This window comes from Callospermophilus lateralis, chromosome 7, assembly GCF_048772815.1.
Source record: "Callospermophilus lateralis isolate mCalLat2 chromosome 7, mCalLat2.hap1, whole genome shotgun sequence".
Taxonomy (NCBI): Eukaryota; Metazoa; Chordata; class Mammalia; order Rodentia; family Sciuridae; genus Callospermophilus; species Callospermophilus lateralis.
In genome coordinates this window covers 12,973,299-13,117,477 of record NC_135311.1, presented here as the reverse complement: position 1 = coordinate 13,117,477, position 144,179 = coordinate 12,973,299, and the positions used below count along the sequence as shown (strand labels likewise).

Here is a 144,179-nt window from a genome sequence, read left to right as displayed (position 1 = left end):
AAATAAAGTGGGCTGGGATGTGGGGATGAAGATCAGTGCTAGAGTGCCCCTGGGTTTAACTCCTTATATATATGACCTTGAAAAGTGAAAGTAAAAGAATGTACCCATGTATGGATGGCCTATGGATACATAGCAGATAGCCAGAGAAATTTTATATATATGGTATATTTCTTTTTAAAATATCTTTGTTTATTAATTTATTTTATGTGGTATAGGGGATTGAACCCAGTGCCTCACATGTGCAAGGCAAGTGCTCTACCACCGAGCCACAACCCCAGCCTCTGTAATATATATTTAATGCATATAAACATACATCATCTTGAGCTACAAAAATGAGTAAGAATTCAGGGTTTCTAGGGGTACTGGGGCAAATTATGGGAGGAAATGGTGAATAAAGGTTACTTTGTAATATAGATAAAAGTATCTCAGGTAAATAAAGTTCTTGGATTAACTCTTTTTTAAAAATTTTAAATATATTTATTTTATTACATATGACAGCAGAATGCATTTTAATTAATAGTACACATGTAGAGCATAATTTTTCATGTCTCTATTGTTCACAAAGTGGGATCACACCATTCGTGTCTTTATACATGTACTTAGGGTAATGATGTCCATCTCATTCCACCGTCTTTCCTACCTCCCTACCCGGACCCTTCCCCTCCCTCCCCTTTGCCCTATCTAAAGTCCCTCCATCCTTCCATGCTCCCCCCATCCCCAATATGGATCAGGATCTACATATTAGAGAAAACATTTGGCCTTTGTTTTTTGTTTTTGGTATTGGCTTATTTTGCTTAGCATTATATTCTCCAACTTCATCCATTTACCTGCAAATGCCATGATTTTATTCTCTTTTAATACTAAGTAATAGTCCATTGTGTATATACCACAGTTTCTTTATCCATTCATCTACTGAAAGGTATCTAGGTTGGTTCCACGGTTTAGCTATTGTGAATTATGCTGCTATAAACACGGACGTGGCTGCATCCCTGTAATATGATGTTTTTACATTCTTTGGGTATGGAATGAGGAGTGGGATAGTTGGGTCAAATGGTAGTTTCATTCTAAATTTTCCAAGGAATCTCCATACTGATTTCCATATTGGTTGCACCAATTTGCAGTCCCACAAGCAATGCATGAATGTTTTTTCCCCCACATCCTTGACAACTTTTATTGTGTCTGTTTTGTTCCTTGACCCATTTACTGATTGGGTTGTTTGTTTGGTTGTTTGTTTGTTCTTTTTATATCCTGGAGATTAGTGCTTTATCTGATGTGCATTTGGTAAAAATTTGCTCCCATTCTGAAGGCTCTCTGTTCACCTCACTGATTGTTTCTTTTGCTGATAAGAAGAAAGTTTTCAGTTTGAATCCATTCTATTTATTGATTCTTGATTTTATTTTTTTGTGATAGGAGTCTTATTAAGGAAGCTGGGGCCTAATCCAACATGATGAAGATTTGGGCTTACTTTTTTCTTCTATTAGGCACAGGATCTCTGGTTTAATTCCTAGGTCTTTGATACAATTAGAGTTGAGTTTTGTGCATGGCAAGAGAGAGAGGTTTATTCTCATTTTTCTGCATATGGATTTCCAGTTTTCCCAACACCATTTGTTGAATAGGCTATCTTCTCTCCAATGTATGTTTATGGTGCCTTTGTCTAGTATTAGATATTTATGTCTACCAACCAAGAAAAGCCCAGGATTTATTTATTTATTTATGTAGGTTTGTCTCTGTGTCTTCTTTCTGTACCATTGGGCTACATATCTGTTTTGGCGCCAGTACCACCCCAGTTATGTTACTATGACTCTGTAACATAGTTTAAGGTCTGGTATAGTGATGCCTCCTGTTTAATTCTTCTGATTAAGAATTGCTTTGGCTATTCTGGGTCTCTTATTTTTCCAGATAAATTTCATGATTGCTTTTTCTATTTCTATGAGGAATGCCATTGATTTTGATTGGGATTACATTAAATCTGTATAGTGCTTTTGGTAGTACGGTCATTTTGAAAATATTAATTCTGCCTATCCAAGAACAAGAGAGATTTTTCCATCTTCTAAGGTCTTCTTTAATTTATTTCTTTAGCATTCTACAGTTTTTATTGTAGAGGTCATTCACCTATTTTGTTAAGTTGATTCCCAAGTTTTTTTTTTTTTTTTAGGCTATTGTAAATGAGGTAGTTTTCCTCGTTTCTCTTTCACAGCATTTGTCACTGATATACAGAAACGCCTTTGATTTGTGAGTGTTGATTTTATATCCTGCTACTTTAGTAAATTCACTTATTATTTATAGAAGTTTTCTGGTGGAATTTTTTGGATCCCGTAGGTATAGAATCATGTCATCAGCAAATAGTGACAGTTTGAGTTCTTCTTTTCCTATCCATATTCCTTTTATTTCTTTCTTCTCTCTAATTGCTCTGGCTAGAGTTTCAAGAACTATGTTAAATAGAAGTGGTGAGAGAGGGCATCCTTGTCTTGTTCCAGTTTTTAGAGGGAATGTTTTCAATTTTTCTTCATTTAGAATGATGTTGACCTTGGGCTTAGCATAGATAGCTTTTACAACGTTGAGATAGGTTCCTGTTATCCCTAGTGCTTCTAGTGTTTTGAACATGAAGGGGTGCTGTATTTTTTCAAGTGCTTTTTCTGCATCTATTGAGATGATAATATGATTTTTATCTTTGAGTCTATTGATGTGATGAATTACATTTATTGATTTCCAACCTTGCATTCCTGGGATGAACCCCACTTAATCATGGTGCACTATCTTTTTGATATGTTTTTGCATTCGATTTTCCAGAATTTTATTTAGAATTTTTGCATCTATATTCATTAGACATATTGATCTGAAGTCTTCTTTCTTTGATGTTTTGACTTTGGTTTTGGAATCAGGGTGATATTGGACTCATAGAATAAGTTTTTCTATTTCATGAAATATTTTGAGGAGTATTGGTACTAGTTCTTCTTTGAAGGTCTTGTAGAATTCAGCTGTGTATCCATCTAGTCCTGGGCTTTTCTTGGTTGGTAGGCTTCTGATGGCATCTTCTATTTCATTGCTTGACATTGTTCTGTTAACTTGTGTAAATCATCCTGATTCAGTTTGGGAAAATCATATGACTCTAGTAATTTGTTGATGTCTTCAATATTTTCTATTTTATTGTAGTACAAATTTTCAAAATAATTTCTTATTATCTTCTGTATTTCTGTAGTGTCCGTAGTGATATTTCCTTTTTTATCGTGGATGTTAGTAATTTAAGTTTCCTCTCTCCTTCTCTTCATTAGCGTGGCTAAAGGTTTATCAATTTTATTTACTTCTCAAAGAACCAACTTTTCATTTTGTCAATTTTTTTCAATTATTTCTTTTGTTTCAATTTCATTGACTTCAGCTCTGATTTTAATTATTTCTTGTCTTCTGCTTTTCATGTTGGTTTGTTTTTCTTTTTCTAGGGTTTTGAGAAACAATATTAGGTCATTTATTTGTTGACTTTTTATTCTTCTAAAGAATGAACTCCATGCAATGAAATTTCCTCTTAGAACTACCTTCATAGTTTCCAAGAGGTTTTGATATGTTATATCTGTGTTCTAATTTACTTCTAAGAATTTTTAATCTCCTCTTTGATGTCTTCTGCAACCCATTGTTCATTCAATAGCATGTTATTTAGTCTCCAGGTGTTGGAATAGCTTCTATTTTTTATTTTATCATTAATTTCTAATTTTATTTCATTATGATCTGATAGAATGCAGGGTAGTATCTCTACTTTTTGTATTTACTAAGAGTTGCTTTGTGGCAAAATACATGGTCTATTTTAATAGAAGGATCCATGTGCTTCTGAGAAGAAAGTGTATTCACTTGTTGATGGACAAAATATTTATATATAAACTTAAATTACTAACATCAATAAAGTATAAGTTATTGATTGTATTATTAAGTTCTATTTTCTTTCTTCAGCTTTTGTTTGGAAGATCTACTCAGTGAAAGAGGTGTGGTAAAGTTACCTAGAATTATTGAGTTGTGGTCTATTTGACTCTTGAACTTGAGAAGAATTTGTTTTTTGAATGTAGATGCTCCATTGTTTGGGGAACATATATTTATAATTGTTATGTCTTGTTGATGTATGGTTCCCTTAAACTGTGTGAAATGTTCTTCTTTATCCGTTTTGATTAACTTTGACTTGAAGTCTACTTTATTTGACATGAGGATGGAAACCCCTGCTTATTTCCACAGTCCATGTGAGTGGTAAGTTTTTTCCCAAACTTCACCTTCAGTCTGTGGATGTCTTTTCCTATGAGATGAGTCTCTGGAAGGCAGCATATTTTTGGTTCTTTCTTTCTTTCTTTTTTTTTTTTTTAAATTCAATCTGCCAGTCTATGTCTTTTGATTTGTGAGCTTAGGCCATTAATATTCAGTGTTATTATTGATACATGATTTGTATTTCTGGTCATTTTTGTTTATTTTTGGAATATTTTGCAGAGGATGTTCTGTATTGCAGGCTTTCTAGTTGTAAATTCTTTTAACTTTTGTTTATCATGGAATATTTTTATTTCATTCAAATCTAAATCTTAATTTTGGCATCCACTTTCTTTCAGAGCTTGGTAAAAGTTGTTCCAGAATATTCTAGCTTTCAGGGTCTGGGTTGAAAAATATGCAGAGATCCTAATTGGTTTCCCCGATATGTAATCTGATTCCTTTTTCTTATGGCTTTTAAAATTCTATCCTTATTATGTATGTTAGGAATTTTCATTATAATGTTTCTTGGTGTAGAACTGCTGTAATTTTGTACATTTAATCTCCCGTATGCCTCTTGTATGTGATTTTTCTAATTCATTCTTCATGTTTGGGAAATTATCTGACATTATTTCATTGAAGAGATTGTGCATTCCTTTGGTTTGAATCTCTGTGCCTTCCTCTATCTCAAGAATCTTAGATTTGGTCTTTGAAGTTATTCCATAATTCTTGGATGTTCTGTTAATGATTTCTTACCATCTTCAATGTGTGGTCAACTTTATTTTCAAGACTGTATATTCTTTTCTTCATTATCTGATGTTCTGTTTTCCAAGTGATCTAGTCTTTTGGGGTGCTTTCTATTAAGTTTTTTATTTGTTTTATTGTTTCCTTCATTTCAAGGATTTCTGATTTTTCCCCCAATATCTCTATCTCTTTTTTTGCAGTAGTCTTTTGCTACCTGTATTTGCTCCCTTACTCTTTCTTGGGTGTGATCAATGATCAATGGTATTTACTCTCTTATCTCTTTGTTGGAATGATCAATTTTTGCCTGTATTTGTCACTTAAATCATTCTTTAATTCATAAATTATCTTAATAATGTACATCCTGGACTCCTTCTCTGACATTTCATCAACTGCACTGTCCGTGGATTCTATTATTATAGTATGCTGGTTTGTTTGGGGCACTTTCTTCCCTTGTTTTTTCATGTTCTCTATATGTCTTCCTTTCTTGCAGTGCGGATATGAGATATTACAGTTTCTATCCTATAATCTTATAGCGTCCCTGCAGATTACCTGTTTCTCACCTTGGTGTTGGGCTCCTAGACCCCTGCCGGTATCCTACAATAAATGCTCCTGCAATTTAAGGTGGTAGCAGAGACAACTCAAGATAGCAGTGGGGGTGTCCCAAGATGGATGCAATCACTTTCAGAGATGGGGCTGAAAGAGTGGGCTGTCTGTTTGGAGATGCAGCTGCCTCCAGGCCCTATCTGTTGTCCCAAGGTGGAGGCTACTGTGTGGGGAGGGCTATGGCAATGACTGCAGTGTCCCAAGATGGCGGTGGGGTTGGCCTGGGTTCCATCGTGGTCTGCTGGTTGGCAGTGCGGTCCTAGGTCTGGGCCTGGGTTCCAGGCTAGGTCGGCTGGTCAGCAGGGGTGGCCCTAGGCCTGGATTAACTTTCTGATACAGATACTAACAAAAATCTTTAAAACAATTTTTTTTTTTTCTGTAGAAGAGATGGAATTTTGAAATGTTGCCCAGCCTGGCCTTAACTTACCAGTCTCAGGTGATCTCCCTGCCTCCAGCTTCCTGAATACCTGAGATTTTAGGTATACACCAACTCATCTAGCATAAAAAATCTATTTTTTTTTTCTTTTTGTGGTATTGGGGTTCAAACTCAGGGCCTCATACAGGCAAAGCTTATGCTCTTCTCGTGAGCTACATCCCAGACCTCCAATAGTTTATTTATCCATTTATCAGTTGATCTACACATGGGTTATTTCTGTGAATTCTGTGTGTGACTGAGCAATATATTGCCAGCTGGGTCACTTGAGCGTCTGCACTCAGCTGAGAGCCAGCAAGGCCTCCTCCACATGCTTCTCTTTCCATGTGCTGTCCCCTCCCTCCAGGGCCTCATCACATGACTCCTTTGTCCCCAGTATGACAGCTTGGATTTCTGTATAACTTGACTGGGTTCCAAGCTAGCGAAACAGAAGGTACTGTGAGGTGGTAGCTAGCAAGGAGCAGTGTCATCATGGCAAGGCCACACGTGGTCTTTAAATTGCTTCAGATTCTTCTTTAAATTTCTTTCAAAGTAGATGAGAAAGAAAACAGTGGCTATTAATTTGTAGACAATAAACAGAAGCAAAGGAGCTAATTGGGGAAACACGTCAAAAGAAAAGGCTTACTGGGTCTAACTCTTGACAGGGTCCATTGAGGCTGCTGTGGAGCCAGGAATCATGGCTATAGGTGTCTCCGTTTGTCTGGGAAGGAATACTCCTTCAGTAGTGCAGGTGACTTAGGTAAATTCTGACTGGCCACTGACCCCAATGGCCCACAACATGGAACTGACTTGTAGATGAAGTGCCCCTGAGTAGGATGGCCACCATGAAAGTTCCCTGGAAGACCAACCGAGGTCAGAACCTCCCCCCCTGCCGTGAAGGGGAAACTGAGCATCTGACTGTGAAGGTGGCTGAGGGAGGACCCGCTCTCCAGGCAAACATCGACAGGAGGCGGCACCGTTCCCTTGGCTGTTCTCCCTTGAGCATGCTCTCCGTTTGAGCCTTGCTTCACCTTCACCTATTTTCACTGTACTTTCTCCTATAATAGAGCTCTCTTGCACGACTTTTGGCGTCTGACTTTAAATTCTCTTTCATAAGAACTGAGGTTTCAAGCTTCAGCTCCCCACTCTCCTGTGACAGTACCATTTCTTTTTCTTTTTGAAAACCTTTTGCAGCGCTGGGGATGGAACTCAGGGCCTCACACAAGTGCTCTGCCACTGACCTACATGCAGCCCGGCCCAGTACCACTTTTTTTTTTTTTTTTTCCTGGTGTTGGGATTGAACCTAGAACCTAGAGCATGCTGGGCCAACGTTTTGCCCCTGAGATACATTCTAAGGCCTTTTTATTTTTTATTTCGAGATGGGGTCTCTCTAGATTGCTGAGTCTAGCCTCACACTTGTGGTCCTCCTGGCTCAGCTTCCTGACTAGGTGGGATTACAGGTGTGCACCATGGTGACTGACCAATACTACTTCCTAAGACCAGGATGCACCTACATCTTTTCCACTACATTTTATCAAAGGTGGTCCAATTTCAGCTCAGATTTATGGAAAGGGGATATAGACTATAATTCTTTTTTCTTTTTCTTTTTACTAGGGATTAAACCCACGGATGCTTTACCATTGAGCTACATCCCCAGCCCTATTGGTCTTTTATGAAAGTTTTAAACTTTAAGACAGGGTCTCTGACTAGCCTCCGACTCTTTCTTTCTTTTCTTTCTTCCTCCATTTCTCTCTCTCTCTCTCTCTCTCTCTCTCTCTCTCTCTCTCTTCAGTGCTGGGGATCAATCCACCTCATGCATGCTAGGCAAGTTGGCTACCACTGAGTTATATCTCCAGCCATAGACTTCAATTCTTGATGGGAAGATTCCATGTGTGTAAAGGGAGGGGAGAGATTGTGGGTGGTGCCTTTGGATTCCTCCATATGTGCCAGTCCTCTTTCAATTAGAAGGGACCATTTGACAAGTTTTAGACAATGAGCTGTGAACAGAACAGACATATTTCACTTCTAGCCTGAAGCAAAGCAAAGCACACACCATTTTTCAAATCTGTCATTCCTCTTTTTTCTTATTATTTATCTATTTATTTATTTCAGCGCTGGGGTTAGATCCCAAGGGCACTTTCCCACTGAGCTACACCTACAGCCCTTGTTAAATTTTTGAAGCAGGATATCCCTAAGTTGCCCAGACTGACCTTGGACTTGTGGTCCTCCTGCTTCAATCTTCTGAGTTGCTGGAATTACAAGTGAGGTGCTGTCATTCCTTTTCTGCAACCCAAAAGACCTCATGGCGGAAGAACTTCTTGCTCCATAGAAAACAATTACCTAGGAGAGTCACCTGGACCTGCAGCTGACTGTGCATTAGCTGGTGTTATGCCAATGTAGTTCTGAAGTTTGTTAAGGAACATGATGAAGTCAGTCCATACTTACTGAAAGACGTGGCTGTGTCCTTGCCCCTAAACCTGATGCTGATGGGGTTTCTGCCGCTCTGATTTCTGGCTCCCTGCCTCACTTATTAAATTTTCCCCTTTATGCTGCTGCTGTTGACTCCTCTGGGTAAACTTTTACCTAATATCGCTTGGCCTGGGACCATACACCCCTCTTGGCTGGTGTACCGCAGGTGAGTCTTGGATTTTCTTAGATCTGTCATAAAGAACATAGGAAGTAACAACCAGATAATGGAATGACTTAATTCTAAGTTCCTGTGGCTCAGTAAGCAAAGTGTAGCTGCCCAAGGCTTTTAATCTGGAGGGTGATTTGAAGGGAAAAAAAGTGTGAATGATAATTTGCTGATAAGAGCAGGATCTATGGCTAATGGGTGAGGGTTAAGAAATAGTAATCAGTTAGGGAAATGGTAGTATAGTTTTTTGTGCCAAAAGCATCAGTAATTAGTTTTTATAGCTGAAAGTTCACTTATACCATTCCCTATTAATCCACATAATCTTATAAGATAATCAACGTTCTATTTGCAGCTTGAAAATCCAGTCTGAGGGAGGTTGATGATTGGTTTCATTCATCAGTTCATGCAATCTTATATGGTTTGATTCGTAACTCACACTTTTTTTTTCTGAATCCTGCTGGACTAGTGCTTGCAGACCTTTGAATCATGAGTCAAAAAAAGGTAATTTTTGCCTGGAGAGGTGCTCCGTGGGGTAACCAATAAAAACATGTTCTCTGGTGTTGTGTGTTATGCCTATTATCTTCTGTCAAGATAATAAGTACTGAATTTAGAAACTATACACAGGGTGCCATACAAATAACATTCAAATATATAAATCTCCTAAGTGCTGGGGATTGAACCCATGGCCTTACTTATGCTAAGGCAGGCACTCTACCACTGAACTACATCATCAGTCACTCCAAAATAATTTTAACTGAAGTACAAATTTAAAATGGTTGTGAAACAGTTTTGGGTTATGTATCTCTATGAAAAATTTATGACTGTCAGCATCTCCTGGGATACCTGTGGACTGTTTATGCCAGACCAGGGTGCTATGGTGCACGATTACAGAAGCTCTGGGCTAGACACTGTGCTGTGAGCTGGAAATACAAAGGTGAAAGAGACCCTACTCAACAGAATTAAGTCTAGCCAGCAAAACCCCCACAGAACCATTATTTAAATGGAGCTCATTAAACCTGGTGACAGAGGTGTATTTAGGATGCACCTAACTCATTCTAGAGGAATGGGGCTCTGTTAACCATACTCTCTCCCTCCCTATCTTTTTGGTACTGTGGATGGAACCCAGGGGCACTCTACTACTACGTTACATCCCCAAACTTTTTATTTATTAAAATTTGAGACAGGGTCTCCCTGAAGTGTGGAGGCTGGTCTTGAACTTTTTCCTTTCTTTCTTCCTTCCTCCCTTCCTTTCTTTCTTTCCTTCCTTCTTTTCTTTCTTATGGTAGGATTGGAACCCATGGCTTTGTGCATGCTACTCAACCACTTTACTAATAAACCACATCCTCAGCCCCACATTTACGTATTAAAGCATTACTTTAATCAATTTTATTGAATACCTACTATATGGCAGACACTGTTAAGCACTGAGGACAGACTAGTGAGTGAAAACATTGTTTCAGCTGCCTAATAATGACCTTTACCATGAAACCCACTGAAATGACATTTGAGGGAGAACCATGGTTTGTGATTCAGATTCCTAGATAATGAGCTACTAAAGATACATAATGGACGTAAAAAATTGACCTAATTCAGACAGGCTATTCACAATGGTCAGGTTCTTTGGTAAATGTAAGTGGTTTCCAATGACTTGAGACAGGTAAGGGCTATGAGTCTTCTTTTCCAGCACCTCCCCACTGAACGATATAGTCATCCCTTGTACCCTCCAGGGCTTGGTTTGAGGAATGCCCCCCTTCCCTGGTTCCCAGACCAAATCTGAGGATGCTTAAGTGCCTTATATAAAATGGAGTAGTACATGCATATAACCTGTGCACATCCTCCTGCATACTGGTTTTTTGGATTGAACCCAGGGGTGCTTTACTATTAAACTACACATGTTACAGTCCTTTTTCTTTTTAAAAAAAATTTATTTTGAGATAGGTTCTTACTAAATTGTTTAATAGCTCATGAAGTTGCTCAGGCTGGCTTTGAACTTTGACCTCTCAGCTCCCTTATATACTTTAAATGTACTGCTTACTTACAGCCCCTGATACAGTGTAAACTCTAGGTAAATATTTGTTACACTGTGTTCTTTTGGCAAGAGCTAGAGATAGAACCCAAATGCTTCACACACACTAGACCTGCTCTACCACTGAGCTATGTCCCCAGCCCTGATATCCCTGTTAAGGAACAGTGAAAAGAAAAAAAAAAAACATCTGTACGTAGTCAGTACCAATGCAACTTTTTGGGGAATATTTTGAATCTAAGGTTGATTGAATCTGCACAAGCAGAACCAATAGCCGGTCATCTATATTCCAAAGAAAGCAAGTCTCAGACTGAAATGTGCTCTGCATGTTTTTTTGAGCATGTACAAACCAATCATAGGACTTATCCTTTGAAGTTCAGTATAAACACTATGCTTTCAGACACTCCACCCAACACTTACTTGACATTGCTAGGAAGCCCTTACCACTGAGCTCTCCCCTGGCCCCTGCCCATTTGTTAATTGAATTCAACTTGAACTGAGGCAGGAGGATGGAAGGTTTAGTTTTTATTGTTGTTGTTGAATCATAAATATAAGTTTCTCAAAGTTAAATTCATGGGCTGGGGCTGTGTGGCTCAGTGATAGAGCACTTGCCGAGGATGTGTGAGGCAGTAGGTTCGAACCTCAGCATACATAAAAATAAGTAAAGGTATTATGTCCATCTACAACCAAAAAAAAAAAAAATGGGGAAAAGTGTCAACCACATGTCACAGCTAACTTAAAAAAAAAAAAGTTAAATTTATGCTTTAATTGAAGTTTTAAAAATTTATTATTATAATAATTTCTGGCATCAGGGATTGAACCCAGGGGTGCTTTATCATAGAGCCACATTGCCATCCCTTTTTAAAAATATATTTTATTTAGAGACAGGGTCTTGCTGAGTTACTTTGGGCCTTACCAATTTTGAAGAGGCTGACTTTGAACTTGTGATCCTCCTGCCTCAGCCTCCAGAGCTGCTGGGATTACAGGAATACACCTGCACCCAGCTGCTCAATTGAAGTTTTTGTTTGTTTGTTTTACAGCGTTTCAATTTTGAGAAAAAAATTTTAAGTTGAAATAACTTTTGCAAATAATTTTTGAAGTCCAATTTTAAATTGTCATTACCAGGGCGACACTGCAATATTTTACTCCAATCCCAATCTTATTTATTTCTTCATTTAATTTTGGGTACTGGGGTTAAAATCAAGGGTACTTTACCACTGAGCTACATCTCCAGCCCTTTTAAATTTTTAAATTTTGAGACAGGGCCTCACTAAATTGCCCAAGCTGGCCTCAAGTTTGTGATCCTCCTGCCACAGCCTCTTGACTTGCTGGGGTTACAGGAGTGCACCACTGTGCCCAACATCCAATCCCAATCTTGGTAAAGATCTAGCATTAACTAGTAGCCACAAGGATCAATAAGTGATTCCTAGAAATAGGGACTGTTTTAAACTTCAGTGGATGTCCTAGGCCTCTGGGGGAACCTCCCCAGGCCCAGCTTCTAGAGGATGCCCTCTCAGTCCCACTTCTTCCTCCTGCCCAACCCTGGGGACCACTGGACACAACAAGGCTCATTCATGTCAAATGTGGGTTGACCCAAGATCCCCTTTGATGACACATTGTCTGGGGAGCAGGCTCTAGGGAAGAGATGGTGTATTCTAGACAATGTCAAAGACGATGTCTAGTGTTTGTACAGTGTTTTATGGTTCCCAAAGTGTTCTAGATAAACCCCCCATTTGATCCTCATGCTAGCCCTGTGAGAGGTGTTAGTGTCCTCACTTTACAACCAAGGACACAGCGCCCTCCCAAGAGGATGGTCAGGGTCTGCTTTCCTTGCCATGCGGGGTGCTGTCTCGCTTTATCCTTGCACGTGCGCGTGCTCAGGGGAACCCCTTGGATCTGGTCTTCCTTTGCTTTCTGCCCAGGAATGGGTGCTTCTGCTCTGGGTTCCACCCCTGATGCTGCAGCAAGCCTCTTGGCCAGGCGGCGTGGGCTCTGCTGTTCTCTGTGGATAGAATCTTTGGCTGAGAGAAGTCTCCTCCAACTTGGAGTAAAAATTGAAAACGTGGCCGGGCATGAGGGTGCACACCTGTGATCCAAGCAACTCTGGAGGCTGAAGCAGGAGAATGGAGAGTTCAAAGCCAGCCCCGGCAACCTATCGAAGGCCTAAGCAACATAGCTAGATCCTGTCTCAAAATAAAGAAATAAAAAGGAATAGGGATGTGGCTCTTGTGGTTAAGTGCCCCTGGGTACGATCTCTGGTGCAATAAATAAATAAATAAATAGGAGATGTAGCTAGGAGTCGTGGTGCAAGCCTGCGATTCCAACTACTCTTTAGTTGAGTCAGGAGGACCACAAGGTCAGGGCCAGTCTTGGCAACTCAGTGAGACCCTGGTTCAAAGTAAAAAATGAAAAAGGCTGGGGTGTGTCTTGGTGGTAGAGCACCCCTGGGTTCATTTCCTAGAATAGAAAAAAAATTGAGGGTTGTGTCTCCCAAATACACAATGCTGTTTGTTGGGTAAGAGTAACAAGCATTCCTGGGCTAACAGTGAGGCCACAGGCTGCCCAGCCCCGGGGCTCCCTAGTGTGTCCTTGAAGGTCACTCTTGCATTTTCCTCCTCTCTCTTTGGTTCTATCAAACCTCAAACCCCTTCTTTCTACTTCCCAGATGAGAATAGTGACACCTTCAGAAGTCAAGTGACAGGTCTGGGTTCATCAGTTAGGTGGAGGTATGTGTATTTCCCCCAGTGCTCCTCTTTCCAGCCCAACCGATAGAAAGAAATGTACAAAAATCAGAGAAGGAATAATTTTCATGGTTAGTCTTGTTCTAAGAGCATGGAATGGGTTCTATTTCTTTAGGGCACAATTTATAATTTGTACAAGAATTATGATTGGGCTGGGGTTGTGGCTCAGTGGTAGAGCGCTCACCTAGCATGTGCAAGGCCCTGGGTTCATTCCTCAACACCACATAAAAATAAATAAATGAACAATATAAAGGTATGTGTCTAACTAAAAAATAAATATTAAAAAAAAGAATTATGATTTTCCCATTCTTGTCACAGATAAATCAATCAGTAATACTGAGTCGTATTGAAACATTTGATAATAGATATGCACACTTGAAACTTTTTTGCATGCTTTAATAATTTTTTTACTTATTTTTAATGCAGTTGTTATCACTTTAGTTTTTGAAGACATTATTTTCTCTTTTAATTTAATTAAAAAAATGTTTGTGGTATAAGAGTTTGAACTAGGGGTGCTCTACCACTGAGCTACATCCCCAGTACTTTTTATTTTTTGTTTTGAAGCAAGATCTTGCTAAGTCACTGAGGCCGGCCTGGAACTTATAATTTTTGTGATCTTCCAACCTCAGCCTCTGGAGTTGCTGGGATTACAGGTGTTCACAGCTGTGCCTGACTGAAGACTTTATATTGCAGAATAACTTTGAGTCCTGTTAAAAATTGTGTTTTATTACTAGAGAAATATCTAGACATTTGGACTGTCATCATCATGATAATTTATAGTCATGGGAAGACATCGATCTTACAAACTTAAAGGACCAACTAACTGGTGACTGCCAGAAACAGGGCATTTTGTGACATGAAGAATAGACCTTGGGGACAGTGGTGGTTGCCCCTGACCTTACTGTCACCCAGCCCCTCATCCTCTCAACTCCACCAGCCACTTGTCACAAAAGGCATATTCAGGAGGGCTTGCTTTGACTTTCCTTTGATGCCACACTATCTGGGGAGCAGGTATTAGGCAGCAGATGGTGACCCAGCCCAACACTTACAAAGAATTTGATATGATCTAATGTTTTCTCTGTGTTTTGTTCTGTGCAAAGGGCATGACCATTTCTTATCTCATTTTGAATCCTTTATCAGTCTTATCAGGTCAGTACAAATCTATAATTCCTAATCCATAATTCCCCCAAACGAATACCATATTAAATTATGAGGGCTACTGTGGATTCTATTAGAGATGTTGGGCTATATATATTATGTTCGACTGATTTCTTTCATTTTTTCCCTTTTTCTTTTGTTTTGATTTTGATACTAAGGATTGATCTTAGGGGCACTTTACCATTGAGCTACACCCCCATCCCTTTTTATTTTTTATTTTGGAACAGGTTTTCACTAAGTTGCCTAGGCCTCCAATTTGTGATCCTCCTGCCTCAGCCTCTAGAGTCACTGAGTTAACAGGTGTGTACCACCATGCTTGTCTCAAACCTAACTCTTCTGAAAATCCTCAAATTTTCTAATATTCAGCTGGTGCTGAGTTTTGGATAAAGAATTGTGAACCTGAATTCTTATATCTTACTTACCTGTGAGAAAACCAAGGTAATTCAAAGGGACAGAGTCTTAAGGGTTCTTGGGCAGATGGAGCGCAATTACTATAAGAGGATGGTAGGGAGGATTCTAGGTGAGGGGAATTCTTTTTTCTTCCTTTGGGGCTGGAGATTGAACCAGGGCCTTGTGCATTCTCAGCAAGGGCTCTCCCACCTAGTTCCATCCCCAGCCCTGTGAGGGGAACTTTTGTTCTTCTTACTTGTCTCTTTGTTTCCTGGTCTAATAGCCTCTGGAGACAAGGTGGGTATATTTTAAGCACCCAGCGTCTACTTGACCTCTAGTGTCCCCAACTATCTATCTCTCAGTAGGAATGGCCACTGAAAAGGTGTGGGTGTCTCCCACGAATTTTGCATTTCTCACACCAGACATTGGAATGCTATCAATGGAGGTGTTTTTTTTTTTTTTTTTTTACACAAAGAAGTACCACAATCTTTAAGCCTCAGTAGGGAGAATACTAATTTGGCAAGCAGAGATCAGATTCATTCTTTTAAAAAATTTATACTGAATGTTCACTGCAGGCCAGGTCATATGCTAAATTCCAGGAGGAAGCAGGAGGGTGGGAAAACAGAGGGGAATAACATGAAGGTCACAATCTGTTCAAGATCAGGGTTTGGCCAATGTGGCTCATGGCCCGGTTTTGTATGGTCAGCGAGCTAAGAATGATCTTTACATGTTCAGAGGTTGTTAAAAATAAGCAAGCAAAGAGCAAATAGACAAATCAAAAAACTAAAGAGTATGCAAGAAAGATTTATACGGTCAAAAAGTCTGCAGTATTTGTTGTCTGATTCTTTGCAAAGAAAAATTGTGATATCTGCTCAAGATGATCTCTCCAATGAGGAAATTAGAAACACACACACACACAAATAATAGGTCTAAACCATATAAAGAAAAAGATCTATAAATAGATCAACATTTGAAGCTGGGTACAGTGGCATGTGCCTGGAATCCCAGCAGCTTGGGAGGTGGGGCAAGAGGATGGTGAGTTCAAGGCCAATCTCAACACTGTAGTGAGGCCCAAGTCACTTGGTGAGACCCTGTCTTAAAATAAAAAATAAAAAGGGCTGGGGATGTAGCTCAGTGGTAAAGCACCATTGGGTTCAATCCTCATTACCCACCTCTGGCCAAAAATAGTTACCAATATTCAACTTTATTAATAAATAAAGAAGTGCAAATTATAAGTTTGCTTTTGAAAAAATTGAAAGTGAACAAAAATCAGTAAATTATAATTTCTGGCTATAAACTCAGCTCATCATTCAAACTTCCATTTTCCCTTCCTTTCTTCTAATGTTGGTAGCAAAATATTAATATTCCTAGTCTTCCTGGAATACAAATATAATGCCTGGAGAGACCACAGTTATCCTGTGATCAGAAAGCTAAAAATCATGTACGAAGGATGGAGAAACAGTAAGATCAAAGTAGACAAATACCTTTTTAACATTGTTAATTCCCACACCAGTCCTGCCTGACCTACACTTGGAATTTTTGTTTTGTGACAAATAATCCCCTTACCTAGTTAATCTACTATGAAAAGGTTTTCTAGTCTTTTTATCAAAATATATCCTTGATACACTAACACTGGCCTTTGTTCATTTCTAGAGGAAGAAAAATCGGCACAAGTTATCGGACCAGTAAAGATGACTTCAAAAAGTGTTCATACTATTTTGCCCAGAAATTTCACTTCTAGAAATTTATGTCTGGGAAATAATTGTATGTGTAAATAAAAGTTATATGTATAAGAATGTTTAGTGCAGTGTTGTTTATTATAGTAAAAACTTGGAAATAGCTTAACAGTTCAACAATGAGACAATTAAATTACTAAAAAAAGTTAATGCAACTGAATATTTGGTGATTAAAAATCTTGTTTCCAAAGAATAATTGATAAATATTAAATGCTTAGCAGTTTTGTGAAAGTAAATAAATAACCAACTAGGGATATATGTACTCTTCTTTCTGTTTGTTCATTTATTTGTGGAGCTGGGAATTGAACCTAGGACCTTGTGCAAGTTAGGCAAGTTTTCTACCCCTGAGCTATACCCAGAACCCTCTTTATACATATGTGATTAGGAGTCAATGGGAGCTGTCTTTGAATAACATGGTAAAGAGGAATTTTTGATTGATTTTAAAAGTTATTTGGAGATATATATATATATATATACAGAGAAGAATAGTAAGTAAACATTTAATAAGATTTTACATAATAAATACTATATACATGTGAATGTGGATATTAGCCTTTCTCAGAATCAAAGTATATTATTAAGGGATAATAATCTGCCTCTGAGTCACACTCCTACCATAGTACCAGTGTAAAAACAATTAAAATGACCCTAGGACTGTATTTAATGCCTATGAAAGCATTAACTATGATAGAAAAGAAATCCACAAATAATACTGGGAAAAGGAATTTGAAAGTAGAAAAACATCAGTTTAGGTCTTCACCTCACATCATACAAGAACATCAACTGCAGAGAATTTAAAAACGAAATTGAAAAATTCCAGGTTTTACAAAGAAATGTACTAAGTGGATAAGGAACATCTGTAAGCCCATGTCTAGGTGTGAGCTCTTCTCTCTCCCAGGCTCCTGGACTCACATCTCCTGGGCCTGGCTGGTTCTGGTGCTGGAAATCCACCAGCACCGTCCCCAGGGTGACCGAGGAGTCCCCAGGAGGCCTGGGTCTCTCCTGGGAATCTGCCTTTCAGTCAGGACCTTGGTTCTCACCTACTTCATTTTGGGGGTGGGGTCCTGGGGATGAAACCCAGGGTGTTCCACCAAGAGCACATTCCAGGCCCCTTCTATTTTCTGTCTTGAGGGTGGGATCTTGCTGAGTTGCCAGGACTGGCCATGAATGTGCCATTCTCCTTCCTCAGTTCCCAGGTGATGGGATCACAGTGTGTGCCACCGTCCTGGCCTCCTCTGCTCCTTACCATCTGACTGTGGCTCCTGGAGTTTTTCTCTGGATTCTTTTGCCCCTTCTGTTGTCTCCTGAAAGCAGTGGGAAACACCTGGTGGTTGTGTGTATTAGAACGTTACCTGAGTATCTGATGGTGGAAGCAAGGCATGGGGTAATGGAGCAAAGCAGAGAACTTTTAATTTCTTCTTCTTCTTTTTTTTTTTTTTTTGCAGTACTAATGATTGAAACCAGGGTTTCGTGCATGCTAGGCAAGTGGCTTACCACTTAGTCACATCCCCAGCCATTCCCTCACCCAGCTTTTAAAAAAAAATTTGAGATAAGTTCTCACTAAATTGCTGGCCTTGAAGTTGTGATTCTCCTGTCTCAGCCTCCTAAATCACTGGGATTACAGGCAGGGCACCATTACTCCTGGCTTAAATTTTTGTTTTAATTTTTTTGTTACTGGAGATTAAACCCACAGCCTCACATGTGCTAATCACATACTCCGCCTCCGAGTCACACCCCTACCAGGAGTTTCACATTTTTCATTTCTTTTTAGAAATTTATTGAGCTAGTGTGGTGATGCATACTTGTAATCCCAGTGACTCGAGAGACTGAGGCAGGAAGATTGCAAGTTTGAGGCCAGTCTGGACCACTTAGTAGATCCTGCCTCAAAATAAATAAATAAATAAAGGTTGGGGATGTAGTTCAGAGATAGAGCACTCCTGGGTTCAATACTGAAAACACACACACACACACACACACACACACACACACACAAACAAACCAAAAACCAGAAAAGAAAGTTTTTTGGATGAACCATACGTAACATTTGTGTATGTTTTAGTACCAGTCATAGTCAGTTTCTTTCATTAAACTAATGATTTTTTTTTTCAATGCTGGGGATCAAACCAGAGCCATGTCCTCTATCCTTGCGTGGGCTCTTTTTCATTTAGCGAGGAGGTCCACGGAACAGGGTAGTGCAGAGTGCAGCTGTGGAGTCATGAATCAAGACCTCCAGAGACCAAGCAGGAAGCAGGTCTGATTTATTTTGCAGTTACCATGTGTATACCCTGGGGCAGTAGCTAAGCAGGTTACAGGCAGCCACCAATAGAATTTCTGGCCAACTGTCCTTGGGGCAAGCAATGGAGGAGCCGGCCATGGAGTAAGCCAGGGACCGCAACATGGGGCCTGTGCCTACGGGGCAAGGGACCTGCTGCTCACGTGCCTAGCACAAGGGGAGTGGCCTGCCACTCAGGTGATCCTAACATGTGCTACATATGCAGTACTCCCTGCACTTGTCCCCACATATCCTCACCTCCTTTGACTCCTATCTGGGTCCAAGAGAGAGCAATATGCAAGAAACACTGAAAAACACAGTTTCCCTGAGGTCACCCAGATGCACAGCCAAGTCCTGCTTTGGTGCCATGGACAGAGCGGCCGGTTTGCTCCCCCAGCACTGACCAAGGTGGGTGGCTCCTGTGCCTGGGATGACAATGAGATGTGCTGGTGCTGAAGAGGAAGCAGAGTCTGAAGAGCAGCCATTTCCCCCACTCCAGGCTCAGCTTCAGAGGCAGCAGGACAGCATGTCACACCGTCAGTGGTCAGCTGGGCCCCAGAGTGAGCAGCGCTGAGAGGACTCAGGGGGGCTGGGGTTTGTGTAGAAGGGAGATTTCTTGTTTGTTAGCCCACATCCCCTGGGAATTATGGGTTTCAAAGAGGACCAGGAGTCTCCTTAGAATGGGAGGGGATGAAAGCCGGAGAACTTTCAGTGCCATTACAAAGCCCGCATAGCCTCTGGGCTGTTGTACCCCAGAGAAATATCAGTTATGCTGAAGAATTAATGACACACGGGGCGTGGTGGTGCACATCTGTCATCCCAGGAACTCAGGAGGATTGCAAGTTCAAGGCCAGCATCAGCAACTTACCAAGACCCTGTGTCAAAATAAAAAATGAAAGGGGACTGGGGATGTGGCTCAGTGGTTAAGCACCTCTGGGATCAATCCTTGGTACAAAGCAAAACAAAACAAAAACAAACAAACAAACAACAACAACAACAACAAAAAAAACCAATGCTATAAAAGTGTTAGTTGTATTGTGGTTGTATGTGAGAATAATTGTATTGTTAGTAGACATTTATTTAGGGCTAAATGCTCATGTTAAAAGACATATTTATCTAATAGGTCCATGTTGTATGTAATTTACTGTGAGATGGTTCAGACAAAAAAAAGTGAGTGTGTGAGCATGCATGTGTATGTGTATGGAAAAAGAGAATAAATAAATGATAAGCAAATGGGTAGAATATACAGAATAGGTGAATGTAGGTAAAGGATATATATGTGTTTTGTATTTTAATTTTTGCAATATTTTAAAATTTTAAATAATTTCTGAACAACGGAATTGTTGTGAGATCTGTGTGATAAATCAGTGTTTGGACAATGCAGAGTGGGAGGACAAGGAGGAAGCCATCAGCTTTGTCTGGTGGGAGCTTCGGGGAGAGATCTCAGAGAAGTTCAAGGAGAGCCTTGAAGGATGATATGAGTGTGGGGTGCTGGGCATCAGATTGAGGTGGGAGGGCGTGAGGCAGGGAAGGACTGTGAGGTCTGATGTACCCCAAGAGTCTGGTGACACACCTTCTGGTGTGCCTGACAAAGCAGGACTCCCCTGCCAGATGGTAAGTGTCACCTGGGTGACTAAGAGCTCAGCTCCCTGCTCCTCCAGCCGTCACCCATCCCATCTCATTTCCAGGGAATAAAGCTTTGGTACCTTCAAAGGGAAGAGTGTCAGGGGGAGGGGCAAGCAGCTGGGGCTGGGCGGGGCTTGTGTGGTTTGGTTCTTCCCATAAAGGGCTCAGCACCTCACCCACATCAGGACCCTCTGCAGAGGGAGCTGCGAGTCTCCACCTGGCAGGACTTTCAGCTTCTGTGGTCTGTGAGGCAGAAAGGTGGGAGCTACTTGGGTGGATGGGAAAGGTCCTTTTCTTTCTTGGGTTCTGGGTGTTGAATCCAGGGGTGCTTTACCACAGAGTATATCTGCAGTCCGTTTTATTTTTGATTTTGAGACAAGCTCTTGGTAAGTTGCTGTGGCTGACCTCAAACTTGGGATCCTCCTGCCTCAGCCTCCGAGGTCACTGGCATCATAGATGCACGCTGCCGTGCCTGGCTAGGAAGATGTTTCTGAGTGTGAGACAGATCCATGGATGGTGGTGGGGGAGGGGGAGGACACCAGCTCAGGTCTGGTGTCAGTCTCAGGGAGGGAGGAGCCCATGGCCCCTTGGGTGTTTATAGGGGTCAACAGGGATGGAGGCTATTTCAGGTTCCAGATGGTTGATCACTTTCCTCTGGAGATTTCCTGACTCAGCAAAGTCAGGGAGGAAGAATGGGAGGAAGACCAAGGTGGCCCAGTCAGCGATCCTGGCATCTTGTTTCTCGTTACAGGACAATGACCAGACTCTGCTTCCTTTTGTTTCTCTCTGTGGCCACCCAATGGTGCAGCGCAGGTAAATCACTCCAAGGAGCATCAGTTCCCTCTGCTCCCCTCTGGGGCGCCTCGCAGCACAGGGAGTAGAGCTGGGCTGGGTTTTAAAGTCCTGGGCCAGAAGAGGAGTCGTGGAGGCGTAGGGAACACACCCGTGGCTGCCAGCTTGAGATGTGGACTTGGGGCAGGTTTCTGGCTTCTCCTGGGTCTGGCTGCAAGGAGCTCAGGGCAGAAACCGAGACTGTCCTCTCCCAGCTGCTCTGGCTCCTGTGGCCTTGGCCTTGGATCTGTAGAGGGAGCTGGTAGCCCGAGGTGTCAGGAATCTTCCTCTAACTTCCATCCTGACTGTTCCATTGCTCATGACAGACATGATGGTGATGTGTTCCAGTGTTATTTGGTCTATTGTTTATTTCAGTTCATTCCATCGTCAAGTGAAAAGGCACATTTTCATACACTATTTCATTTGCCGTCCACGAGTAAGAAGAGTTTATTGATGGCATTTTTTTTTTCTTTTGTGGAACTGGGAATGGAACTCAGGGATGCTTTACCACTGAGCACATCTCAAGCCATTTTTGTAATTTTTCATCTTGAGTCAGGGTCTCATTAAGTGTCCGAGGCTGGCCTCAAACTTATGATTTTCCTGCCTCAGCCTCCTGAGAGGCTGGGATTACGGGTGGGAGCCACCATGCTTGACTTCATTTCTGTGCGTTTAGAGCAATAAACAAGGCCCTTTCCCCACTGGTCTCTGCTAATTCCTCAGCTTTAGTTTTCAACCCCTTCACATCCTAGGTCCAGCCAAGGAGGCCACTGACCTGTGGTTTCAGCAGATGGGTCTCTGCTTGGTCATCCCCTCATGCTATTTTGCATGCCTTCTGGAGTGTTCTCTCCCCTCATGCTATTTTGCATGCCTTCTGGAGTGTTCTCTCCCCTTTCCCTCCTGTCTCATAGCCAGTTCCTATTCATTCTATAAGAATCAACCTGCTCTGAGTGACTTCTGGTCCCTTCTCAGCAAGTTGTCTTTTCCCGTCCCCACAGGTGGGCCTCTCCTTACCCAGTTTCAGTTGGGTCCCTCTCGGGGTCCTTCCTCCCTCTAGGATGCAATCTCTTGAAGAAGTGTGCCAGATTGTCTTTGAGTGCCCAGTGTCTGGGGGGTGCACCCAGTAGGGATTAAGTAAAGTTGGTGGAGTAGAAGCCTCCGACTCTTCAGCCTCTGCTGGCTTCTGGATCAGACAGTCTTAGCAGAGGGGGTCCCTGACTTCCTGGAATTTCAGACACTATCAAGCTGATGCAGTGGGCTGGGGTGGAAACTAATGTCCGGTAAGGACGGTCTCAGTGGTACCAGACCTGTTAATGAGAACTGTTCTCATGTTCCCTAGCAGTGACCCATTCTCCCAAGATGTTCTGGGAGGACGAAGAATGTGTCTTTTCCTTTTCTTCCTTGCCTAGAAGCTGCAAGGAAATAAAAGAAACTTGCCAGAAAGCAAGAGGTAAGTAGTGAACCAACCCAGCATTCTCTCTTTGAAGAACCTTTTTCAGTGCAGCACAGCCTAGTCATGGAAATCAAGAGGAACAGAATCTGTTCTGGCTCCAATTTTCACCCCAAAGAGGTTTCCAGTGGGTCTTTCTTCCTTTATGTACTGGGGATTGAGCCCAGAGGCACTCTTACTATTGAGCTAAAAATCCAGCTTTTTTAGTTTCTTCTATTTTGAGACAGGTTTCTCACTAAGTTGCCCAAGCTAGCCTTGAACTTGTGATCCTCCTGCCTCAGCTTCTGGAATGGCTGGGATTATAGGTGTGCACCACTGTGACCAGACTCTGGTGGGAATTTGAGGTGTTTGTGTTCCATGCAGCACATGATCTTCTGAACACAGGGAACATGCAGTTTGCCAGTGATCTTAGGGTGGTGGCAAGAACTGTGATGATCTAAGACCCTCCTCTACTTGTAAACCATTGAGTTAGTCTGCTGCAGGTTCAGGGATGATGGCACAAAGCGTGAGATTCCAGAAGCTGAGACATAGAACTTCCTTAGTCCAGCAAAGCAGAATCCAGAGTATCAATATCTTCTTGTGCCTGGCCAGGTGACATCTCTATGTGTAGTTAGTTTGTCAAGCAGGCTAACAAATGTGGCCAGTAAAGAAACAAGCTGGTTGCGTGGCACATGCCTATAACCCCAGTGACACGGGAGGCTGAGGAGGGAGAATCACAAGTTTAAGGCCAAAAAAAAAAGAAAGAAAAAACAAACGAATGAGCTCTTTGTAGAGTCAGGTAGTTTCTTACAGAAACAGCAAGATCAAGATTAGCAAAGGTGTCAGCTTTTCTGATTCCTTGTCCTGTGGGCCGAGGAGAAAGGGCCGGTTGACGATGTGACGTGGGTCGCAGGGTGCTCTGTTGCTGAGGAGCCAATCTGTGTTGCAGTTAAGCAATCTCATAGGCTGTGACGGAACCCTAAGGGGTACAGGTAGGATGAAGCAGAAAGCCTCAGACCTCCTCAGAATCTGGGAGGCAAAGAGAACTGTCCTGACGGCTGAGCAGCGACAGCTTCCATGGAAGTCAGGGGTGGGGAGGAATGACCACGTAGGAGCCCCCTCATTTCCCAAGTTGCCATGGTTTCTGGGGAATCACGGGCTTTCTAGTAAGATCTAGGTGAGCTGCCTGTGGGGCCAAGGGAGAAATGTGCCAGGTGCTCACAGGGACCAGCCTCCTGCAGGTTGTGGAGAAGAGGCCCACTCTGAACTTGGGGAATCTGAGTCCTACATAAAGAGCAGAAGCCATTTGTTCTGAGAAGTGCAGGGGCCTCATTCTGATCTCTGCGGAGATGAGGCTTCATGAGGATTTCTGGCCTCTCCTGTTCAGAGGGTGGCACTCTCTAAACTATCTTTCTCTATGTGATTTATAAATTCTTTGAGAAGATAATACAGAACAATGGTGGTCAACACCTCTGCTTTAGAAGGGAAGAAACACGAGATACCCATGGAGGATTCTTATTCTCCCCATGGAGATAAGTGAACAGTGTGAGAACCTTCAGAACACACTTTTAGCTTCCCAGGGCATTCTGGTCTCAGGGCTGAGATGGACCGGGAGCTCGCAGACAGGGAGGCTCGGGGCTGGTTCTCTCCACAGATGGCCTGTATCTCCTCCGGGCCAAGAACGGTGCCGTCTACCAGACCTTCTGTGACATGACCTCTGCGGGTGGTGGCTGGACCCTGGTGGCCAGTGTGCACGAGAACAACATGGCTGGGAAGTGCTCGGTGGGCGATCGGTGGTCCAGCCAGCAGGGCAACAGAGCAGACTACCCAGAGGGGGACGGCAACTGGGCCAATTACAACACCTTCGGGTCTGCAGAGGCGGCCACCAGTGACGACTACAAGGTGGGTGCCACTGGGCAAGGGGAGGACCTGAGTGTGGCTGGGCCACAGCATGCAGGAGGGAGGTTGGGAAGTGGGCTGCGGACATGGGGCTGGAGCAGAAGAGAAATAATTAATGTCTTGCATCCCAGTGTCGGGAGCCTCTCTGAACAGAAGCTGTGTGCACACCCTTAAGTCCTGAGTAAAGGGGTACTGAACGGTTATTGCACCCCGCAATACATTGGGCTTTACCTCCATTGGGATAGGGAAGGTGTGGCTCCAGGAGTTGGTGTCACCCCATGAGGTCCAGTTACACTCTCCTCTTCCTTTCTAATCCTACCCCTTTGCCCTTTTGGGGATAGAATGCTCCATGGAATCTCCCCTTGTGTGTCCCCTATATAAGAATAAAGAATTCCAGTGACTCTCTCTCTTTCTGGACCTCTCAGGTCACAAAGAGCCACCCCCTGATTTTGAAAAGGTACATCTGTGTGTTACCTGCTTTCTTTGTCATTTTCTTGAGTTATTGGAATAGTCAGAATCTGTGAACCCAGCATGGGTCACCAGCTCGGATAGATGGCGATATCCAGCTTCCTCCCACAAGGCCATTAGGCAGCGGGGTGGTGGTGGGGGCATGATCTGCCGGAAGTGGGTGTGTGTGAGCATGGCTGGCCATCTGTCTACCTGGAGTCTAGGGCTGTCAGCTCAGCTGAGGGAGCCCATGTGTGTCTTTTGCCCCTGCGGGACCTGGGCTTGTCAGTCTCAGTGTTGGTTGCTTTCCAGAACCCCGGCTACTTCGACATCCAGGCTGCGGACCTGGGCATCTGGCATGTGCCCAACAAGAGCCCCATGAAGAACTGGCGGAACAGCTCTCTGCTGAGGTACCGCACCACGACTGGCTTCTTCCAGCATCTGGGACATAATCTGTTTGGCCTCTACCAGGTACACAGAACTGCTGGCTGGGGAGCACTTAAATATATGGGGTCGGACAACAAATCAGCTCTCTGGAGCCATGTCCTGAGTGAGTGGCTGGGAAAATCAAAGCCACTACTATTTGAGTGATATTTTAATGAGTTCACTGCAATATCATGCATATCCCAGAAACTGCAAGTGGGTGTGTGTGAGCACAGGTACATCTGTGTGTTTGCGTGCTTTTTTTGTCATTTTCTTAAGTTATTGGAAGAGTCGGATTTTGTGAATCCAGCATGGGTCACCAGCTCAGATAGATGGCGATATCCCAGCTTAGGGCAAGGGAAGAGCCCTAAGGGAGAGAAGAGTGGGAAGAGAGAGAAAGAGACACAGAGGACTTGGACTCTTGGGGAGATCCTACTATGGGGAGAAGGAGTCGTTATTATTAAGACTGGTTTCTGAGTAATGACAATTGACAGGAAAGGGATCCCTTTCCTGTCCAAAATGGCAGCATATCTACTGTCCTTACAAAACTTTTCTTTTTGGTTCCTGCAGAAATACCCAGTGAAGTATGGATTAGGGAAATGTTGGAATGACAATGGCCCAGCAATACCTGTGGTCTACGACTTTGGTGATGCTCAGAAAACTGCATCTTACTACTCACCTAATGGACAAAGTGAGTGTTTGCTCCCAAAGTCCAATCAGAAGTCCTTTCTTGAACTCCTGGTGAAAGAGGGAAAGAGGGTAATAACAATAATAAAGAACTGCTAGACACGGTCAGAGGTGCATTCTTGTCATCCCAGCTACTCTGGAGGCTTGAGGCAGGAGGATTGCCAAGTTTGAGGCCAGCCTCAATAACCTAATGAGACCCTGTCTCAACATAAATAATAAAATGGGTTGGGGATGTGACTCAGTGCCAGAGCACCCCTGCATTCAATCCCCAGTACCACCACCAAAAAATCCAAAAGCTAGTATTCACTTATTGAGCTGTTATAATATGTCAGACTCATTCCTAGGAATTTGATATGATTCTGTGTCATTACATACAAGAAAATTATGCAGTTAGGATTACAATTTTCTCCATTTTATAGGGCATAAACCCAGCCTTCCTAACTACCTCCCTGTGCAGCCTCTTATAATAGTTAAGAAAAGGCAAAGGCTAATGTTACAGGAAAGAACTAGCAAAATGGTGAGGAAGATTTGTTTTTATTTATGTATTTGTTTATTCTGGTCCTGGGGATTGAACCCAGGGGCGCTTAACCACTGAGCCACACCCCCTGCCTTTTTAAATACTTTATTTAGACACAGGGTCTCACTGAGTGAGGCCTTGCTGACTTTCTGAGGCTGACTTTGAACTCATGATCCTCCTTCCTCAGCCTTTAGAACCACTGGGATTACAGATATGCAACACTGAATCCAGTGAAGATTTATTTTTATTTTGAAGGACAGATATTAATTTTCTTAAAAGTGAGGCACTAAGCAACTCACTGAGACCCCGTCCCTAAATAAAATACATAATAAGTGCTCCTGAGTTCAATCCCTGATACCCCCTACTCCAAAAAAAAAAAAAAAAAAAAAAAGACTTTTTTTCAGTATCATAAAACCACAGAAATTAAGTCTCGGATCAGAAAATCAAAAGCCATTGCCTTTTAAAAAATCTTTGTATGTTTGTTAATGGGCCTTCATGTTATTTATTTATATATGTGGTGCTGAGATTTGAGCCCAGTGCTTCACACATGCTAGGCAAGAGCCCTGCCACTGAGCCACCACTCTCCTACTGTGGAGAGCAGTGACAGAGTATGGGAGAGCACTGGCTGAGACTGGGCGTCTCTGATGACTTCCTGACTGTGGCATGCCTGGTGCCTTGGAATGTTTCTGCGCCAGGGCACAGGATGCTTAGCTGCTGTGGGAATGCCCTGCATGAGGAGGCTCTGTGTAAGAGTCTTATCAGCTTCCACCGAGATCTCAGGCGCACAGCTCCCGGGAATAGAGGAACTCTCTTGCTGACAACCACAGTGTTTTCACCAGCTCCTGAGCCTGTCCTCTTAACATACTTTTATAAATAGACTTTCTCAAGCACTCCACAAAGCTCCTAACATTGCACATTGCAGCTGTGGAAAAGCTGCATAAGTGTTTCTAGTCCTCTAACTTTCCTGAATACAAAGGATAATTCATGCAGAGTCTTTAACCTGATAATGAGACATATATAAATGGAGATTGCTGGAGTAACTCTTCAGACCTGCTTCTCCATCAGAGAGCAGCGCTCCACCTGACCCCAGCTTTATCTTCAAAATCATGTGTGTGTGGGAGTCTTTATTTTTCTTATCTCCCTTCACCCCTTGCTGGAACCTTCTAGTTTGGCCACACTGGTTGCTGCACTCTACTGTTTGCTTTTGACTTTAATGACAGTGGGAAGGCAGGTGATGCTGGGAAGACAAGCCCATGGTCACTGGCTGAGATGGGTGTCAACAGCAACAGGTGGCTGCATCTGACAATTGCTTAACCAGATCAACTTTACATAGTGATCTTTCTTTCTATTTTCTTTTTATTTAGTGGTATTGGGGATTGAGCCCAAGGTATTCTACCACTGAGCTACTTCCCCAGCTCTTTTTATATATTTATTTTTTTGAGACAGGGTCTCACTAAGTTGCTGAGGCTGGCTTAGAATTTATGATCCTCATGCCTCAGCCTCCTGAGTCACTGGCATTACAGGCTGCACCACCCTGGTGGGCCTAGTGAGCTTTCTGAACAGTCTAATTTCTCCCACAATCTTTAGGAAAACAAGTCTTCTGTGAGTTCCAGCCTCTTACTCCAGATGACAGAGGTTCCCTCAGGTCGAGGTCAGGGCTGGGATGCAACAACCACTGGCCAAAAGGGTGTGGGGCTTTGATGTTTGGATGTAGCCTAAACTTTTGGCTTAGGGCATCTTCATCTGGTTAAAAAAGAAAATGCTTCTAGTTGTTGTTGTTATTTTTATTATTTGATACTGGGAATTGATCCCAGGAGCACTTTATCACTGGACTACAGGTCCAGTCTTTTTTAAATTTTGAATTTTGAGATAAGATTTCACTAAGTTACTGATGGTCTCACAACATTGGTGTGCTGGTGTTGAACTTGGGATCCTCCTGCCTCAACTTCCTGAGCTGCTGGGATTGCAGATGTGCGCTGCTGTGTCCTGCTCTAGTCACTCTTTTTAATACCTGGCTCTTGTTTGCATCTTCTTTTTCAGGAGAATTTGTTGCAGGATTTGTCCAGTTCAGGGTGTTTAATAATGAAAAAGCAGCCAACGCTCTGTGTGCTGGGATGAGAGTTACTGGCTGCAACACGGAGCACGTGAGTATCTGGGAGACAGTAGCTTGCACGCATGCGTGGGGCGGGGGGCATGCTGGCCTGTGTGGGATGTGCCATTGTGTATCTAAATTGCTCTCTTCTGCATTTGGTCTCTTTACTCTCTTTTTCCATTTTTCTTGGTGTATTTATACATTCCAGTTGGGCTTGGTGTTACATATTCCTACACGCACAAGACATTATTTGACCAGTTTTCATTTTGTCTTTTTCTCTCCTCCTCTTTGCCTGGTCCTTCCTCTTCTCTACTGGTCTCTCTTCTATTTTCATAAGATGCCCCACTTTCTCCTTTTTCTCTTTAGTTTCCACATATTGGTTACTCTTTTAATGGTGCCATATGAGCAGAATTTGAATGGGGTCCATTTTATCAATATTTTTAGTTTATAGTTAGTGTGCTTTTGCTTGCTTCCTTCTTCCTTCCTTCCTTCCTTCCTTCCTTCCTCCCTTCCTTCTTTTCTTTCTTTCCTTTTTATTTTACACAGGAGAGTGTATCCAGGGGTGCTCTATCAGTGAGCTACATCCCCTTTTTATTTTGAGACATGGTCTTCCTAAGTTGCTGAGGCTGGCCTTGAACCTGCCATCCTCATGTTGCAGCCTCCTGAATCACTAGAATTATATGCATGTGCCACCGTGCCCACTCAACTTCTGCTTTCTTAAAGAAATATTTCCTTGTGTTGAGGTCATAAGGCTATTGCAAATATAACATTAATATTGGAAATATTTTAATATTAACATCTAGAGTACTCATCTTTATGTGAGAATATATATATATATATGAATGAGACCGTGACTTCCCTTCCTCCTTGCTGAGTCTCAGGCACCAGGGCTCCAGGACCTCCTGTCCAGGCACAGGCATCCTGTGCTGTTTAGGACCAATAACAAGGGTTGAGGTTTCAAGTGCACCATTGCTGTATGCTCAGCCTTTGGGGTAAAACATTCTGTTACCTGGAGTTACGGTAAGGATTATATTCAGGAACAACCCACAAAAGCCTTTCAAGCTGAGAGTTTGTGCTATTGGGGCATGGGCAAGATGTAGGTTTTCCCCCAACTGCTTTTAAGGTGGCCTCCTCATTGGAGGCTAAAGTTTGGCTAAGTAATAGCATAATATCTTTCCAGGTGAGGTCAAACATCTGGCATAAGTTCTAAAACATTTCAATATATGTATTTGGATCTTCTGAAAATCTCCCTGATTTCTTTCTTTTCTGTATTAAGTTGGGGAGGGGGGTCTCCTTAGTTTCTTTTCCTTAGTAGGTGATTTCTTAAGGCCTTGTTTCATGAGAGTGATTGAGATTAGACCTAACAACAAATGAAAATGAAGCACTTTCCCTGATCATTTGTAATTTTATAGTATGTAGGCTGGTTGATCCATTTTAATGTTATATCTAGTATGCAAAATGGACAAATTAAGAGAACTTCAATCCCTTCTTGAGAGAAGGTCTTAAAATATCTTTATATCTTATAATAGTACCCTCTAAACAAGTCAGTATCTCTCAATTGTCCTTTGAAAATACAACCACGTTTACTTTCCAGTGTAGAGAGTACCATACAAGTGTTACAATATATGTTATTGGTAATAGGTCCAGTCAGAGAACCCTGAACTATATAAATGAATTTTTAATTTGTTATTTTTATATTTTGAATCATCATACAGTTTTAATTTGGAGAACTCTGGTTTTGATTAAATGTTCTCTTAAATCTTGCACTTTAAAGATTCACATTCTTAGGAAGTAGATATAATTGATATATAGAAATCAGTAATAATTTTCATAATTATTGATTTTTGAAAAATTATTTGTTTTTAATTAGTTTTACATGACAGTAGAATGCATTTATGCACTTTGATATATCATACATAGAAGGGATATAATTTCTCATGTAGTCACATATATACATACAGTAATAATGTCTGTTTCATTCTACTATCTTTCCTATCTGCACATCCCCTCCCCTCCCCTCCCATAACTTCCCTCTGCCTAATCTAAGGAAATGTTAGTGCCCCTGCCTTATTGTGAATTATCATCCACATATTAGAGATTTTTCTAATCCACATATTAGATATTTGATTTTGTGGGATTGGCTTATTTAGCTTAGCATGATATTCTCCAACTCCAACCAATTACTGCCAAATGCCATAATTTTACTCTTATTTAAAGCTTAATAATATTTCATTGAGTTTATACACCACATTTTCTTTATCCATTCATCTATTGAGGGACACCTAGGTTGGCTCCATAGTCTAGCTATTGTGAATTGAGCTGCTATAAACATTGATGTGGCTGTATCACTATAGTATGCTGATTTTAAGTCCTTTGGGTGAAAACTGAGGAGTAGGATAGCTGGGTCAAATGATGGTTCTGAGGAATCTCCACACTGCTTCCCATAGTGGTTGCACCAATGTGCAGTCCCAACAGCGATGTATGAGTGCACCTTTTCACCACATCCTCATCAATATTTATTGTTGCCTGTACTCTTGAGGATTACCATTCTGAAAGGAGTGAGATGAAATAGAGTACTTTTGATTTGTATTTCTCTAATTGCTAGAGATGTTGAACACTTTTTCATATATTTGTTGATCAATTATATCTCGTCTGTGAAGTGTCTGTTCAGTTCCTTAGCACATTCATTGATTGGGTTATTTGCTTTTTGGTGTTAAGTTTTTGAGCTCTTTATATATCCTAGAGATTAATGCTTTATCAGAGGTGCATGTGGTAAAGATTTTCTCCCAATCTGTACACTCTCTCCTCATGTTATTAATTATTTCTTTGCTGAGAAGAAGCTTTTTAATTTGAATCCATCCCATTTATTGATTATTAATTTTATTTCTTGCACTTTAAGAGACTTGTTAAGGAAGTCAGATCCTAGGCTAACGTGGTGAAGATTTGGGCCTATTTTTTCTTCTATTAGGGTCTCTGTTCTAGTGCCTAAGTCTTTGATCCACTTTGAGTTGATTTTTGTGCAGGATGAGAGATAGAGGTTTAATTTTGTTACATATGGATTTCCAGTTTTGCCAGCTCCATTTGTTGAATAGGCTATCTTTTCTCCAGTGAATGTTTTTGGCACCCTTGTCTAGTATGAGATAACCATAGTTATGTGGGTTTGTCTCTGTGTCTTCTATTCTGTACCATTGGTCTACAAATCTATTTTTGTGCTAATATCATGCTGTTTTTGTTACTATAGTTCTGTAGTATAGTTTAAGGTCTACTTCACTTTTCTTGCTAAGGATTACTTTAGCTATTTAGGTTCTCTTATTTTTCCAAATAAATTTCATGATTGGTTTTTCTATTTCTATGAAGAATGTCATTGGGATTTCAATAGACATTGCATTAAATCGCTATAATGCTTTTGGTAGTGTGGCCATTTGGACAATATTAATTCTGCCTATCCAGGAGCATGGGAGATCTTTCCACCTTCTGAGTTTCAACCCTCAGCACCAAAAATAAGACAAAATAAAACAACACAACAACAACAACAAACAATGAGGGCCTACAAGAACACCTAACTCTGATGGGGGTGTCTGGGAAATGATTGCAGGAAAGGTAACTTCTGTGCTGAGTCTTGAGAGATGCATAGATAGAACTTCATGAATATGAGTGCAATTTATGTTGAATGAATAATGTGTTCAGAATCATCAGTGTTTCAGAGGGCATGTGGCATTGAGGGGGCAGCAAGCTGTTTTGCAGTTTTGGTTCATGAGATGTATGTGGGGTAGTGACAAGGACTGGATTAGGAAGGGACCTCACATCACACCAATGACTTTGAACTTTATTCTATAGATGACAGGAGCCAACAAAGCACTAAGGGAAGATCAACTTGATAGTTTTTGTGACGATCGTGCTGGTAGCAAAGTGGTGACAGATTCTAGTGGGATGAGATTAAGGACCAGGAGACCAATATTGAGGTGGTCACAATAGTTCAGGCCTGAAATAGGGGAGTGCCGACAGGGATGAACAGGAGGTACTGATGAATTCCAAAGATTTTAAACTTATGTCCAGCTGAACACAGATAATGGAAAGACAACAAATCTAGAATGAACTCATCATTTTCATTTGGGTAAAAAAATATCATTTATTAAGTCAGGGTGTCTGGAAGATGGACATGTTTGAGGTCAACGAAGGATATGCAGTCATACGCTGCTGCATAACAATATTTTGATCAATGACAGACTGCAAATATGACAGAGGTCCCAGGAGGTTATATTACCTGTGACACCATGGTCATCTTAGTTTGTGTAAATACACTATCATGTCCACACAGTGTCAAAATTGCCCAAAGATGCATTTCTCAGAAAGTGTCCCCATTGTTAAATGACGTCTGGATGTAATTAACTGTGTTTTGGTTGGGGGGAGCTTGAAGTGCCTTCAGAGAGGTCCCAGTGATAGAGTTTGAGGTCTTCAGCCCAAGAAACAAATGGACTGGAGATAGAGCTTTGGGGCCATCTGTGAATTGTTAGTTATTGCAACACGCAACTAAATCAATCAGGGTCACTCCAGGTGAATTGGGCTGGCTATTACATAATCACACAGACACAGAAAGTAGCCTTTTCTTGGGGTTCAGCAAGGGCTCCTCAGTCCCAACTCCCACAAGGGAAGCAATAGAGGCAGACAAAAAAGAGAGAGGGGATCATGTTCTGAAGCCCTAATTATTGAGGAGGATCCTCGAGAAAGTTCTCCAAATGAGGAAAGTGATTGGGTTTCAGGGGGGTATAGCTTAGTCTCACTGGGTGACACCCATTTCCAGAGCTTCATTCCCCTGCTGAGTGGAGGTGAGGTCCACCTGCTTTCATACACATCAGAAGTCAGTTCCACACCTCCATCACTCAAGGCTAAGGGTATGTGCTCATTTCCTATGTGACAGCTCCAGACAGTTAGAACTGTAGCCAGAGAGGATCAGAAACCTATCAAGGAGCGGGAAATGTGTCCCCCTGTGAGGGAGCAGCACTTAAGGATTTCATGAAGGAAGAGTCCAGCCAGGGGATCCAAGAGAAATGTGCAGAAAAGTTGAAGGAAAGTCAGGAGCAGATGGTGTGTCACTAAAGCTGAAGATTAATTAGTTTTCATGGGAGAAATAGATCAACACTGCCCATGGAGAATTGAGGAGGACGCATTTTCCCCTGGATTTGGCTACGAAGGTCTTTGGACTCCCCGCAGCCCTCTCATCCCCACCTCTTCCTCTCCTTGTTTCCTAGCACTGCATTGGTGGAGGAGGATACTTCCCAGAGAGTAATCCCAATCAGTGTGGAGACTTCTCTGCTTTTGACGCAGATGGATATGGAACTCAGGTGCATTTCAGCAACAGCAGGGAGATAACAGAGGCAGCTGTGCTTCTCTTCTATCGTTGAGAACTTCAGGCTACGGGACCCAGAGCTCTTCTCCCAGGGATGCGGTCCCAAGGATGGAGAACCACTTGCCCAGGAACTAGCATGTTAGTAGTAGAGGAACGAAGAATAAATCATACTAATTCAGGGATTGGTGTTTGTGTTATTTGACTTTGCATCCCTGAGACCAAAATATCTGTCAAGAACAACTTAGAGGAGAAAACGGTTATTTTGGATCATGGTTTCACAGATTCAGTCCCTGGTGGATCAAGTCCATTGCTTTGGGCCCAAGGTGAGGTAGAACATCATGATGGAAGGTGTGGTGGAGGGAAGTTACTCCACTTATGGCAGAAGGGGGGGGAGGTGGGAGACACACGTGTGAGAGTGAATAGAGTAGGAAGGGGCCTCTGGGAAGAAGACCCTTCTAGGGCATGCCCCCAGTGACCCACCTCCTCCAGCCATGCCCCTCCTACCTACAGTTACTGCCCAGTCAATCCAGTTACTTCACCTCTGAGTATTCCTGAATTAACACAGGATCTTTTTACGTAGGGAGTAAAGCACTGGGGAGATTCCAAAAGACGGTCTATTGCTCTGAACTATTCTACTTTTACCACTTTTGGAATTTAGGGCTTAGGCATCCTGACAGGGGAATATGACATCCCCCAACACCCTTCAGGTAACCCTTTAAAATAGCCAGAGGAGAAAAGGGCAGGAGGAGGCTTTTTGTCCTACTCCTTCTTACCTTACCCATATGGATGCTCAATTTGCATCCTCTACCTGAAACTCCTAAGGAAGAAAATAGTCTTTTTGTGTGGGGGATTGGGTGTGTGACAAAGACCCCCAATATCCATATCTGGTGTCTGACGACCTTGGTGGTGGGTTTCTCCTTAGGGAAGGATGGGCTGGCAGGCCTCTGAGGATGACTCTTCTAGGGTAGTGGCTAACCCTCCTGGATCCCATCTTCAGGGCCTTGTTCAAAAGGGGCCAGGTGACCCAATCATCCCCGATGGGTTATCAGTACAGGTGGGACGGGATGACATCAGTACTGGCCCTTGGATAAATGTTGGGCATTTTATTGTGTTTTCCTCTAGAATGCCACCATGTTTATAATCAGCCCTTCCTTATCTCCACTACTCTAAGTGGAATAATTGTATTCCTTTCTGGCTGAGAGACATCCTTCTTGGGTTCAATAATTTGCTAGAGTGGCTCATTGAATCCAGGAAAATAGTTTAGTTACTCTTGGCAATTAATTTCAAAGTCCACCCCTCCTGATTTCAAAATGTACTACAAAGCTACAGTGATCAAAACCATATGCTACTGACATAAAGACAGGCACAGAGACTAATGGAATCCACCAGAGAACTCAGAAATGAGCCCTCACATTATGGTCAAATGACTTGGAACCAGGTTGCCAGGACCATTCAATGGGAAGAGGACCTTTTTTTGACCAATGGTGCTGGGAAAAGAGGATATCTACAGGCAAAAGAATGAAGCTAGACCCTTGCCTAACAACACACACAGAAATTTGCTCAAAATGGATCCGTAATCTACATGTAAGACCGACAACTATAAAACTCTTAGATGAAAACAGGTCGAAGTCTTCATAGTAGTGAGTTTGGCAATGACTTCTCAGACTTGTCACCAATGGCACAGGCAAATAAAGAAGGAAAGGACTAATTAGCCTTCATGAGAATTAAACACTTTGTGCATCTGGCAGGGCGTGGTGCCACATGCCTGTAATCCCAGCAACTGGGGAGGCAGAGGCAGGAGGGTCACAAGCTTGAGGCCAGCCTCAGAAACTTAGTGGGACCCTGTCTCAAAACAAAAAATAAAAAGGACTGATAACTCAGTGGTAAAGTGCCCCTGAATTCACTTCCTAGTACCCAGATATATGTGTGTGTGTTTGTAATTTAGAAGCACTATCAACAGAGCAGAACAGCCACAGAGTGGGGGGAAATATTTGCCTATCATATATGAACTCCTAAGATTCAACAATGCAACCCCAAAGAACGCAACTCAGAACTTGGTAAAAGACTCAAACAGACATTTCTCCAAAGAAGGAATACAAATGGCCAAAAAGCACATGAAAAGTGCTAAGCGCCACTAATCATTATGGAAATGCAAACCAAAGCTCTAGTGAGATACCACTTCATAACCCATGACAATGGCTACTTTAAAAACAAACAAAAACGAATCCAGAAAATAACAAGTGTTGGCCAGGATGCAGAGACACTGGGATCCTTGTGCACTGTTGGAAATAAAAAGGCTTAGACACCGTGGGAAAGATTTTGAAGGCCAAGTTCATAGCTGGAATGTACCAACCACTGGCCACAGGGGTGTGGGCTCCATCCCTACAGCTTGGATGTTTGGCCTAAACTTTTGGCTTAGGGCATCCTGGTCTGGTTAAAAAAGAAGAGGTTCTAGTTATCCTTGTTGTTCTTGTTATTATTATTATTAGGTACTGGGAATTGAACCCTAGAGCACTTTACCACTGAGCTCCAGCTCCGGTCTTTTTAATTTCTAATTTTGGGGGAGGATTTCACTAAGTTACTGAGGGTCTCACTAAATTGCTGAAGCTGGTCTTGAACTTGTGATCCTTCCACCTCAGCCTCCTGACTCACTGGGATTGCAGGTGTGTGCCACTGGGCCTGGCTATAGTCACTCTTTTTTTTTTTTTTTTTTTTTGGTACTAGGGATTGAACCCAGAGGTACTTTACCACTGAGCTACATCCCCAGTCCTTTTTAAATTTTATTTTAAGACAGAGTCTCACTAAACGGAGTAGGACCTCACTAAGTTGCTGAGGCTGCCCTCAAACTGTTGATCCTCCTGCCTCAACTTCCTGAGCTGCTGGGATTAGAGATGTGCCTTGGCTGTGTCCTGCTAGAGTCACTCTTTTTAGTACTTGGCTCTTGTGCAGATCTTCTTTTTCAGTGGAATTTGTTGCAGGGTTTGTCCAGTTCCGGGTGTTTAATAACGAGAGAGCAGCCAACGCTCTGTGTGCTGAGTTACTGTCTGCAACACGGAGCGCTGAGTTTCTGGGCGACAGCAGCCTGCACGCATGCGTGGGGCGGAGTGGGGGCATGCTGGCCTGTGCGGGATGTGCCACTGTGTATCTAAGTTGCTCTCTTCCCCACTTGGTCTCTTTACTCCCTTTTCCATTTTTCTTGATGTACTATACACACTAGTTGCCTTGGTGCTACATATTCCAACACACACATGACATATTCGGTCACTTTCATTTTACAGCACCTCTTTCCCTCCGCTCCTCCTTTCCCGGTCCTTCCTCTACTCCACTGGTCTCCCTTCTATTTTCATGAGACGCCCCACTTTCCTCTGTATTCTCTTCAGCTTCCACATATCTGGTTACTGTTCTGATGCTGCCCTATGAACAGAATTTGAACGGGGTCCATTTTATCAATGTTTTACTTTATAGTTAGCTTTTGCTTTCTTTCTTCCTCCTTTCTTTTCTTTTTATAGAGGAGAGTGAATCCAGGGGTGCTCTATCTCTGACCTACATCCCCTTTTTATTTTTTATTTTGAGATAGGGTCTTGCTGAGGCTGGCCTTGAACTTGCCATCCTCATGTCGCAGCCTCCTGAGTCACTGGAGTCATATGCATGTGCCACCGTGTCCACTCGGTTTGTGTTATCTTTAGGAAGTACTTCCTTGTGTTGTGGTCACAAAGCTATTGCCAAGATAACGTCAGTATTGGAACAATTTTCATACTAACATCTAGAATACTAATCTTTATGTTTTAGGGGTTTTCTCCCCAGTTTGGTAGAAGAGTGCACCATAGCTGTGGTGACTGAAGACTGTCTTGGGGGGAGGTCTTGTAACTCCGAGGCAGGGAGAGATAGTCATCAAGAACAAGGACACTCACTCTTCCCTTCCCAAGTGGCTGAGGCATGAGGATCTCAAATTCAAGGCCAGCCTCAGCAACTTCCAGAAACCCTCAGCATTTGTAGTGAGACCCCATCTCAAAACAATAAAATAAAATAAAAAGGACTGGGGATGTGTCTCAGGGGTAAAGCACTCCTGGCTTCAACCTCCAGGGACCGAGAGACAAAAAAACCAACAAGCACCACAACACCTATGGCCTATGATCCATGCTGGCAACGGAATCAGGGTCACTCTGCGTGGTTTGGGCAGGTGAAGAAAAGCCCACACGAACATAAAATTCCCTTTTTCTCAATTGTGGGAGGCAGGGCGGCTCTGCAACCTCAAGGGTCAGCTCCACACTGGTCAGCACTGGACCTGGGCAAGAGGACAAGAGAGAGCGCACCCGAACCCCTCTATTTATTAGGAGAAAGACATTTGATAGAATATTTCTCCCAAATAAGGCAGGGGATGATGTTTCAGAAGGGGGGCTGCCCAATCCCGTTGGGTGACACCCAAGCCCGGAGCAGAGGCACTTCCTTGCCCAGTGAAGGGAAGGCCCATTGCTTTGCACAGTGTGTGATGCCAGTTCAATGTCCTCGTTACTCAAAGCTGAGGGGTGTGCCTAGCTCATGTGCAGGGCAGCCCCCAACAAGCCCCCCTCAACAAACAAACACACCCCCAAACCATCTTATATTGCAAAAGATATTCTCTTCTCACTATAAGGAATGGTCTGACCTGCAATGTCCATAGTGCTGTGGTTGAGAAACAAAGGCCAGCCAACATAGTGAGACCTGTCTCAAAAAAGAGACTGGGGATGTAGCTTGGGGTAGAATGGTAGAATGCATCTGAGTTCAATCCCCAAAACTAAAAAAATCTCAAGGTCATGTTATCCATTGTGCAATGCCAGGCAGTCCTTCACCTATCACCCCTTGGTCAGGGATCCTTAATCAGAAGGAGGAAGGATGACAAATGTATTTTTCTCCATAATAATTTCATAATATATTTTTTTGGGTAAGCAGCAGATTTTATAATGGCAACATCAGGAGATAATTACAAGGCTTGTACAAGAGCATGTAAGTCTGATTCCAGCTGGCTGAGCGGAGTGGATGAGTCTGATATTATTAGCACATAGGGACCAAAGAGAAGGGGGATGGAAGCAAGAATATCTTGTGTGTCATAGTCATTGAGACAACAGGTAATGAATGAGGCATTTCAGAGAGGATGATGACTTTTGCTTTCCAGAGAGGACTTAAATTTGCTCCTGGCAGGTGCTCAGAGGTGCTAGTACTTAGGGATCACCTTAGTTCTATTTTAACGTTAAGATGACTCAGAGGAAGCTGGGAATGTAGTTCAGTGGTGCAGTGTCTGCAGAGCAGGTGTGAAGCCCTGGATTTAATCCTCAGCACCAAAACAACAACAATAAAGTCTCTGGCTCTTCCTTAAATTGTATTAGTCTTAAGAACAGGACATTTCTGCACTAACTAAAATTTTCAGTTTTTAATCATATTTTTCAGTTATTTGTTTAAAAATTTGTCTTCTGCTAGGTGTGGTGGTACATGAGTATAATCTTAGTGACTTGGGAGGCTGAGACAGAAGGATCGAAAGTTCAAACCCACCTCAGTAAGATAGCAAGGCCCTAGGTAACTTAGCAAATCCTGTCTCAAAATAAAAAATAAAAATGGCTAGGCAATACTGGTTAAGAAAAAAAGGTGTCTTCTTTTTTATTATTTTGAACATACCAAACACTTAGTCTGTGTCTGATAACTCTGTTACTTGGATTCCTGTGTTTGTTACATCATCTGTTATTTCTCTTGGTTTCTGTCATTGTTTTTTCTGCACCTTTGGAAGGTGATTTGTGATTGGGTGCTTGCCTTAGTCCGTCCAGGCTGCTACAACAGAATACCTTAGAATGGGTGGCTTAAAATCAACAGAGATTTACATTTCTCAGTTCTGGAGGCTGGGAAGTGTAAGGTCAAGGCACTGGAAGATTTGGGGTCTGGGGAGGGCTGCTTCTGCACAGCTCACTGTCTTCTCTGTAAACTCCCCTATAGAAGGTGTGAGGGAGCTTCAGGACCTCTTTAATAAGTGCATGAATCCCACTCATGAGAACTCTGCTCTCACGACCTCATCTCACAACGTCTCTACCTCCACATACTCTCACCTTGGGGATTAGGTGTCAACACATAAATTCTGAGAAGACAGAATCATCAGGCCACAGCAGGCTGGACCCTGTGTATCTAAAATTGCAGACACAGTTGGAGACCTAGGATGACGACTGCTGTTGGGGGTTCAACTGTGTTCCCTAGGAAGATATGTCAAAGAGCTAATGTCAGGAACCTCTGAATATGACCTTATTTGGAAACAGGGCTTTGCAGATGTGATTACTAAAGAAAGAGGAGTTATACCTGGTTAGGCCTGGCCCTAACTCTAATATGATTGGTGTCCTTATAAGAAAGAGAGAAGAGACAGAGACAGAAACCTGCAGAGGGCAGACGGCCCTGTGAAGATGGAAGCAGGGAATGGAGTTATGTTGCCGCAGGTCAAGGAATGCCAGATGGTGACAGTTACCAGAGCCAACGCCAGTCCCCTCTGGAAGGCAGAGGACACCATCCCCTCTGAAATGCCCCATTCATTCCCAGCTCTTTCAATGACTATGACACACACGAAATTCTTGCTTCCGTTTCCCCTTCACTTTGGTCCCTAGGTGCTAATGATGTCAGACTCATTCATTCTGCTCAACCAGTTGGAATCAGATAAAACAGAAAGAAATTATTTCTAGAATGCTTTGCTATCCCTCACATTCAAATCAAAGGTAGATGTGCACACTGTAATGTCACGGCTTCAACAAGAAATGATGATCCCAGCTAAAAGAAGCCAGGAGCTGGGTGCAGTGGGGCTGGCTCCTAATTCTAGAGGCTCAGGGAGGCTGAGGCAGGAGGATCGTGAGTTCAAAGCCAGCCTCAGAAACTCAGCGAAGCCCTAAGCAACTCAGCAAGACCCTATCTCAAAATAAAATACTAAAAAAGGGCTGTAGGTGTGGCTCAGTAGTTATGCACCCATTGTGTCAATCCCCGGGACAACAACAACAAAAAGAAAGTAGAAAGAGTCAAGAAAAAACCCTTTTTGAGACTCTTCAGAAAGAACATGGCTCTGAGGATGCCTACATTTTGAACTTCAAATCTCCAGAATTGTGAGAGAATAACTTTCTGTTGTTTTAACCACCCAAGTTGTGGTAATTTGATTGAACAACCATGGAGAATTAATACAATCGTGTTTTTGTTCCTTGTTCTCTCTTGTTTAATATTAAATATTTATTTGCAGTTCTGGCGATTAGACCCACAGTGCTCTACTACTGAGTCATATCCTCAGCTCTTTTTAAAAAAAATATTTTATTTTTTAGTTGTACATAATACCTTTATTTTGTTTATTTATTTTTATGTGGTGCTGAGGATTGAATCCAGGGCCTCGCATGTACTAGGTGAGCACTCTACCACTGAGCCACAACCCCAGCCCCATCCTCAGCCCTTTTATGTTTGATTTTGAGACAGAGTCTTTTTAAGTTGCTCAGGCTGGTTTGGAACTTGATATCCTCTTGCCTCAGCCTCCCAAGTAGCTGGGATTACAGGCATGTGCCACCACGCCTAGCTACAATTTTGTTTTGTTATTTGTTTTCTCCTCTAAATGAGCTTTAAAATTATGCACTTTGTTTCTATTCTTTTAGTGGTTACTATAGAATTAATAGCATATTTTATGAATGTCTTCTAATCATTCATTCATAAACTTCATTTTTTTCCTCTGGTGCTGGGAATTGAACCCAGGGATGCTCTACCATGATATTCCCAGCCCTTTTTATTTTTTATTTTGAGACAGGGTCTCACTAAACCCTGGCCTCAGACTTGCAATTCTGCCTCAGCCTCGATAGTCACTGTATTAAAAGTGTGCCACCATGCCCAGATAAATTTCATTCTTTTTACAAGAATTAACCAAGAGCCTATTACATGCCAGGTCATGTTCTAGACGCTGGGGATAGAGCAGCAAAACAGGCACAACTTTCTGCCTCCCTGGGGATTGTGCTCTAGTCCTGGAAAGCATACAATATAAATAAAGTAAATGGAATGTCAAGCTTTGACAGGTTTTTAGAAAAAAGAGAGTAGAGCAGGGACTTGGATGTTGAGTGGTGGTTTGCAGTTTCGAGTAGATCCCTGTGAGGGGCTGAGCCATGAAGGGGTCTGGGGTGGCATGTCCCAGGTGGAGGGAGCAGCACAGGCAGTACACTTCAGGTGGAGGTGAGTCCGCTGTGTTCAGGGAGCAGAAGCAAACTGTGCAGAAGAAGCTGAAGAGTAGGAGGTGATGATGTTGGAAAGGTAAATGGAGGTAGGAAAGGAGGAATGAGAAATAGGTAGAAGACATAAAGGAAGGACAGGGGAAAAAGATTTAAATTCAGAAGTTCCCCACATTTTTCCAGGTCTGTGACACCCCCACCCCGGCCTGTCTTCCTTGCAGACCTGCCACTCCCAGATTCTTGGGGAATCTGTAAATCTACCTGTGCACTGTTCATTAACTCCCCCAATAAACAGAGTAAGCAAAGAGAGATAGGATGCCTTGGGGAACCTATAATTTAGGGACTTTCCAGCATTATCTATCATCAGATAATGAAGACCACAGCAGCTGGAGGATCCTGAGGCTGAACAGAGACCAGAGAGATCACCAGATTGATATCATTGCTACCCACCATCTCATACTCACCCTCCTCAAGTTTCCTTTGAGAGAAGAGCTCAGAATCCCCTAAACATGCCCTTCACTCTGGAGATGGGCCACATTCTCCCTTCAATGTGTATTTCTTGCTTGATCCCCAAAGGCATCGCTCTCTTGAAATTGTCCTCGTTCTCTCTTGTTTAAATATTTATCTACTTCCCTAAATTAATCTGTCTATTCCTCTGCAGGTGTGGGCTGAAATTCTTTTCTATTACTTACTTATCAAGAACCCAGCTGGGGGGTATGGGGCTGCTTGCCTGGCATGTGTAAGGCTCTGGGTTTGATTTTCAGCACATATATAAATAAATAAAGTAAAAGTCTATCAACAGAACCCTGCTGGCCCTAAGTCAATTTCCCTCTTCTCTCTGTACTCCTTGGTCCCTTCTTCAGTCCATTTTATATATGTGTATTGTGTGTGTGTGTGTGTGTGTGTGTGTGTGTGTGTCTATATACACAACATACACATATTGGGGATTGGGACGCTTTATCACTGAGCTATGTCCTCAGTCCATTTTATTTTTTATTTTTTTGAAACAGGGTCTCACTAAGTTGCTGAGGATGGACTTTTATTTGTGATCCTTCTGCCTCCTTCTTCTGAGGAGCTGGGATTACAGGTGTGTACCATAACACCTGGCAGATCATGGCTTTAGATATACTTGACGCCTTTTCTTAAACTTGCAGACACTTCCCCTCCAACCCTCTTTTCCTCTCTTCCTTCCTCCATACTTCTCTCTCTTTCCTTCCTTCCTTCTATCTTTCCTCTCTTTCCTTCCTTTCATGTTTCCTTTCCTTCCTTCCTTCCTTCCTCGTCTCTTGTACAGATATCCCCTGAATCCTCTTAAATGCTATGCAGTGTGCTTGGTGAGGAGCAGAAGGTTTATGTGAAATGCAGGCTCCATATCCCCTTGTTAATTGAGTTTTGAGTTTCTCTGCTGCAGTGAGCTTCTATTGTCAGTGGGAGAAAAGAAAAGTCATGGTTCTCTGAGGTCGTTTTCTCTCATTCTCATTCTGCTCGTCATTTCCCTCCTCGAAGCAATCCTGTAATTAGAGATTATTTTGTTTTCCATTATTAAAATTTGCTCTTTTTAGATACACATGACAGTAGAGTATATTTTGACAGATTATACACATATAGAGTATATATCTTATTCTGATTAAGATCTTCTTCTTGTGGTTGTACATGATGTGGAGTTTCACTGCTGGTGTACTCATAGATGAACACAGGAAACTTAGGTCCAGTTGATTCCACTATCTTTCATATTCTCACCCCCCTTCATCCTCTTTGTCTACTCCAGTGAACTTCTATTCATCCCTGAGGTAAAGCTTATTACACACATTTTGTGGATATGAAAATTGAAGTTGAGAGGAATAAAGTGGTTTGCCCAATGTCACATATCTAATTAGTACCCCATCCTGAATCTGGACTCAAGTCTTCGGGCTTGCAGGAAGTTCTTCATTCCAGCATACCAACTCTCTGCTAATGTCAGAGCGAGCATTTCTCATCAAGTCTAAGGTGATAGACTGCATCATTATTTATGTACCATTCAAGGTGAAATATAAACTATGATATGCCATTGAATGAAGATGCATTTGATAGCAGAGATAGTAAAGTGTTAAATCTAGTATAATAGGAAGTATAAATTTTATGTGAACAATTGTCTCAGTCCCGGATACAATTCTATTTCCTCTTATTGATACATCAGGAGGTGTGTAAATCTCCAGGGAAAGTGTTGGCTTAACAAATAGAGTGACACATAAATTTTTTTCCTAAGAACTGCTGTGAGAGGAAAATAAACAATCAAGTGATGATGGTATTACATTAATTACAACTCTGCAGGAGGGACGAGGGAACACTCAGGAAGAATTGATCTGTTTTATTCCAGTAATGAAAAAGGAGAGTTGTAAGTAACACTTAAGCTCAAGGAGATGAGGAATGAGCCTGGGACAGGGGGAGGGAGCAGATGTTGGAAGAAGTGCGTATGGAGCAATAATTCTAAAATGCAATTTGGGGACCAGTGTCACTCTAGAAGTAGGTTTTGTTGGCTTGTAGCAAAATGAGGGTAAAAATAATATGATCATTTTGATAGATGGAAAAGGTGATACATACAATCCAAGATTTATTCATGATAAAACATCTATTTATAGATATTTTAAATATTCACTCTTAATGAAAATTAGGTTAAAAAGGGGATCTTATAATCTAATAAATGTGGGCACGGTGGTGCATGCCTGTAATCACAGTGGTTCCAGAGGCTGAGGCAGGAGGTTCACTGAGTTCAAAGCCAGCCTCAGCAAAACTGAGGCACTAAGCAACTCAGTGAGATCCTGTCTCTAAATAAAATACAAAATAGGGCTGGGGATGTGGCTCAGTGATCAAATGCCCATGAGTTTAATTCCTGGTACTAAAACAAAAACCAACCGATCAACCAAACAACAATAACAAAACCCCCAGCAACATTGAAATCTTTCTTGTGTGGTGGAAGAGGAGGATCTCTACTTAGTTCTCTGCTATTCAACGTGATACAGAAAGTAACCACAGTGCAGTAGGCCAGGAAAGAGAAACAAAAGGTGTGGAGATGAGCAAGGATGAAATGATACTCCTTATTTTCAGATGTTATGCAGATTTTCCAAAATAATCTCCAGATCCATGATCAGAATGGGTAAGAAAGAAGACAGTGTTTGCTGGATATGAAATCAATATGCAAATCAATTGTATTTTTCTACATACCCATCAAACAGAAAATGGAATTTAAAATGATAAGCACTTAACAACAGCACTAAAAATGTCAGGAACAAGCTTGGTATGGTGGCACATGCCTGTAATCCGAGCAACCTGGGGAAGCTGAGGCAGGAAGATCTTGAGTTCAAAGCCAGCCTCAGCAACTCAGTGGGATCCTGTTTCAAACAAAATACAACAAAGGGCTGGGATGTGGTTCAGTGGTTAAGTGCCCCTAGGTTCAATACTCTGTATTAAAACAAAACAAAAATCAGGAACATAGGAAAAAATATAAAAGAAGATATGCAAAATTCCTTACAGAGCACTTTTATGATATTATGAGAAAGCAATAAAAACCCAAATAAATGTGAGATATATCATATTAAATACCTTAAAGGCATCAGTTCTTTCCAAAATTATCTATAGAGTCAATATAATTCATATAAAAATCCCAAAGGTTTGTGTGTGTTGTATGAGAGTGTGTGATTTAAGTATATTTAAAAGGTTTTATGTAAGAACTGGGGTTGCAGTTAGTGGCAGAGCACTGTCCTAGCATGTGTGAGACCCTGGATTCCATCCTAGTATTGAAAAACAAAAAATTTTATGCAAAGGCCAGTAGTCACCAAGACAGTTTTGAAGAATTGGTATTAAGACACTTTATAAATCTATCTATATATATATTTTTTTGTTTTTCTAAACAAGGGATTGAACCCAGAGGAATTTTACTACTTAGCTACACCCCTAACCCTTAATTTTTTTTGGGGGGGTATAGGCTATTGAATCCAGGGGCACTGAACTATTGAGCCACAACCCCAGTCCTTTTTTTATATTTTATTTTGACAGGGTCTCAGTAAGTTGCTCAAGGCCTCACTAAGTTGCTAAGTCTGGCTTTGAATTTGTGATCCTCTTGCCTCAGCCTCCTGAGTTACCAGAATTATAAGCATAAGTCACAGAATGCGGCTCCTTTAATTTTTTTTTTTAATTTTGACACAGGGTCTCACTAAGTTGCCTCCAACTTGATCTCCTTTGCCTTTTCCCTCCCTCCCCTCCATAGCTGTGATTATATAAGGTGTGGGCCACCATGCCTGGCTACAAATCTATAATATTTTTGACAGTGTGGCATGGGCACAGAATCTGATTACCGTAAGAGTTGGGCCAATGATAAATTTTAGGGAGAAGATACAGGTTTATAATCTGGAAGGAGCAAATGGGAAGCTTTTGGGGTGCTGATAGTTCCATTTCTTGAACAGGATAATAATGACCCAGGTATTTGCCTTTTTGTAATTCATTAAACTCTCTCTCTCTCTCTCTGTCTGTCTCTCTGTCTCTGAATCTGTCTCTCTCTCTCTCTCCTCTGTGTGTGTGTGTGTGTGTGTGTGTGTGTGTGTGTGTGTGTTTGTGTTTACATAAAGCTCTCTTTTTTTAAAATAAGAAAGTATAACCAAGTCACTAGAGATAGATGCTGGGCTGGAGTGAGGTGGGGGTGGAGGGAATTTCTTCCACATGCTTCTCTCTTGGTGCACATATATACATACTGTCAATTTCCTGTCTCGGGTACATTTGGAATTATTTTGACATGCACTGGCCATTGATGATGAATCTAAGTCCATCAAAAGCTTTGTTCTGTCAAAACCATCATCTATTCCTTCTTTTATTTGTTTTTGCAGTGCTGGGGATTTAACCCAGGGCCTTGTGCATGCTTAGGCAAGTGCTCTAACTCTTTTCTACACCTATCAGCACTCCCTCACCTCCCAATAACTCTCAGCTCATCACTGCATACAACCTAGCCTCAAACCAGCCCCCTCCTGTACCCCAACATAGATTGTAGTGTAAGTGGAAAGTGCATTTGGCTGCCATTGCTATCTTCTGCTATTTTTCTCCTCTGCCTTCAACTCGTCATTGCCAATGTTAAAATAGTCCTTACTGGTCCTACAGTTATCCTCTTAACTCCTCTGATTCCTGTGTTCTGCAGCATATGGAAATTCAGTGATGGAGGAAATTGAACTAAAATACAAATAAGACCAAAGTGGGGAAGAGAAAGACTGGAGAGAGCAAGTGTCCAGCATCCATACAACCTCCCTGGCCACCAGCTATGGGCTCACTGTTGCTTCCAGATGTCTAAATAGATCAACCCTAAAATCCCATCATGATAGTTTATTTATAAGTGAGTGAACATAAGAGAAGGCACTAAAATATTTTAGCTGATGTACAACAGAAACAAGCCACATTTAAATTGCACTCATAAGTAAAAGAAAAGATGGTTGTTGTTTTAAGCCACTATGTTATGAAATGGAATTTTTAAAAAATTTGTTTTTTTTTTTTAGTTGTAGATGGATACAACACCTTTATTTTATTTATTTTTATGTGGTGCTAAGGATTGAATCCAATGCCTCACACACATGCCAGGCAAGCACTCTACCATTGAGCAACAACCACAGCCCCTGAGCAGGTTGTTATTAGTAATAGATAACTGACACAACTCCAGTGCCGTGGATTTTGAACTTGGTTGTCCAGCTGATGTAGGAGAACAGGAATATTTTTAATGGGATTGTAGGGAAGGTTTGTGTTTTACAAGGATTCTTATTGGCACAAATATGGAGAAGGGATTGAAAGGAGCCAATACTAAAGATTGAAGAGGGTTAGGAATGTTTGAAATAGAGACCAGAGAAAGCCTTGTTATATGACTCACCATTATTAATCACAAGCCCAGATGAATGGTTTGGGGCAATCTGGACAGATCTATTCCCCTGGCCAGGGATTGCTTCAGGAATGGGTGTGTAGATAAATCATGTTCTCATATTTAAATGTTGAGCATGAATGTGATTGCATTTGAAGATAGAGACTTTAAAGAGGCAATCAAGTTAAAATGATGTAATTAGAATGGATTCTAATCCCATATGGCTGGCGTACTTATAAGAAGAGGAAATTTGGACAGAAAGAGAGACACTGGGAATGCACTGCACTCAGAGCTTAGACCATGTAAAGACACAGAGAGGCGGCTACTATAAGGTAAGGAGAGAGGCCTCAGAAGGAATCAGACCTCAGAAGGAACTAGAACTGGGCATGTGTACCTTCAACTTCTAGTCTCCAGTCCTGTGAGAAAATAGGCTGGCATTGATTACAGCACCAGTCTGAGCATGGGTAAAGGAAGCCCCATGGAGCTAGTGCCACATGTGACCATCTCAGGCCAATGAGACATTAGGAACAGGAAGCTGGGGGACTCTGGAGAAAGCTTGCTCTCTCCTGAAAAGGAGCCACAGGAAAAGATGAGCCCTCCTCCCTCGGCTTGTAGGTAATGCCTGGAATACCAGTCGCCATCTTGAACTCAGTCGTAGGATGGAGTCTGGTGGAGAGAAGCTAATGAGTCAGTTAAGCATAAATCCTCCCCTCTTTCTAGATTTTTTACTTCATTAAGTGATATATTTTCTTTTTGTTTAAGCCACTTTGAGATGGGGTTTCTATTAATCACCACTGAATGTGTCCTATCTAATCTAGACCTTAACTAAACAAGTGTCAAGGGCAGTGGATTTGGAGGAGGTGGCATGGGGAACAGATTGCAGAGGAAGTAGGAGGTACAATCAGTGGGACACAGTCACTGACTGAATGCTGATGGTTAGAAGGGATAATATCCCTCAAACAGGTCTACCATTTTCCTAGACTCTTAAGTTCAATCAATCAGTAGTAGACTGTTCCATGATGTGTGTACTACTAAAGATGGGATGTATAATGATACTAAAGATGTCAAAATATGAAAAAAATCTGAGAATTAATAAGAAAATTACGAAAAGAATATATATTTTCTTTGTGTGTATGTGCAGTTTTTCTGGGTTTATTTAAGTACAAGTGAAATACACACAGGAGTCTCCTATTCATTTTCTTCACTGTGCAGCCTGGCATTGGAGCTGGTGACTCTGAGGGCCAGTAGGGTTTCTTTTTTCACAATGGCTTTGAGGTTCTTGGAGGAAATGCTGTGAGCAATCTCAACACAATAAGACTCGTTGCTCATCAGCAGCATTTCCAGCTCCTTGACATTGGGGACAAGGAACTTCCAGAAGCCACTGAGTAGCATGGACTTTCCTTTCTTGTTGCTTCCATAAACAACGTTGAGAATCAATCTGTGACCCTCGAATCTTCTCTGAATCCAGTTGTTGATATCCCTGGGTTTCTATTGGTTATGCTTACTTTTGACATTAAGGGCAAAATAGCAAAACTTTGTATGGAACTACATTTATTCAAACTAAAGGCTTATATTCATTCTGAAATGATACCTTTCCTATTTTGTTGTTAAAGTTTCCTTTTTCTATGAAATGATGACTAGAGCCTGACTAGAGCTGAATGAGCCTTGTGTTCCTCTTTTTGATGAACTCGGACTTCTTGAGAGGTCTGAGCCTGGCGGATAACGCTGAGCAGGAGATTGCTGTTAGCATTGCAGGCAGTGCAAGGAGAGGAGAGGGGCAGAAGTGGGCATTCCTTCATGGACACTGTTTTATTCTATTCTCTCAATATCTCTGATTATTTTGGATCTACAAAAATAAAAATACTGGCTTAATGAAAGAGAGGTTCACAATCTTTTCCTATGGATTGTAATGTTATCAGTACGACAATGAAGTTATATATTAGGGATGTGGTGTCACTGAAGAGGAGCTGATTACTTTTATTATAAGCTGATGGGATTTGGATAACATTGGGACAGGAATGATATGAGAGGTTTGAAGAACTAAAGGGGCTTTTTTTTACTGATGCAAATGCAGTGTGCAGTAAAGTTTTACTAGTTTGTGGCAAAATGAGAAAATTAAGGACAAAATAGCAAAACTTTGTTTGGAACTACATTTATTCAAGCTAAAGGCTTATATTCATTCTGAAAAAATACCTTTCCTATTTTGTTGTTAAAGTTTCCTTTTTCTATGAAATGCTGACGATAGGTATTTGAAAAAAAGTTTTTACTTAGCAGGAAAGAAAGGCACAAACAAAAAGCCAAAATCAACATCAACTCTTGTTAGTCTTCTCTATTGTCTTTTTTGAAAATACACAAGTCCACGAAGTCTGCAAATCTACAAACAATGCTAGTAGTTGACCTCTAATATTTGTCCTGCTAATTCCATGAATTATCACTGAATATCTTTCCTGTCATAACCAGAGGCCTCACCTCCTTGGGCATCATGCCAGGGGAGGGTGAGTCTGGAGACCTGGGCTGTGCCCCCTGTTTTTTCTTCATAAAGAGCTCTGCTCTCACTTCTCATTAGGAGCCTCTGCAGAGAAAGACCCAGTCTCCACTTGCTGGGAACTTCAGCTCCTGGCCTTGTGTTGAAGGAAGGTTTTTTGCTTTGTGTGAGTTTGGAGAGCCCTTGGGGAGCTCAGGTCTGATTTAGTTTCCAGAGATGTGTGGAGTTAAAAGAAAGAGACAAAGAGAGCTTTGAATTTTTCTAAGATTAGAAAGGAGTGGGGACAGGGTTAAAGAAAAAAAAGATAATCAAGATAGTGACTTTTATCTTTGTTTTTTAAGACTAACAATGACCCAATTCAGCTTCCTGCTGTTTCTCATTGTGGCCAGCAGAGGATGCAGTGCTGGTGAGTCTCCCTGTCAGGGGCCCAGTCCACCCCCCCCCCCCCCCCCCCCCCCCCCGTCCCTCCCCGTACCCTCCCTCACCTGCACACAGCTTTCAAAGAAAACACAACTAGGTAGGGTTGATTCCAGGATGGGGGACTCTCCTGAACCAGAGATGATGTCTTTGAGATGCACAGAGGCCACCTTGGATGTAGTCTGAGTGCTGATTTCTAGCAGTGAGAGTATTGCTAAGACCTATCTTGGGTCTGGTTCTTTGTCTCTGTGTGGTCCTGAGGGGACCCTTGAAGAACTGTGTTCTCTCCTTGCTATTTCCAACTCAAATGGTGTGCCTTGGCCTTGGGATTTCCATGGCAATTGTGGGGTATGCTCTGTGCCCAGAGAATGTTCTCTTCATACTCTTCTCTACAACAAGAATAGGAATGGTATTTTACAATCTGTTTTTCTGTCTGTCTGTCTATCTATCTATCAACCTACCTTTTAATGAGAAAAGCCTGTTTCTTTTCTCAGTACTGTGGATTGAGCCCAGGGGCACTCTACCACTGAGCCACATCACCAGCATGTTTTATTATTTTTTATTTTGAGATAGGGTCTTACTGAGTTACCCAGGCTGACTTTGAATTTGTGATCCTCCTGCCTCAGCATCCTGAGTCATTGGGATCACAGGTGTTTACCACCGTTCCTGGCTGAGAAAAGCATATTATCTCACTTGATCTTTACAAAAATACTAGTTATTAGCTTCATCTTAAGCAGAAGGAAATTGAGGCTCAGGTGTGGCAAGTAGAACCCAAGAACTGTCCCCTGGAAGCCTGAGCTACTTAGGCCTGAATCCCGCTGACTTGAAAGCTTGTGATGCTTCCAGCCCTCCAGACTTTTAGACTGGTTTGCAGAGTTGACGCTCGTGTACAAGGTTCTTCATTCTGTGCCCCTGCTGGTCTCCTGGCTGGAGTCTTAGCTCTGTCACCCTCACCCTCTGCCTCAACCACCTTAAGCTACCTATTTCCTCCTCAAGCCGGGCTTTGCTTCATTCTTTTCTCCAGGTCTTTGGACATGTTTTTCTCCTGCCTTGAATTCTCTTTTCTTTCTTCCAACTGATGAATCATGTCTATTCTCTCAGAGTACACTGTAGTGTCACCAGAACTAGAAAGCCTCTGTCACTAAGTCATCCTACCCCAGACAACCCCCAGCTCCCTTCAGACTTCTCTATTCTCATCTCGGAGTCTTTCTCTTGTTCTCCTGAGCTTATCCTTCATTCCTTTTAATAAAATTTCCCGTTGGTTTTGGCACCTCCCTCTAGAGGTGAGTTCCTGGGGATGTTTAATTTCTTTGAATGCTGGGTGCCCAGGGCAGGGCTTGGCCCAGCACGAGGTCATGTGGAGGGAGGGAGGTAACCCTGTGCCGGATGCTGGCTCAGAGGGGCTGATGGATGATGCTGGATAGCTCAGGGTCTTTCAACTCAGGGTTTTGTGTCAAAGCAACAAAGAGAATGAAACTCTGCATATTCTCTAGCTGTGGTCAGTACTGTTCCCATGAAATGGACCTGGTCTTCACTGTATGCATCTCTGCCTGGAAGCTGCAAAGAAATCAAAGAGAAGTACTTTGGTGCAAATGGTAAGTAACAAGCCCTGTCAGAATTTTGTCCTTTGTGAAGTTTTTTTTTTTTTTTAGTTTATTTAATTTTTTTTTTTTTTTTTTTTTTGGGTACTGGGGATTGGACCTGACGAGCTACATCCCAAGGCCTGCCCTCCCTTTTTTTGAGACAAGGTCTCTCTAAGTTGCTGAGGCTGGCCAATTTGTGATCCTTCTTCCTCAGACTCCCCAGTTGCTGGTATCATAGCCTTGTGTCACTATACCCATCAACACTATCCATCTCAAGAAAAATTTCATTACCCCAAACAAAAACTCCATAATTATTAAGAAATAAATCTGCATTCTATCTTCCCTAAGGCCCTAGTAACTTCTGTTCTACTTTCTGTCCTATGAGTTTGCCTATTCTAGTTACCTTGTATAAGTAGAATCATAAGGTAGCTGTACTTTTGCATCTGGCTTATTTCACAAAGCATAATGTTTTTGCTAAGCATAAATAACTCATTCCTTTTTATTCATGGTGTATAGATATATATGTCAATGTATGCATGCTATATATTTTGTATGATGTGTGTGTGTGCAGATCTACATATACACTCAATGTTTTATTTGTCCATTCATTGGTTGAATATTTGAATTGTTTCTATCTTTTGAGTCTTGTGACTAGTGCTACAATAAATGTTATGTGTACAACTTTCTGTTTGAGTTTCTGTTTTTAATTCTTTTAGTATATCCTAGAAGTGGAATTGCTGGGTCATGTAAATATTCTGTGCTTAACTCTGTGAAGAACATTGCTGAGAGATTGGATAATTTTATGTTCTGCCTCAATCAGAGAGATGTGGTCTTCTGAACTTGGGGATGCATAGTGACAGGACTCTGGAGAGGAGCCCTTAGGCCATGTTTCTAGTTCCCAGAGCTGTCCTGGTCATGGCACTGAGATGGCATGAGCTTGCAGACAGGGAGGCTCTGGGCTGGTTCTCTCCACAGATGGCCTGTATCTCCTCCGGGCCAAGAACGGTGCCGTCTACCAGACCTTCTGTGACATGACCTCTGCGGGTGGTGGCTGGACCCTGGTGGCCAGTGTGCACGAGAACAACATGGCTGGGAAGTGCACGGTGGGCGATCGGTGGTCCAGCCAGCAGGGCAACAGAGCAGACTACCCAGAGGGGGACGGCAACTGGGCCAATTACAACACCTTCGGGTCTGCAGAGGCGGCCACCAGTGACGACTACAAGGTGGGTGCCACTGGGCAAGGGGAGGACCTGAGTGTGGCTGGGCACAGCATGCAGGAGGGAGGTTGGGAGGGGGGCTGTGGACATGGGGCTGGAGCAGAAGAGAGGAACAGTCACACGCCTCGCATCCCAGCTTCCTCCCACAAGGCCATGAGGCAGTGGGGTGGTGGTGGGGACATGATCTGCTGAAAGTGAGCACGGCTGGCCATCTGTCCACCTGGAGCCCAGAGCTGTCAGCTCAGCTGAGGGAGCCCATGTGTGTCTTTTGCCCCTGCGGGACCTGGGCTGGTCAGTCTCAGTGTTGGTTGCTTTTCCAGAACCCTGGCTACTATGATATCCAGGCTGCGGACCTGGGCATCTGGCATGTGCCCAACAAGAGCCCCATGCAGAACTGGCGGAACAGCTCTCTGCTGAGGTACCGCACCAGAACTGGCTTCTTCCAGCATCTGGAACATAATCTGTTTGGCCTCTACCAGGTACACAGGGCTGCGGGCTGGGACTGGCTGTCCTGGGTGTAGAGAGAGGCAGGTGTGTGAGGTTGGGCAGGAAGCACCTTTCCATGGCCCTTTCATGTCCCCTCATCCTAATTTGCTGATGGCTTCTGTCCCACTATCCTCCGAAATTCTGAGCCAGAGAAGATAAAGACCCAGAGGAGAGGATATTTGGGGCTGGAAGAGAGAGAGAAGTGCACCACTTGGCTGGGGCTGTTGGAGAAATACAGCAAAAAGGAAAGAATCATATTTTGACTGGTTTTGAAATAATCTCAGCTACTGAGAAAACATTGCTTCCTCTTTATGAATGACTGTAATCTATCCAAACCAGAACTATTGTCCTTATTCAATGATTTTTTTTTGTTCCTTATAGAAATACCCAGTGAAATATGGAATAGGAAAGTGTTGGACTGACAATGGTCCGGCGATACCTGTGGTCTACGATTTTGGCGATGCTCAGAAAACTGCAGCATATTACTCACCCTATGGCCAGCGTGAGTTCTTAATGCTCCTTGAACTCTTCATAGCAAAAATGATAAATTCAGTTATGACAGGGAGAAGTTATTTATCATGACAGCCTGGTTCTCTTCTATAAGTGTTACATGTCTTGTCACATTTAATTTGCACAACTACCCTTGAGCACTATTATGAACTCCACTTTATTGACCAGAAACCTGAAGCATTGAGAGGTTCAGGAACCTACCTGAGATCATGGTGCACAGGCAGGAGAGGCAGCATGTGGGCTGGGAAGGCCTGAAATAAATGAGCAAGAGGTACTGATGAATTCCAAAGATTTTAAATTTATGACCAGTTGGCTCCAGATTCTATTCCTAGCTACCCCATTATCAACCCTTCAGCAACTTATTGAGACCAGGCCAGGTTCGTGTACAAAACAACAACAAACAACAGACGAAATGGGGAGACAGTTTTATTTCTATTGTGAAATATTTGTTTAGTGTGAATCTAAGTTTGGTAACATCACCTTTGTAGAGGTTGAGCCTATTCTATTAAATTCAAAGCTGTTGTAAATACATTTGGGTCTTGAGAATTTAAAATCCTGGTGTGTGTAGGAGAATTGTAAGTCTCAGGCTATCTGGACAATTTAGTGAGACCCTGTCTCAAAAAAGAAAGGGTGGGCGGGCAAGAAAAACTAATTGCTGCAACAAGCCTTTGTTTGTAATTCCCCAATATTGTTGAATTTCTCTAAACAAATTCTAGTAGAATAGGGGCTGCCTCTGAGATCCACTTCTTGAGTTCTGGGGTTGGGAAAAGGTTGGTAAAGTTTGGGGCTGGGGTGCACCAGTCATGACCACAGATGTGCTGGCCTCCACTCTTGAGCCTCAGGCTGGCATCCACACTCTCTGGGCAGCCTAAAGGAAGCTATTTCTGGTATCCTCCTTGAGTGCTGTTTTCTGCATCTCATTTTCAGAGGAATTCACGGCAGGATTTGTCCAGTTCAGAGTATTTAATAATGAGGGAGCAGCCAATGCCTTGTGTGCCGGAATGAAGGTCACCGGATGTAACACTGAATTTGTGAGTCTTTGTGGGGACCAAAGGCGCTCATGAATGAGGCTGAGTATGTGGGTGCGGATGTGTGTTGAGTGTAGTGTGAGCATGTGTATACATGTGGGACTGTGACTTCCCTTCCTCCTTGCTGAGTCTCTGAGGGACCAGGGCTAAAGGACCTCCTGTCCAGGCACAGACATCCTGCAGTGTTCAGGATCAATATCAAGTTGTATGCTCACCCTTTGGGATAAAACATTCTGTTATCTGGATTTAGGGTGAGGATTATGTTCAGAAACAACCCATGGAAACCTCTTGAAGCTGAGAGTGCTTGAGAAACATGAGGTGTTGTTATTCTCTGCCTGAGGTTTAGCTGCCAGAGTCAACCTTGGCCTTCCCACTCCTGTCCAGGGATTGCATGGATGGACCATGTGTTGACACATTATCAGGAAAGTCCTGGACATATTCTGCTAGAACCCCACTCAGGCCATCCCAGCTCCCTACCACAGGTACTTTCTCTGGCCAGAGGTCACCATGGGGACTGATTGCCAGAGCAGGACAAGGCAGCTTCATCGTCAAGGAGGACCCTGGGGTTATGATGGGGAATTTTCAGTATGGAAACACTAAAGGAGCAGGACTGTTGTGACTATCTGGCTCCCCTGGCACCTCGAAGCCATGGCTTCAGGCATGTGTAATGTAGTGTGCACATGTGCCAGCACACACCTGCTCTTACCTGCCCTGGGCACCTACACTGTACGAGAACAGGAGACACAACGGTGATATATTCCTTGCTCTCATCCAACAGGGCAGACTTTCACACAAAGGTGAAATGACTATCTGATGAACCCAAGGTCTTAATAGAAATATAAACCAGGGAGGTGGGAATGTAGGTCAGTGGTTGAGTGCTTACCCAGCGTATGTGAGGTCCTTGGTTCAACCCTCAGCAACAAAAATAAGACAAAAAAAAAACAAAACAATATGACAACAACAACAAATAACTAGGGGCTATAAGAACACCTAACTCTGATGATGGTGTCAAGGAAGTGATCACAGGAAAGGGAACTTCTGTGCTGAGTCTTGAGAGCTGAAGAGATAGAACTTTATGAGTTCTCAGTGCACTTTAGGAAATGAATAATGTGTTCAGAATCATCAGTGTTTCAGAGGGCATGTGGCATTCAGGGGGCAGCAAGCTGTTTTGAAGTTTTGGTTCATGAGATGTATGGGGGGTAGTGACCGGAACTGAATTAAGAAGAGACTTTAACATCAAAACAAAGATTTTGAACTTTATAGGTGATGAGAGCCAATAAAGTACTTGAACAGGAAGATTGACTTGATTGTCTTTGTGACAATCATGCTGGTGGCACAGTGGTGACAGATTCTCGTGGGGTGACATTAAGGACCAGGAGACCGGTATTGAGGTGGTTGCATAGTTCAGATGAAGGCCTGAAATAAATGAGCAGGAGGTACTGATGAATTCCAAAGATTTTAAATTTATGATCCGTTGAACACAGAGGATGGAAAGAGAAAAAGTCTAGAATAAACTCATGGTTTTCATTTGGGTAAGAGAATATCATTTATTAAGTCAGGGTGTCTAGAAGATGGACAGGTTTGGGGTCAATGAAAGATATGCAGTCGTACGCTGCTGCATAACAATATTTTGATCAATGACAGACTGCAAATATGACAAAAGTCCCAGGAGATTATATTACCTTGTGACATCATGGTCATCTTAGTTTGTAAATAAACCATCATGTTCACACAGTGTCAAAATCGCCCAAAGATGCATTTCTCAGAAAGTGTCCCCATTGTTAAATGACGTCTGGATGTAATTAACTGTGTTTTGGTTGTGGGGAACTTTAATGCCTTCAGAGAGGTCCCAGTGATAGAGTTTGAGGTCTTCAGCCCAAGAAAAGAAAAGACTGTAGATAGAGCTTTGGGGCCATCAGTGCATTGTCAGTAACTGTAGCCAAAGAGCATCAGACAATCTATAAAGGAAAGGGAGATGTGTCCCCTCCTTGGGAGCAGCACTGAAGGAATTCATGAAGGAAGAGTCCAGCCAGGGAATCCAAGAAGGAATGTTCAGAAAAGTTGAAGGAAAGTCAAGAGGAGACGGTGTGTCACTAAAGCTAGGGGTAGAGAAGTTTTTATGGGAGACATAGATCAACACTGTCCATCGACAATTGATGAGTAGCAAAGATTCCTCTGGATTTGGCCATTAAGGTCTTTGGGCTCCTCAGCAGACCTCTCATTGTCACCTCCTCCTCTCCTTTATTCCTAGCACTGCATTGGTGGAGGAGGGTACTTCCCAGAGAGTAAACCCTATCAGTGTGGAGACTTCTCTGCTTTCGACTGGAATGGACATGGAACTCATGCTTCTTACAGCAGCAGCCGGGAGATAACAGAGGCAGCTGTGCTTCTCTTCTATCGTTGAGAACTTCAGACTACGGGACCCAGAGCTCTTCTCTTAATGATGGGGTCCCAAGGATGGGGAACCACTTGCCCAGCAGCTAGAATGTAGCAGAGGAAAGAAGAATAAATCACAGTGATTCAGGGATTGGTGTTTGTGTTACTTGGCTTTGTGTCACTGTGACCGAAATATCTGGTAAGAACAACTTAGAGGAGGAACAGTTTATTTTGGCTCATGATTTCAGAGACTCAGTCCATGGTGGATCAAGTCCATTGCTCTGGGCCCAGGATAAGGCAGAATATAATGGAGGAAGGGTGTGGTGGAGGGAAGTGGCTGCCAGGAAGAGGGAAGAAAGAGAGAGAGAGAGAGAGAGCGAGAGAGGAAGCAAGAAGGAGGGAGAGAAAGAAGAGTAGGATGGGGTCTCAGGGAATAAGAACTCTTCTAGGGCACACCCCCAGTGCCCACCTCCTCCAGCCATGCCCCACCTGCCTACAGTTACTGCCCAGTCAGTTCATTCAAATTAGGATGGACTAATTATGTTACAGTGCTCACAATCCAGTTATTTCACTTCTGAATATTCCTGGATTAACACAGGGAATACCTCATATCCAAACCATAAGTGTTTTTATGAATTCTAAGAGATTTCAAAAGACTGTCTTAATGGGGTCAATGGCCAGCATCTCATTGGAGGGTTCTTCTTCCTGCCCAGGAGAATGTAAGCCACCCTAAAACTTAATGTCCCAAATAATGAGTGAATAACAAACACAAAGAGCCAGAAATATATTTACAATAGCGAAGCCCCTGATAGATCTAGTCAACATGGGCTCTGGAACTAGACAGAGAAAAACGTGGCTCTGGTGGTTTACTTAAGGGGGTACATCAAAGGCAGGTTTCAAGGGTGAAGTCTTGCTCGGTGAAATGTCTTGCAATCAGCAGGTTGATTGACATCTTGGCAGGACATACCCATCTCAGGTGCTGTGTAGGCCACAGCAGAGCACAGTAGAAATTCACACTGTCCCTGAGAAATTGACCAGAGAAAATGTCCACTGGTCATTCCCAGACACCAGATGTTTCTATCCACTAGGCTTCCACGTGTGGTGACCCACATGCAACCCGTGGACAGTTCGTGACACTGTCTATTGCTCTGAACAATTCTACTTCAATCACTTTTGTGCTTGGAATGTTAGGGCTTAGAAATACTAATAGAGGAATATGCCATCCCCCAACTCCCTTCTGGTAACCCTTTAAAACAGCCAGTGCAATAAAGGTCAAGGAAGAGGCATTTTACCCTTCTCCCTCTTACCTTACCGGTATGGACTGCTCAATTTGCATCCTCAACCTGAAACTCCTAAAGAAGAAAATAGTCTTTTTTTGGGGTGGGAGAGGTTGAGGGTGCAATAAAGAAGGAAAAGACCCCCAATATCCATATCTGGTGTCTGACAGCCTTGATGGTGGGTATTCTCCTTAGGGAAGGATGGGGCTGGCAGGCCTCTGAGGATGCCTCTTCCAGGGAGGTGGCTAACCCTCCTGGATCCCATCTTCAGGGCCTTGTTCAAAAGGAGCCAAGTGACCCAATAATCCTCACTGTGTTATTGGTACATGTAGGATGGGATGACATCAGTACTGGCCCTTGGTTAAATGTTAGGCATTTTATTGTGTTTTCCTCTAGAAAGCAACTATGAGTATAATCAGCCCTTCCTATTCTTCCCTACTGTAAGTGTCCATTATTCCTCTCTGGCTAGGAGACATCCTTCTTGGGTTGAATAGTTTGCTAGAGTGGCTCATAGAATCCAGGAAAATAGTTTATTGGCAATTAATTACAAAGTCTACACATCCTGATTTCAAAATGTGCTACAAAGCTACAGTGATCAAAACAGTATGCTACTGGCATAAAGGCAGGCACAGAGACTAATGGAATCAACCAGAGAGCTCAGAAATTAGCCCTCACATTATGGTCAAATGATTTGGAACAAGGTTGTTAGGTCCACTCAATGGGAAAAACTAGGTATCCACATGCAAAAGAATGAAGCTGGATCCTACGTAACACTGCACACAAAAACTAGCTCAAAATGGATCCTTAACCTAAATGTAACACCTAGAACTATAAAACTCTTAGATCAAAACAGGTCAAAGTCTTCATAGTAGTGAGTTTGGCAATGATTTCTCAGACACCAATAGCACAGGCAACAAATGAAAGAGTGGACAGATTAGCCTTCATGAGAATTAAAAATTCTGTCCATCTAGCAGCGTGTGGTGCCACGTACCTGTGATCCCAGCAACTGGGGAGGCTGAGGCAGGAGGACTACAAGTTTGAGGCCAGTCTCAGCAACTTACTGAGACTCTGTGTCAAAATAAAAAATAAAAAGGACTGAGTGGCAATCAATCCCTAGTATCCTTCCCACCCCTCACCAAATATATACAATCCAAAAAGCACTATCAACAGAGTAAAAACAATCATAGAATGGGAAAAATATTTGTAAATCATATGACTGGTAGGTGACCAATATCCAGAATTTAAAGAGAACTCCTAAAATTCAACAATACAACTTCAAACAACTCAATTCAAAAATGGGCAAAAGACTCAAATAGACATTTCTCCAAAGAAGAAATACAAGTGGCCAATAAGCTCCTGAAAAGATGCTAAGCATCACTAATCATTAGGGAAAGACACCAAAACTCTAATGAGACACCACTTCATCCCATTAGGATGGCTACTATTAAAACAAACAAAACAAAACAAAAAAGCAGAAAATAACAAATATTGGCCAGGGTGTGGAGACATTGGAATCCTTGTGTATTGTGGGAAAGTGTTGTGGAAAAGAGTTTGGAGGTTCCCCCCAAATTAAACATAGACCAAGCATGGTGGAGCAAGTCTGTATTCTCAGCAACTAGGAGGCAGAGACAGGAGGATCTCAAGTTCAAGGCCAGTTTGGACAACTCAAAAGACTCTGTCCTAAAATAAAAAATAAAAGGGCTGGGGATGTAGCTCAGTAGTAAAGTCTGGGTTTAATTCCTAGAACTACGCGCACGCGCGCGCACACACACACACACACACACACAAAATTAAAGATCTGGATGCAGTGGCACATACCTGTAATCCCAGCAGCTCAAGAGGCTGAGATAGGAGGCTCAAAGCCAGCCTCAGTAATTTAGGAACTTAGTGAGACCCTGTCTCTAAATAAATAGTAATAAAAAAAGTCTGGAGATGTGGCTCATTGGTTAAGCACTCCTGGGTTCAATCCTTGGAACAACAACCACAACAAAAAATTAAATATAGAATACCACGTAATTCACAATTCCACTTATGTATATATTCAACAGAATTAAAAAGCAGATTCTTGAAGAGACATTTGTTCATCCATGTTCAGAGCAGCATTATTCAGAATAGTTAAAACATGAAATCAACATGTATGTTCACTGGCAGACACTTAAGCAAAATGTGGTCTATAAATACAATGAAAAATTATCCATCTTTAAAAAGGAATAAAGTTCTAATACAGGGGCTGGGGTTGTGGCTCAGTGGTAGAGTGCTTGCCCAGCATGTGTGAGGCACTGGGTTTGATCCCTGGCACTGCATAAAAATAAACAAATAAAATAAAAGTTATTGTGTCCATCTGCAACTTAAAAAAAATTAAAAAAAATTCTGAGACATAATACAACATAGATGAATATTAAGAACATTAAGCTGAGTGAAATAAGCCAGTTAGAAAAAGATGAATCCTGTACGATTTCACTTTCTGAGGTACCTATAGTTAAATCTGTGGAGACAAAAATAGAATCGTTGACCGGGGTTGGGAGAGAGGGGACTGGGGAGTTATTATTTAATGGTGTTTTAGTCAGCCTTTTGGTTGCTGTGACCAAAATACCTGACAAGAACAATTTTAGAGGAAGGAGAGTTTATCTGGGGCTCATGTCTTCAGAGTTCTTAGTCCACAGATGGCTGACTATTCCTCTGGGCCTGAGGTGAGGCAGAACATCATGGCAGGAAAAGTGGTTGAGGAAAGTGACTCAGAACATGGTCACAAAGAAGCAGAGAGAGAGAGAGCTCTGCTCAGTAAGGACAAAATTCGTTCCTCAAAGGCCCACCCTTGATGATCCACCTCCTCCAGCCTCCAGTCACCACCCAGTTAATCCCTACCAGGAGATTAACACACTAGGTTAAGGCTCTCCCAACCCAATCATTTACCTCGAAACCTTCTTGCATTGTCTCACACATGAGCTTTTGGGGGGGAAACCTAATATTTAAACCCTGACAGATGTGTACAGAGTTTCAGCTTGGCAAGGTGAAAAGGGCTCAGGGAATGGTTGGCAGTGACCGTGGTACAACAGTACGAATGTCATGCCACTGAACTACATGCTTAAAAAGAAGAAAAGTGAAGCCGGAGGCATCACAATACCAGACCTTACACGATACTACAGAGCTATGGGAATAAAAGTGGCACGGTATGGGCACCAGAAAAGACATGTAGACCCATGGTACAGAATGGAGGACACAGAGACAAACCCACATAACTATGGTTATCTCATACTCGACAAAGGTGCCAAAAACATTCACTGGAGAGAAGATAGCCTATTCAACAAATGGCGCTGGCAAAACTGGATATCCATATGTAGCAAAATTAAACCTCTCTCTCTCACCCTGCACAAAAATCAACTCAAAGTGGATCAAAGACTTAGGCACTAGAACAGAGACCCTGCACCGTATAGAAGGAAAAATAGGCCCAAATCTTCACCACGTTAGCCTAGGATCTGACTTCCTTAACCAGACTCCTAAAGCGCAAGAAGTAAAATCAAGAATTAATAAATGGGATGGATTCAAATTAAAAAGCTTCTTTTCTGCAAAGGAAAAAATTAAGTGAGGAGAGAGCCTACAGTTTGGGAGAAAATCTTTACCACATGCACCTCCGATAAAGCATTCATCTCTATGATATATAAAGAACTCAAAAAACTTAACACCAAAACAAACAAACAAACAAATAACCTAATCAATAAATGGGCTAAGGAACTGAACAGACCCTTCACAGAAGAGATACAATTGATCAACAAATATATGAAAAAATGTTCAACATCTCTATCAATTAGAGAAATGCAAATCAAAACAATTCTAAGATTTCATCTCACTCCTGTCAGAATGGCAATCACCAAGAACACAGGCAACTATAAATGTTAGAGAGGATGTGGTGAAAAATGTACACTCATACTTTGCTCATGGGACTGCAAATTGGTGCAACCACTATGGAAAGCAGAATGGAGATTCCTCAGAAAATTGGGAATGGAACCATCATTTGACCCAGCTATCCCACTCCTTGGTTTATATCCAAAGGACTTAAAATCAGCATACTATACTGATACAGCCACATCAATGTTTATAGCAGCTCAATCCACTATAGCTAGACTATGGAACCAACCTAGGTATCTCTCAATAGATGAATGGATAAGGAAAATGTGGTATGTATACTCAATGGAATATTATTTAGCTTTAAAGAAGAGTAAAATTATGGGATTTATTGGTTGGAGTTGGAGAATATTATGCTAAGAGAAATAAGCCAACCCCACAAAACCAAAGGCCGAATGTTTTCTCTAATATGTGGGTGTTAATTCACAATAAGGTATGGGGGGACACTAGGTCCACCATGCGACCAGCGCACTGGTTTCATTAAAGAGGTTCTTGGCATAAAAGTTAGCTAGCGAGATCGAAATAAAACACACAGACTCAGTTACCTTTTTCTATGACCAGGTCCGAGACAGCTCCCCCTCTGGCTCCCACTTCGAACCACCCGGTAGGGCAGCAAGGATTACTCAGGGCTAGCAGGAGAGAGAGAGAGGGAGCACGCCAGGGAGTAGCCTTTTATTGGGGAACAAGAAATTCAGGGGAGAATTCCATCCAATGAAGGTTGAGGGGGCCGCACTCCAAGGTCAGGGTCAGTGATTGGCCCCAGGGTCAGTGGTCAGTCACACCCCCACACGGACAGGCTCTTGCACCAGGAGAGGGTCGGGAAGGCTCCGACACAGTTTAGCCAGAGCGCCTCAGACCCAAACCAGGAGTTGCCCAGTCACGTGTGAGAATGGCTCCCCACAACTAGGGAAGAATAGTGTTACCTTAGATTAGGCAGAGGGAAGTGATGGGAGGGGAGGGGAGGAGATGTGGGGATAGGATAGATAGTAGAATGAAACAGACATTATTACTGTGTGTATATATGTGACTACATGACCAATATGATCCTGCAACACATACACTCAGAAAAATGAGAAATTATATCCCATCTATGTATGATATATCAAAGTGCATAAATGCATTCTACTGTCATGTACAATTAATTAAAACATAAAAAATTAAAAAAATGGTCATGATGGTAAATTTTGTTTTGTGCATTTTACTGCCATAAAATTGTGAAAATCTGTGAATAAAGCTATGCCCAATTCCAACAACTTCAGATTCTCATTTTCTAGAGTCCTTCCAACAGCTAAGGAACATGAAATTTTCTCAGAACGGTAGTTCTAGGAATATCTCCATAACTGTGTTAGCTGTGCTCTAGTGACTATAAGGAAGTGACTCATAATTTAAAAAATAATAAATGCTGGAGAGGACGTAGAGAAAAAGGAACACTTTTACAGTTTCGGTGGGATTGTAAATTAGTATAACCACTATGCAAATCTCTAAGTCAATATGGAGGTTCCTCAACAGACTAGGCATGGAACCGTGTTATATGACCCAGCTGGACCACTCCTCAGTGTTTATCCTGAAGAATTAAAGTCAGCATACTGTAGCAATACATGCATGTCCGTGTTTATAGCAGTACAATTCACAATAGCCAAACTATGGAACCAGTCTGGGTGTCTGTCAGTAGATGAATGGGTTGAGTTCTTACCAACCCAGATCAGGCCCTGGTGGCTCCTTCCACAGAGTCCCCATTTACCAGACAGCTATCAGTTCTAGGCAGCTCATGGGTACTTCCTGGAACTGAATGCTCTCTGCTAAATGAGGATTGTGTGCTTTGCAAACTTTCTGGGGAGAGTTTTTGTATCTCAGCCCTGAAAGACTTATTTGTCTTTTACAATTCTTAGGAAAAGTTGGTTTCCTGTTTGCTCAGGTAATATATTTTTTTATTTTTAAAGTATCAAGGAAATAAATTGCACATTATGCTCAGATGAATGTATATGAGAAAAGAATATTCCAATATGTAAGAGTTGTTTTTTTTTTTTTTTTTTTTTTTTTAAGAGAGAGAATTGCTGGAATAGACCACAGCAGGCTAAAATCTGGGTTTGCTACAAGGATATTGTGACCACAAAACAAACTTTCAGAATTCCAGGACACGTTTTGTTTTTTCAATGCTAAGTTACCAACATATTATCAGAGGTTTTAAAACAATGGATGGATATGATGAACATTTTTAAAAAAGAGTATATTTTTGTTTGATATGAAATTTTAATGCAGAATACACCTCTCTGGATAGTAGTAAGATAGTAAGATTCAGATTTAATATTTTTTTAAAAGCACTAAAAATATGTTATTGTCCCTCAAATACAGGTATTTTGGAACTTAATGATACTGTATTCCAGAATATCAACCCATGGCAAACCTATATTGCAATCACGCCTCTCACCAGTCCCTGGTTTCAGGACTTCTAGAAGTCTAATCCAGTAATTACATGTCTTTTTGGTGGCAGTTACTGGATGTACCCTTTGGTTATCTATTCCTCAATGATCAAATGTTAGAATCAATATTCTGCAGAGAATGAAGCCATATGGCATCTTCAAAAAATGAATTTCTGAAATATTATTCCATCTAAAAGATAATTTTGAAATCTATTTTGTTTGAAAAAATTTCAGAAGTCAGATTGTAGAAGTTTAATATATAGAGTAGGAACAATATTTCCCAGTTCCCCCAGCAACTAGATTGTGTGTGTGTGTGTGTGTGTGTGTGTGTGTGGTGTGTTGTGTGTTGTTACTGAAGGTCATCTACTAATGAAAAATTTCCATATATTTATAGTCAAAGACACTGATTCAGTTACTTCTTTCATTCCTACTTGCAAAACAGATCATCTTTTCCCCCTGTGGGCATCTCTTTTGCAATATATTACCAAAGGCCATTGAAGACAGTGACACCCGGTGAATATTCTGCTTCTCTGATGTCTTTCCTTAGGAGTCAAGTGAACTAGGTATGGTATGTACTTCCAAGTTCCCACAGTTACTGGTTTGAACTTGTTTCACTGCTGTATCATATGGAGTGCTATTTTTCTACTATTAGTTTCTACGTTGCCTATAAACCTACCATCAAGCCAATTGCTGTAGTTTTAATTGGAAGTGTTCCCTAAAGGCTCATGTGTGAAATGTTCGGTTCCCAGCCTGTGGCACTATTGGAAGAGATGAAACTTTTAGGAGATAGGGAGGAAATCACAACATCGGTAGCGTGCCTGCAAAGGAGATATTGGGGCACCAGTCACATTCTCTCCCCTCCCTCCATCTCTTTCTGCCTGTTTCCAAGCCATAATGATGTGAGCAGCTTTGCCCTACCACACATCCCCTTAATGTTCTGCCTCGCTACAGGCCCAAAGACTAAGTGATCAAGCCAACTGACCATGAACTGAAACCTCTGAAACCATGAGCCAAAACACAAATATTTCCTCCTTGAAATTGGGGATTGAACCCAGGGGTCCTTAACCACTCAGCTACATCCCCAGCCCTATTTATTTATTTAATTTTGAGACTGGGTCTTGCTAAGTTGCTTAGGGCCTTGTCAAGTTGCTGAGGCTGGCTTTGAACTTGTGTTCCTCTGCTTCTGCCTCCTCTTCCTTTCCCTTATAATGCAATAGATACTTATAACCCGGGACATAACCCAAGAACTTTAATGTTATCAGTCCCCTACTTCTACCCCAGTGCTCCTTCACATCACTCCACCTCATTTCCCCCTCAGGTGTTGCCATAATGCCAATTTGTGTTTATTGTTTTGTAGCTTAAGTTACTTTTGTCAACACCTGTATGTAACATATTGAATAAGTGTATTTTTAAATTTCTTTGTTTTTGAATTATATAAAACTGCTATTATGTTGCATGTTGTTTTCTGGGGCACACTTTTTCCCTATGACATTGAACAACTGTTAGACTTCTAGTGCTGTGGCAAAGTCACCCATTCACTTTCATTGCTATTGCTATTCCATTGTATGAATTTATCATGATTTGTTTTTCTGATATCCAATTATTGGGCACTCATTTTGACTCATTGTGGTTTTGCTTTTTTTAATTAAGCAAATACTTCCATAAGCATCATTGTGTGCATTTCTGGGTGCAGCTTTTTGTTCCTATGACTGAGACCTGACAAGAACATCTTAGAGGAGGAGAAATTTCTTTGGACTCAGTTTCAGAGGTTCAATCCATAGTTGGTTGGCTCTGTTCTTCTGAGCCTGAGTGAGGCAGAGCATCATGACAGAGGACCTGGAAGAGGAGTGATGTCAAGTTTTGTTCACAGCAGTCAGCAATCGGGAGAGGGAAAGGGGGAGGGGGAGGGGGAAGGGGAGGGGGAGGGGGGAAGAGAGAGAGGGGGGGAGGGGGGGAGAGAGAGAGAGAGAGAGAGAGAGAGAGAGAGAGAGAGAGAGAGAATGCACAAGGAGCCTGGGACAAGATATATACCCCAAAGGCATGCCCCTAGTGACCTGCTTCCTCAGCCTAACTCTACCTGCATACAGTTACCACTGAGTATGATAGTTATTAACCTATCAAATGGATCAAATGGATAAATTATTAAACTATCAAATGGATCAATCCACTGGTTAGATTATAGATCTCATAATCTTACCATAAGTTTTCAGACAACACCTCATATCCAGACCATAACAATGTATGCTAAAATTTCTTTTGGGTATATAGGTATATAGTTAGAAGTTAAGTTGTTAGATCATTAGCTTTATGAGTATTTGACTTTACAAGATAATATCAATTTATTTCCAACAAATTGTACCAATTTACACTTCCATCTGCAATATATAACTGATCCAATTGATCCATATTCTCTAAGTACTTGGTATTATCAGACAACTTTATTTTTTCTAATTAAGTATTCTTGATTTGCATTTCCCCATTACTAGTGATATTGACTATTTCTTCACATTTATTGGGTCTATATGTTTCTTTTCTGTGTAACTCCCATTCATATTTCTGAAAAATTTTCTAAGAGCTGGTCTATCTGTTTCTCATTTTATTTTATTTTATAAAATTGTTTTTAGTTGTTGATGGATCTTTATTTTTATTTATTTATATGTGATGCTGAGAATTGAACCCAGTGCCTCTCACATGTTAAGCAAGTGCTCTACCATTGAGCTACAACCCCTGCCCTGTTTCTCATCTTATTGACTGATTAATAGAACATCTTTATTAATTAGTATTAATCAATATTAATAATTTGTTGGTTATGTGTGTGGAAAAATGTTGTTTTCACTGTGCATTTTTTACTTTATGTATTTAGTTTTTTCAGTACTGGGGATCGGAGCCAGGAGTGTTCCACTTCTGAGCTCTATTCCCAGCCCTTTTCTATTTTATTTTGAGACAGAGTCTTTCTAAGTTGCAGAGGTTGGCCTTAAACTTGTGATCCTTCTGCTTCAAACTCCTACGTAGCTGGGATCACAGGTGAATGCCATGGCACCTGGCTTCATTTACTTCATCAATGGCATGTTTTGAGGAACAGAAGTTCTCAATGTTACAAAATTTTCAGTCTTTCCTTTTATGATTAGCACAGTATTAGGAAATAAGAAAGATGTTCTGGTCTGGGTTAGTTGGTAATAGTTTTTGTGCACAGGATATTTTACTAGAAAATAGTTGAGGTTTACAGGGTTTTCTTCAAGAAGGACAGTAAGTGCTAAGCACAGTTTCCCTATAGAATCATGAAGTTCTATCATCACTTTATCAACACATAGTGATTTTTTTCTGACATTAAAAGGCCTAACAGAATCAGCACTATACTATCCTAATAACAGTATTCAGGGGCACATAGAAATTTTAGTATTTCAAAGGACACTGTAGGTTTAAAAAGGTCAGAGGGAACAAATTATTTTAATCTGTGGTTTATACTTCTAATTCCAAGTACCTCATGGAGTAGAACCTACCTTTGAAGTAGATATACAATGTCACATTTATCAGTGGATGAAATAAAATTTTAATTTTTAATTTACCTAAAAAAAAAACAAACAGCTGAGCTGAGGTTTACTGTGAAAATTTTTGGTAATCAGAGAACTTAATTCTAAGTTCCTCATGATTTTGATGATTCAGAAAAGCAAGTTTGGATAAAACTTTTAGAAATGAAAAAAAAAAACCTCTTAGAAATGAATATGCCAGATACATTTAAAGAAAACTTGAAATGCTCATGGGATCATGTGAAAGTTGAAAAGGAGGGTGAAAGACTGACAAACCTTCTTTCTTAGGTCATCTTGAAATTCTAAGGCGGTGAGTAGTATAGTTTGGATATCAAATGTGCCCCAAAGGCTGGCGTGTTTAAGGCTTGGTCCTCCTCTGATGGAGCTCCTGGGAGGCGGCGGAGCTTCAGGAGGTGAACTTGGTGGAAGGAGGTTAGGCTATTGGGGGTATGCCCTTGGAGGGGCATGGGGGCCCTGGCCCATTCCTCTTTCTCCCTTTGCTTCCTGGCTGTTATGACGAGAGCGGTTTCCCTCCACCACACACTTCTGCTCTGACGTTCTGCCTCACAACAGGCCCAAAGTGATGAGGTCAGGTGATCAGACATGGAGACCTCTGACGCTGAGCCCAAATAAACCTTTCCTCCTTTAAGTTGTTAAACACAGGCATTTGTTACAGCAATTACAAACTGACTACCGCAGTGAGTTCATAAAGAATCCTATAGAAAATTCCCTAGAGAATGGGGAAATAACTACAAAGACCTTGATTCCACGATTCTCTTGCAGTGTTTCTCCACACAGTTTCCTCTGGGTAGAATCCCAGAGCATCCACTCTTTATGAGGCAAATACAAAACTCAATCTTGGAAAAATCCATAATTGTTGAGATGTTAGAAGAACTGTAAGTCGCCTTATATTTCATTAAGCACTGTGTATTTATTATGCTATTTTATCAACAGTATTTAAACCGGGCTTGGTTGCACATGTCTGAGTCCAGTTACTTTGGAGGCTGAGGCAGGAGGATCACAAGTTTGAGGCCAGCCTGAGAAACTTAGTAAGACCCTGTCTCAAAATAAAATTAAAAAGGGCTGGGGTATGGAGTGCTTGCCTAGCAACCACGAAGTCCTGGGTTCAATCTCCAGTACTGAAAAACAAAAACAAAAAATAAAGCAATACCAATAAAATCAGTATTTAAGTTCCAGCTGATGGAATTCCAACTTGTCCTTCCCATTTAGGGTGGAAGGCTTTAAGTATTAAATCAAGTGCTTAGAAAATTGCTTTTGAGGGCTGGGGTTGTGGCTCAGTGGCAGAGTGCTTGCCTAGTATGTGTGAGGCACTGGGTTTGATTCTCAGCACCACATATAAATAAATAAAATAAAGATCCATCAATAACTAAAAAAAAAATTGCTTTTGAAAGATAAGTGTATGTTGTGTCACTATATATTTACAAAAAAGGAGGCAAGAAACGTGACAGTCTCTACTGGACTAAAAGAAAGAATGTGCATGTAGAATTGGTAACTGGACTGCAGTCATGAAAACAGCCAATTTTTAAACATCTGACAATCGAAGAGCAAAAGAGACAGTGCAGGAGGAATAGATGCATTTAGAACAGAGAAAAAGGCTAGATGTGAGAGACACAGATGGTGTTGTTGGGACTGGTGGAAAGGAATAGGAATAAAATTTCTAGAACCCAGATGCCGAAGTTGGCTTTTGATATACAGTCTGGGAAGGAGTTCTAGAAATAAAACACAAGGCATCAAAAGTCTCTGCTGTGTGTCTCTAACTTTCTGTCACAGTGCATTTAATTGTCTGTGCATGGGCTGGATGGCTCTGGCTGGAGTGGAAGGCAGGAAGGGGAGGCCAAGAGTGGTCAAGGCAGTCCCCCAAGGACCTTGTTCTCACCAGAAAGAAGCACATAGATGTGCCAAAGGACACTCTCAGAGGCAACTAGAGAGGATATGCCAGAAAACAAGAAAGAACTTCAGAGTCATGTAGGAAGGTGGGATAGAGGAAGGAATGGGGGAAAGAGGAAGGAGAACTCTTAGAGAAAAGGAAGTCGGACCTAATCTCTTTATCTTTTGTGGGCCTGGGCCTGGTATATAGTCACATGCAGCCCATGTGGTAGATCGAGCTGCACAGAAGCAGGGAAAATGTCAGCACTGTTGTAGATTGTATGTGACAGATAAGCAGCAGCGTGGAACAGAGTGAAACCCTCCAGAGTGAAGTTCTGTCCTGTGAAAACAATGTCAGTTATGGCCCATTGCACATACATATCATTAAAATGATGGCTTAACCTGATCTGTCCGATCATGATAGTAAACTTTGATCACACGTACTTATTTTTAGGAGTGCTGGTGTAGCACGATGGAAAATTTAAAGAGAACATTTGGTTAGAAATATTACCATTAAACCTCAGTTTTGGAAAGGGCACTGGTGCCTGCCTATAATCCCAGTGGCTTGGGAGGCTGAGGCAGGAGGATCACAAGTTCAAGCCAGCCTTAGCAATTTAGTGAGGCCCTAAGCAATTTAGTGAGACCTTGTCTCAAAATAAAAAGTAAAAAGGGCTGGGGATGTAGCTCAGTGGTTAAGTGCTCCTGGGTTCAATGCTTGGTACAAAAAACACCCACAAAAACAAACAAACAAACAAACAAACAAAACAAACCCCATTCCCCCAAAAGCCCTCAATTTCATTCTTCTGTATTTATTTATTTAGCAGTATTGGGTGATGAATCCAGAGCCTTGTATATGCTAGGCAAGTACTCTGTCATTGAAATACCACCCAACCCTTTTATTTTGAGAGCCTCACTAAGTTGGTGAGGCTGGCCTTGAGCTTGCCATCCTCCTGCTTCAGCCTCCCAGGTACTGGGATTAAATGTATGTACCACAGCACCCAGCTCTTATGTATTTATAATTCACAAATTTGTTGGGCAGGTCACCTAGAAGTCATTACACATTACACATTTTCTTTTTAAAAAATATTTATTTTTTAGTTATAATTTGATACAATATCTTTAATTAATTTGTTTATTTTTATGTGGTGCTGAGGATCAAACCCAGGGCCTCCACAGTGGTAGGTGAGCGCTCAACCGCTGAGCCACAACCCCAGCCCCACATTAGGCTTTCTTTCTTTCTTTCTTTTCTTTTTTTTTTTTCTGTGGTGCTGGGGATTAAACCTAGGGCCTGTGCATGAGAGACAAGCACTTTATATTGAGCTATATCCCTAGCCCTCTTTCTTTTCTTTTTCTTTCTTTTTTAATCAAAACACTCTGATACATTAATATGTCACACATCAAAATCTGCAATATGATTTGTTACTAGATCAGATTCTTGTTCATACAATGGAATCAAAGATACAAATATATAAGACAAATTATATTTAATTACCTTTAAATTGTATAGGGCAATTCACGGATACAATGAACTGCAATTTGGGAAAACTCTTTCATTCAACTTTTCTATGGAAACGTCTTGTTCCACCAAGTAGAGATTGGTCCCATTTCTTATACCATATATAGCATCAGGGAGAGAGATACAATTCTCTGAATCTTCAGAGCTATTTCTTCATACAGGGAACAAGTTCCTCATTATATGGAAATTCTGAGAGGAGCTCTGATGTGGATTGTACTCCTTGGCTCCTCCTCCTGGGTTGTTGATTTAGATGCAGTTCCACCAGATTATTTGATGTCTTGTGTGTGTGTGTGTGTGTTTTTTAACAGACTTTCTCTCTCCTCTTCTTTATGAGAATATTGCATCCCTCATCTTTAATCTGAATCTAAATCTCATTACAACCAGTAAGTAAGTAACAATTGGCTGATTCCCTTCTGACAAGTGAAAAGCCCAAGGGAGATAAATATACATAGAAGGGGAAACAGTTTTCTAGCCCTTTTGAGAAACAGACCCGAAAAGAATTGGGCTTGTTAAAAGCTTAGTCATGGTGTGGTGGTTTGGATCTAGTTTGAATGTGTTCCCCAAGGGTTCTTGTGTCAGGAGCTTGATCCCTAGTGGGGTGAGAAGTAGTGGGACTTTTAAGTAGTAGAGCCTAGTGGGAAGTCCCTAGGTCATTGGGAAAACTATGCTCAGAAGGAATTAAGGTAGCTCCATGGGACCTCTCGACTCTTATGGGAATGGGTTGTTATAAGACAGCCTGGCTCCTGAATCTCTTGCTGGCTTCCTGTTTGTTTTAAATGTGGTCAGTTGCCCCTACAGGTGCTCCTGGTATTGTAAAGTTCTTTCACCATTCACCATCTCCATGAAATCCTCACCAGAGCCAAGCCAATGTTGGTGCCTTGCTTTGAAATCGCCAGAACCATGAGCTAAGTAAACCTCTTTTATTTATAAAGTTAGCCTGCTTCAGATATTTAATTATGGTGCTAGAAAATGGACTAATACACACAGTCTCTTTCAAACAGAAACAGATATATTCAGATGGCTAGAAACAAAGGGAGTGAGTTCTTGTTTAGTGTCCAGTATCACAGAAATTACTTGCTAAATTCTTGAATGACTTGTTGAACATACTTCTAAAACCAGTTGGGCCCATTTTGAAAGGTTCATGTTTGACTGTCATAATTTTGTCTATAAAGGTGTGTAGTCAAGGATTCCTCTTGCCCAGAGGCCTGGCCTTTGTCCTTGGCTCATGAGAGGAGATCTCTAAACCTTGGAATGTCCTGCTTGATAAGAGTATCTTAATTTACTGGGGATCTTGGACCATGCCACATAGTCTATGTTAACAACGTGGTTTATGGTGTCGGTTTTGGTCCAAATAGCATCAGCTTAGCCTCTTGTTAGGGCCAGAGACTAAGGTCAGCCATGCAGGTGGAGAGACCATGTGTATATGACCAGGTATAAAAACTTTAGATACCACAACTTTAGAAGCTTTCCTGGTTAGCAATAACCCATATGTATTTTCACACATAATTTCTGAGAGGAGTAAGCGTAGTCTATACAACTTCTCTAGGACAGGACATCTGGACGTTCTGAGCACTGCTCCTTTGTTTGAAACTCTCCTGAGCTCTGCCTTAGGTTTCTCTTCCTTCGATTACTTTTCATCTGTATTTTTCACTGTATTAAACTGCAGCCAGCTGAAAACAGCTTTTAGTGAGTTCTGTGGGTCTTTCTGCCAAACTAATAACCCCAAAGGAAAAAAAAAATAACCCCAAAGGTGGTCTTGGGGACCTCAAAGTTGCAAATCATCTCAGAGATGGGTGGTCTTTGGGACTTGGAAACTTTGTAGTTGCCATCAGAAATGGGATCTACTGAAATGACCTTTATTCACCGTAACATGGTGAGAGCACGGTTTGGTAAAAAGAAGGATGAGAGGGCAGGGGCTGGTTTACCTGTGGTTCCTAGATGGCTGCTGACCTTTAAATGCTCCATTTGAGTCCCCCGTCCCACACTTCCAGAGTCCTGGGAAGTAAGTATGGGAAAGTGGTACAGTGGTACCAGTTCAGTTTCCAGGGGAGGGTGGGTCTTCCAACTGCTTGGAGGGGAGGATGGAGGTAGAGTTGGGGTCAGGATTGGTGAAGCAGATTCCTAATTCATGTTGTTTATTAGTGGCTTCCAAATAGCTGGAACTTACCTTCCACTGTCATGCAAGGAAATTGACCTTCATCATGAAATTGACTTTCATCATGTCTTTAGTATCATTTCTCCATATCAAGAGAATTTTCCAAATCAACTCTGAGGAAACTCCCATGGGTTGAGGGTTGTCCCTTGGGAAGAGATAATAATCAGTAGATGATTAAATAGAAAAAGCTATGCAGGCCTGTGTTAAGCAAGGCTGTTTGGGCTGCTAAAAGAAAATACCACAAAGTGGGCAGCTGATAAATAACATGAATTTAGGGCTGGGATTGTAGTTCAGTGGTAGAGCACTTGCCAAGCATGTGCAGGATCTTGAGATCTATCCCCAGCACCTCAAAAACTAAATCAACATCAACAACAACAACATGAATGTATTTCTCATAGTTCTGGAGACTGGTATAAGTCCAAGATCAGAGGGCCAGTGTGGTTGGGTTCTGGTGAGGGATCCTTTCTGGGATGTACACTGCTGGCTTCTTGCTGGGTCCTCATGTGGAAGAAAGAGCAAGTGAGATCCCTGGAGCCTCATTCATAAGGACATTAATCCTATTGAAGAGGGGCTGTCTCTTAAGACGGAATCACCTCCTCCAAGACTCCACCTCCTAATACCTTCCCAATGGTGATTTGATCTCTGGATAGGAATTTTTCAGGGATACAAACATTTAGATTATTGCACCAGTTTTACATAAAAAGTCTCAGGTATAGTTGTTAATTTGATGCTGAAAACCATTTTGTGAAGAAGGAGAAACAAGTATGGTGATTCTGAAGACCCAGAAAGTAAGTCGGCTAATATCACACGGGTGTAAATGCAGAACTGAGCCTGAAGTCCAAATTTTTTATTCCAAATCCAGTGCTCTGTCCAGAGCACCATGGCTGCTTCCATTGGCAACTGAGGGTCTCAGTCTGCCTCCCCTCTGCCCAGCTTCCAACAGGGCGACTGGAAAAGAATCAAAGGATGAAAAAAAAAAAAAAATAGAAAGGAGGACTTGGGGAGGGGGAGGACTGAACGGGTTTGTTTCTAAGGGGAATGAAGAAGAAAAGGGGCATTAATCTTAGAGTATGGCCTTGAAGCAAACCCTAAGGGGGAGGTAGGATGTCACTGTCCCCATCTTTCCATAAAAGCCGCCCCCCCCCCAAATCCAAAGATGCCTGGTCTTTTGGAGGCTCAAAGCACAATGGGGATGGGGAGGGGAATAAAAATGAGTCCAGGTGCTTCCAGGGAAAGCAAGAGAAGGAAGAAAGAACTACTTTAGGAAAGCAGAGGAAGAGAAAGGGAAGGAATACCGAGGTATTGATGGGACACTTGGAGCAAAAACAGATTTTTCTGAAACAAATATAATTTGCATGTTCTTAAACTTGGGTATCAAACTACATAGGATCTCTGAGCCTGTTAGATCTTTCTTTTGTCCCCAAAGCTTAGGTCCTTTCCTGTGTCACCCCAGCGACTCCTTCTCTCCTTCAAGGGCTCTGCTTCTCAGCCCACATCCTCCCCAAAACCTTTCCCCTTCATCTCCACAATATCTGTTGGACGGGAACAGGCTGGGATAATGGCTGTTGGGGCCCCCTGTTGGTCTCTGCATACCGCCACTCGGATGAAGGGACATTTCCGGGGCCTCTGCCTTTTGAATGAAGTGGCTGGACTGGAGCAGAGCAAGGGATAAGATTTTGAAACTGGTTTTGTGAGTCACAGCAGACTCTGAGCACCTGCCCATTTGAGGCAAACTTCGCGAGCTTAGCTTGTGGGAACTTTCAGCGCAGATCTGGGGGCTGGGACTTTTTCGGTGGCTTCATCAACTCACAGCAGAAGCCAACAGCCTTGAGTTGAGGAAATTGTGGCTGGACAGGCAGCCAGGCACTTCTCCCCTTCCTTCTCCTGCTGGCTGGTGACAGTGAAGCCCGTGCACAGCTGAGTGTCAGAGGGAGCGAGGGGCCCCTTCGGGGATGTTGGGGCTAGCTGTCACCCTCCTGCATCTCTTGCTCCTCAAGGGGCATCACGGCCAAGGTAAGGATCCTCAGCTTGACATGGGGTGAGGGCTGCCATAGACTCGGGGCTGTGTCCTTTTGGGAGATTACAATCCAGACCTTATGTGATCACCTGGAATGAGGTGAGCAAGAGGAGAGAGGAAGGGGAGGTGGCCCTGATCGCATAGGTCACCTAAGTCATTGGAAAATGCATGGCTTTAGATTTGTGAGAAAGGGAGATCTTAGGAAAACTTTTGCAAAGGCTCTGTATCCACAACTTTCTCTTTCTGGTATGCTGCTTCCTCTTTGGCCCTGAACTTGTTCCTTTTTCTCATGCTTTTGCTCAAATACTGTCTTCTTGATGAGGCCTTCTTCATCCATGATACTATATTGCAACCCCTTATCTCTTGCTCCACTTAATTTTTCTCTATAATACCCATCTCCATCTTATAGACTACACTGTTTACTTATTTATTCAGCCTGGTAGGATGCAAAACTTGAGACCAGGGATTTTGTGCATTGTTCATGCCGTACCTTCACCATCTAGACACAAGCAAGACCTTCAATAAATATTTATTTCCGTAACAACACCACCCTCTCTATTCCCCTTCCTTCCCTGAGTATGTTTTGAGTGGCTCTGTACCAGCCTCTGGGCTAGGCATTGAGAATTCATTGCTAAATAAGTCCAAGGCTCCTTTGTTCGTGGGGTCTACATTCTGTCACCAGAATGAATAGGAAATTATAGCTGTGATCAGGACAGAGCATGGAGCCTAATTTAGTAGGTGCTCAAAACATGTTTATTGAGTGAATACGTGAATTATTTACAGGCATCTTAGAGGCAGACTGGATTGATTTTGGGGTCAGACATGTAGGGGAGCAGGAATCTTCAAATCACTGCCCACAGGAGTGAGCCTGGGCCATTCAGTTGGTCCCTAAATTTAAGTTTTAGTTGTTCATTCTAAGGAAATCCCAAAGGATAGGTGGAGACTGTGAATCCTGAGGTACTTTGGGTGTAGAGTGAGAAGATGTGCTGGAGAAAAAAGAGTAGGGATAGTGTCTTTCCAATTATCTCTGAGGGTTGCCAGCTATTTATGTAGATCATGTGAAAACTTTCCCTTCTAAAGGAGTGCTCTCTAATTGGGGCTGTTCTGTTTGGGATCCAGGTTGGCTGTAGAAGGCTGGAGTCATTTTTAGTTATCTCTTCCTCGACGCACCTCCTCTCAAAGTAAGAATGATGTAAGTAGCTAGAAGAGAGATTAGAAGACATAGAAACCTGGCTGCAGCACTGTCCTGAAGGGAATTCAGACGTAGAAATCACTGTAGGGGTAACCTGGCTATTGTCTTTATAAACAAACCCTATTATTTATTTATTTTTGCAGTAGTAGGGATTGAGCCCAGGGGATCTCTACCACTGAGATGTACTTCTAGCCCTTTTTATTTTTATTTTGAGACAGGATCTCACTAAGTTGCCCAGGCTGGCCTCGAACTTGTGATCCTCCTGCCTTAGCCTCTCAATTGGTTGGAATTATAGGACGTGCCACCAATCTCTACAGAAACCTTTCCTATTAGGGTGCAAGATATGTACAGAAAAGCACAAAAATTATAAATGTACATCTCAGGGAGTTATTGTTAAATAGACATACCCTTGGAACTATCATGTGTTCTTTCCATTACCTACTTCCTCTTCTACAAATAAAACCACTGTTCTGACTTTTAACATCATAGGTTAGTTTTACCCAGCTATAAGTGGAATCACTTGGCATGCATTCTCATGCCTAGCTTCTTTTGCTCAATATCTTGTGAAATTCATCTATGTTGTAACTTGTAACTGATCATTTTCATGGTGGCATAGTGTTTCATTATATGGCTGTGTCATAGTTCATTCATTCTATCATTGATGAGTTTTGGGTTGCTTCTATTTTTTTTCTATGTAATGATGCTGCTACAAGCTTTTTATACAGGCATGGCTGTTGGGTATATTTCCAGGATAGAATTGTGGGGTATGAGAATATACTTACCACACAGCAAATGCTGTCACACTATTTTCTCAAGTGGTTAAATCAAGCTGTGTGTGGGGATTTCATGTTACTTGAGGGCTACTGTTTCTTTATTCTGAGGGCCTGTGAGTGGGGAGTGAAATTGCAGGGATGTGGTGCCTATAAGGCCTCCCTGATATTCTGTGTGATATTCCTATATTACAGTCATTTTTGGGAGTTAAATTAAGAGTCACTCTTTTTTTTTTTTTGGTACTGGGGATTGAACATGGGGCAACCACTGAGCAACATCCCCAGCCTTTTTATATTTTTTTTTAGGGACAGGGTCTTGCTAAGTTGTTGAGGCTGGCTTTGAACTCTTGATTCTCCTGCCTCAGCCTTCCAATCCATTGGGATTTCACGTGTGTATCACTGTGCCTGGTGAGAGTCACTCTTGAATGAATTAAACAGATTCATGAAGCTCTAACCATGCTCTAAGAATTGTGTAAGCTTTTGTGAGGAAACAGAAAAAACATGTTAATTCTACCCATAAGAATTTCTTTCAGACAGAGGAAAATAGGTGGGCACAATAACAGCTATACAGGAAGATAGAAAATGCTAAGTGTCTCTGACAGGCAGGATCCCTTCTGAGTGAAAGGGCAGCTGAGAAGATGGTGAGTCCTTCAGATAGGGACCCCAGGGATTGGCCTTGGGGGACGAGTGTCTAGGTGTTAAGAACAAAGTAGAACAATCTAAGCAGAGGAACACTAAGCAAAAGCAAAGAAAACACAGGGTTTGAAAGGCAAACGCAATAGTTACCTTGGAGAAAGATAGTTCTCTATCATAGAGGAGACAATTCAGTTAGCGGGGCCCTGGGCTAGGCCCATTTTGATAGAGGGGAGGGAGTTCCTTTGCCTGAGAAGAGCAGTTATATGGTCAGTCTGAAGCTAAGTTGAGAGGAAGAGAGAAGCGGGCTGCAGGCTGTGGAGGATACTTTGTGATTCTGAGCTTGGCTTGACTAGGGCTGTCCCAGCCCTGCACTTTGGGGATCTCACTGGGCTCTATTCACTTAGACCACAGCAGGGACCACCTCTGTTTCCTCTCCCCCGAGCCTAGTAGCACAGGCTCAAGCTGAGAAAACCTCAACATCCTCGTGTTGGCTGGTGGAAGCTATATTCTCTCTGAGACCTTCCTTTGCTTTTTCTCTGGGGGCCTCAGGCCTCACATCTTCCTCTGCTCAGCAGGTCCAGGTTGTAGGAAGCTGCGCTGATGTTGGCTCCGGCTTGAATCAGGCTGCAGGGCCGAATGGGACTCCCTGTGAGTCAGATGGTCTCCCTGACGGTCCTCTATATTTGAGGCCACTTCTTCCGGAGGCTGTGCTAAAGTTCATCACCTGGGTCCCCTGCCCTTTCTCTGCAGAGTTTCTATTTTAACTCTTCCTTTCCTAACCACCGGAAAAGGCCCCCCAAGGCTGCTGAGCAGTAGCAACGGCAGTGGCTGTGGCCCTGAGACCTTCTCGACCACGAACAACCGACACTCAGTGCTGGCTCCCGTTATCCTTCCCTTCAGACACAGGAGAACTTGTCTTAGAGTTATCTTTTCCTACTGGTGTTTCCTGTGTCCTCACCTGGCACGTACACCTGTCTGGGACAGGGGCTGAGGTGTTTTTTTTTTACGTGAGTCCTGACACTTTCCTTCTCGTAACATCTGCCATTCTGGCCCCCCTTCCTCTTCCAGTCCATTCACAGAAGCTCAGTGCAGCCATCTTTCTTATTCCTAGGCTGGATTGTGGAGAGTTTCAGAAAGAAGTTCCATATCAAAGAGCAGATATGGAGTCACAGTTTCCAGTCTGAGCTGGGCTCTCAAGGTTCCGGAATTCTTGTTTCTAATCCATGGCTTCTTCCATTCCCCAAAAGGTGATTCCAAGCCTTTACCATCTTTTCAGGGCCCACGTTCACCATCATAGCCTCTACCTGCTGACCACCTTCTTCTCTCAGAAAACAGGATCATAAATTAGGGATTCGTACCTCCAGCCCCACCAACGATTCCCCAATATTAGCCTACCTCATCTACTCCTGGAAACTGCCACATTTGCCTCTGCTCAGGGGAAGGGGGCTCTTGTCCTGTCCCTGGCCAAAGCAAACCAATTGTAAGTTCAAAGCCAGCCTCTGTACCTTAGTGAGGTTCTATCTCACAATAAAAAATAAAAAAAAGGACTGGGTGTATAGCTCAGTGGGAAAGTGCCTCTGGGTTTAAGTCCCAGTATTAAAAAAAGAAAGAATAAAGAGAAAAAGAAAGAAAGACCAAACCAACATGACACCAACATGATCGTCCTAGGTCCTTTTTTATTTGCAGAAAAAACCCATCTGGTGTGTGTAAACTAATTCAATAGTATATAAAAAAATGATATAATAAAAAAATGAGCTCCAAGGCAGTATATCACTAGGACTCTGGTTTACAAACTCAATTCTTTAAGTATTTAACAGTCTAATTAATAACTTAACCATTTCCATGTATAATACATATTTAGTTTTGTGATAGTGGAGAACTACATTTTTTTAATATTTATTTTTTAGTTGTAGTTGTACACAATACCTTTATTTTATTTATTTTATGTGGTGCTGAGGATCGAACCCAGGGCCTCGCATATGCTAGGTGAGCGCTCTGCCACTGAGCTACAGCCCCAGCCCGAGAACTACATTTTTCTATGAAATCTCTATGTTCTAGTGCTGTTGGTAATATAGAAGTATACTTTATGATTATTTTTATAGATTTATATGTTAAGCACCTTTTAATATTTGTTCTCTCTCTTGCAAATTTATAAAGGTAAAAATAAAATAAAACCACCCAAAACCTAAAAGTTAAACTCATATTTTCATCACTCCACTTTCCAAACCTGCTGGAGAGAGATTTGCCCCTTCTTAACCAGACCAATAAGACAGAGCATGAGTGACTTTCTCCCCACTGCTGCTCTGCCTGTAAGATCCTCTTCCCGATTCCTTTCTCCATCCACCAGGCAGGCCTTGAATCTCTTTCAATGGTGACTCCTAGACACCTCCTCGGAGCAGCCACTCCTAATGCCCCAGAACAGAGGAAGACACGCTAACCCTGTATGCCATTATCACACCTTGGGCACACCTTCAAGATGCATCTCACAGCACATCTCAGTTGGCTGTTTTGGATTATAAGGACATTAAATCAAGGATTAAAACATTTCCTTTATGTCTTGACTTTGTGCCCTTAATAACCCTAGTCTTTAAAATAGGAGTGTGCCAAAGATATCTGCCTATAGGTGTGGCATGAGCAACAACAGATGCCGGCTCTGAGCGACACAGATAGGCTTGCTGATGTGCATTGGTTGAATTTTGGCTCCACCTTTGAGCCAACACGATGTACTCACGTGTGCTCCAACGATGCTGGCTGGTCACAGTTCTTGGCTGTTAACCTTACATGGCTTCTGGTCGGTTCTTCTCCTCTCCTGTTGTGATTTGGCTTCTATTTCTTACTTAAAATCCTGCCCTGCCCTATGGATTTTGATTTTGTAACAAGCATTTCTGGCTTCTGTACTTGAGCCTGTAGGCTTGGCTTGTCTTGCTCTTGGTGTCTCTTCCTGTGAAATACTCAGGATCCATCTGTAGTCTCAGACCATGAATGCATTAGATGGAATGGAGATATGGACATCCAATCATTTATCCTGGAGCCTGCTCATGCAATATATATCCATCAGGATGGCTCCCTTTCTGTCGGGCCTTACTCTTGACCTTGTGTGTTGCTGACATTGCTATTGTCAATTAACCAGTGTTGGGTGTCCGTCTCCTTCTCCTTTACCACTTGCTGGTTATCTATAAGGAACATCTTTCTGGGTGCCATTCTGTTAATGGTACCTGGGTGCCTGGGTTAGTTTCTTAAAGGCAATTTGTTTTTTAAAAAAGAAATTAATAAAATCCCCAAAATAAATAAAAATACGAATTAAATAATATTTTTGAAAAGTAATTTTTGTTGCTTTATTTTACCTTTTCCATAGCCTGTAGAGGTGATGTCCTGTTTCTGGGAGAGGATACTTTATTTCTTTGAAAATGCTGAAAATCACCAAACCTCTTATTCTTACTTCTTCTATTCTTAACACTCTGCGTAAGGTTTGGACCTTATGCTTTATCCTCTGGCCACGGAGGATCTCAAAGGGCTGATCCACCTACATGAAATGCTTTTCCTCTAGCTCCTCCCCTGACTGGAACCTTCATGTCTTTCTCAGTCCACATGTCCAGCTCCTTAGGAAGGTCTTTTCATCCTTGAGTCTAAAGAAATTCCCACACTTCTTACTCTGTTTTGTGACCTTTAAAAACTCTATGCAAGGCACTTATGCCTCTCTGAAAGAATCCTTCTTATTTTTCACTTATTTATGTTGTGTGCTCACATGGGCATGTAAACTCCATGACAGCAGGGACTTTGTTTATCTCCCTCATCCCTATGCCCTAACGCCCAGGGCGGGGATTCTCAACTGGGACAGTTCCCCAACCCCCAGGGGATATTTGGCAACAGAGACATTTTGTTTGTCACAACAGGGAAAGGGTTCTACTAGAGCCTAGTGGGTAGAGGACAGGAATGCTGTTAAACATCCTTACAACACAGAGCACAGTGAAGAATTATTGGGCCCTAAATGTCAAGAGCCAAGGTTAAGAAATTCTGTCCTAGAGCATTGCCTGACACGTAGTGAGTCCAATATTCATTGAACACTGAGCATTTTCCTTATTAATCTGTAAATTTACCTGGTGTACTTTCTTGTCTGTTGTAAGAAGTCGGTCTTCTGATCTACTGATTTCTGTCTGCCATTTTAGTAACAGCTTCAGGAAGACTTTTCTGATATTATCTAAGAGATGGGTTTAGCTAATAAATGCATGGGGAGCTCTCGTCTCTCTCTGCTCTTGCTGTGGCAGTGTTTCCACAGTGACAAACAGCATCATACTTTGCTTTTATCAAAGTATATCTTAATTTAATGGTCAAAACAACTTTATGAGAGGTAGCCGATATTCCTTTTTATTTTTTTTTTGTATCAAAATATACAGTGTTGTGCACAAAATTTAAGTGAATTGCTTAAAGAACTTTTGTATATGTATGCACATATGACCACCACCCACATTGAGATGTAAAATATTTCTAGCACCCAGCAGGATTCTTTCCCTCCAAGTTGGCAATAACCCCAAAGTAACCAACATTCTAATCTTGCTCACTATAGATTAGCTTTTTCTAATTTTAAATGTCACTATAAATGGAATAATTCACTAGGAATTCTTTTGTGCCTGGCTTTCTTACTAATCTTCATTCAGATGAAATCCGTTCACAATGTTGCCTCAAAATAGTTTATTCTTTTTCATTGCTGTGCAATATTGCCTTATCAGAATATGGAATGATCTCTTTATTAATTTTCCAATGACTGATATTTGGATTGTTTCTCATTTTGAATTATTATGAATAAATAATAATAATAATAAGAATGTTAATAAGAACATTTTTTTTTTGAGAGAGAGAGAGAGAGAGAGAGAGAACTTTTTTTTAAACATTTATTTTTCAGTGGACACAACATCTTTATTTTTTTATTTTTATATAGAGCTGAGGATCGAACCCAGCGCCCGGTGCATGCCAGGCAAGCGCGTTTACCGCTTTGAGCCACATCCCCAGCCCCACGAACATTCTTTTTTGTTGTTGTTGTTGGGGGGAGGTACTGGGGATTGAACTCAGGGACACTCGATCTTTTGCACTTTTACATAGATTTTAGATTTAATTTACCAATTTCTGCAAAAGTAACTTTCTAGATTTTTTTCTTGGAACTCCATTGAATCTGTAGTTTAATTTAGGGAGAACTGACATCTCGACAACATAAGTCTTGGGCTGGGGTTGTGGCTCAGTGATAGAGCACTTGCCTAGCATGTGTGAGGCCCTGGGTTTGATCCTCAGCACCACATAAAAATAAATAAGTAAAATATATTGTGTCCAACTACAGCTAAACAAAACGAAACAAAACAAAACAAACAAACAGACAAAAACAATATAAGTCTTCCAGTTAAAAATCCACGTTATTTCCCTCCCTTTATTTTGCTCTTTACGTCTTTCTCAGATATCTTTTGTTACCTTGGGTATCTAGGTAATAAATATTTCTTGTTGAATTTTTCTAGGTATTTTAATTTTTTGCAGTGTTTTAATTATATTGTTTTCAAATTTGATTTCTTAGGTGTTTGCAGTTATATATAGAAATACAAATGATTTTTTTTAATATATTGACCTTATATATAGCCACCTTTCTAAACTGGTTTATAAATTTAACTGTTTTTTCATATATTCCTCTGTGTTTCCTACATATATAATTATATCATCATGAATATTCACTGTTTTATATATTCATTTCCAATTTTTATTTCTTTTATTTATTTTTCTTGTTTTTTAGGATGTTGATTTAAAGAGGTGATTATAGAATCCTTGTCTTGTTCCTGAACTTAGCAGAAAAGCATTTTATTGGCTTCTAAACTTTATCAGATTAAAAAGGTTTCCTACTATTGGTTGAAAAATTTAAAAATAATTATGAATAAGGGTTTTTACCATAAAGAAATGATGCATGTCAAAAGAGACAGATATTTAACTTGATTTAAACATGTATTGGAACATCACATGGTACCCCATTAATATGTAAAATTTTGGCATCTTATGTTTCAGTTAAAAATTTTAAATTGAATTTAAAAATCATGAACTTCTGCTTAATGTTAATAAATTCCTCTTCTGTGCCTGTTGAGATAATAATTTTATTTTTCTCATTTATTTTGTTACTATGGTGCATGTGTGGTGAATTAATGTGGTGAATTATATTCATGAATTTAAAATGTTAATAAATTTGAACACTTGGTACACCTCTATTATTCAGAATATGTTATTTTTGATGTACTGCTGGATTCAGTTTAAGAATATTCAGTTTGCATATTTGTTCATAAGAGATACTGGCATGTGATTTTTCAGAAACTGTTTTGAAATAGTCAAATAATCATCGTTGACCACAGTTAGCCTATCGTGCTGTAGAGCATATTCTTCTTCAAAGCATGATCTTAGCACCTTTGTCAAAAATCAGTTGGCTGTAGGTGCATGGGCTTACTTCTAGGTTTTCTGTACCATGAATACCATGCTTTTTTGATTCTTACAGCTTTTTAGTGTTTTAAAGTCAGATAATGAATACCTACTGCTTTATTAATTTTATACAAGATGGCTTTGGCTATTCAAGTGTGTGTATATGTGTTTTTCTATATAAATTTTAGGATTATTTTTTTTGAGTTCTGTGGAAAGTCTAGTATTTTGATAGGAATCGTATTGCCTCTGTAGATCACTTAAGGGAAGGAATATGGACATTTTAACAATATTGATTCTTCTTATCCATGGACAGAGGATGTTCTTTCACTTTTTAAAATGTCCTCTTTAAGTTTTTTCATCAATGTTTTATAATTTTCATCATAGACGTCCTTCACATCTTTGATTAAATTTATTCCAGGTATTTTTTTGTAGGTATTATAACTGAAATTACTTTCTTGATTTCCATTTCAGATAATTTGCTATATAGAGCAATACTACTGATTTTTGTATATTGATTTTTGATATCCTGTAACTTGCCGCAGTCTCTGGCTGGGCACAAATCACGAGTCTCCACACAGCTTGTAGATTCAAACAGCAATTCTTTATTCCCAAACTCACACCGGCCGTCTACAAACACGTTCTGGGGGAATCCACGTTCTCTGCCCAAATCCACACTCTGCCCAAATCCACTCCACATGGACTTCTGTCTCCCAAAAATATATTGTCTGACCCTAAGAACTCAAGAGGAACTCAGCAGCAGGATACGCCCTATTCTAAAGGGGGAACACCCTAATCTCCTATTATGCTAAACTGCCCTATTCTAAAGGGGGAACACCCTAATCTCCTATTATGCTAAACCGCCCTGGTCCTTGAGCAAGGTCACCTTTCAGAAGTCCTTCCACTAGACAGCATGGGAGTAAGCTGGCAAGGAGATTGTCATACCTACTTGGCTGATGGCTCCCAGCAGTAACTTTGCTGAATTTATTTATCAGCTTTAGTAGTTTTTGTTTTCTCGAGTTTTAGGGGTTTGCTATATGGAAGATCATATCATCAGCAAATAGTGACAACTCATCTTCCTCTTTTCCAATTTAAATGTTCTTTATTTTTTTCTCTTGCTTGATTGCTCCGGCTAGGATTATGTTGTGGCTAGGATTATGTTGTGTCAAAGTAGTGAAAATGGGCATCCTTGTTATGTTCCAGATCTTAGAAAACTTTCAGAGTGCCCCCCACTCAGTATAATTTTAGCTGATGGCTTTCATAAATGGCTTTTATACGTTGAGGTATGTTCTCTCTACCTAATTTATTCAGCCTTTTTATGAAGGGGCATTAGATTTTATCAAATGCCTTTTTTGAATCCATTGAGATGCTCATGTGGTTTTTGTCTTTTATTGTGTTGATGTGGTGTATCATATTTATTGATTTGCATACATTGAATCATTCTTTCATCCCTGGGATGAATCCCACTTGATTGTGATGAATAATCTTTTTTTTTTTTTTTTAAATGTCTGTTTTATAATTGTAGATGGACAGCATGCCTTTATTTGTTTAGTGTTTTTTTTTTTGTTTGTTTGTTTTTTTAATGTGGTGCTAAGGATCAAACCCAGTGCCTCACACATGCTAGGCAAGCGCTCTGCCACTGAGCTACAGCCCCAGACCCTTGATGAATAATCTTTTAAATGTGCTTTTGGATTCAGATTTCTAGGGGTGTATGTGTGGGTGTGTTGGGGGTGTTTGGTGATCAAATCCAGAACCTTGTGCATGGTAAGAAAACACTTTACTACTGAGCTACATCCCTAGCTTATTTGTTGGTATTTTGTTGAAAATTTTTGCATTGATGTTCACAGAGGATATTGGCCTGTAGTTTTTTTTTTCTTTATTGTGCCCTTATCTAGTATTGGTATCAGGATAAGGCTGAACCTATCAAATGCTTTTGGAAGAATTCCTTCCTCTTCTATTTTTTTGAATAACTTGAGAAATGATATTAATTCTTCTCTAAATTGTTGATAGAATTTATCAGTGAAGCTCTGATCCTGGGCTTTCCTTTTTTCTTTTTTGCTTGCTTTGAATCCAACTCAGGGCCTAATGCATGCTAGACACGTACTCTCCATACCCAGCCCCACTGCGCTTTTCCATTTTTTTATGGGAGATTTTTAATTATGGTTCAATATCATTACTTCTTATTGTTCTGTTCATGTTTCTTGTTTCTTCATGACTTAATATTGATGGGGCCTATGTTTCTTAAGAATTTTTCCATTTTTTTTCTAGATTATCCAATTTGTTGAGAACTTGTTCATAAAAATCTCTAAGAATTCTTTGTATTTCTGTGGTGTCAATTATAATCTCTTCTTTTTCATCTCTGCTTTCATTTACTTGAGTTTTTTCTCTCTTTTTCTTAGTCTAGAAAAAGGTTTGCTAGTTTCTTTATCTTAAAATTAACTTTGTTTCACTAACTGGACTAAGAACAGTTGCTTCTACTCTTTTTTCAATTTCTCTGTTACAATATTGACATGTTTTTTTCTGTTTTCTTCAAGTTTCCTTAAAACAGCTGTTATAAGTAGTCCATCTGAGCATTCTCCCATACTGACTGCCACCTGGTCAGTTTCTGACATCTTATTTTGAGTATTAGGGGAGGTCATCATTTTCTGAAAGCCTTTATGCTTATCGGCATATGACATTATCTGGGCATTGTCTGGGCATCCTCTGAGCATTAGGTATTTATTCTGGTCTTCCTAATCTGGTTGTTTGTGCCTGTCTTTTCAGAAATTCTAAGTAGGCTGCTTATTTTCTTTGAGCCTGTAGTCACTTCTACTATTCCAGTACTGGATGACATGCAGGTCCAGGTTTGCTGGGAGTCTGCTGTTGGTAAATTGTCACAGTTTCAGTAATAATGGGTGTCCAGGCCTAGTGTATCCCAAATGCACTGCTGGTGTGCTGTTCAGAACAGATCAGGGGAGTATTTAGAGAGAGTGGTTATCCTACAATCCTCTCCTGGGGCTAGGGTAGGCCCAAGGACGCATCCACAGTTGCCCACCTGTGGTCAGGTCCTGCAGAATTTTTCCTGGCTCTGGACACAGTTACCATGGATGGACCAGCACTAGTTTCCTATGGCATGCCTGTGACCACTGATGCCATCAAGTTGTGTCACACCTAGTGCTCATAGCCCACCAAGATGAGAACACTGTGGTAGCTTACATTGCTGGGGGCTACCTATTGCTGAGTTAGACTCATGGCTGCCATTAGGCCCAGCTGATGGTAGCTGGAATAGAAGCCAATAGACTGGGGCCACGTGTCTTCCCCAGCACTAGAGCTGTTCTAGAGGCTTCATCCACAGGTAAATGTGTGGGTGGGGTCTTGAGGATCTGCCCAATGGGCTTCACCAGCCCCCCACTAAGTTCCAGGGCAAAGTTCTCTGCTTACCACCCTGTCCGGCCTCAGTGAATGGAGTCTTACTCCATACCAGGCTGCCCAAGATTTGGTGAAGGCAGTTTCTTGACCACCTAGCCTGATGATAACCTTTAGCACGCTTGAGAGTCACAGCCTCAAAGTTCTGCACGGCCTCAGGGTTGCATCAAGGCCCAGGCCACAGCTGGTGGTGATGTAGGGGGTGACGTAGGATCCTGTCCCACTGGTGCGTGGGTCTGCACCTGATGCTGGGACTGGCTAAACTCTCCATCTGTGAGCTCTGGCCTGCATTTGGGGCATTCAGTTTCTACTAGATGCTGCTCTTACTGCTGCACATCTGGTACTGAACTCCGAGACCAAGTCCCATGCTAGATTTGTGCCCTGTTCCCAGCAGGTGGAGTCTTGCTTCCCACTCTGCCTCCTAAGGTTGGAGTAGGTATGCGGGTGCCTACTCAATTGGTGGGTATTGGCCTGGTGGTAGGGGTCTTGGGATTCTGTCCAGCAGTAGTTTTCAAGTGTAAGGCATGACCTAAACTTGCTCACTATCTCAAGCAGGTGGAGTCTCTCTCCACACTGGACTGCTTGGAATTGGGGAAGGGGAGACATGGGCTTCTCATTCTTTTCTGCCTTTTTCAATACTTCTTTCATTTCATCACAAGCAGGACTATGTTCTCTCACCTCATTTCCTGAGCTCTTGTGAAGGTAGTTTGGTGGAAGAATAGCTGTTCAACTTGCTATGCCCCGTGGGGAGATGATCCCTCGAGGATCTTATTTAAGTACCATCTTGCTTTGCCTCCCTTGGCCTCATTTTAACAGAAACCATTTGTGTAACTATCCCCGGATCCTGTTTTCTACTTTAAATTCTTCCTGACTCTCTCCAATCCAGGCCGACTGACTCTCGTATTTCCTTCATGCAGTGAGCTGTGCCACGTAGCTTCCCTGCCAAAAAATGGCCATAGGAATTTGTGCTTTTCTTCACCGACAGTACTCAGCTTCTGTGGTATACTTGGGAAGTATAATTTTATTTTTGTTTTTCTAATTGTTCTAATTTTAGGGAGTGATCTTTGTGGATAGTTTCTGGTCAAAGATTGGTAAATGGTAATGAGTAAAGCCCACAAACCAATGTGCCAGGTGCCGTAAGAGAGGATTATGAATTCCGCTCTATGAGAAGTATTAGAGGAGCAGCTTGGAGGGTTCTCACTAGGTCTGGCCATTGTTATCACTAGTGGTTGCTTCAAAGCTGCTGGAAGGCAGTCCCATTAGACTCGGTGTTTACAGCATCTTGGTTAAAAACTCATCCCCTAAGACAAAGCAGCTGGATTTCGAGCTCATCCTTCTCACTGTGTTACTTGAGTGCTTTCTAACTTAGTTTCCTCACCCATAAAATAAGGATAAGACCTTCACAGGGGTTCCTGTGAAATTAAGTAGTTAAAACATGTAAATGTTTGAAATCTGCCTGTCACATGGTAAGTACTTGAGAGGTCCTAACTGTGGTTATTGGTTTGTGGGTTCCTTCAGACTAGAGGACAGAGCTTGGGAAGAAGGACAGGCAGATAAAGGAAGTATATTTTCAGATTCTCTTTGACTCCAGACTCCTCACACATGATTCCATCCTCTTAGCTTAAGGGAGATTGCCTCCGACTGCCCACATTGCTCAGGCCTCACGCTCTTTCTGTCACTGTCAGCCTGTTTTTTCTCTCCTAGGATCCCCAGATTCTACTCACGATGTGGTTGGTCTCTCGGGAGAGCCCCTCCCTCTACGGCCTTCTAACACACAGATGGAGATATCTTCTGTTCAATGGAAGATGGAGCTATTCTCATGTCCAGAAACTTATGTGATACTGACTTGGAGGAATCATTCCACTCTGACATATGAAGATTTAGCTCTTAAACATTTCAACAATACACTTGATTTTAACACTGGGGACTCAACCCTTCTCATCAAGGCCGCTAAGCCACAGGACAGTGGTCATTATAAACTGGAGGTGACCAATGAGTCTGGAAAGGTGAACGTGATCCAGTTCAGGGTTTTCGTATTTGGTGAGTCTCCAGGATTCCTCACCCGGTCCCCTCGATTCCTGTAGGACTTGTATTTCCAGAACCTTTCTGATCAGAATCTCTGCTTCCAGATCATGTTGAGCAGCCTGAGCTGCAGGAGCAGTGGAAGGCCCTGGATGAAAGGAAATGCCAAGTGGTGCTGTCCTGCTTGGTCTCCAGGGGCAGCAATGTGACCTACACTTGGTACAGAGACAATGAATTGATCTTGGAGCCTGGGAACTTTACATATCTGGAGGTGCTGGTTGATCCCAATGACCAGAACACATACACCTGCAATGTTAGCAACCCTGTCAGTTGGGCAAGCCAAAGCCTCAACCTCACCCAGGGATGTCTACGTGTCCCCCTGAGTAAGTGGAGCACTTTAGGCTATGACAGAGGCTTAAGGTATTGGACCCCATGACCAGGCTCACATGCAAGGGAGACTTGGCTATGCCATTCCTGGGCTTCCTCCCCCAGTGTCATTTAGCCCTCCCTCAGGAAGGGCCTGGCCTCTTGGCACATGGTCTCTATAACCCAGGCCTATCTTAGTCTGGGAAGATTTTAACTCCATATCCTTCTGGAGATGCAAGTTTTCCCTACACACAGGGAATGCGTGGTTGTTTGGTGAATCTTGCAATGGCTCCTGACCATTATCTTCTTCCTCTGAAAGATACATGGAGACCTGCTCTGTCCTCTTGAGTGGTGGCTCACCATGCAGCTCTCCAGGAGGTAATGACACTGTCCAGTAGCGCCTTGGGTCAGGAGAATCACACGATGCCTGGGGGAGATCTGGGTTTATTGCTTATGCTGAGAATCACCTGAGTTTACATCGGTTTTTATTAGGTAAACAATGTGCCAGATGCCAGTCAGCATTGGTGTGATGGAAAAAACCCAAACTCAAACCCAAATCTAAACCATGCAGTCTCTGTTCTTAAGAACCTTCAACAAAATTGGGGCAAGAAAACCAAGTACTTATGGTCAAAATAGAAACAAACAAAATGGAGGCACTATGTAGTGAGAAGGACAGTGGCTTTTGTACTTTACATGAACGAGCTCTGTGATCTCAGGCAGATTCATTAGCCTCTGTGAGTTTCAGTTGTTCTCTAGGGTAAAATGTGGGTGACAATAATGGGTGCCTCACAGCATTGCTGTTATGATTTAGTGAGATAATGTTTGTGGAAAGTTAGTCAGTTGGCCCTGAAACACTTAATTCCTCTCCCTTCTCATGTTGGCTGGACTATATATCAGGCTACTCGTGTGACCCAAATGTTGAATGTTGAAGTTCAGGTGAGGAAGAGCAGTGGAGGCAGGAATAGCAGGAAGGTGAAATGGAAGACTTGCCTCGTGCATAGTAGGTGTGCAATAAATATTTGTTAAATTATAAACAATGAATAGATAAAATATTTGCTGTGCCAGATGCTTTCCATATATCAGATTGTGTGATGATCCTCTATAGGTGGATAGCTTTAGCTCCTTTTAATGCATGAGAAAATTGAAGCTCAGAGAGTTAAATCAGTAACACTGAGCCTACAGAATTACAATTTGGATGAGACCTGTCAGAAATTAATGTCCAAACTCTTGGCATCACTTATGGGAAGTTACCCAATTGAGCAGAGAGACAACCTTGGTGCGAGATTCATAGGGCAGGAGGAGACCAGCCACACTGGGGAGGAGAGTGGGTTTTGAAACAGCTACTGCAACTGGCAGGTGGGAAGCAAGAGGTAGAGTGAGTTCAGTCCTTGCACCTTTTTAATTTTTTTTTTAAATTTCTCAGGATCCAGAATTCTGCCCTTTATGGTGATTGTCATTATTCTGGCCATACTGTTTATTGTCACTTTCACTTGCTTCTGTGTGAGGAAGAGAAAGAGAAAGCAGTCACGTAAGTGGATGGTCCTTGAGGGGTGCTGTGGCTTGATACATCAGATTCAGTGGCTGGGTCCTGTGTTCAGTGCGATGTGCCTGGATGCATAGTATCCCTTCCCTCCGGGAGTGTCGGGATGCATGTATGTGATTGAGAGAGGGCAACCAGTGGCAGCAAGGCTTCTTTCTGTGTTGGCTGCCAGATGTTTGCATTCTGATCCTCAGTGTGCAGACTTATCTGCAGGTTGCCTGGTTTGATTGGGGTCTGCCCATCTTGATAGAGAAGGTATGTCAGGGATGGGCACATCACATGCTCTTTAGGTATTGTGGGAAGAGCACTAATCCGCCTCTTTTCTAGAGCCGTTCTTAAGGTCTGGGCCATCTTGGGGAGAGGTAGGACCATCAAAAGTGGGAGCTGGGCAGGAAGCTCTCTGGACGTTTCTGAAGCTCTGTTCCTTGCTTACCTCTTTCCACAGAGACCAGCCCAGAGACACTTCTGACAATTTATGAAGATGTCAAAAACCCACAGATGAGGAGGAATGAAGTATGGCATTCTATGGGTTGGGGTCTCTCTCCGTTGGTCTGGAAGTTGCTTTTTGGAGAATGGCCATTCAGAGCAGGGGGACAAAGAGAAATGGACATTGATCCTTTCAAAGTTAACCTCAGCCCTCCCCCATTTCTTTCTCTATCAGTTTCTTAGTTCTGGCCAGTCAGGAAATGAGGGAAAACAAAGGAAGCAGAGAAAATGAAAGGGAGGCAGACATGACATGCACGGTACGAAGGGATGAAGCACAAGAAAATCCAGAGGGCAGAGGCTGCTCCTTCCTCCTCAGACCGCACCACAGTGTTCTCATTTCTGCTCAGCCTCTCCAGATGGGCCGAGTGCCAAGAGGAGGGAAACCTTCCTGTATTTATTGTTTCTGACTGTTGTAGGGACAAACGAGGCAAGGCACCGAAGACAGCAGGAAAGTTTTATTTGGCTGCAGCCAGGTTCAGAGGGCACAGACTTTGCTGTAATCAATCCCCTGAACCCTGAGTTCAGAGTTTTATACCCAGCATGTAAGGGGAGGGGCTCAGAAGTTCCCAGTCTGCAGAAGTTCACATAAAAGCAGCTTTTTTCTTTCACTATTTTAGGCAAGTTAACCCTTCCAGGACAACACCTGAGAAGGGGAGAGCCTCTTCTCCCCTTTCTTTCCTCCCCCTGCCAGCTGTTACCATGGAGCCCAATTGTAACTTATCTTAAAAAGGTAGACATCTCTGTGAAGCCCAGCTCAAGGCCAGAGGCCTTGTTTGCACATTTCTTCAAAGTACTCTACTAGATATGTTTGTGAAAAACTAGTAAGGGGTGTCCAGCACCTGGAGTGCTGGTATCTTCTCGGCCAGTGGCCAAGTCGACACAAAGATAGGAAGTTTATCTACAATGGACTCTTTTGCTGACAGTCCTAAAATCAGCCATGGTGAAGAGGGCTTTTCTGTGGAGAAAGGGGGTGCCACTTCATGACCACAAATTCTGTTTCTCTAGCAGTTAAGAGCTTACTCGGGTGGGGCTTTTCACTGTCACCCTGGTCTGGGGAGTGTGACCAGCCAAAGCATAACAGTTCTGTAACTGGCTCATTGATCTATGTTCTCAGCCTTTTGGAAAAGAAGAGGCCCGAGTCTGGCTGAGGTGCTGGAGAGAGTCACCAGCTTGATTTTAAACTGATGAGCCCTGGGTGTCTCCCCCAGGAGCCTCCCTCACCAGCTCTCAGCTGGGTGGTGGCCACCTCTTCCTGTCATCCAGGGATGTAAAAGAGGAAGCTGCAGGGGGGTTGAAGATGCCCCCAGTACCACAGGCAGGATGTGGTGACAAGCCTGGGGAAAGGCTCTGATGGATCAGGCAGTGCCTACTGAACTGGTGGGCAGCAGGTGGGAGCGGGGAGGAAGGCCCCATTTCCCACTGCCATTTTGGGTGCTTGGCTAGAGGAGGCAACAATGAGGAATTCCTCTTCTCGTCACAGAGACGAGGCCTCGTGAGGCAGCCTCCCTCAGGTCTATTTCCTCAGTGGGAATGGGGGCAGCTCCCCTCGCCTGTTTCTTTGCCCCCAAAATGGAATATTGGGGTGTGAAAATTAAAGAGGAGGTAATTTGACTACTACCAGATTCAGGTACGAATTCCTAAGGGCACATGCATCTAGCTTTAGCCATTTATCTCCTACCTCCCCGCTCTCCCCAAATGAAGATGACTTTAGAGAAATAAGAAAAACAGGAGGAAATAACCATTTAGAGTAAAAAGAAATCTGTTGGAGACTCAGGCTTGTTACACTGCTTCCGACTCAGGTTCCTCTCTGCCCAGCCTCAGCCTTCTGTGGGGTCTGTCCCTGTCTCCAGACCCCAGCTTGAAGGCCTAAATCCCAAGTTTCATGTGGTCTCACTTTGGAGACCATCCACAGGAGAGAAAAAAACCAAACAACTCCTGTTTCTTGACACATGCCCATGACTCTCTGGCCTCCAAAGATGGCTTGACATTTCTCTTCCTCTTAGCTTTTTGTGTCTGGGAGTTCAGCTTCCATCTTGTCTGATGAACGCTGCTTACCTTCTTTGGCTCCCCAGCAGAGCTCCATCTGGAAATATGTGCCCAGGGATGTGCAGCGTGAAATATCTCCACTTCTAATCTGTTGTGGGACAGGCCTGAGGGAGGGAGACCGGAAGGGCTGTGTTCCCTCTGCATTTAGCCTTGGGTCTAGGGCTCCACCCAGCACCACAGCTGCCAAGAGGACTGGCTTGAGGCCAAGGGCAAGCTGGTTATGAAACATAGATTGAAGGGGGGGGGGGCTTAAAATGCCGACTCTTTAAAATGCTTAAACCTTCTGAATTTTGGTGCCCTGAGGTACGGCTCGGATCGTAGCTCTGCCTGGAGTTCTGCCCATTATCAGTGGTTATGTGGAAAATTTAGTCCTCAAGTCAGCCAAGGCAAGGAGGGGTTTCTAAGTTATCAAAGCAAAGGAAGGGACAGGGGTGCCCAATGGACAGGATTGCTTGAATCCAGTCACACAATTAGTGTCAAGAGCCATTAGTTGCTCTTGACACTAATTGCTCCATTGTGACCTCCTGTAACTCCTCTTGCCTCTCCCCCTCCTGGGGTGTTCATTGATGAGGCTTTTCCCAGTCCTGCTACCTTCTTCCCAGGCTTCTTTTTTTCTATCTTTCCCTGTTTAATCGAAACCTGGACAGACCCCGCTGTCTACCCATGTCACCTCATGTTCCTTTATTGTTTCTTCTACAGCAGCAGGAAGCCCTTGAGGAAGGAATCACCATTTACTCTGTGATCCAGTCCCAGGTACCACTCTGGTTTCTCTAATACTTTCCATTCCCATCTATGCGGCTCCCTAATGCCCCGTCCCCAATTTACACCCCTCAATGGCAGGATCTGGGTGTTCCTGGGGTCCAGAGCCTAGCTTGGCTTCAGGTGCATTAACAAGTTGAAAAGATCAGTATATTCTGGTGTCATTTTCCATATTTTTTATGAGTCCATGATAATTATTCACAATAGTGGAATCTGTTGATATATTTGTATATGCACATAATATAACAATAAAATCTGGCCAGTACTTTCCCCATTATTTCCCCCTTTCCTCTCCTCTTTTCTCCCTGGTCCTTTCCTCTTCTCTATTGATCTCCCATCTCTTTTCATAAGACTTCCACCTATGCCACATCTTTCTTTTCCTCTCAAACTTCCATATGTTTGAGAAAAATACAACCCTTGATTTTCTGAGTCTGGCTTATTTTGCTTAACATAATGCTCTCAAGTTCCATCCATTTTCCTGCAAGTGACATAATTTCATTCTTCTCTGATTAAAACTCCATTGTGTGTACATGTCACATTTTCTCCATCCATTCATACATTGACGGACACCAGGGTTGGTTCCATTGCATTCAGTTGATGTAAGATAGAGTCTTGCAGCCCTTAGTGCAGGAATTAACTGTTGACACTTAGGTCTTTGAAGGCTCTCAGTCTAATTCACCTAAATTCCTAGTTTAGGGTATTTGGTATTGTGGATTGTGCTCCTATAAACATGAGTTTGCATTATTGCTATAGTATACTGACTTTAATATTTTCTTTAGGATAAATACTGAGGAGTGATATAGCTGGATCATATGGTGTTTTCATTCCTAATCTTTTGAGGAACCTCTGGAGTATCTTAACAGAGCTGGAAAACCCAATGCAGACATTCTCCCTTTTCCCACACTTGGCAGAAGGTCTAGCCCAGATTGTCTGTAGGAGAGGGAACCTTGTTAGGGAACTCAATTTTTCCCTCTTTCTATTGATTCCAATCTGCCGCAGTCTGGCTGGGCACAAAATAACCAAGCCACCACAAAAACCTTGTAGATTCAAACAGCAACTCTTTATTCCTGAACTCTCACCAGCACTCTACACGCACGTTTTGGGAAAATACACTCCCTCCACCGGGCTGTGCGTACCAATACTCTCAGAACCCTGGGAGAACTCCACGGGAACTCCAAAGGAGCGGGCACCTGAGGCAGCAGGATACACCCTAATCCTGGAGCAGCCCTATTCCCAGCAGGATCCACTCTAAATCTGGAGCTGCCCTATTCCCAGCAGGATCCACCCTAAGCCTGGAGCCACCCTAAACCCTGAGCAGGGTCACCTTTCAACCCAAAATGCCATGCGTCATTCCTACTTGGCTATGGCTCTCAGCATCTACCCCCTTCTGTTTAATTAAACAACAAGCAATGTGGCTTAGGGACCTTGCCTGTTAGGTTGTCCAATTCAACATATGGTCCTTACCCATCATTGGATGAGCTAACCTCTAGGCGTCAGCCTCCTGTCTTAGGTTGGTACCACTGCAATTGGATCATACCCGTCACTGACTACCGGTCCAGCATACAGCCATACTTGTGGATAGGCCTATGCACCAGTGTGGGGGGGTGAGGTTCTTTGCCTCACCTCTGTTGGCCCCCAAATTTGGCCTTGGTGCCAGTGGGGGGGGTGAGGTTCTTTGCCTCACCTCTGTTGGCCCCCAAATTTTAGACCATCACTAGCAGAAGGGAGGAGGATACAGAAATGCCGTGACACCAAGCCAATTGACGGCTCCTTTGGAAAAATTGTATCACCAGTGATACCATCAGCAAAGATAGGCCAGCACTATCACAATTTGCTGCACCAACAGATAGTTCACAATGCATACAAGTGATACATAGTCCAGGCACATTCTGCAAGCAGTTCAAAGCGGAGGAATCTATCAATATGTCCATTTCCTCCCAAAGTAAATCAACTCCTTGATTGAGCATTACTTGTTGAGTTATTATTCATTGATGCATCAGTTTATACAGTTTACTGTGATAGCTATCATAGAAGCTGTAGTTTGGTTTTATCTTTGTCTTCACCGGCACTGGGATGAAGATAGGAATTCTGGCAATGATGCTAAAAAGAAATTATGTAACATTCCAACAGGTACTAAGAAAACAATTTTCTGAACAATTTACATTATCCTGAACAGAATTATTGAATATAATGAAAAGGAAAGGTGAAAGTAAACAAACAGATCTGTTAACCTCCTTATTTGTACACATATTAAAACAATCCTCAACAGCTGTTTACCCAATTTAAATTAAACCATTAAAATCACGTGAATAAAAAAAAATTCAGATCCATTTTTTCATGAGCGCTCCTCATATATGATATATGGACATACACACATACAGACATACAACACAAAACACAAGTGTGCACACAAATGTACAACACATAAGACACAAGTGTGCACACAAACGTATAACACATAAGACAATAGTAAAGGCCTTGTAAAGGCCTTGTAGCTTTACACAGGTGAAATCTCCATTGCAATGTTTAAAAACTCCACAGGAAAAAAATAAAACTGATCAGAAAAACATTAACCTAGGTCTGTATGAGCTCAAAAAATAAAATAAAACTTTATGATGTGGGAAAAGGCAATAATAAAATAGATATTGAAAAAAGCATCCTGGTTAATCATTGTTGCAAATGTAAGAATAGCCAAGCTGGAGCTCTGGATATCAGCTGTTATGGATTTGAGTCAAATCATCTTCTTTTTGGTCTGTAGAAATCGCTTTAATTAATCTCTCTGGAATCCAAATCGGCTGCTGTTCTCCCTGTGGAAACACACAAACAGAACCCCGACTCCAGACAATCACTGGGTCAGGACCTTTCCATTGTCCTGTTAGAATATCCTTCCAAAATACCTTAGGCTTATGTACATTTGTTGGATACATATGCCTTTCTGCAGCACTAAGTCCTGATGAATCCAAATTTAAACAGTTTAGAGTAAAAAGGGTTATTTTAAGTTTATCTTTGGGGGATATATAGCCCTTCCCAATTCCCTCTTTTTGTTTTAATAAGTACATTTTAATAGTTTGATGAGCTCTTTCAACTATGCCTTGTCCCTGTGGATTGTATGGGATTCCTGTTAAGTAAAACATTAACTGATTTTAAACATTTTTCCATTCACCAATTTATGAAAACACACATAATGTTTAAATATATTACCTTATGGAACTTAATAAGTAAAGAGTACTTGATTTTATATTTAGTGGTTGATGTTTCAGCACTTTAACTTTGTAAATTAATCAGATGTCTGTAATAACCAAGATCTTAGACAAGTGTAGTAAACAGAACTAGCCATCTCTTTCTTGTTGAAGAAAAATCCTCTTGTTTCTATCTTCTAGTTTTCTTCTAAGGTTTGTATATTTACCCTTAGTTGCTTTTTTTTCCTCCTAGTTTTTTTTCTTCCTATTTTGTGGGTTTAAAATTCTTGTCTTCCTACATATTTTTTATCTTCCTACATCTTCTCTATCTTTTTTTAACCTTTCTGTACTTTTATCTTTAAAGTTTTCCACTTTAAATTTTTAATCTTCTTTATCCAAATTGCTTTTATCCTATTATCTTTCCATTTTCATGTTTTTTTAAAGTAATGCTTTTAAGATTAACTAGGCTTTGAATGATGCAATCTTTCCTCCATCATGAAGGCATCTTAACCACCTTCAACTTAACCTTTTAAATCCTTTTGCAACTTACTTAGACATTTTACAACTTTTTACTTTACCACACAAAGATTATCTCATCTAGAAACATTTCTTTATTTAACCTTCCATATTAAAATATATTTCCACATCTTGAATAGCTTTTACTGAAACTTCTTATACTCTTTGTATATAAATTACACCTGATAGAATCTTAACTCTTAGTAACCTTGTTTCAGCAAAGACACAGACACAAAGCAATATTAAACATTTTTCCATTCACCAATTTATGAAAACACACATAATGTTTAAATATATTACATTATGGAACTTAATAAGTAAAGAGTACTTCATTTTATATTAGTGGTTGATGTTTCAACACTTTATCTTTGTAAATTAATTAGATGTCTGTAAAAACCAAGATCTTTGACAAGTGTAGTAAACAGAACTAGCCATCTCTTTCTTGTTGAAGAAACATTCTTCTACAGGATACCATGATGGTCCCATTGTGATATATTCAACAACTTCTCTTTAAAAAGCCATGGGCTACATTTTTGTATTGTATCAACATATGCCCTAATTGTTCTTGGTCTTACTGGGGTGCCTCCTTCCTCTAACAATTTCTGTTCTTTGGGGCGAACAACTTTAAACTTTGAGTCAACCATTTTCCCCAGTTTGCCTGAGAAAGTACTAGGGACAGGCAACTTGAAATAAAAACAAAATAAATCAAAACAAGAACACATTGTTTTTTGAAATGGTCACCCATTCTTTCGCTCTTCCTCAGGGGCGAGTAATTTCACTTACCTCCAATCTTCAGGCGTTCCCTGGGCCGCCAAATGCCGCAGTCTGGCTGGGCACAAAATAACCGAGCCACCACAAAAGCCTTGTAGATTCAAACAGCAACTCTTTATTCCCGAACTCTTGCAGGCACTCTACACGCATGTTCTGGGAAAAATATACTCCCTCCACCGGGCTCTGCGTACCAATACTCTCAGAACCCCGCGAGAAATCCACGGGAACTCCAAAGGAGCGGGCGCCTGAGGCAGCAGGATACGCCCTAATCCTGGAGCCGCCCTATTCCCAACAGGATCCACCCTAAACCTGGAGCTACCCTAATCCCTGAGCAGGGTCACCTTTGAACCCAAAATGCCATGCATCATTCCTATTTGGCTATGGCTCTCAGCATCAATCATTGGAGCTGCTCTCATACAATTTATCCTCATTACCTCTAATACCTGTTTTCAGGAAATACTAGATCTGTTTTGGTCTCTTTAGTCTTATTTAGACTTAACAGTACATCCATTTTCTTAGTAAATCTCCCACAACAGCCTCTTGAAATAGTCTTAATGCTTTAGCTATAGTCTGAACCCCACACCACAGATAAGCAAACAGGATAATATGCTCAAGGCCACATAGCTCGGTAGCAGCAGAACCAAACCCAATGGGTTTTTGAATCTCCATTCCATCTCCTTCTACCTCACCTTTAATAGCCTGGGATTACAGAAATTTACTCATGGACAGGAGACACATCTAATATTGATCAGCAAATTATTGATAACCCAGGCTGGGAGAGATCTCCCAAGGAAAATGCTGCTTCCTTGTGGCCAATGTTGAAAAGTTTCTGATAAAATGACTCTTTTCTTAAAAAAGTATTTTTACCTTTTAAATTTTATTTTATAGGTTCTTATTAGTTATACATGACAGTAAAATCCATTTTGATAAAATTATACAAGCCTAGGTGCCACCAAATCTTAGGCTTGGTGGCTGAGCTGTGGGGCACAGAAAATCCATTGCAAGAATGATTGATGTCTGCAGTTCTCTGGCTTTATTCACATGGAAATTCAAGGAGAGGGATTGGATAAAATTCAAGGAAGAGCTCCTCTCAGCTTAGGGTGTTGGGTGAGGATGAGATCGCTCCTCTGGAGTACCTTAAAAGGAGGATGGTTACCTGCCCTGGAGGACTCTAGTTTCAGGTCCAGAGACAGAAGATATGTTGCCAACAGGAGGTGTTGCCTCCTTGAGAAAAAAGCCCTGGGGGGTCTTGGGTTTGAATCCTGAACCCGTTGTTTATACTCTGTCTGATTTGGACTTTTCACCCTTTTGTAGCCTCACCTGTGGCAGGGGAAAATTTATGATTGTTCCTAAGTTATGAGAGTGGTATAGGAATTAGGGGAGAATGCATGTATAAAATAACTGCTCAACAAATAGTAGTTACCCTTGGTAACAGAGTGGGACTAGCATTCGCGTTGACTCATGGCCTCCTGGATAATTCAGGGTTCTTTTTACTGACACTTAAAGCTTCTGTCTAGGCAGGGTATAGGCAGAGTGATGGAAGCAACGATCCTTCTAGGGTTGTATTGGATCTATGCTTCTGAAATGCTCTTATTTCTTTTCTCATTAGCCTTCTTCTTCCACATCAAAAGAAGCTACAAATACGTTGTATTCAGTTATACAGCCTTCCCGGAAGGTAAGTCTCTTCCTCCGTGTGGTGTGATTGATGCAGATGTGTATTTTGCATGTGCATACACAGGCATGTGTTTGCAAGAGTGTGTGTGCATGCTACAGTGAGTGCTCCTCCACGGTGTGTATCTGGGTAGCTTCCATTCAATGACTGTGTTTCAATGTTAATGGGCCAATGAGGAAAAATGCCTTTAGGGTTCTACCTTGAGGATAAGGACATCTCTGGACTCAGAGAATAGTGGATTATAGGATTTTCTAGGGCTTTTGTGGGATGCGAGGGACAAGGACAGGAAGGAGGTGCTTTGTGCAGAAGGACCACAGGATCCTTAGTAGACCAGCTGAGGCTGTGGTGAAAGATATTGGAGAGGTTTGCAAAGGAAGGACTTAGGGCCTGCAGCTGGAGGGCTGGGTTAGAGGAAAACAATGCTAACTTTCTGGCCAGTCACTTGCTGGTGGAAGACCCTGGACCAAAGCAGTCATGTTCCACTCACATCCTGCTCCAAGCTGAGCTCATAGCTCTTGGGTATACCTAGTACCTTGGAGCTGAGTTTCCTAATGCTCTACTCATCCTTTTTACTTGGTATGGGAGAGGATGGGAAGAGTAGTGTTTCCATGGCTTGAATTGCAGTATGAAGCCATGAGCTACTCCATGGTACAATAGGAAAATGGAAATCCACAGAACTGTGGGAGTCCATATAGGTTAGGGACTATGTATTTGAAGGAATTTAGAATGGATATTCAGACTTCTTATTCAACCTCTTTTCAATAAGTCATTCAACCAACTTGGACTCACCATGAGAGATTTTTAATTATATGCTACAACCAAGGACATCCAGATGCTCATAGGTATTCTGTTTACATGCTTTAGTATTACATTCTGAAAACGTTGTGTTTACATTATGGGAAAGTGTGTTGAAGAGAAACATGGTTTGGGATGATAATTGCATTAGAACTGTCTGAGGCATATGTGTGTGTGTGTGTGTGTGTGTGTGTGTGTGCATGTGTGTGCATATGCCCTGGGAATGTGTGTTTGTGTGTGAGACTTAGGGTTATTTGGGTATGGGATACTAAACCCTGGCTTTGGTTCAGAAATGTCATCTCATAGGCCAGTATGTACTGTGCTTTCTGGGAGACCATTAATACCACTGTTTATTCTTGAGGTAGATTCTTTTCACTTTCTTGTTGAGGAAAGCTTAGGAGACTTCTGGGGTTTGAATCTCTTTTGGAATATGTTGTGTTAGTCAGGAATAGGACATCTCTGATGTCGAATGCGTAATTCTTTGCTCTCTGAATTTCTAGTCCAGATGCAAGGAGAGGAACCATGACCCTTCTATCAATAGCTCCATCTATGAAGAGGTAAGATTCTGGAACTCTTCTGAGTGGGTTTAGTGTCTATACCACAGCCCTGAAGACAAGCCATGAAGGGTGTACTTATGAAAAGGTCATCCATACAGTCTCATAGTTGTAGGATTGTAGGGGTTTTTAAATCCAAATCTTCACTTTAGAGATAAAGACATGAAGGTCCAAAGAGAGTGAGGGTCTCCCCCAATGTCACATCAGGTGTTCAGATCTGACTTTCACCTTGTGTTCTAAATTAGGACTGTCCCCAGTCTAGTTCCCAGGCTATTGAGTACAAATTAGACATCTCCATTTAAAGGCTGTATGTGAGGGTGGGGTGGGAAAAATCCAGAGAGGGGAAAATAAGGAACTCTAAGTGATTTTCTAAATTAGCATGACATTGGGAACCATTCTGGATGTGGATGATCTTCAGCTTCTGCTAAGGAAGACACTGTTTGAAGGTGACTACTGAGCCTGGTAGCTGAACTGATTCCTATCAGGCCATTTAGGGAGGAGAGAGGAGGAACTCGACAGTTCTTGGGGGATTATTATACATAAGACAATGTGCCATTGGCTTCACATGAGCTATCTGATTTAATGCTCACAGAATGCTGTAAGTTAGATATATTTTTTGGTAGTATTAGTGGTTGCTTGCATATACTAGGCAAGTGCTCTACCATGGAGCTATGTCCCGAGCCCTTACCTTCACATTTTTACCCAAAGAAATTCAGGCATGGATGTCACCTCTTCCTGTTAGCATCATACCACACCCAAGCCTCCATCCATGTCATGTTGTCTTTGATTGCATTGGGGATGGAAGGTGGGTACTTTCTGATATTCCTGGCCCTTCAGCTATAGTTTTATATTAAAGCCAACTGGACAGACAGTCCAGGGGTATAGAGGATACCGTGTGGGCCCAAAGTAATGTGGGGGGGTTACAAAGAAGCACAGAGTAGTTAAAAGATCCCTGGAATTGAAGGAAGAAAAACTGGATTCATGTCCCCTCTTTACTTCATGCTAGTCATTGACCCTTCGTAATTTATTTTACCATTCTGAATTTCATTTTCATAATCTATAAAACAGTGATAACAATTCATACACCATAGAATGATTATAAGGATCTTCTGTTGGGAGGGTCTGAAATTTCCCTTTTTTCTTCTGCAGGTTGGAGCAGGAGAGTCCAGAGCCCGTAACCCTGCCCGACTGAGCCGCAAAGAGCTGGACAACTTTGATATTTATTCCTAAATGCTGTAGCTCTTTTGGCCTTTCTTCCATATCCGCTTTGGTGCTGGGAATCAGCAGAATAGATGTTGCCACAGGAGTTGTTTGTTTTTTTTTTTTTTTTGGAAGAGTTGCTAGTCGGGAGAGGATATGAAAGTCTATTCGTGGTCTTTATTTTGTTTTGAAAATGATTTCTAACAGCCATGATACAAGCAAGGTTGTGAAATCATATCTCCCAGCTTAGATACTAGACAAGAATGGGTGGAGAGGTTGGGTTGACCACATTCTGAGTACTTGTAATCTATAAAGTTATGTAAATGGAGGCTTGGGATTCCCTTGTCCTGGTTTTCTAACCTGTTACTTGTCTCTCACCCTCTCTGATCTGGGATGCTGGTCTAGACTGCATTTCTAGACCCTCACCTCACCCAGGCCTACCTACCAAGCAAAAACAGGTGACAGTGACTCAGGGGAAGAGGAAGCAGGCTCCTCTGAAGCTGTACTTTCTGTTTGCTGGCAAGCAGGTTCTCACAGGCGGACCAGCACCTAGGCTGCAACTTGAATGCAGGGGAAAAAATTTCCCCTACACCTCAACACATTTACAGTGGCCGGTTGGTCACAAAGGAAGTGGTCAGACACAAGAACAGAGGGTGATAAGAAGCAAACTCTTCATTGGAAAGAAAAACCACCCAAAGCCTTTCTTGAGAACTGGGCAGTTAGACCAGTTTTGTCCAAAGTGTAATGTTTGATTTGCAAAGACATATTATTAGAAATCTATTTTGGCTCCTTTGTGGTAGAGGTCTGCCTTCTCTTCTTGGAAAACCCATTCTATTTAAGTTCTGAGTCCTGATTAGTGTTGCCTTCCCACTGTATACCTTGGAGGGAAGGCTTGGGTACTTGGGTGCTAAAAGATGAGGCAGCTGGGAACCAGATCTGTGCTGGGTGCCCCGAGTCTTTAGGCCGGCCCTCAACAAGGCTGGGACTCTGGATGAGCCCAGGAGAGGGGACTACAGAGACTACAGCAGGTGCTAACTGCTCATAGCCTGGCTCTTCAATGTCCTATTCTTCATTTAAAATATGTGTTTAATATAAAAATTTGGTGTTACACAGAGGAAGCCTAAATCCTTTGCCTGGATTGAATCTATGTATCTTCTCTACACTCTGCATTTCTACACTCTAAAGCAGTCAAAGGGGACTTATGGGCCATCTACAAACACATGTCTGCTTAATTCTGTTGGAGAAGGTTGTCACAAGCGGTCCACAGGTTGTGTGTGTGAGCTATTGTGCATTGTAGCCAAATGAGGGGATAGGCCTGGCACTGCGGGCTCCATGGGATCAGGGAGTGATTGCATGATGCAGGTGAGCCTGCCCCTCTAGCTCTGCCTAAGATCCCACACAGCACCTCAGATGGGTGTGACTTGCCAAGATGTCAATCAATCTGCTGACCACAAGACCTCATGAAGCAAGACTCCACCCTTGAAGTCTTATCCCTGCCTCTGATGTCCCCGCTATAAAATAAAGGAAACACGGGCTCATGCTCTCTTTCCAGTGCTTTCTTTCCAGCATGGAAGCTGACCCTTAAGGTCACAGAGCCGTCCCGCCCTCCATTTGAAAAACTTATCTCTGTGTTGTGTGATTTTTCACCACTTTCTTAGCTTAATGTTGCAGCCAAAACCAATTCCTCTTGTCTGCACAGGTCGTAGGCAAGAGAGGGATCTGACTTTCTGCTGAGCTGTCAGTGTCCCCTAGCTTTATTCACACTGGGACAGCAGAGAACCAGGCGCCTGGGACCATTCAGTATCACAAAGGATAGCTAAAACATGCACTTGCTCAAGTCGGCCTGATCTCTCTTCCCTGGGGGCTGTGGCTAGCCTGGCTCCTTCCTAGAGGGAAGTCTGGATAGACCACATATTGAAGTAAGTGTCAAGGGTTAAAAACCAGAGAAATATATTCAAAAGGAGTCTGGGGTCCTTAAGTAGGTATTGGTAGCTGAGTTGTAGAATCTAGGAGTTGGGTAAAGAGGCAGCAAGAAATGATGGGATAAGAACAGTCCAGATGAACACCAGAGACACTGATCATTGACTGCTGCTGGCTTTTCAAGTGGCTTGAACTATGTAGATCTTGAACTGGTCACATGTATTTAAGGAGCAGAAGAAACCCTATGTATGGGCCCCTGGACTTTTGGTATGCTGTATTCTGGAGTGTGATATGTATAGCATCGTATTGTGTGCCACACTGTTGAACTTCCATGATAACACCATATAATTATCCATGCAATGAGCCGATGAATAAGCAGTTATTAAATTCCTGCTGAATATGAAGCACTTCCCGAATCCCTGGGAGGATCCATCGCAGGTCTTAGAAGCCATACCGGCTCCAAGGCCCATGGCCAGAAGGGTATGGCAGCAGAAACACAACATTAAAGGACATAAGTGGGCTGCAAAGTACATATAATCACAAATCTATAATCACTATAGAATCACAAACATGTCAATATAGTGCATCTTACAGGCAGGGGGAGAGGACTGCAGTCATAAATTGGGAAGAGGAGAGATAACGGTGGCTGTTCTATATCCAGATTGACAATAAGGAGGGAAGCTCTTTGAATAAATATGGGTATCTTACGTGAAAGAGCCATATAAACATTGTTTGAGAACTATCAATAGAATAATACACATAGGATTATAAAAAATCCAGCAATGCAAAAAAAAAAAGTATGCAGAAAAAAATTGTGATTTCTAGTTCCTCCCTAGGAGGTAAGATTTTTTTTTTCCCTTTTCTTCCAGAACTTCTTTATGTCTACCTGAACATATAGACATGTTTTCTAATCCAACTAGTACTATACAGTATGCACTGTCCTGGACTTTGTTCTTTGCAGTCTACAGTGTATTTTAGAGCTCATTCCATACTAGTATGTTAATCTTTGCTTTCTTTCCAAGTGGTAGGGTTCATCACTGTTCATCATATATTTAACGAGACTCTCACAAAATGGACATTTAGTTATTTTGCACTCTTTATTTTAAATACTATGTGAGCATCATTTTATGTAGATCCAAGAAGGAGCCTGTGTCTGAAATAGTAATGGGTTTAGGAGGCCACAGGGGTGAGAAGCAGGAGGAGGGGTCAAACAGAGCATGTCTGAGTCACTGCAGAAAGTCTGATGTGCTTCTATCTGCAGGAATATTCCACTTTTTTGAGGTCCAGCTGCTTTTCTAAAATGACGGGGACCCAGAAAAGAGGTGGCAATTGTTTTTCTTTTCAGGTTAAATTTTCATAGGTTGGGATTTCAGGAGACTCAAGACCATCCTGTTGTGGGGGTGGCACCACCTGGGAGCCAAAAGAACACACAAGAATTTGATTAATAAATCCTTTCAAGATTTTGGTTCTCTTGGCCCTGTGCTGATGAGACAGAGGAAGGGAAGGCCAGACTATGGTTGGTCTATGCTGTAGGAGTAGGGTCATGTGGAATGGCCTAGGTATTGAGCCATCCAAGCAAGCACTTGTAGAGATTCCTTGAATGGTAAATGCTGTGGGCTGGACTCTCTACAAGGGCAATACTAGACATTTTAATAGAGAAAATACCGGGGATTAAAAAAATGACAATAAAATGCCTTGCCTTCAAGAAGCTACTGTTGAGTGATCTCAATCTATGCACTAGCTGGAGAAACAAGGGAAACATTTATATGGAGATAATTCAGATAGTAGAGGCTAAGTTCCAAAGTAATGGTCAAGGTCATTCGATCTCCAGGTTCCAAGGGTTCCGAATCCCTTGTCTGAGAGAGCCCAGGGAAGGCTCTGAAGAACAGATGAAATCTGAGGAGGGGGAAGTTAGGTACCAGCAGCAGCTTGGGAATAGCGCAGACTTTCCTTGAGATATTGTGCAGAAGAATGTGTCAGAAAAGTAAAACAAGTTTAAGAATTTTCTTGATCAAGTAGGCAATAGTGGCCTTAGAAGACCCAGAACTAGAATTCCTGGTCCTGAAAATTCGGAAGACAGGGCTAAAATCTTTCAAAATCTTGGCTGAAAAAAAATACATCGATTTCCTCTTACACTGCAAGTGACGGTGGGTTTAGGGGATCCAAGTCTCTGGAATGGTGTGAGTGCCATAGAGAAATGACCATGTGGCAACTCATGGTCACTGGGAAACTCAGCAAGAACTAATGACCTTAAAGTCCATGACCTTAAGTTTAACCCGTTTTGACCTAAACACAAAGGACCAGACCAGAGTGGAAAGCAGCTCTGGGAATGCAGAGAATAGAACAGATAAGGTGAAGTCCTTTGCTGGCTAAGCATTCGATCCCAATCTTGGAAGTCAGGATGAGGCAGGCGATGGGTGAACTGAAATGTACATTTGAGCAAGTGTTTACTGAGCACATTGGATCCATCTTTAAAAGTCCGGTTTAAATTTCTTTTTCATGAAAACTTTCTGCAGTAATATCCATCACTTCCCCCACTTCTATTTGGAGCTCCACACTTCTCCCTTTTCAGCTGATGGAATCAACTCTACCTGTCTTCTTTTTCTTGTATGTTTTCATACATGTACTTGGGGATAATGATGTCTGTCTCATTCTACTAACTTTCCTTCCCTCATAGCCCCCCTTCCCCTTCCTTCCCTTTGCCCTATCTAAAGTTTGTCTATTCCTCCCATGCTTTCCCCATCCCCATTATGAATGAGCATCCTTATATCAGAGAAGACATTCAGCATTTGTTTTTTTGGATTGGCTTACTTAGCATTATATTCTCCAACTCCATCCATTTGCCTGCAAATGCTACGATTTTATTCTCTTTTAATGTTGAGTAATATTCCATTATGTATATATACCACATTTTCTTTAGGTTGGATCCATAATTTAGCTATTGTAAATTGTGCTGCTATAAACATTGATGTGGCTGTGTCCCTGAGGTATGCTTTTAAGTCCTTTGGGTATAAACTGAGGAGTGGAATAGCTGGGTCAAACGGTAGTTCCATTCCAAGTTTTCCAAGGAATTTCCATACTGCTTTCCAGATTGGTTGTACCAATTTGCAGTCCCACCAGTAATGTAAGAGTGTGCCCTTTCCTCCACATATTTTTAGTTGTAGATGGATACAATACCTTTATTTTATTTTTATGTGGTGCTGCTAAGGATCCAATCCAGTTTCTCACATGTGCCAGGCAAGTGCTCTGCCACTGAGCTACAGTCCTGTCAAGGCCAAGGATGGTGCTTTAAACATGTCTGAGTCCCCATAGCACTTGGCCAGTTTCGGGCAGACAAAGAGACTCAATAAATACCTACTGATTGATTCATCAATTTCAGATAAGTAGCATAATTAAAAAAAACTTTTAGAATTTTGTTTTTAAAACTCTTTTTTTGAATGTGTTACAAGGAGGGAATTTGGAGGTGGGGGAAATTTGGAAGCAAAAGCATGAATGGACTCCACGTTCTCAGGAAGGTGAAAATGGAGTGGCTAGCCAGATATGGATCAAAGTTAACTGTTAAGGATTATTCAAGATTTTCTTTAAACTCCTTGTGGTTCTCAGTACTGGAACTTCCAACGACTATCTGTGTGACTGTAGGCCAAATGAGCTTCTCTGAATCTCAGTTCCTTTAGCTCTCAAATGTAGATGACAACATATTTCTAGAGGTGTTACAAAGATCAGAGGTGACAATGTTTGTTCATGTTTTGTAAACTGTACAGATTAATATAAAAGTAATTATCATCATTATTATTTAAAGGTAAATTCTACCTTGAGGGATCTTTTTAACACTCTAATAAAACCTATGTGTTTGTAGTACATATTCTTGACATAGAATTGTTGGCTAATTTCTAGTTGTTTTGGAAAGTCACTGTTTTGGTGGATTAGGATTAGGCAGATATAATATAATATATTAATGTAATATATTATATTATATATAATAATATAATATAATAAAATATTATAATATAATAAAATCACATCGTATAGGACAGTATTTACATTTACATGTGTGTAGACACATGTATAAAACAGTGTTTGTGTTTATAGTCTCTCATTATGGTCAAGGTGAAGAATAATCAACATATCAAGATATTATTAAATTGATTGGAAATGTTCAACCTTTATTCACATAGATGCAAATCAGGAATATTTGTTTAAGCACCTTTGTTGCCCCTGGAATATATCAGAGTGATATCTAATTGGGTATAATCTAAGCTCCTCAGTCATGGAAATCTACAACTTTTAGTTCAAAAGGTCTGAGAAATAGTTTCTTTCTTTCTTTCTTTTTTTTTTTTTTTGTACTGAGGATTGGGATTGAACTCAGGACACTTTGCCATTCAGCCTCATCCCCAGCCCTTTTTATTTTTATTTTGAGTCATGGTCTCACTAAGTTGGTGAGGCTGGCTTTGAATTTACAATCCTCCTTCCTCAGTCTCCTGAGTTGCTTATAGACATATGCTACCACCACTGGCTTTATGGGCTTTGGAAGACAGAAAATTGTTCTCACCTTTTGAGGTTTCTGTACAGAGCAATAGATTGTGGCTGAGTTCTCTTTCTTCTGAGGAATTGGGTTCTTTTCCTACAACAGAACAATGTCAGACTAGTTTTAATTTCCAAAGGAGAGAGAGTTTCACTCTCAACCACTGAGGAGAGAGGACATCCCACCAGGTTCTTGGCTCAGATAAAAGGTGGGAGTTGCTGCGGTTCAGTGGATAGGGCTCCTGGTTCTCCAACTCCTCCCTTATTAACGTCCAAGAATGGAAACTGAGGAGTCAATTTCCGCATTCCAAGGGACCCCAAGGTTTGGTAAACATAGATAGAGCCATGAGTTCCTGTTGGTATATCCCTTGTCCCATACCCAGCCTTGGTCCCCCAGTTTGGAGGAACTCATGATCCTGGATATTGATTAGATGGTCCTAGAAGTGGGTGGAGAAGTGTCACCAGCCATCCGTGGGCTGTATGTGGACTGTGTTGCATGTCACAGCCTAGTGAGGGGATAAGTCTGGCATTTGGAACTTCCCGTGGCACCCCCACAAGGATAGACCACCTGATGCAGGTGGATGCTCCCCTCAAGCTCTGCCAAATATCCCACACAGCACCTGAGATGGGTGTGACCTGCCAAGATTCCAATCAACTTGCTGACTACAAGTTATCATAAAGCAGGACTCTGCCCTTGGAACCTTATCCCTGCCGTTGATGTACCCCGTTAAATAAACCACCAGAGCCATCTTTCCTTTGTCTCGTTCCAGAGCCCATGTGGACTAGATCTACCAGGGGCTTTGATTTTTGTAAATATATTTCTGATCATTTGTGTTCTGTTTTTCACTAAATATTTGAGACTTTAAGTTTTCAGATGGCTTACACCCTTCCTTGGCAAGAAGAAGAACCCCCCCCCAATGACATGCTGGCTCTCACCCCATTAGAGAAGGGTGCATTGATCAGAAGGGCTCACCTGCAGATTAAGGACCACTTGTATATACTCCAAATTCTTTCCGACCACAGATCCAACTGCTCTGTCATCTAGAATGACAAGCTCTGCTTGCCCCTCAGTGGCCAAGTCTTGTCCAATGTCTTTCTGAGTGACCAAGTCATTCGCCTCATCTTTTCCATTGACAGAATTGTGCATCTGGGTCCTCTCCTCATCCTCTTCAGTTGTGATGCTGCTATTGGAGCTGGTGTCTGAGGTGGACCTAGACCAAGGCCTGGCAGTTTTCGGGAGAGGGTCCAGCTTCTCATATCCTTGGGAGATCACGGTGTATATGGTGTGGCCAGCCGTGGATTCTGGAGCACATAAGCGCACCAACCCCTACTGTTCTTTTGCTGCAAGGACTCAACCTGCTTTGCCCCAATGAGGCTGAATGAACTGAAGACTTTTTTCTATCTTCATTTAGGTTTTTCTTCCCTTCTCATTCCTTTCAAGCACTCATTTATTGATTTATCTGATACCCATTATCCAGTATGACATATGATGTATTCAGCAATTTTTATCAGAACTTTCTTAGTTGGATAAACCACATCAAGCAGTGGGGAGACACTAAGATAAACTACAGCTGGTTTTGGAGAAGTCCACTATCTAGTTGTGGTGGTCAGATCCACACATGAGTCAATTAGTGTAAGGCCAGCTCTGACATGTGTCACATGGAAAGGAGCAAAGTGCAGAAGGGAGAGGTGATGATTTGTGGTTAGGAGAACCATGAGGCACTCTCTTGAAGCGGTAGAATAGAGTTTGCCTTGAAGCAGGGGCAGGATTTTGCTGAGTGAGAGGGAATTATTGATGGAGGTAATAATATGATTATAGTAGGTATAAATCTTAGAGAACCCTCACTTTTGGAAAGGGATGATGTTCAAAATACTTAATGACTTCAATGGCCTGGGCAGAGTACAATTAGAATGGGCACCTGCTGTGAACAATTAGCATGTCACACCCAGTGAATATCAGCCTTGCCTCTGGACACATTGAATAGCCCATTTGACCTGAGTATGGGATAAACATGGCTCACATTTACTAAATGTCGATTTTGTATCAGGCACTGTTCTAAATGTTTTTCATGAGTAAGCTTATCTAAAACTCCATGAGGCAGACAAGAGCTACACTTATTTGTTATTTGCAGATGAGAAAAATGGAGCACATAAGGGTTAAGTGTGGGCCCAAGTAAGTGAATGCAAGTAGCCTGGTCTCTGATGTTCTTAACCACTACTCAATACTGCCCCCTAGGGGTTTTGTATAGGAAAAAAATAGATAAAGAATAGCTTGTCCCAATACTTAGCAATAATACTATCTATAGAGTGACCAACGTGGGCATCACTCCACTTGATTCACAAAGCAACTCTGGGAGGTAAATGCCTCCATTTCGCAAGGTAAAGAAACTGAACTTCCCAAAATCACATCGCTGCTAAGGAAGAGAGGTAGAGTATAAATACTGGATTCTCTGACCTCAGAACCCATAAACCTGACCACTAGGTTATGTTGCCTTTTAAACAACTGACAAAGGCCATGAGGAGTCATGGGTGGTTTTAGAGTAGGTCAGAGTTGAGCTTTGCGAAGTGGTGAGTAAAAAGTATAGAGAGGAGGGGCTGGGTGCAGTGGCACACTCCTGTAATCCCAGCGGCTTACGAGGCTGAGGCAGGAGGATTGCAAGCTCAAAGCCATCTTCAGCAATTTAGTGAGGCCCTGAGCAATTCAGCAAGACCCTGTCTTGAAATGAAAAATTTAAAAAGGACTAGAGAGCGAAATTATAGCATTTACCGGTAAATGGATGGAGTTGGAGAATATCATGCTAAGTAAAATAAGCAAATCCCATAAAACCAAAGGCCGAATGTTTTCTCTAATATTTGGATGCTAATTCACAATAAGGTGGGGGGCACTAGGGAAGAATAACATTACCTTAGATTAGATAGAGGAAAGTGATGGGTGGGGAGGGAGTGGGTGTGGGGATAGGAAAGATAGTAGAATGAAACAGACATTGTTACTGTATGTATATATGTGATTACATGATCAATATGACTACAACATGTACACTCAGAAAAATGAGAAATTATATCCCATCTATGTATAATATATTAAAGTGCATAAATGCATTCTACTGTCATGTATAACTAATTAAAACAAATAAAAAATTAATTAAAAATAAAGGACTAGGGATGTGGCTCAGTGGTTAAGTACCCTGGGTTCAATTCATTCTCTCTCTCTCTCTCTCCCTCCCTCTCTCTCTCTCTCTCTCTCTCTCTCTCTCTATATATATATATATATATATATATATATATATATATCCTGTAAATACATTAAGAGCATCTTAAAGGATTTTGATATACATCATGCTTAGCAGTGATCTCTGTGGGAGATCACTGGAAACTGGGGGTTGAGATTTGGAAAGGTGTTTACTTTTACCAGTATACCATGTGAATATATGACTTTTAAATTTAAAAAAAAACCTTTTCAACCAAATAAAAAAATGGGGACAGTATAAACTAAGGCAGTGGCAGTAACTGTACAGAATTAGACCTTGGAGAGAGGGGAGAGATTGGAGAAGCAAGGGTTCTTGGGGGTTGAAGAGAGGTGCTGGGGGAGGGAGGAGGTCAGGAATGATGGTGCTGTTCTCAACCCATCTTTACTTCTACTCTTGTTGCAGAATTCAATGAGGGGGGCCCAGACTGGGTGGAGGGATGAGGGTTCTGTCCTGCCAGATGTGAGGAGGGAGCCAGTGGGAAGGTCTATGGTCTAACCTCATTGGCATTTCTTGACCCCATTGATTTGGTTACACTTTCCTATCAGGAAAGTCTGCCATTGTCTGGTGACTTGAGCCCCCAGCCTCCTGTCCCTCTTCTGATTGCATCTCCTTGGGGATACCCACCACGAAGACAAAAGCAGGGGGTGATCGAGTGGGAAGATTTGGGGGGTTCCTTAGTACTCTAGAGCTCTGGAGTTCAAAGTGGAAAATTAGAACATTGTTATTCCATCTGTCCTTTGTTTCTCTACCCCAAGAGTGGAGAAAATAACTCCATCCTCAAGGTAGCCCACGTTCAAGTGATGCCAGTCAATGCTCAAAGAACCCGAGAGATCCCAGAGTGACCCTCCTAGTTCCAGTGACCATTTCAAAGGGGTCCATCTTGGTTGAGGTTTTTGATTCCAAATCACCCACCTTTAGTTTGTCCCTTCTTAAACTTCAGCAGGCATATGAATCACCTATGGATCCTGCTAAGATGAAGATTTGTTTTCTGTATTCTGGGGTTAGTGCTCAAGACTCGGACAAGCTAACAAACTCCTGGGTGATGCTCATGTTGCCAGGTGGCAGGCCACACTCTCAGCAGCCAGGCTTTGGAGCTTCTATCTCAATCCAGGGCCCCACAACCTATGTCATTGATATTACCTGGTGGGTCAGATGGGGCCTCAGCTTGGTTGGAACTGGAGGCTGGCACAGAATCTGGGAAACCAAGTTAAAGAAGGTTATCAAGATGGCTGTGTGGAGAGAGATATCTTTGATTCTGCGAGAGTCAATGGAGAGGGGAGAGACTTCTGGGGACACAGACATGGAAGAAACTTTAAGGAAGAGGGTGAACCCTGAAATGAGCACAAAACCATGGCAAGAGTTGTCCAGAGTTTAGGCTCATCTTCAGCTGAGAGGAAAGCTGTGGAGTTTCCTGCCATCCTTCTGAAAAAGGAGAGATCTAACTCCTCTGTGGTAGCCTGCTCAAAGTGATTCTTTCAGAGGCCTCCCTGTTCTTTTCTGGAAACTCCTTCATTTCCACTTTAATACTAAGATTCTAGAGGGAACTGGCAACTCTAATAGTACATCCCCTCGACTATGGTGATTGGCCCACAGAGCCAATCACATGACCTTAGCCAGGCCAATCAGAAATATTTCTGACATTTTTCTAATTGGAACTTTTCTGTGGTGTCTGTTGTTAGTATGTGCCAGTCTGGAAACACCAGTTGTTGTGTTGTGGTAAATCTCTGCCCCTCACCTCCACCTTTGCCCTTCAGCTGTCTGTAGTAGGAGATCAAAAAAGAAAAACAGAGATGAGAAATGGAGAGCTCAGGTGATTTTTGAGCCTCTGGTAACATTTGTACATTAAGGCCAACTTCATCCTCCTCTTCTCCACAGATTGATTATGTGAGTCCTGGAACAATAAATCATGTTCCCTGCCCCTCCCCACATCCCTTTTAAAGTCTAAGCTAATGTTAGTTGGGTTTCAATTATCCTTAACTGAGCGTCTCTACTAAAACTCATCCCCATATCACTTGGAGAAGCGAGGTCTTGGGATGGAAGGGATGAAAAAGGATTATATGAGGACAGAGGGGCCTCCAAAGGTCTCAGGGAAATAGACTCATGTTGGCGGATGCCATTAATCTCAGAAACCTACACGATCCTTTTTTCTTCCAAATGTACCAGCTGGAGATGCCCAAGATCAGAAGGATGATAACTGGGGAGAGCCAAATCCAAAAATGTCTTTTTTTCTTAGTCCCTTTGAAGAGGAAATGAGTGATATTAGTAAAAAATAATGACAAAAGAGATCAGAGCAAAACATAGACAGAACAGGTAAGTGGCCATCTTACCCAACTCTTTAACTCCCATGACATTGCCTAAAATGATTCTTTTCATTCATTTGTTTTATAACCATTTTTTAAAAATAAGCATTGATCTAGGTCAGAGATGACAGCAGTACATAAGGCAGACATGCTACCTTGGTAGAAAGATTTATGGCTTGCCCAGTGTCACAGTTTGAAGTATCTGGCCTGGGATTTGAAGGCAGGCTGTCTGTCTAAGAGTTTCCTCCAAGTTCAAGGCCGAAAGAGTCCAGGTTCCTACAGAGTGGAACTCTAGGTTTGTCTGCCAGATATAGCCTGACCCCGTCTCGTGGGATCCTGTGTAGATCTTACCTTTTTTCTGCTTTCCTCCAGGGAACAGGAGAGGATAGAGAGCTCAGAGATCCAACCTGCCTTTACTGTGTGACCTTGCTCAAGTACCTTATCCTTTCTGAGTCTCAGTTTCCTGTCTATATACTGGGGAATAATAAGAATACCTGTTGTCTTTGATTCTTGAAAAGATTTCGCAAAATCTCAGAGATCTAGGATAGTGCCTGGCATTTGATAAGACTTACCAGGGTTTCCTTTCTAGTTCCACTCACACTGCCTGTGTTCCTTTATTCTTCCTACACCAGTCAGTTTCCCATCAATCTTGAACTTTTTGCTGTCCAATAGGGTAGACATAAGCCAAATATAAACCTTTGAAATGTGGCTAGTGTGAATGAGAAACTTTTGTTTATTTAATTTTAATTAATTTAAATTTAAATATTAAAATCGCTGCTCAATTCCTTCTTTTTTAAAATTTTTTTTTTTAGTTGTAGATGGACCCAATATCTTTACTTCTTTTTTTTTATGTGGTGCTGAGGATCGAACCCAGTGCCTCACACATGTGAGGCAAGTGTTCTACCACTGAGCTACAATCCCAGCCCTCAATTCCTTCTTGAAAAACCAATCAGTATATTTGGGAAAATTGGCATATGAAAGGTTATTTCTTCAACTGTAAATCTTTTGAAATCTGAAAACAGATCCAATACTTCTGCTGAAAACTCAGCACCAGTATATATGCATACTGGCTTAAAAAAAAGACAAAGTAAAAATACACAGTAAACTGTCTTGTAAATAATTCCTGTCTTGAATAAACATGAAATGATTATATTTGAATATTTGGGTTTGGGGTTAAGTAAAAAACATTATTAAAAATTATTTTTTTGCTTTTTCAAAGTGGTTATTAGAATATTAAAATTACACACATGGATCCCTTATATTTCTATCAAAATGTGCTGCTCTCGAAGACTCTCACCCTCATTCCTTCACTGATTTTCATAAAGAACCACTTGGAACACAAACTCTCTTGTTGGAACTGAGGCCCCAGGCCCTGTGACCTGAGTAAACAGGAAGAGCAACCTGAACAGATGTTCCCAGACAGAAACTGGCAGGAGCTGTTGCTGACGGGGTTTCTGGCGGTGCATGTGAGGTTGGGGTATTTTTCACCACTTCTCCAGGAGACATTGAGGTGTGAGCTCCCTTGGGACAGAATAGCTCCCTTCTGCATGGGGCTCCATGTGTAGGTCACATTGTTACCACCATCCTCCACTGAGCAGGTCAGGCTGAGCCTGCAGATGTCTTCTTCAGTGTGCATGAGGCTCCAGGTGATGTTAGGCTTCTTCAGCCTCCCTGTCGGGGGAGAAAGCAGAGCCATGAGGAGGGAGGCCTACAGCTTTGTTCATTCAAAACCTATTCATGAAGTTGTGTGTTGACCCTATGGAGACAGTATCCCCAGGAGTCACAAGTATTTCAGAGCATTCCTATCCACCTAATCATAGGCACATCATTTCCCTTCTGTGGCCCTTGATGGTCAGGTGTGAAATAAGGCAATTAATAAAATGGGGGAAAAGAAAGAAACCATCTTATTCCATACACTATACCTGCAGAAAGTGAGCAAACCAATCAACACAAATAAGTCAATGCTTCCACTCACTTTGAAGGTCTGTTAAAGGTTCATTTGAGGTTCTATCATGTAATTTGTCTGCTTACATGAGAGAAGGAATATAAAGAGGTGAGCACAGCACCTGGTTCGGAACAAGTGCTCAGTAAACATTAGCACATTTAAAATATTTCTTTTAAATGTTATTTAAAGCTGGGTGTGGTGACATATGCCTGCAATCTTAGTGACTTGGGAGGCTGAGGCAGGAGAATCACAAGTTTGAGACCAGCCTCAGCAATTTAGTAAGACCCTCAACAACTTAGGGAGACCCTGTCAGACTGGGGATGTAGCCCTGTGGTAAAACATGCCCAAAAGAAAAAAAGTGAAGGGGCTGGGAATGTGGCTCAAGTGGTAGCCCGCTCGCCTGGCATGCGTGCAACCCGGGTTTGAACCTCAGCACCACATACAAAACAAAGGTGTTGTGTTTGCCGAGAAAAACTAAAAAATAAATATTAAAATAGTCTCTCTCTCTCTTTAAAAAAAGTGAAAATGTTATTTTAAAAAGAAATTTTATTAACTAAAGATTAAATTAAATATATTTTAAAATAAAGTTATTTTTAAAAAAAATAGGTTGACACAGTTCTTAGTCTGTTATTTAATCTTGCTGGTTCTTTTATCATTCGAGTATATGCAATGAACATGGACTTGACCAACTTGTTGCATATTTTAACAGGACAATGGATAGATGATGATTCTTTTCACGGGTACCTAGACACCAGTAAACTCAGTGGGGGGCTATGTCGACCATATCTGAATGGTACAGAAGAGTTAACCCATGCAAAATGTCACACTGAGCTCCTATGAGGTCCAGGGCCAAGGGGGAAGAATGTGCATCTGCCTTTCCCACTCAGTGGGGCTGGTGGCCCATCTTCTGGAGCACACAGTGTCTTTGACATCAAGGGTTTCTCCACAGACTCCTCTAATTCTGTCCCAGTCAGTTCTACCCTTATTCAAAATGATAATGGTTCACAAAAGTGCAGGTTCCTGGTGCTATCTGAGAACCAATGCAAGAGGACAAGGCAGTGAATGAAAGCCGGGTGGTTGAGGGCTAATGTGAAGAGCAAGGGGCACCTTGATAGGTAGGTTTTGTTCTGCTGCTGGTTGTAATGTCTCCTCTTGTGAATTCACTGGTGTGAACTGAATAGCTGTCCTACTAGTTGGAGGCATTTTGGTACAAAGAGAGGCCTAAGAGCAGGGGTGGGGGAGGCATCAGAGGAGAAACTTCTCAGGGAGAGAAGTTTCACATGATGGGCGCTCTACCCAGAGACTCACGGTAGACGAGCAGGAGGACGTGTTTCATGCTGGTGACTCTGGAGGCCTTTGAGCACACATAGGCATGGTAGGGGCCAGCATCCTCCATCCTGAGTTGGCCGATCTTCAGGGAGTAGTCTTGGCTGGAGACCCACACCCTGCTCTCATCAGAACCCTTGGGTGGAACGAGTGGATCTGCCATTGCTGATCCTTTCCACTCTTTGCTGATAAGAGATGTGTTAAACATCCAGACAATGTTCTCTGTGTCTTGACTGGCTGGGAGGGCCAGGGGCAGGGTGACTGGCTCTCCCAGGGTCCCTACCACCGTCTCCCCCATTGTGTTTCCTTTGGAGGTTCCTAGAATTGCAGTCAGAGAAGAGATATTGCAGCTTTAGCCACTTTCCCCACCTTCCTTGACCCCCAACCATCCTGAAGGGGACTGGGGGTCCTCCTCCTCTACCTCTCTCTTCGGGCTCCTCCTGTGATGTGGCATCCCGGCTGCTTCCCCATAACCACGTGTCTGGCCTGGCTCTGCCCATTGCATACTTGACTTGTCTAGTCCTCTTGGCCCTTCTGAGGAGACCACAGGGGACTCCTCCACTCAAACCAAGACCCATCTGGGCCCCTCCATGTACACTGTCTTCTCCCTTGCTCTACTCTTAAGAGTTTCACAGTGTCCTGAGTGTCCCCAAGTCCTGGTAGCCTATTTGAGGCTCTTGAGAGTGGACAACAGAGTTTTGGGCCTGTCTTCTTCCTTCTCTGTCGCATCTGAGTTCTCCCAGAACCCTGAGGTTTAGATCCCACAGTGGCTAGACTGTTTCTGGAACTCCCTGAAAGGCTTAAGTGGAGCTGTTACCTGCACAGAACTCCCAGGCATGCAGAGGGCGGGAGCTGCTCTGGCTGACTGGATTCCGGGCTGTGCAGGTATATGACAGGCCTGGACCACAGGGCTTTGGGGAGACAGTGAGGATAGAGCCACTATAGGATTCAGAAGTACTTGAGGTCCAGCTGTATTGGACACCATTTTCTGTACCATTCACAAAGCACATCAGGGTGATGTTACAGGAAGCATTCTCAGACACGGTTACGGACTTCAGGGTGACTTGAGGCTCCTGCACGTGCTCTGCAAGGACAATCACATTGAGAGGACACTCAGATCCCTTCCTCAGCAGGAAAGGACTGACAGAAGAAGCTGGGGGCAGCAGGGAGGCTGACATTACTTGTTCCAGGGAAGTGTTTTCTGCAGCTTAGGTTGGGTGTTTCTCTTCTGTGCCTCCATAATATCCTCTACAGGTGTTATCATCACGGCTCAAGATGAATAGTAGCCTATTCATGAATTGTAGCCTATGTATATAGATTGTTTTTTCTCTCTCCCCTAACTGTATGCAGGTTCCTTAAGGACAGGGACCATGCCTGCATCTGAACATCCAACACCCAGCATGACCCTTGGAAAACGCTCATGAATGTTTGTTGAATAAATGGATGAATGACCCAGCCCCAAACCCTAGGGAGAGGGGAGCTTAATCTCTACAATCTGAGTTGTCCGTGCCTTTTGGTCTTAATTTAGGGCCTGCTGTGATTCCAGACCTTCTTTCTGATAGTCTCCATCCCATTTATTCCTTCTCCTCTGTTCAACCCATGTGTATAGATATATGTGTATATGTGTGTGTGTGCGTGTACATGTGCATGTGTGTATATTCTATTTCTTTTTCTTTGAACAGGTAATACATGCACAAAATTGAAAAGATATAAAATGGTAAATAATGAAAGAAAAGTAAGTTCGTGTTTTGCCTTCATTCACCTATTTCTTCTCAAGAATTTCTGTCCCTGGAAGCAGTTACTGTTAGTTTCTTGTTGATCTCTACAGAGAATATAAATATACACACAACATTGTCTTTCTCCACAAAAGGGAGACTTTGCAACTATACAAGAGCAATATAAATATATAGGGGGAAAATCAATAACACAACACTTTCACAAAGCAGAAAGAAACATGAGCAGTATGAAAAGACAAGGAAAGAAAGAACCACAAGCAATGCAGGTCAACTCAAATTTAGAAGAGGTAATATCTGCAGCAGATGGAATGTCAGATAAAGTATTCAGGATATACATGCTTCAGATGATCTGGAGTCTCAAGGAAGACATTAGACAGCAAAATCAGACAATGAAAGGTCACTTTGACAATGAATTACATAAACAAATCCAAGAAGCAAAAGATCAACTATACAGGGAGATAGAGGTTATAAAAAACAAAGAGAAATCCTAGAAATGCAGGAAGCAATAAACCAAATTAAAAACTCAAATGAGAGTACTATCAGCAGAGTAGAACACTTAGAAGATAGAACATCAGACAACGAAGACAAAGTATTTCAACTTGAAAAGAACATAGACAGCTCAGCGAGACTATTAAGAAACCATGAGCAGAACATCCAAGAAATATGGGATAACATAAAGAGACCAAACTTAAGAGTCATTGGAATACAGGAAGGTATAGAGGACCAAACCAAGGGAATGAACAATCTGTTCAATGAAATAATATGAGAAAACTTCCCAGACTTGAAGAATGAAACAGAATTCCAAATCCTAGAAGCCTACAGGACGCCGAATGTGCAAAATCATAAGAGATCCACACCTAGATACATTATAATGAAGATGCCCAACATACAGAATAAGGAGAGAATTTTAAAAGCTATAAGAGAAAGGAAGCAGATTACATTTAGCTGATCTTTCAACAGAGACTCTGAAAGCTAGAAGATCCTGGAACAACATATTTCAAACACTGAAAGAAAATGGGTTCCAACCAAGAATTGTGTATCCAGCGAAATTAAGCTTCAGGATGGAAGATGAAATTAAAACCTTCCATGATAAACAAAAGTTAAAAGAATTTGCAGCTAGAAAACCAGCTCTTCAAAACATCCTTAGCAAAACATTACAGGAAGAGGAAATGGAAAATAACAATGAAAACCAACAGCGGGAGGTAGTACAGTAAAGGGAAAAAATTATCAAAGAGGAAAAACAAATCATGTTAAGTAACATAAATAAACAAATATGGCTGGAAATACAAACAATATCTCAATAGTAACCCTAAATGTTAATGGCTTAAACTCACCAATCAAGAGACACAGGCTAGTAGAATGGATCAAAAAAAAAAAAAAAAAAAGATCCAACAATATGCTGCCTACAGGAGACGCATTTGATAAGAAAAGACATACATAGACTGAAGGTGAAAGGTTGGGAAAAATCATATCACTCATATGGACCTCAGGAAAAAACAAGAGTGTCCATAATCATATCAAATAAAATAGACTTCAAGCCAAAGTTAATCAAAAGGGATAAAGAAGGACACTACATACTGCTAAAGGGAACCATACACCAACAAGACATAATATTCATATATATATATATGCCCCAAACAATGGTGCAGCTACGTTCATCAAACAAACTCTTCTCAAGTTCAAGAGTCAAATAGACCACCATACAATAATTATGGGAGACTTCAACACACCTCTCTCACCACTGGACAGATCTTCAAAAGTTGAATAAAGAAACTATAGAACTCAATAATACAATTAATAACCTAGACTTAATCGACATATATAGAATATACTACCCAACATCAAGCAGTTACACTTTTTTCTCAGCAGCACATGGATCCTTCTCAAAAATAGATCATATATTATGTCACAGGGCAATTCTTAGAAATTATAAAGGAGTAAAGATAACACCATGCATCCTATCTGATCATAATGGAATGAGACTGGAAATCAATGATAAAAGAAGGAAGGAAAAATCATGCATCACTTGGAGAATGAACAATAGGTTACTGAATGATCAATGGGTTACAGAAGACATCAAGGAGGAAATTAAAAATTCTTAGAGATAAATGAAAACACAGACACAACATATCGGAATCTATGGGTCACAATGAAAGCAGTTCTAAGAGGAAAATTCATTGCTTGGAGTTCATTCCTTAAAAAAAGAAAAAAAAATCCAACAAATAAATGATCTTACACTTCATCTCAAAACCCTAGAAAAAGAAGAGCAAAACAACAGCAAAAGTAGTAGAAGGCAAGAAATAATTAAAATCAAAGCTGAAATCAATAAAATTGAAACAAAAGAAACAATTGAAAAAATTGACAAAACTAAAAGTTGGTTCTTTGAAAAAATAAATAAGATCGATAGACCCTTAGCCATGCTAACGAAGAGAAGAAGAGAGAGAACTCAAATTACTAGCATACGGGATGAAAAAGGCAATATCACAACAGACGCTTCAGAAATACAGAAGATAATTAGAAATTATTTTGAATCCTTATACTCCAATAAAATAGAAGATAGTGAAGGCATCGATAAATTTCTTAAGTCATATGATCTGCCCAGATTGAGTCAGGAGGATATAGACAACCTAAACAGACCAATATCAATTGAGGAAATAGAAGAAGCCGTCAAAAGACTACCAACTAAGAAAAGCCCAGGACCGGATGGGTATACAGCAGAGTTTTACAAAACCTTTAAAGAAGAACTAATACCAATACTTTTCAAGCTATTTCAGGAAATAGAAAAAGAGGGAGAACTTCCAAATTCATTCTACGAGGCCAACATCACCCTGATTCCTAAACCAGACAAAGACACTTCAAAGAAAGGAAACTATAGACCAATATCTCTAATGAACATAGATGCAAAAATCCTCAATAAAATTCTGGCAAATTGGATACAGAAACATATCAAAAAGATCGTGCGTCATGATCAAGTAGGATTCATCCTGGGGATGCAAGGCTGGTTCAATATACGGAAATCAATAAATGTTATTCACCACATGAATAGAATTAAAGATAAGAACCATATGATCATCTCAACAGATGCAGAAAAAGCATTTGACAAAGTACAGCATCCCTTTATGTTCAAAATTCTAGAAAAACTAGGGATAACAGGAACATACCTCAATATTGTAAAAGCTATCTATGCTAAGCCTCAGGCTAGCATCATTCTGAATGGAGAAAAATTGAAGGCATTCCCTCTAAATTCTGGAACAAGACAGGGATGCCCTCTCTCACCACTTCTGTTCAACATAGTTCTCGAAACACTGGCCAGAGCAATTAGACAGATGAAAGAAATTAAAGGCATAAAAATAGGAAAAGAAGATCTTAAATTATCACTATTTACGGAGGACATGATTCTATACCTAGCAGACCCAAAAGGGTCTACAAAGAAACTACTAGAGCTAATAAATGAATTCAGCAAAGTGGCAGGATATAAAATCAACATGCATAAATCAAAGGCATTCCTGTATATCAGTGACAAATCTTCTGAGATGGAAATGAGTACAACCATCCCATTCACAATATCCTCAGGGAAAAAAAAATACTTGGGAATCAACTTAACAAAAGAGATGAAAGACTTATACAATGAAAACTACAGAACCCTAAAGAGAGAAATAGAAGAAGACCTTAGAAGATGGAAAAATATACCCTGTTCATGGATAGGCAGAACTAACATCATCAAAATGGTGATATTACCAAAAGTTCTCTATAGGTTCAATGCAATGCCAATCAAAATCCCAACGGCATTTCTTGTAGAAATAGATAAAGCAATCATGAAATTCATATGGAAAAATAAAAGACCCAGAATAGCAAAAGCAATTCTAAGCAGGAAGTGTGAATCAGGCGGTATAGTGATACCAGACTTCAAACTATACTACAGAGCAATAGTAACAAAAACAACATGGTACTGGTACCAAAACAGGTGGGTGGACCAAGGGTACAGAATAGAGGACACAGAGACCAATCCACAAAATTACAACTATGTTATATTCGATAAAGGTGCTAAAAGCATGCAATGGAGGAAAGATAGCATCTTCAACAAATGGTGCTGGGAAAACTGGAAATCCATATGCAACAAAATAAAACTGAATCCCTTTCTCTTGCCATGCACAAAAGTTAACTCAAATGGATCAAGGAGCTTGATATCAAATCAGAGACTCTGCGCCTGATAGAAGAAAAAGTTGGCTCCTATCTACATATTGTGGGGTCGGGCTCCAAATTCCTTAATAGGACACCCATAGCACAAGAGTGAAAAACAAGAATAAAAAATGGGACTTACTCAAACTAAAAAGTTTTTTCTCAGCAAGAGAAACAATAAGAGAGGTAAATAGGGAGCCTACATCCTGGGAACAAATTTTTACTCCTCACACTTCAGATAGAGCCCCAATATCCAGAGTATACAAAGAACTAAAAAAATTAAACAATAAGAAAACAAATAACCCAATCAACAAATGGGCCAAGGACCTGAACAGACACTTCTCAGAGGAGGATATATAATCAATCAACAAGTACATGAAAAAATGCTCACCATCTCTAGCAGCTTTGTAATGCAAATCAAAACCACCCTAAGATACCATCTCACTCCAGTAAGATTGGCAGCCATTATGAAGTCAAACAATAACAAGTGCTGGCGAGGATGTGGGGAAAAGGGTACACTTGTACATTGCTGGTGGGACTGCAAATTGGTGCGGCCAATTTGGAAAGCAGTTTGGAGATTCCTTGGAAAGCTGGGAATGGAACCACTATTTGACCCAGCTATTCCCCTTCTCGGACTATTCCCTAAAGACCTTAAAAGAGCATACTATAGGGATACTGCTACATCGATATTCATAGCAGCATAATTCACAATAGCTAGACTGTGGAACCAACCTAGATGACCTTCAATAGATGAATGGATAAAAAAAATGTGGCATTTATACACAATGTCTGCACTAAAAAATGACAAAATCATGGCATTTGCAGGGAAATGGATGGCACTAGAGCAAATTATGCTAAGTGAAGCTAGCCAATCCCTAAAAAACAAATGCCAAATGTCTTCTTTGATATAAGGAGAACAACTAAGAACAGAGCAGGGAGGAAGAGCATGAGAAGAAGATTAACATTAAACAGGGACGAGAGGTGGGAGGGAAAGGGAGAGAGAAGGGAAATTGCATGGAAATGGAAGGAGACCCTCATTGTTATACAAAATTTCATGTAAGAGGAAGTGAGGGAAAAGGGAAAAAAACAAGGGGGAGAAATGAATTACAGTTGATGGGGTAGAGAGAGAAGATGGGAGGGGAGGGGAGGGGGGTATAGTAGAGGATAGGAAAGACAACAGAATACAACAGGCACTAGTATGGCAGTATGTGAAAACGTGGATGTGTAACCAATGTGATTCTGCAATTTGTATATGGGGTAAAAATGGGAGTTCATAACCCATTTGAATCAAATGTATGAAATATGATATGTCAAGAGCTTTGTAATGTTTTGAACAACCAATGATAAAAATTTAAAAAAAAACCAAATATACACACAATATATATAATGTAATATTTTGTATAATTTCACATTATAAATATATACTATATATAATGCATATTGTATAATATATACACATAAATATATATAGTAGTCTTGTATAATATATATTTATATATAATGTATACAAATATATATTTATATCTATAATATATATATTTATATTATACATACCTATATATAATAGTGTAAAATAGTGTAATATAACATTCTCTGAAAACTTTTAAAAAATTAATAATAAGCTGGGTGCAGTGGCACTTTCTTGTAATCCCAGCTACCTAGGCTGAGGCAGGAGGATTGCAAATTAGAAGCCAGACTGGGTAACTAAGTTGCAAGATCCTGTCTAAAAATAACTGAATACAAAATATAAGAGGGCTGGTGGTGAGGGGGTGTAGTTAGGTAGTAGAGAGCTTGCCTAGCATGCTTGAGGCCCTGGATTCAATCTGAAAAAAATAATATATCTTGGAAATTGTATGTCAGTAGATAATGAATTGGTTCATTCTAGTTCTATTAGCTATAGAGAATTCTATTTCCTGAATATATGAAGAGTATCTCACAAATCACTAAAATGGTCAACTACCTGATAGAAAGTGTTATGACGTGAATCATGAACCTTCAAAGTACATATGTTGAAGTCCTAAACTTCAGTACCTCAGAATGTTACTGTATTTGGAGCTACGTCTCTACTTAGTGAGATTATTCAATTAAAATGGGGCCATTAGGGTGGGCCCTAATTGAGTATGACTGTATGCTTACAAGAAGGAGAAATTAGAACAAGAGGACAGACGACAGTCATTTGGGGACATAGAGCAAAGATGGCCATCTTCAAGCTAAGGAGAGACCTCAGAAGAAATCAAGCCTGCTGACATTTTGCCTGGCCTCCAGAATTCTAAGAAAATGCATTTCTATTATTTTTTGTGGGGGGCAGGTACTGGGGATTGAACTCAGGGGCACTCAACTCCTGAGTTACATCCCCAACTCTATTTTGTATTTAGAGACAGGGTCTCACTGAGTTGCGTAAATTGCTGAGGCTGGCCTTGAACTCTCCATCCTCCTGCCTCAGCCTCCTGAGCTGCTGGGATTATAGGCATGCGCCACCGTGTCCAGCTACATTTCTGTTAACTACTCCGTTTGTAGTAGGTTGTTTTGGAAACAAAACAAATACAGATTTGGATACCGGAAGAAGGAGTGTGCTGGTGTAACAAATATCAAAAAATATAGAAATATAGAAAGTGACTTGGGATCTGCTTAATGGTAAAGACTCGAAGAATTTTGAGGGTCATGTTAGGAAAAGCCTGGATTGTATTAAAGAGGCTTTTGGTGGAAATATAGATGTTAAAGGGATTCTGCTGAGGGCTTGGAAAGAAAACAGGAGAGCTGAAGGAAAATCTTCTATTATCCTAGAGCTACTTATGAGTCATCCTGAAAGGAATGTTGGTGGAAATATAAATACTTAAGGTGCTTCTGGTGAGGTCTCAGACAGAAATGAGGAATATGTTTGTGGAAACTAGGGGACATAAAGTGGCCTATGCTACTTGGTTGAATTGTGTTTGGGTGTTTTGTGGAAAACAGAAAGTTTTAATGACTAACATGGGTATTTAGCTGAGGATAAAACAAATATTATTTTAGAAATAATATATTTACTTATCTAAGAAAAATATCGGAGGTACTGCATGTATCAGTACCTGCTGTTTACACAAAATGTCAGAGGAAAGAGATACCTTGAAGAAGGAATTATTACACAAGATGAAACCAGATACTTGAAGATTTGGGAAATTTTCAGCTATCCATATTGCAAAAATTAAGAAATTGTATTTGGAGGAAACACAGCATGTGGCTGGACAATGCTTGCTTAATAGGTTATGAGAGTGACTTATGGATCCAATCAACTATATAGAAATGTTGTGTTATATTTTGGATCTGGAATGTCCCTAAAAGCTCACGTGCTGAAGGCTTGTCCCGGATCTGATTGGCTGTTGGGAAGGGTGGAAGCTTTAGAAGGCGAAGCTTGATTGGAAGAGGTGGGCCACTGGGGGTAGGTCTCTGAAGAGTTTATTTTGTTCCTGCGTTCTTCATCCCAGCCCCTCTCTGCTTCCCGGTCAGCAGGAGGAGAGCACCACCCCAGCTTCCTTGCCTCACCACAAGCTCACAGCAGCGGGGGCCAAGTGACTGATATCTCTGAAACCATGAGCCCAAAACAAAACACAAAAAAACAACCCCCCCCCCCAAAAAAAAAAACCCCCTTTCCTCCTTTAAGTTGTTTTTTCTTGGGTGTTTTGGCATGTGTCACAAGCTTGGACTGAGGGGACAGTTACAGGACAAACAAAGGAAGGCTGTCAGACTTCTGAACGAAGTCAATAGAACTCTACTGTAGTAAGGAAAAGAATAACACCAAAGTGCAGAGGTTGTCAGAGCTGCCACTGTCACCAGAGGCCTAGAGGACACAGGCCTGGGGTAGGGTTGGGCAGTTTCCTTCTTGATGCCCAGGGCCAAGGGGATGGGGCGGTCACCCCAGTGGGCCTAGAGCATGAAGCCAAAGAGGATTGTTCTTTAGCCTTAAAATTTACTGGAAATTGCCCTGCTAGATTTCAGACTTGCTTGGGACCAGTAACCCCTTTCTACTTTCCATTTTTTTCTCTTTCAAACGGTAGTCAGTCCTATGATGTCCCAACACTGTTTTTTTTGGAAGTAGTTAACTTGTTTCACAGGTTCACAACCACAGAGGAATTTTGCCCCAGGATGAATAGTACCTCAAGTCTCATTCGTACCCCATTTCAATGATATTCAGATGAGATTTTGGATTTAGAGTTGATGCTGGAATGGGTTAAGACTTAAGGGGCTGTTCAGACGGGGTGCGTGTATTTTGCATATGAGAAGGACATGAATTTTGGGGGACCGGAGGCCAGAGTTGTTAGGACTGAATCTGTCCCCCCCAACTTCATGTTAAAGTTCTCATACCAGTATCTCAGAATGTGACTGCATTTGGACATGGGGCTTTTAAAAAGGCAGTTATGTTAAAATGGGGTTGTTGGGGTGAGCCTTAATACAAAATGACTAGTGTCCTTATGTGAAGAGAAGATTAGGACACGGACAACATAGAAGAACTCCTATATGAGAACAAAGTGAAAGGGCAGCCACCTAAGAGCCAAGGAGGCCTCAGGAAATGTCTACAACATAAAAAAAAAAAATGCATACACTTTTTAACTCAGCGACTTGCCTCCACGAATATATCCCTGTTTTCAGTAATTTTTTTGTTGGATGACCAGTTTTATTTGGGTTTCAGAGATCACAGTCCATAGATGGAAGTCTCCCCTGCTCTGGGCCTGAGGGGAGGCAATACATCATGGGGGAAAGGCCAGTGGAGTCAGCAAGCAGAAGGAGTAGGAGGTGAAGCAGGGGATGCATCCTCACCCGGCAGACCCCAGTGACCCACTTCCTTTAGCCACATGTCACCTGCCTACAGTTACCAACCAGTCAGTCTGTTCAAACTAGAGTGGACTGATTAGATACAGCTCTCATAATTTAATAATTTCACCTCTGAATATTTCTGCATTAACAGAGGCATTTGGGGGATACCTCATGTCCAAACCGTAGCAATCCTATAGATTTCCTTTCAGAATATGACCCACTCACATGCACAGGAAAAGACAGGTCCACAGGAATATTCATTGAAGCAGAGTTTGTCAGAGGAAACGATTGAAAATGATCCAAATGTTTCCAAGTAAGAGATCGGTTACATAAATCATGGCAATTTTATAACATGTAAGGATTTTATGGTTATGTTTCTACTCTTGATATCGGTGTCTGTGGAATTGGGTGAAAATGATCAATATAGTGGTCATATCTATCCTAGAGAGACAAATAAATCTGTTTTTAAAAACAAAAGGTCAAAGTCCCCGCAAGCTCTCTAGAACTCACCATAGACGTGCAGGATGAATTCCCTCTTAGTGGTGACTTCAGAATTCCTTCGGTTTATTCGAGCTTTGTAGGATCCTTCATCTTTCTGGGTTAGGTGTCTCATGTACAAGGAGTAGCTTCCACTGATGTTTATTCGGCTCTCAGAGCTTTTGACCAAAAAGACGGGATGTTTTCCAGGATGTGCTAAGACAAGAGCTTCATCAAGGGCCAGTCCGGACAACGTTTTCAATCTCCGTGTCCCCTGAGATGTTTAGGGGAAGACCACAGACCCTCGAGGATCCCTGATACCACCATTGGGGTGGAGTCTTTTTCAGAGGCTCCTAGTCCTGCAGAGACAGAAGAAGGACTTAGAGGAGCAGCTGGACTCCTCAAGCCAGCCTTCATTCACTCATCAACGAACATGTTTCAGGCAAAAATGCCAAATGTGAGAAGTGAAAGGAGGTGCCTTTTTTAGGTCCAGTGCCTAACAAAGTCATTCATTCATTCACCGAACACTTTCCCCCATAAAAGTAGCTACAGCAACCAGAAAAACAGAACTTTTCTGTTTTTGTCCCAACAGGGGAATTAACCTTGTGACTTTAGGTGCATTTCAGAATTTTTCTGAGACTCGAGTTTATTTATCTACGGGATTGAAGGGCTCCAGTCCGCATCACCTTCCTCAAGGAATATGGTAAAAATTAAATGAAAGCAGTTGCTGTGATTGGAAAGAATGGGTAAAGTTCTTTTAAAAACAATTTGAGTAGATGGATGCCTAGTGGGATGGTGAGAAGGATAGGTGAGTGGTATAAGGGTAGAATCTAGGTGGGAGGCCTGTGAGTGCTCATTGCAAAATCTTTTCAATTTATCTGAGTGTTTGACAATTTTCATAGCCAAGTGTTGAAAATAAAGTGAGTTTCCTCACCTCTGTCTCAGCCTACCTTTCCCTTCATTGTCCAGGGGATCTCAGACTGACTTTGGCTAAGTCTGGGGGTTAGGAATAATTAATATCATTGATGCAGGCTCCTGATTTTATTATTTTAGGGAAGAAGCATATTTCTGATAAAACCTTGTTTCCAAGGCTGACAAGAGCCTGGCATTTGGCTAGGGCAGCTCATTTTCTCCTAGACACCTTATAGACATCTGCTGTATGGCCTACCCTGGGTTCCCGGAGCTCTGGGTTTCTCAGGCTCTGCTAGAACTCTGGAAATTGTAGACAAAATCAGGTAGGTTCAAGATCCAGACTATTCCAGGAATTCTAGGTAGAAAAATACATAGAAGATAAAGAAAGAGGAGAGGCACAAATATATTGTGGAGGGGAGGAAGGAGGATGAGACGAACTCTGAAAACCCAGCGGCTTCAGAATATATCTTTATTTACAGACAAGGAGCTAAAATTTAAAGAAATTAATCACTCCTATCTTGGAAGCCCAGAAGATGCTGGGTCTTGGCTGGGTGCATATAACCCATTTTGAATTCATATCTTCTCACATTAAAGCCTCATAGGCTGTCAGAAGAAGGAGCAAGATGTGGGTTTCACAAAACAGTGCCATGTAGCTCCCAGCATAGTGACAACATCACTTATTTTGGACAGAACCATTTGACAAATACAAAAGGAGGGTTCAAAGACTGTAATAACTACATATGACTTACCCATCCCTTAATTGCTTTCAAAGAATGTACAAAACAGTAATTATCACAACAACAATCACAGCTTCCACCAAGCACTCTATATATATCATCATAAAGCCTCCTGGGTTGCTGGGATTACAGGCATTACCACCGTGCCCAGCCCAAAAGTTGGGACTTGATGGAGAGGAAGAATGTGGGGGGAAAAAAGTTATCCAGACAGAGGCTACCTTGCTCAGGGTCCCTGACCACCTCCCGATTCTCAGTGAAGTCTCAGTAGAACAGGGTATGTGGAAAATAAGACAGGAAGTGGAAAGCAGGTCTACCAGTTGTGACCCCTCTTTAGGGAATTGCCAGGTGGTTTTTCATCAGCAGAACTTCCCTGCATCTTTTGGTGGATGCAGAAACCAACTCATAACTTAGCATTTCTCATAACTTAGCATTTCTTGGCAGGAAATGTGAGGGTGAGAAGAACTAGTTTGAGCCCAGAGTTGTTTGAGACTGGGGCTAGGAAAATCGCCTCTTCCTGGTGTGTGAATGCACACACACACACACACATGCACACACACACACACACACACACAGAGAACTCAAAATAAAGTGGAATCTGCAGAGTAATCACCACAAGGAGGTGAGTTTCTTGATTTTTATCAAATGAGAATCTTTCAGGCAGGAAATGTTACAAGCCTCCAAGGAATTCCACTAACAGGTGATGGTTGCCATAATGTGGACTTACCCACAAACAGGAAGAGGAGAGAGGTCCATAGCACAGAACATATTTGCGGCTGACTCTCTTGTGGTTTATCGAAGAACACTCCTACAGCCCAGTCGTCCGCATGATTCTCTGGGCCCTCCATGACCGTCTGTTTTCAGATCTGAGGCTGAAGGAGGAAGCACTTACCTCAGGTTCCGGAAGTATGTGAGTGTGTGTGCACGTTTGTGCATGCGTGGATGCGTGCGTTCCAGGGACCCTTGCTGTGTTAGCACCACAGATCTCCTAACTCCTCAGCCTGGGGTAAAGATTCAGATCTATTCCCAGCATGACTTGCTGTAGCATCAAGGCACTGGGGTTCTAACCCTGACCCCTGAAGATGACTGCTAACCATCTGCACCTCCTGGCGTTCATGCCCTTGGGTAATCGCCTTTTCTCCAGTGAGGGCTGGATCCAGTGACTTGCTTATAGTGAACAGAATATGGATGTCGCTCCTGGCGAGAGTGACATGGAATGTCACTGATCCTAATCTTGGAAAACAGGATTGGGTCCTTGTTCCCCTGGTGATGAAGATTAAATACCTATGAAATGCTGAGGCAAGCACAAAATATAAGTTCTACTTAAGTAACAGAATGGAGATAGCAGACTCCTCTGGAGAGGAGCTGGGATCCAGAGCTTGTGCCTGCGGGAGTGGAGGTGTCTTGATTTTTCATGGATCCCCCACCTTCTTTCTTCCCTGTAGACAAAAACTCCACTGCCTGCTGAAGGAGGAGTTAAACACCTGATTGACAGAGAGTACAGAACGTGGTCCCCAGTTCTCCTGGTAAACATCAAAAGTAATAAATATGGAGACAGCATTGTGTCCTTTGTCCTTCTCTGCTTAGAGATGGCCCTCGCTCTCTCTTGCGAGTGCTCTCTGCTTGAGCCTTACTTTGCTTTTACTTTACTTTCACTTGTAATAGAGTTCTCTTGCATGACTTTTGGTGTCTGACTTTAAATTTTCTGTCATCAGAAAGCAAGATCCGAGGTTTGGAGTTTCAGTTCCCTGGTTTTTTTTTTTTTTTTTTTTGGTGACAACCTGACTTCCATAATCCCCTTCTACTAAAGGGCCTTTGTGACTTTGCATCTCTGAAAGCCACTCTGAAAGATCTGGTTATCTCCCCCTCCCCACGGCATCCATAGTTGACCTTATCAAAGGCTGTAAGTCCCTTGGGGGAAGATTGAGAGAAAAATTAACAGCATAAATTTTCATTAGGGTTTTGGGGTCCTTCCTGCAGGGGATTCAGCCTGTCCTTGTTCAAAGATTCTGAGTCTACAAACTGGCTCAAGTCTGGGAACCCATCGAGAGGCTGTGAAGTTCTGTCTTTTGGATTCTCCCAGTGTGAGCAAGTAGGTCTTAAATCACAAATCCACTCTAACAATCCAATAGTCCCAAGTCTGAGACATTTTTATCTACATTAAGCTAAACGAGGTTAGGCTTTTCCAATTTGCTGGTGGTGGTTGATCTTTTGGTCCACATTTCATCTGACCAACCGACCAATAGAGACCTTTTAAATCCCTGGGTTGCAATATTAAGTGTAGTATCATCATAGTGAGCCTATATCAAGAAATTTGGCCTGATTTTATGTACCTTATACCATTGCCATAGTCTGGGTATCCATTAATACACATGTTCCTTGTATTTCTGCAGTATAAATGAAAACACTCAAAGCAATTTTTTTGGGTAATGTAATGTCTCACCAGCTGCCCACTCTTACAAGATGAGCTGGATTCAAAACAGCTGGCTGCAACATTAAGATAAGAAAACAGCAAAGAAATCATGCAACACGCAGACATGAGTTTCTCAGGTTGAGGGTGGGACTGCTCTGTGACCTCAAGGGTCCTCTTCCATGCTGGAAGGCAAGAGAGTGTGCACCTAGAATGTCTTTATTTTATGGGGGAGCACACAAAGGAGCCTCAATGGAATGTTCTTCACTAAATAAGGCAGAGGATAGGGTTTCAAAGGGGAGTTATCCAATCCCATTGGTAATGCCCAAGTCCAGGGCGAGAGCAAACTTCTTTGCCGAGTGAAGGTGGAGGCCACTTTATTTGCACAGTGCATGGCGTGAGATGCGGGACCAAACACCCGCCTTACTCAAGGCTGAGAGAGGATGCTCAGCCTGTGGGCAGGGTGGCCTCCCACAGTGTCATACTTTTTTTTTTTTTACTGTTTATTTATTTTTTACACAAATGGAGCAGAATTTTTCACTTTTCTGGTTGTGCATGAAGTAGTAGAGTCACATCGTTCTCACATCATACATATATACACCTAGGGTAAATATGATCGTCTCATCCCATCATCTTTTTGGCCCCTTTGCCTCCCCCCCCTTCCCTCTGCTCCATCCCAAGTTTCTCCACTTATTCCATGTCCCCCATATGGATTAGCATCCAGTTATCAGAGAAAACATTCAACCCCTGGTTTCTTGAGATTGGCTTATTTAATTTAGCATGATATTCTCCAACTCCATCCATTTACCTGCAAATACCATAGTTTTATTCCCTTTTAATGCTGAGTAATATTCCATTGTGTAAATATAACATAATTTCTTTATTCATTCATCTATTGAAGGGCATCTAGGTTGGTTCCCAGTTTAGTAATTGTGAATTGTGCCACTGTAAACACTGAAGTGGTTGCGTTACTGTAGTATGCTGTTTTTAAGTCTTTAGGGTATGTCAGGTTCCTCACAACTAAAACACTCAGGGTCACTCCAGGTGAACTGGGTTGCATGAAATAATCACACAAGAGACAGAGATACCTTTTTCTTTGGGTCCTGTGATGGCTCCTCTGACCTTAGGGATCTATGAAAAGTAGGAGAGAGAGAGAGAGCGAGCATGTGCTGAACTCTTTTATTAAGGAGAAGCCTTCAAATGAGGCAAAGGGTCAGGTTTCAGGGGGCTGAGTCTAGCTTCATGATGTCTGCTGTCAGCAGGTTGACTGACATGTAGGAAGGCCACACCCAAGGGCAGAGCAAGAGAAGGAGACACACAAAGAGCATTTCCATGGAACATTCTATCCCAATCAGAGCAAAGGGGTAGGATTACAAAGGAATAGGTGAGTGTAGCTCCTGAAGACACGCCTTCTACTTCCTGGGGTGGGACAAGGCCAAGCCACCACAAAATGTAGTGATTGGTCAGGATGAAAGGTGTGGGTCATTCAGAGTGGCTCCCCACAAGGGTATAGACTGAGAAAAGGGATAGCTGGGTCAAATGGTGGCTTTATTCATAGTTTTCTAAGAAATCTCCATACTGCTTTCCAGAGTGGTTGTACCAATTTGCAATCCTACCAGCAATATATGAGTGTACCTTTTCCCCCACATCCTTGCCAACAGTTATTTTTGCTTGTATTCTCTATAATTGCCATTCTGACTGGCATGAGATGAAATCTTAGGTTTGATTTTCATTTTTCTAATTACTAGATATGTTGAACATTTTTCAGTGTTTCTGTTGATCAATTGTATATGTTCTTCTGAGAAGTGTCTGTTCAGCTCCTTAGCCCATTTATTGATTAGGTTATGTGGATTTTTTGGTGTGAAGTTTTTTGAGTTCTTTATGTATCCTGGAGATTAGTGCTCTATCTGATAGGTGTGTGGCAAAAATTTGCTCCCCAAATGTAGGCTTTCTCTTCATCTCATTGAGTATTTCTTTGGCTGAGAAGAAGCTTTTTAGTTTGAATCCATCCCACTTATTGATTCTTGATTTTAATTCTTGTGCTTTAGGAGTCTTGTTAAGGAAGTTGGGGCCTAATATGATGTGATGAAGATTTGGGCCTACTTTTTCCTCTATAAGGTGCAGGGTCTCTGGTCTGATTCCTAGGTCCTTGATCCACTTTGAGTTGAGTGTTGTGCATGCTGAAAGATAGGGGTTTAGTTTCATTTTGCTGCATATGCATTTTCAGCTTCCCCAGCACCATTTGTGATTGATGAAGCTGCTACCACTGTGGGTGGGGATGCTGCTGCCATTGGGCTGGGGAGTCCACTTCCACTGGGGTTGGGAAGCTAATTTTGCAGGAAATCACAAGCTGCATTCACTGCCTATGGGAAGCCTTCTTTCTGGTTAAGACTCATCAGAATCTATAGCCTCGGTATCCCCAGCTCATCTGGGTCTCCTCAAACTTTGCTATGGTTTAGGTCATGAGCCCCCAAAGATCACGTGTTGAATGAAGGCTGGGTCCCAGTCTAACAGTGTTCAGAGTTGGGGATTTGGGGAAGTGATTGGATCATGAAGGCTTTAAACCCTCCACAGGTTTGGCCCATTGACATATTGATGATTTGATGGCATTATTGGGAGGAGGCAGAAACGAGATAGAATCTAGTTGGAGGAAGTAGGTCACGGGGGCTTGCCCTGGAAGGGTTTGTCCTGTCTCTGGCCCCTTCCTTGCTGTCATAATTGGGCAGCTTTCCTTGGCCTTACGGTTCTGCCACAATGTTGTGCTTCACCACAGGCCCAGAAAAAATGGAGCCTGCCAATCATGGGCTGAAAGCTCTACAACCATAACCCAAAGTTAGTCTTTCTTTCTTTCAACAGGACAATGGCATTGGTAAAAGTCATCTAATTTCCCACACAAAGTCCATGAAATTAGTAGGTAGGGGCATTTTGACCTATTTTCACTGTTAACTTTCTTTCCCTGAAGATCTCCAGGTAGAGGGAAAAAGATTATTATTATTATTATTATTAGCACTGAGTTACATCTTCCTTTAAATTGTTTTTCTCAGGTATTCTGTCACAGTAACAGAAAGTTGACTAGCATACATCTAGGATCCCATTTGCTCCAGTCCTGCTTTCACTGTTAAAGTAGACAACTTTCAAGACTGGGAATTTACTTTAGTCAGCTATTTTGTTACTATAACTAAAAGTTCTGACCAGAACAATTTCAGGGAGGAAAAACTTATTTAGGGACTCATAGTTTCAGAGGTCTCAATCCGTAGACAGTAGGCTTCAATCCTTGGGGCTCAAAGTGAGGCAGAACATCATGGTGGAAGGGTGTGACAAAGGGAACCAGCTCACATGATGATCAGGAAGCAAAGAGGGAATGACTCCACTCACCAGATACAAATGTATAGCCCAAAGCCATGCCCCCAATGCCCCATCTTCTCTAGTCACCCTTCAGTTAGCCCCATCAGGGGGTTAATTCACTTATTGGGTTAAGGCTCTCACAACCCAATCATTTTACTCTGGACTTTCTCACATTGTCTCACCCATAAGCTTTTTGGTGACAAATCCCATCCAAACCATAAGAGAGTCCTACTTGCATTGTAGTTCAGTCAACAGAAGATGAGTTCAGTGTTTATTTTTCAGTAATTTCATCCCTGTGGCTACAGGAAATAATCTCTGCTTCAGAGTATGCACATAGGTTCTTACCTCATTTATGGAATCCTCGAGCTGGGAATTTGAATCCCTGAACTCTTTTCTTTCACCACTTTGTCCAGTCCTCGAGCTGGGAATTTGAATCCCTGAACTCTTTTCTTTCACCACTTTGTCCAGTAATATTAGGGCAAGCCAATCAACATCATTATATTACTTAGTTTTCCTAAAGTGCTTAAAAGTGTCATATACAGAGTTACTTGGCTCTTTGGAAATAGATTCATTATCATTTTAAATCTAATCAGATTAGTGAACCAATTTCAGGATTCCCCAAAACAACTCAGAAAACTCTTCCTTAAAGTTCTGTGGGTACCATGGTGTACATTTGTAATCCTAGCAACTCAGGAGGCTGAGGTGGAAGAATTGAGTTCAAGGCCAGCCTGGGAGACATAGTGAAAACCCATCCCAAAACCAAACCAAACAAAGCTCTGCTTCTCTAGAACCATTCTCAGTAATATAATGTATAGAGAAACAGGAGATTTTATCTATCTATCTATCTATCTATCTATCTATCTATCTATCTTTATTTGCCATATCATCTGAGATAGAAAGATTATTTATAGGAATTGATTGATGCAATTATGAAGGGTGAGGTCCTGTGATTTGTCTTCTGCAAGTTGGAAAATGGGAAAAGTTAGTGGTGTAACATAGTCTGAGTCTGAAGGAAGGAAAACCAGGGAAGTTGATGGTTTAAGTCCCAGTCCAAATCCAAAGGCCTGAGAATTGGGAGGTGGGATGGTGGTAGATGTTTCCCATTCCACAACTGAAGGCTGTATAAACATAGTTTTAGAGGTTCAGTTCATGGTTAGCCAGTTTCATCAATCTGTGCTGGAGGTAAGGCAGAATATCATAGCAGAGGAGAGCTGCTCAACTCATTACAGCAGGGAAGGGGGAAAGAGAGTAACCACAGGTAAAACGAATGCTTCCAGGGTGTGCAACCATTGACCTCCTTCTTACTGCCATGCTCCACCTGCCTACAGCTACCACCCAGTCAATCTATTCAACTAGGATGGGCTGACTGGTTATGTTCCAATTCTTGCAATATAATCATTTCACTTCTGAAAATTCCTGCATCAACACAGGAGCTCTGGGGGGACACCTCACATCCAAACCATAACAAAGTCTAAAGAATAAGAGGTACCAAAATACAGGAGCAGGAGAATATGGATGTCTTGGCACCGAGACAGGTATGGACAAGGATAATCCTATAAATGAAATTGCATGAGGGGCGGATGCCCCTGCTAAGCCTGGAGGCCTTTTTTCTGGGCAAGGCTGCTCCCTACACCACTACTGTCAACACCCCGAGGTCTCCTGGGTGATGCTGTCTCTGCAGCTGCAGCCTCTGCTGTTACTGTCCCACTACAACTGCCACTGATGCACCATCTGCTGCCACCAACTCCCACCACAATCACTAACACCACTCCCCAGAGGTCTACTGCCAGGAAGACTCTAGGTTTGGTTGCATGTGGCAGCATCCATCTTGGGGTGTTGGCCAGGGCCTGTGGGGCCAGGGTGCCAGCAGGTTTGCTGCTGCAGCTGCCTCTGTCTGGGGACTCTGGCCGGGATGTGGCGGTCCAGTGTGGGAGTGCTTGTGGGTTTTGCTGGGCTTGGGGTCTTCCTGCTAGTAGTGCTGGTGGTCCCCATCTTGCTGCTGCTTCTCAGGGTCACTCCTTTATGTGAGCATATCCCTGGTGGTCTCTCTGCAAGTTGGAGCAACTGTTGAGATCTTGGGACTGCAGCGTGGCTGAGCCTTGGGTACCTGAAATCCAGATCCATAGGATAGTGACTGAGTCTGCAAGGGCTGATCTGGGCTTTGAAATCCCCTGAGACGTCAGAGACAGGCCTGAGAAAGTTTTGAGCCAGGACAGAGACAGTTTAATTTTCCATCAAGATTTATTTTATTTTTTATTCTCTAACATCTTTATCATATTTGGAGCAGGTTGTTTTTTAATGCATCAATGTGTGGAAGATGGTGATATATGAATGGTATTTTGCAGTTCTATTGTATTGTTCCATTTTAAATTTTTCTTTGTTTATATTCTTCCTCTCACTTGTCTTTTTTCCTGGGTTCTCTATCTTTTCTCCCACCAACAGCCAATCTCTGTCAGTTCCTCTTCCACCCAGTCAGTCTATTCAACTAAGTTGTAAATTTTTGCTTCTAGCTTCTCTCTTACTCCCTCATGAATATTGTGTACTATGCTACTTCTGTCCTCTCATCCACCATTTGAAATTATAAACCATTTTAACAAATTTTCTGTTTATACTGTAGACAGCTATCAAACTCATCATCTTGGTTTATTGCGAGAAAGTAGTAGACGCGTTAGTGGGAGCTATTAGTATGAGGCTAGATATTATTTACACTGAGTGTTGTTGATATTGGTCTCACCCTTAAAGGTGAGGTACTGGAAACCTTCAGGGACAATATAAGCCTACAGGGTAGAATCTATACTGCTTCAGGTCCACATTGCTAGATGGGAAAACACACAAACAACATGAAAAAATAAGGGAACAAAGTACATCACACAAAACAAGATGCTCCAATAACAAAATCCACTGACAACACAGTGGAAGAAATGTCTGAGAAGGAGTTTAGATTGTACATAAACTCATCTGTGAAGTAAAGGATGGCATAAAGAGTGGACTCAAAGACAAAGTACAGAAAGTGAAAGATCGCTTCAATAAAGAATTAGAGATAAAAACCCCAAATACTCTCTCTCACACACATACAAAACAAAACAAAACAAAACAACAACAACAAAAAAAAAACCAAGTAGAACCCCTTGAAATGAAGGAATCAATAAATCAAATTATAAATTCAATGGGAAGCATCACCAACAGACTAGATCTCTTGGAAGATAGAACCTCAGGCAATGAAGAGAAAATGTATAATATTGAAAATAAAGTTGACCATGCAAAGAAGATGGTAAGAATCCATGAAAAGATCTTTCAAGAATTATGGGATAACATGAAAAAGAACAAAATTGAGAGTTATCAGGAGGGGATGGGATTGTAACTTAGTGGTTGAGCATTTGCCTTGCATGCATGAGGCACTGGATTCAATCCTCAGCACCACATAAAAAAAATAAATAAAAAACAAAGATATTGTGTCCATCTACAATTAAAAAAATTTAAAAAAAGAATTTTCAGGATAGATGAAGGAGCAAAGATACAAACTAAAGTAATGCACAACCTTTTCAATGACATAATATCTGAAAATTCCCCAAACCTGAAGAATGAAATGGAAAATCAAATACAAGGCTTACAGGACCCCAAATGCACAAAATTACAGCAGACCCACACAAACACATATTATAATGAGAATGACTAAAATACAGAGTAAGGATAAAATCTTAAAGGCCTGAGAAGAAAAAAAATTATGTATGGGGGAAACCAATTCAGATCTCAGCAGATTTCTCAACCCAGACCCTCAAGGTTAGGAGGTCCTGGAATAATATATTTCAAGCTCTGAAAGAAAATTATGCCAACCAAGAATTTCACATCCAGCAAAATTAAGCTTTGAATTTGATGACAAAATAAAAACCTTCCATAGTAAACAAAAATTAAAAGAATTCACAATTAGAAAGCCTGCATTATGAAACATTCTCAACAAAATATTCCATGAGTATGAAGTGAAAAAAAATAGTGAAAATCAGTAAAGGGAGGAAGTACACTAAAGAAATAGTCAATCAAAGGAAAAACTAAGTCAAATTAAAAAATGAGAAATAAGTTAAAATAACAGAAAATACAAATTATATCTCAATAATAATATTGAATGTTAATGGTCTAAACTTATCAATCAAAAGACATAGACTGGTAGATTGGATTAAAAAGAAGACCCAACAGTATGTTGTCTCCAAGAGACTCATATCATAGGCAAATACATCCACAGACTGAAAGTAAAAGGCTGGGATAAAAATATCACTCATATGGATCGTGTTAAATAGCAGGGGTTTCCATCCTCACAGATAAAGTGGACTTCAAGCCAAAGTTAATTCAGAAGGTACAAAGAAGGACAGTTCATACTACTTAAGGGAATTATATATTAGCAAGACATAACAATTGTAAATATTTATGCCCCAAACAATGGAACATCTATGTACATCAAACAAACCCTTCTCAATTTCAAGAATCAAATAGACCACAATACAATAATACTGGGTGACTTTAATACACCTCTCTCACTACCAGATAGATCCTCCAAACAAAAACTAAACAAAGAAACTATAGAAATAAATAATATAATAAATAACTTAGACTTAGTAGACATATATAGAATATTTTATCCACCAAAAATACACTTTCTTCTCAGCAGCACATGAATCCTTCCCTAAAATAGACCATATCTTATGCCATAAAGCAACTCTTAGTAAATATAAAAAATTGGAGATAATATCCTGCTTTCTATCAGATCATAATGGAATAAAATTAGAAGTCAATGACAGAATAAAAATAGAAGGTACTCTAACAAATGAAGACTAAATAATACATTATTGGATGATGAATAGATAGTAGAAGAAATCAAGGATAAATAAAAAAAATTCTTAGAGGACACTGACACAA

The 144,179-nt window shown here is 41.8% G+C and overlaps 4 protein-coding genes across 5 annotated transcripts; 3 read left to right on the top strand and 1 right to left on the bottom strand.

Moving 5' to 3' along the window:
* The first annotated feature begins 21,295 nt into the window (after positions 1-21,295).
* Positions 21,296-34,279, top strand: LOC143403708 (intelectin-2-like). 2 transcript variants are annotated; one of them, XM_076861849.1, is made up of 7 exons: positions 21,296-21,368; positions 22,723-22,833; positions 24,467-24,714; positions 25,471-25,629; positions 26,152-26,272; positions 28,826-28,929; positions 34,127-34,279. In XM_076861849.1, exons 1-7 carry the CDS (start codon positions 21,311-21,313, stop codon positions 34,277-34,279), a joined length of 954 nt encoding a protein of 317 aa, XP_076717964.1. In that variant the 5' UTR covers positions 21,296-21,310. The 2 variants fall into 2 exon arrangements, with proteins under 2 accessions (XP_076717964.1, XP_076717963.1); XM_076861848.1 differs by having other exon boundaries at positions 21,311-21,385; positions 22,755-22,833.
* Positions 34,280-51,112: 16,833 nt separating this feature from the next.
* LOC143403721 (intelectin-1a-like) lies at positions 51,113-58,412 on the top strand. The gene is made up of 7 exons (XM_076861874.1): positions 51,113-51,173; positions 52,678-52,779; positions 53,743-53,990; positions 54,305-54,463; positions 54,852-54,972; positions 55,908-56,011; positions 58,260-58,412. Exons 1-7 carry the CDS (start codon positions 51,116-51,118, stop codon positions 58,410-58,412), a joined length of 945 nt encoding a protein of 314 aa, XP_076717989.1. The 5' UTR covers positions 51,113-51,115.
* An 18,519-nt stretch (positions 58,413-76,931) lies between these two features.
* Cd244 (CD244 molecule) lies at positions 76,932-106,250 on the top strand. Its single transcript, XM_076862179.1, has 9 exons — positions 76,932-77,082; positions 91,229-91,564; positions 91,654-91,929; positions 93,336-93,440; positions 93,898-93,965; positions 96,684-96,737; positions 102,819-102,884; positions 104,177-104,233; positions 105,380-106,250. Exons 1-9 carry the CDS (start codon positions 77,022-77,024, stop codon positions 105,458-105,460), a joined length of 1,104 nt encoding a protein of 367 aa, XP_076718294.1. The 5' UTR covers positions 76,932-77,021; the 3' UTR covers positions 105,461-106,250.
* Positions 106,251-108,525: 2,275 nt separating this feature from the next.
* Positions 108,526-134,364, bottom strand: Ly9 (lymphocyte antigen 9). The gene is given in 13 exon segments (XM_076861841.1): positions 108,526-108,760; positions 111,900-111,971; positions 112,845-113,173; positions 116,260-116,313; positions 117,254-117,355; positions 118,821-119,090; positions 120,673-120,996; positions 121,165-121,182; positions 121,508-121,774; positions 131,904-132,105; positions 132,107-132,170; positions 132,172-132,229; positions 134,244-134,364. Coding segments are annotated over 13 exon segments (1,950 nt in total). The 3' UTR covers positions 108,526-108,691.
* Positions 134,365-144,179: the final 9,815 nt, after the last annotated feature.

Bases quoted from the DNA above. Each gene is read 5' to 3' on its own strand.
- LOC143403708 (XM_076861849.1), top strand. From the start codon at position 21,311: ATGACCAGACTCTGCTTCCTTTTGTTTCTCTCTGTGGCCACCCAATGG. The intron at 26,273-28,825 runs GTGAGTGTTTGC...CTTCTTTTTCAG, and splicing joins CTACTCACCTAATGGACAAA to GAGAATTTGTTGCAGGATTT. The intron at 28,930-34,126 runs GTGAGTATCTGG...CTTGTTTCCTAG, and splicing joins CTGGCTGCAACACGGAGCAC to CACTGCATTGGTGGAGGAGG.
- LOC143403721 (XM_076861874.1), top strand. From the start codon at position 51,116: ATGACCCAATTCAGCTTCCTGCTGTTTCTCATTGTGGCCAGCAGAGGA. The intron at 53,991-54,304 runs GTGGGTGCCACT...TTGCTTTTCCAG, and splicing joins CCACCAGTGACGACTACAAG to AACCCTGGCTACTATGATAT. The intron at 56,012-58,259 runs GTGAGTCTTTGT...CTTTATTCCTAG, and splicing joins CCGGATGTAACACTGAATTT to CACTGCATTGGTGGAGGAGG.
- Cd244 (XM_076862179.1), top strand. From the start codon at position 77,022: ATGTTGGGGCTAGCTGTCACCCTCCTGCATCTCTTGCTCCTCAAGGGG. The intron at 91,930-93,335 runs GTAAGTGGAGCA...TAAATTTCTCAG, and splicing joins ATGTCTACGTGTCCCCCTGA to GATCCAGAATTCTGCCCTTT. The intron at 104,234-105,379 runs GTAAGATTCTGG...TTTCTTCTGCAG, and splicing joins ATAGCTCCATCTATGAAGAG to GTTGGAGCAGGAGAGTCCAG.